The sequence below is a fragment of the Schistocerca cancellata genome, unplaced genomic scaffold (assembly GCF_023864275.1).
Source record: "Schistocerca cancellata isolate TAMUIC-IGC-003103 unplaced genomic scaffold, iqSchCanc2.1 HiC_scaffold_718, whole genome shotgun sequence".
Taxonomy (NCBI): Eukaryota; Metazoa; Arthropoda; class Insecta; order Orthoptera; family Acrididae; genus Schistocerca; species Schistocerca cancellata.
In genome coordinates, this window is record NW_026046729.1 from 6,653,598 (window position 1) to 6,797,776 (window position 144,179).

At 44.5% G+C, this 144,179-nt stretch overlaps 1 protein-coding gene across 1 annotated transcript; it reads right to left on the reverse strand.

Annotated features, from left to right (window-relative positions):
• Nucleotides 1-1,875: 1,875 nt before the first annotated feature.
• Nucleotides 1,876-117,063, reverse strand: LOC126141540 (uncharacterized). The gene is made up of 5 exons (XM_049915253.1): nucleotides 117,059-117,063; nucleotides 116,256-116,472; nucleotides 25,578-26,879; nucleotides 22,872-25,536; nucleotides 1,876-1,949 (listed from the first exon to the last, which is right to left on the reverse strand). Exons 1-5 carry the CDS (start codon nucleotides 117,061-117,063, stop codon nucleotides 1,876-1,878), a joined length of 4,263 nt encoding a protein of 1,420 aa, XP_049771210.1.
• Nucleotides 117,064-144,179: the final 27,116 nt, after the last annotated feature.

Genomic DNA, 144,179 nt, shown 5'->3' on the forward strand with positions numbered 1-144,179 from the left:
TAACCTCACCAATACCTCATGAGGGTCCTACTCATTGCAGTCTCTCACTTCCTCTTCCTTTTTAACCTCTCCCAGCCTACCTCTTCTACCTGAGGAACGAACTGCTAGTTACAGAATCCATGGTTTTCTTAATTGTAGTTAATGATACCTGTTATGTTATCATTGTCTTTTTATGAATTTTTGTGTGTTCATATCAGTGCAGAGAACTCTCTGAAATATTTGCAATCAAAGAGTTCATCGTAACTGAAATTTGTATTACAAGTAGTCAATTGAAATTCCTGTATCTGAAAGTAAACTGTAATATTACGTGAAAAGTTGCTGAGATTTTTAAATTAGTGTTATTTCTCACAAGCACTGTAATAAAGCCTGTTACAAAAATTCTCCACTTACTAGAATTGGTAAATGGTAGATACAGAAGCTGGTTTACAGTTGAACTGTTACGGATATTTTACTTTGTATGACCAGATCTAACAACTTGCATAGCCATTTCAACTATAACTGAGATAAAGAAAATTGTAACTCAAGAAATTATTTTTAGGTAAGGTGTAAACTCAATTTAGCTCTCGTTGTGTAACGATCACAAACTTTCAATGTCAAATAGATCAGCAGCATTATTAAATAAGTAGCTTCTACAATATACAGTGTGCAGATGCATCTTCAAAGTTACCTTCTGTTAATCACCATTACTTTGTAAGCAGTATTACAGAAGCGCAGTCAGACTAGAAATATTACTCTAAAATAATTGACAACCTTAGGACATCAACGTTCCTTTCATGCAAATGGTCTTGCTAGTCACTGTTCACGAAGTCTGACTTTACTTCCACTTACTTCACGATATTCTGTTTCCTTTCCTGTCGGCCTCTCTCGGTCAACTCTTGTTCTTTTCGACCCCAATGGTATTAGGTTGCGAGGCCAGAGGGTGTCTTTCATTTTCACTATTGCCTTCGATTGGGGAAGGGGGGGGGGCGGCGGCCTCAGACGTGGTTAGAGAGGAAGCCAACGTTCCTGGGAGCGATCCCATCAGAGAAAGCCTGGCCCTCCAAGCTGGGTGTTAAGCGATAAAGTTGGTAAACGATCCATGTGAGTCTTCATAGTCCAACGCCTGAAAATAATTTTTGGATGTGAAGACTAAGCAAGAGACAGAACAAGCCATACCAGATGTGTAAACAGAACAGTAGTGTCAGCATGATCACTCACAATATCCCTAGTTCGTAAATAAAATGTGAATCGCAGATGGAGACGTTACTCTGCATCAGTAGTGAAGTAAATGCGATCCAAAAGGAAGCCTTAAACATAAAGAAGGTTGCTTCTCAGGATGTAAACCATGCCGAATGTTAACTGTTGCTGATCTTGGAGGTGTGATCACCAGTAGAAATATTGGAGCATATTGGAATCACACAATCAAAAGTTCCTGCAGTTACTACAGGGACAATCCTGGATAGGTCCACAGCGCTGAAGTGACCTTGATGGCTAGTGAACAAATGAAAGTGAGACAGAGAAGGCTGATATTTCAAAACTCCAGTGATATTATGTACCATGCCGTAGACCGCTGACAAGCAAAGTAATTTTGTGGTTGCCAGTTGCGAAGAGAAGACAATGTGAAGACGGGGATAGAACGCTGTGGTCGAGCATTGCTGTATCAGATACTGGTGTACTCCCTCCCAAAACAGTGTCTGCAGCACACAGCCCGCCAGATGGCACCATATTCCAAGTTCCGTGTCTGACCTCACGGACGTCTGCACCGATTTTCATCATTTGTTTGTTGGTGGCTATAACTGGAAGAGTTGTGACCATTTGTCATCGAAGAAGATCGTTCCGCAGATCAGTCAGCAAGAATAAGAGAAGAGGTCCAGCCAGAACTTCACCTGCTCTCGTTCACTTCACGAAGATGATGGTGGCGTCCGCTGAATGCAGTCCTTCCAGCCACTTCACTATCGCTACTGCCTGACCTGAAAGCACCCAGCTCACAAGATATACAGTGGAAGATGCTAGTTGTTGGCCAGCACCTCAAAAGTGGAAATCCGTTCCCGACGACTTACGAGCCTTTCAGCGAGACATTCCAGAGTTGGCTCTGGAGGGACAGTGATAGTTTAAAGGCCAGTGGCTCCGAAGTTAGGGACATCCCCCCCCCCCCCCCGCAAATCACACCCCTCCCCTATCTTACGTACTTCATACTGTTGTTTACTGCTTCTGTACCTAAATCAGTTACATAAAATAGCAATTAAATTTTCATGTTGAATATATATGTAAACTGAAATTACGTGTCGGATCTCCTAGTAATACATTTCCTTAAGTTTGTTAATTATGTAAATGAAAATCAGTCAATGCATTACATCACATGACTGTAATATGGCTAAATTTGAAAATGTGACTAATATAGTTCTGTCGTTAACACGTCAAATATATTAAATTCATAAGTGCAAATGTCTCACCATTGTAGAAGACGAAAGTTGTCGTCAGACGTAGGTAATAAGTTACAATGGTCGAAAGACAAGAGGTGTACTGTAAGTATCCTGTTAGAGGGTGTTGTTTACCAAGAAATGCGTCGGTAGTCTAAAAAACCCAAGCAGATGAAACGCCCGTTGTATCCACAGTCGTTGAGATGGAGCTGTAGCTCCGAAACACATTGGGCGGATAGTAGAAAATGATTTTTTCCTGTCTGTACTGAAAGTTGATTCACTGATGTTACGTGATTTCCATAAAATTGTCTGTTCACAACAAATAAGTTGATTGTAAATTAATATTATGCATGCGTTGTTACCAATGCAGTAACATGACTATTCAAAATATCGACGTGATGTTTCCATATACCTCTAATTTATTTGAGAAAATGCTGTGTCTGAACATGGAAGGGTTCTAAATGTACCAGTAAACCTCTGAGCCTTAAAGACTCGAACTCTCATGTACAAAACAGCTTCAGTCGTCTGATTACTTTATAAATTAGTTACTGTTATAATAATTGTATTTCAAATTTAGTTTCAAACCTTTCATAAACTTTCCAAACGAACTTCATGTTCATAAGCGAGAAAATCACTGGGTGTTCCCATCCTCACATACTCGATGAGTTGTCAAGATACTTCTGTGCTGTCAGTTACGCTGCCTAATGTCACACAGTTTGTAACCGTAAAACTTAGTTTTGTTGTTAAACTTCTAACATGATATTATGCATCGTAATGTGCAGATCATGATAGCATTGTATATATTAAGTACGTGAAGTAATGCAACTCAAATTTGTTTCTCCTGGAAGCAGCTAGATTCTTAATGCACAATCGACCAGGTCATCGGATTGTAGTAATATTTATATTGAATGGAAAGTCTGTCAGCAGTTGGATTAAAATAATCCTCCCATTTACCACTAGTAAAAAAACTCCAGCTGTGTAGTTGAGCACAAATGTTGACGTAGCTAAGCAGCAACCTCTCGTAGCTAGAGGAGGTTGTAAAGCCACTTCCTACAATGGGGTGTACCTGACACCGGGACCACAGTGCCATCGTGTGTAATCAACACACGTCAAATAATGGTCTTAAACTTCCTGCTGTGGGTTCGTCATCTGAGCATCCCATCTCAGATGTTTTGCGATTTCCAGTATTTCCTTACTTTCAGAGATTGGCCATATTTAGCTTTCAAATCATTCTGTACAAACCTTCAAATTCTGCTTTCCCTGATGTGTGTCATCCCTAAAATATGTGGAAGGCTACCCGAGGTAAATGATAAATGAGCTTTTGTGCAAAGTTTGTAATATTGATCAAACTGACATTTCTTTAGTGCAAGAAACTGTTACCATTTTCAGTAAATAATAAAGGTGTATCATTATTAGCAGCCGATGAGGCTGTTGCAATGTAGTGAGCATTCCATCAAAATTACTGGTAATCGGTTTGAAGTAAAGTCCAGTTCAGGGTTGGTCGTTAACTTCGGTTCTGCCTGCACATCTCGCAGCTTCTGATTAACTGAATATCGAGCTTCTGTGCTGGTGTTCCATTCTAGCTGCTGTATCGAGCTCGGAGGGATGTGGTTACTGCACAAAGTTGTTGGGCATTGTGATGTGTAACTTTGATATTCGTGGTCTGTTACGGGGTCTTTGAAAGTACAGTGACGTAGCTGGAAAGCGATTACCCTGCGCATTTTAGGGTTAAAGATTTTTAAACCCAGTCATTCGTCAGGTCACTTTTGTCCTATAGCTTATGGACACATTTTGAAAATACGTAAGCCAAATTTCTTCCAATTTCTATTCGTCCTAGGGGCAATTAGGCCTAATTGTTATGTGGTATGAAAGATTTAACATTATTTTGCGTGACTGTAGGTGTCTGACTAGGCACAATTATTTCAAATATGGAATGTCAGTTGCTCTCAGGAGATAAATGATCTCATGTTTTACAGTAGTCAGTTTGTATGCTTTTGACACTTGCTGGATGAGGACAGGAAAATTTTCTCAAAGTAAAATAAACGCAAAAAGAAATTAAGTAGGATGATCTTCAAAATCAGACCCAGCCAGGTGTGGGACGAGTTCACACTAGAGAAGCGAAACTCGGAGATTAAAACGTGGGACAATGTATCAGAAACATGTCGCACACGCCAACGACCGCTTCGCGAAAGAACAGGCCTTCAGCAACTGTCGAGGTGACAGAACGCCGTCCGGCAGAACGCAGCGGCCGCTGCCCAGGGGAGGCGCGGCCAGGCCGCACTGCGCGTCCAGAGCTCACTGCGGCGACCCACGGCCCCGCAGGAACACCACTCCGGCCCTCGTTACACAGTGACAACTTGGGCCGAAGACAGTCCAGACTTCGTAGTATAGTAGGGAAGACACATCTGCTGCTAACCGCTGTGCGTTCCTATCTGCCCACAGCTCGGAGACACACCTCGCTACTCCGCGAAAACGGCAAGCAGATGTCGCTTTTTTGTTTTTTCGCTGTGGTGTTTGATCAGTGTCCTGACTGGGTTGCCGCAGCCCGCCACGATTCCATCTAGAGTAGCACTTGCAACCCACGTCCTCTATTATTTGCTGGATGTATTCCATTCTGTCTTCCTCTACAGTTTTCGACCTCTACGGCTTCCTATAATACCACTAGTACCATGGAAGTCATTCCCTCTTACCAGATGTCCTGTCATCCTGTCCCTTCTCCTTATCAATGTTTTCCACATATTCCTTTCCTCTCCGACTCTGCACAGAACCTCATTCCTTACCTTGTCAGTCAACCTAATTTTCAACATTCGTCTGTAGTTCATCTCAAATGCTTCGATTCTCTTCTGTTCCAGTTTCCCCCAGTCCATGTTTCACTACCATACAATGCTGTACTCGAGACGTACATTCTCAGAAATTTCTTCTTCAAATTAAGGCCGATATTTGATACTAGTAGACTTCTCTTGGCCAGGAACGCCCTTTTTGCCAGTGCTAGTCTGCTTTTGATGTCCTCCTTGCTCAGTCCGTCAGTCGTTACTGTGCTGCCTACGTAGCATAATTCCTTAACTTCAGCTACTTCGTGACCATCGATCCTCATATTAAGTTTCTCCCTGTTCTCACTTCTATTACTTGTGATTACCTTCGTCTTTCTTAGATTTACGCTCAATCCAAACTCCTCTCGTAGAAGCACAGCAGTCACACCTGAATAAGATGCGTTGGTCTGCACAATGAAAGATTTCTGGAAAGCACACTGTATGAAATGGGGTTAGCCAAAGCGGTCTTCACAGCATCATAGGCAGACAGTTGCGATACTCCGCACCTGTCTTACGTAGGTCATTCAAGGGAATGGCTAATTGAGCAAAATGGGGCACGAACTTCCTTAAGAAAAATTGAGCATGCCTATAAAACCGAGCAATTATCTTCTTGTTCTGAGATGCAGAAAACACACACAAATATCTAGACTGTCCTTGATCGAATTTGAACCTTTCAGCTGCCTTATGTGGTAGACTTACTTTAGACAGCTTAATTATGAGGCCCTCAGCACGTAAACGAAGTAAGACCTACTCCAGATATTGGTGTTCGAAGAGAGCGCTGCCCGCATCTCGTGGTCGTGCGGTAGCGTTCTCGCTTCCCACGCCCGGGTTCCCGGGTTCCCGGGTTCGATTCCCGGCGGGGTCAGGGATTTTCTCTGCCTCGTGATGGCTGGGTGTTGTGTGCTGTCCTTAGGTTAGTTAGGTTTAAGTAGTTCTAAGTTCTAGGGGACTTATGACCACAGCAGTTGAGTCCCATAGTGCTCAGAGCCATTTTGAAGAGAGCGCTGTAGACACCATCGTCCAGATAATCGTAAAGAGACTTAATTTCAGATCTCGCGAGATATTATCCAATAATCGGGAAACGACGGCTCCACCTGTGTGCAGTCCCAATATAACTCTGTTAAACCTTTACAGTGGGAAGAATGTGATAAAATGCCTGGTTCAGACTGAAGACCGTAAAATCTTTGTCTTCGTAAACCTGGTGATAAAATGGCGTAAGTCTGTAACGGAACAGGTTGCAAAATAACCTTAACATTCAACCGTATATAAAAAACGAGCAGGCGGTACCCAGACAACTCTTTCAGGACTAGAAACATTGACGAGGACGAGGCTGGAAGAGATGCAGATGGCCTAATTACTCATTCCTCAAACACTTTGTCCACTATCTGCCGTAAGGCCTGCCTTGCACAGTGAAAGCAGATACGGGGATTGCCTAACTGGAACATAATTGGTCAGCCGTTTCTTGTAAAGGATGCTATTGGTGACGGACGATTTATTGACCAAAAAGTCGGGGAACTGAGTGAGAAAGTCAAACAGGCCCTCAGACTCCCCTCTGGATAAATGGCTCACGCCGAACCACCCCACATCTACATTCTTAAATCCAGTCACAACTTGACGTGAACATGATCTGAATTTGTCAGTGCAAAACCTAAAGAAAATTGCTTTATCAGCTTCATCTATAACTAAGCCCGCTCGCTGGATCCAAACGCAGCCAATAACAAACTGCCTGAAAGATATCTAGTTACTAATAGTTTAACTAGCAACGAAAAATCTTGTGCAGACAAATCACTTTACAGTAACCCATCAGGGATACCACCTGTCCGTTGACAGCACGATGTCCTTGTAAAGTGAGCTCCAAGCAGAACACGTGCGTGAAAGATTACGATACGACCGGTAGTTGTAATCTCACCCTGCCACACATCACCATTAGCTTCCATTCTTTGTACAATTTTGGAAAACAGTGAGATTACGGAAGAGCAATTTTTTACTTACCTTGATTATCTCGTTGTAGATAGCTGTCCTGCCTAAAACTACTTTCTTGCAGCTGAAAATTTCGATTTCTTAGGTTCGTGAAAAGAAAATAACTGAACAGTTTCCTTTTGCTATGAACATCCTTTTATTTTATACCATTCTTCTAAATCACACATACTCCCATGTTAAACCAATAAATACACTGTCGCTTAAAAGTTCAATAAAACACATGCGTTTCCATCAGACATGCCCACCACTCCTTACATACTCTGCGGTACCTCCAATATCCCAAAGACTTCATAAAGTAAGAGTTGGCAAAACAAAAGAAGAATCATCACCAAAATATCATTTCATAAATTAATCCAGACATCAATAATTAGTGTTAGATTGTGCAATAAATGCGAATTTTAAGTATGCCACAAATTTTGTGATTTAAATTAATTTCCAAAAAGAGCCATTTTAACTGTTACTACCAATCGTGACACAATCTTTTTTATACATGTTACCCTGACCTACAACATATACAAAATAAAATGAATTTTTGTAATGAGACAGCTGATACAGTTTTAACCTATGAGAAATTTGAGATTATATATGGTATCGGTTATGTCTATAAATAAAAGTAATGTCTCAGGAGGAAGAATATTCATTACGTAGTGCAACGATGAGATATTACTGCTGGACTCCAGTAAGTTGCAGACTGCACAAACAACCAAAGTACTTCAATAACGTGTGGCAACTCATCCAAGGTTAGCACATCCAATCCCTGCACCACGGTACATATAGGATGGAAGAGCTTAGCAAAAGGTCATCAAAGTCATTTACTACAGCCCCGGTAATTAGTACGTTGCTGTACATACCACCTTGATTTTCTACGCTAGTCGAAAAACGTATGGAAGAAACTGCAGAAAGCTTCCTTACCATCATTCACCAAATGTAGACATAGTTACTGGGTAGCTGTAGGTAGTGCCTTGATTTTCTACCCTAGGCGAAAAACTTACAGAACCCACCGGAGCTTCCTTACCGACATTTTGGAAGCCCTTCTTTCCACACAGACGTAGACAGCAGACAGCCTGCATCCCTGATTTGAAACGATCATAATAGTTGTACCAACCCCACAGTCGCAGCAGTTGCAAACGTTGTTTCGGGAGCAGAAAAACTGTCGCAACATCGTGAGGGTTTCGATGAGAGGCCACTCTCGGATACCTGGAATTAAATAAGAAGACGGCCGTGCAAAGCAAGTACCGAGGCATGCAGCTAATGGAGCTACTATATATATGATTAGCTCCCTCTCAAAGATATGATACCCATGCTCACGAATAGATTCTTTGGACTGGTAAGAGGAATGGTCACAGACATCGAAAATCAAAAGCGATCACTACACGTTAGTTCATCCAACAGTTCAGTGTGTTCCAGGGTATCACAACTACAGTATGGCTGAAAATTAAACATTGAAAGTTCAACAAACACTTGCATCGACTCGAGAAGTGTCATCCAACCACTCACTTCTACGAAGTCCTCTGGGCATGTATCACATCAGCCTCCTTAGACGTAATCTTCGGGCTCTTTGTCATATGTTCCCAGTCAGCCTCCGAAGTCCGTTAACATCGAACGCTGTAGCAACATACAACCTGCCGTACGAATTAGATAACAGTGCCAGCATCGGAATATAGCTCCCAGTTGCTAATCAATGCTTAATGTACTGAGAATGCCAGAAGACCAAAGCTCAATTGACTGTATCTGCTACTCTGCAGAATATGGAATGCTCAGTCTCAAAATTCATGTCACTGTACGTTCTGTGTATACTTGCCTGTGTACTGGTGTATCAATGCGTGTGGCTGTAATAACACTTCAGTTCTTGTTAACTGTTCGGCTGTTCTGTGTAGACGGAACTTATAGACTTGTACAAACATTTAATTGTCTTTCCGAAGCTTTTGAAACAATTGTCAGAACATACAAAAAACATTTCATTTTAGTCATTATTGTGGACTGACTGGCAATATCCCAAATTTTTACCAATGGCGAGTTATTTCTTCTGTTAGCAGAAGAATTTTTATAGCATACTAGCACTGTGTGTCTTGTGTTCGATTTTCGTCCTGTTCACTCGTTTTCGTGTACTGATCGTAAATCTTGTTTTATGTCGAATACGATACTTGTCAATCCTGTGTTACATCGTACCAGGACACGAATTCAAATGTCTTCCATGAACTGTCGAAACCAACTGTAATAACATTTCCTGTGTTTGGTTGGCTGTATGTGCACGTTCCGAAAGCCAAGAAATTAAAAAAAAAAAAAAAGTTGCGCCTCTTATAGTTTCTGCTGTATGCGTACACTTGCCGCAGGGACATGCAAGGATCAGGCACTGTGCTATCATTCTGCAATGCAGTTTCACAGCCCTAACACTTCCACTAGTCTGCTGGTCATTCCTGAACGATGGATAGCTCCCGCCAAATGCCAAATCCAACGTTTACGAATTTTATTGGACTTCAAAGGATTTCATTTGTCAGCTTCGTACATCACCTTTACAAAAGATCTTGGGCAAATTTATGGTGTAATGCAGGTATAAGGGTGGCACACAATGCGAGAGTAGCCTGATTACAGTGTGTCTGGAAACCCAAGAGCGACCAGCTAAGTCTCACCTATCAATCTCTATCCAGTTGTCAAACGCACCCAGTAATGGCTGATAAACATTCCTTTAAATGAAGACTGTATTTTTCTGAAAAGTCACTGAGGATATCTTTCAGATTAAAGACGAAACGACTATGGAACACGAATATTGTACTTCAGGAACAGAAAAGGAGTTTCAAATTAACACTTGAATACATCAAAGAAGCAGCTGGTTCGAGGACTGGCGGTACCAGTACTATTACATTACTGTACCAGTTCACAACTGGGTTACTGATCATGCATCGGGGCTTGGCTACAAACGATTCATACAGAAGTTTGACACACTTCCGTTCAACGATAAATTATGACTCTACGTACGAATCTCTTGCAACAATTGTGCACACACTGTCGTGAAATATGCGCCATGCAAACGTCCTTTGAATACCAAACGCTGCACAGGAATTATCCTGATACAACGTAACAAGACACACACACACACACACACACGTTCGCAACGTCGTGCCCATTCGCATCGAGGTATCCACCAAGGTCCTGCATGAATACCGAAGGGAGAGAGTGAGTGGCGAGCAATGAATCGACATCCCACAGCCATCCCACTTCGCCGGGGCGCGGACTGGACGATCGCCGTGACCTTTGGAATCCGCCACGTCCTGAATTAGGGGGTGGGTGTGAACTTAGCCAAATTAGACACCGCACACTGTTTGAGCCTAGTAGTTAGGATTCATTGGTAGAATATAGTTTTTCTGGATAATTTAGAAAGACCTGCAGCGATTTCCAGTTAAGGCCAGCCCAGTGTCAGGGGTACGCCCACTGGGATTAGCTCAGTGGGCACGGCCAAGAAAGAGGTTTGTATTTTGCTGGCACACTTTTAACGCTGCAGGACGTTGCTTGGTAGAGTAGTAGGTTGAATAGTAGACTTTCCCATACAGTAGCTAGCTTTCCATCCTGTAGTTAATATTTAGTAGATAAAGGAATAGTAAATGCTGCTTGGTAATCAGTACATTGTATGTACTTAGGACCCACTAATGTTTTAGGTGGAGGGTTATAATGTATAATTGTTTTGATGAATAAAGATTTAAAAAAGAAGGCTCACACAGCCTTAGACCACAAATCTGTGGTACGAAGAAACCCCCTACATTGTCATTTTAAACCATAACTGTATTAAGTTTTCTTTGCTATTCTGGAAGGTTATGTTATAATCTTTCACTTTTCAGTTTCTGTCTCCTCTCAGTTCACTTATTATCATTACTTTTTTTTCTTGTTGATAACTCTAATTCTGAAGAAAATGCGTGCCCTTGTGGAACATTCCAGGAAAGATCAGAGAAAAGGTAACGCCTTATAAGATAGGCAACGTAAATTCGCATACTATGGAATATCTTAAAGAGACCAGTTAGTATGCTGTCCCTCCATAAACAGTTGTTGATACAGAAAGAGCCCTGAATCACTTTTTGAACATGTTTTAATTTCCGTAACTCAGTGCTATATCCTGTATTCTTTTGTCTGAAGATCCTTTGTTTCTATTTTCATAATTTCTATTTACTTGCGCAGGCACGCATTGACAGTCACAGCAGTGGGTTTTCGTCGTTAACGTTTTGTCTAGTAGCAATTTCTTCTTTAGTCGTTAATTTACTTCTATTTTCCTGGAAAATATTTTCTAATTCCTTGCGATAGCTCCATTTTCGTGCCCGAATATTTCTCTTATTAGGCTCATTACTACGGCCTGAATCAGCAGTGGATGGATTTAGAATTGGAACAGCATCACTCTACCTGCATTTAGAACGAGTAGTCAACAGTTCTTTCCAAATCTCTTCCGTAATCGCAACCCACAAGAGCATTTTCAACTGGAAGCGAATCTGCAAGTCTCACACTTGTCTAGTTTCTTTTTTTCTCACCGCTTCTAGGGCTCGTAGCAAATCATCATTTTTCACTTAAGAACTTTCTCTAAAAATCCCTCAACATGCCGATAATTTCGCCGTAACTCTGTATTCAATCACCAGTCAGTAATAAAAATTCACGTTGACGCAAGCAACCTTGTTTTCGCTCGGAAACGCAATTACAACACAGAACATAATGGCAGTCCCGGGCTGCTAGGCGCTGTCCGGGCTCGCTACTGTGGACACACCTCGTGATCCCTGCCGTGCCTTCTAGTATCCACGCACACACCCTACTGACAGCGAAATCTTGAAAGGTCATTTTTATTCGCCATTTCACCTACATATTACCCAAGACGTTTTGGCAACTTCGGAACCCTTGAAACGAACACGAAGCTGTGGGAATATCAGCACCTACTTTGTTGCCACATCTACCCACCATTTCCTTTCGATTCATAAATGAAACCTGAGTCTGACCCACACATTTGGTTAAAAATAATCTCATTTACTCCCACTAATAAGATCATAGCAACAATGTAACAGTCGAGCCCCTGAATGGAATTTAGTATTAACTTACACATTTCTAGAAAACTTGTGAACAGACATAAATGAAAAATTCTGCACTAAATGTTGATGCTTCTGCAGCTCGTTCCGAATTTTCTGCCTGAATGTTCAGCAGAGTTAAACTGTCAACTTCAAAGCCATTCGTGAACCATACTGACAGACCCATTTAGTGTCCCTTTTTAATGTCTCTTTCAGAAGTCTTTATTCTCATTTTTTAATCAAAATTAAATGCGCTGCCGAATCACTCGTAAAAACAGTACTGCAGTGTCAAATATCTACAGCCGACTTGATCCGTCTACATGTCACCATACCAACTCATGGTTCATACATAGGGTAGGGAGGGCTCTAGAGGCGCTGTGCATCCAGCTTCCCAAGCCAGACAACCCCGACAGAAAATCAAGCAAGAGGCGGCAGCCCCATCACGTGCGCAGGTTGTGTGTCTTTGGCAATGTGGAATGTTAGACGACTGACAAACACAGAAAACGAGTTAAACTAAGTACGCAAGGAGAGGGAAGTATACACTGTAACAAGAGAAACTAGGAAAAACCAAGACAAACAAAAGATGTGACTGACTACACGATAGCTTACAGTGGGTTCCCACAAAGAAAACGAGCCAGTGCTGGAGTGTCAATTTCAGTCAATGATAAATGGAGAGGGCAGGTTCGTCAATTCAACCTTATGAATAATGACCGATTTCAAATTCCAAGAGATTACCTAAAAGCTGTCTACAGCCCAGAGGAGGAAAGGATGATCCTCAGAAAGTGAACAAAAATCAACACGACAGACCATGTTGTCATCGCTGGTGATTGTAATGCAGAGCTGGAAATCTACCTACACCAGTAATATCAGGCTTATTTGGAGGAAAGATCCTTGATAATAATGGAAATGAACTACGCACAGTTGTCTCCAACAATTTTAAAATTACTACCACATTTTGCAGACAAAGACAGTAACAAGTTTACGTGGAGTGCACGAAGATTAATGTCTGTGATTGACTACACACTGATTAACGATAAAATGAAGAATGTGATGTAAGATATACATGTTTGTAGGGGATGAGGCATGGGTAGTGTCCACTTCCCTCTACGCAGTAAGATAAGGCTACTGCCAAAATGGAAGGAGACAAACCCCTAAAGAAACCACACCACGAGTTGTTCAAAATACACCTTCTGTCGGAATATAGTATTAGGAAACTTCATCAGTACGGTCTCAAAGGGAAGCTTGTTTTATTACCAGTCAATAAAGACATTAATATAGAATTGAATATCAAAACCGGCATAATTGAAGAAGCCCTACAAGCACTTGGTAGAAGGAAGAAAACAGATGGGGAAAATACTCAATTTGGAACACAGAAATTAAAGAAGTGATTAAAGAATAATACATAGCTTGTCTGAAGTTTCTACAAATGAAAACGTCAGAAAGTTTGCAGACGTACGGAATGAAGCGGAATGCTGCCCAACAATTACTGTGCAAATCTCACCAACAGTCTATTACATTCATAAGCGTCTTAGAACACGATGTACATGGCAGACAGCAATGTGCATACGAGATCATGAAAGCGCTCAACAAGAACGAAAAAGACGCTGCCTCACTAAACATTATAAGCAATGGATAAATTATACAGATCAGTGGTGTACACTGAATGCTGAAAATGACACTCCAGAAAGTATGAACAATGAATCAGTAGACGCAATTACTACGGACAAACTACAATACGCTTTGAAAGGCATGAAATACAGGAAAAGAAAGAATAGACGGAATACATGCAGAGCTAATTAAATATGGAGGGTTACCACTAAATAAGAGTTTACAATTAACAAATGAATGTTGGTCGAAATGTAAGATCACCAGACCATTGGTACATAGCAGAAGTGATCTCCCTCCAGGAAAGGGAAACACAGTGATTGGAAGACTTACGCCGCGATAGCTCCTACAAACACTGGCTACATACTATATAGATAGATCAATAATGACATGCAGAATATTACAGAAACTATTATTTCTGAGGAACATAATGGTTTTAGGTCGTTTATGCACAGTCATTATGGTTGTAATTAAAAACATGATTGTAAAAACACAGTTTAATGTACAAACCCATACGGCCTTACTGATCTTCAGAAGGCCTTTGTCGCGTGAGCCGGTTTTTTTTTTTTTTTTTTTTTTTTTTTTTTTTTTTTTTTTTTGTGGTTTAAGGGCGCACAACTTCAATGGTCATTAGCGCCCTGACTACTCTAAAAATGCACCGCGAGCCACAAGTTGACAACAACAACTAAAAGGAAAAACACAATAAAAGACAGACTGACAGGCATAGGATTAAAAAACTTCATCAAATGTCCTTAGCGAGGTGTGTCAAATTGATAAAACAAAGAACATGAGCAGCTGCTCGTGGGTCATCCGCTAAAATGTCATCGAAAGTATTAGGCAGGTTAAGATCGAGGCACAGTTGGTTAAGATCGGGACAGGACATTAAAATGTGTCTAACCGTCAGCAAGTGCCCACATGGGCAGAACGGCGCCGGCGCAGCCGTCAGCAGATGGCGATGGCTGAACCGGCAGTGTCCAATCCTTAACCTTGCTAAAACGACCTCCTCCCGCCGAGAAGGGCGTGAGGAGGACGTCCAAGCCACGGGAAGAGGTTTTAAGGTCCGAAGCTTGTTGTCGGTAAGTGCAGCCCAATCGGCATGCCACAGCGACACGACGCGCCGACAAATGACCCTGCTAAAATCGGACGAAGGGACACAACAAGAAGCTGTCAGAGGCTGGAGGACCGCAGCCTTGGCCGCGGAATCTGCAGCTTCGTTCCCAGGGATACCGACATGGCCAGGAACCCACATAAAGCGAACCGGCGGACCGACGTCCACCAGCCGCTGAAGAGAGCGTTGGATCCGGTGTACGAAAGGGTGAACCGGGTACGGATCACTGAGGCTCTGGATGGCGCTCAGGGAATCTGAGCAGATGACATAAGCAGAATGTCGGTGGCGGCAGATGTAAAGAACAGCCTGGTAGAGGGCAAAGAGCTCAGCTGTGAAGACCGAACAATGGTCATGGAGCCGGTATTGGAAACTTTGTGCCCCGACTATAAAGGAACACCCGACCCCGTCATTGGTCTTAGAGCCATCTGTATAAATGAAAGTCATGGTGATCAACTTCGAACGAAGTTCCAAAAAACGGGAGTGGTAGACCGAACTGGGGGTGACCTCTTTTGGGAGCGAGCTGAGGTCAAGGTGAACGCGGACCTGAGCCTGGAGCCAAGGTGGCGTGTGGCTCTCGCCCACTCGAAAGGTTGCAGGGAGTGAAAAATTAAGGTGTTGAAGGAGGCGACGAAAGCGAACTCCAGGGGGTAGCAGGGCAGAGACATACAACCTATATTGACGGTCAAGAGAGTCGTCAAAAAAGGAACGATAAGACGGATGGTCGGGCATTGACAGTAGCCGACAGGCATACCGACAAAGCAGTATATCGCGCCGGTAAGTGAGTGGCAATTCGCCAGCGTCAGCATGAAGACTCTCTACGGGACTGGTATAAAATGCTCCGATCGCAAGTCGTAAACCCCGATGTTGTATGGAGTTGAGGCGGCGTAAGATGGATGGCCGTGCAGAGGAGTATACGAAGCTCCCATAATCCAGCTTGGAGCGGACGATCGACCGATATAGACGAAGTAGGACGGTTCGATCCGCTCCCCACGACATACCACTGAGAACACGGAGGACATTTAAAGAACGGGTACAACGGGCGGCCAAATATGACACATGTGGAGACCAGCTAAGTTTCCTGTCAAAGGTAAGGCCTAAAAATTTGGTTGTCTCCACGATTGGGAGAGCAACGGGACCGAGCCGTAAGGACGGTGGGAGAAACTCTTTGTAGCGCCAGAAGTTAATACAGACCGTCTTCTCGGCAGAAAAACGGAAGCCATTGGCGACACTCCAGGAGGAAAGACGGTCAAGAGAACGCTGAAGACAGCGCTCCAGGACACGTGTACACTGCGCGCTGCAATAGATGGTAAAATCGTCCACGAAAAGGGAGCCTGATACATCAGCTGGGAGGCTATCCATTATTGGATTGATCGCGATGGCGAAGAGAGCGACGCTCAAAACTGAGCCCTGTGGCACCCCATTCTCTTGGCGAAAGGTGTCGGACAGGACAGAACCCACACGTACCCTGAACTGTCGATCCATTAAAAAGGAACGAATAAAAAGAGGGAGGCGACCGCGAAGGCCCCATGTATGCATGGTGCGGAGAATGCCCGCCCTCCAACAGGTGTCGTAAGCCTTCTCTAAATCAAAGAACACAGCCGCGGTCGGGCGCTTCCGCAAGAAGTTATTCATAATGAAGGTCGACAAGGTAACCAGATGGTCAACAGCAGAGCGGCGCCTACGAAATCCACATTGGACATTGGTAAGTAGGCGTCGAGACTCAAGCAGCCAAACCAATCGAGAGTTAACCATTCGCTCCATCACTTTACAGACACAGCTGGTAAGTGAGATAGGTCGATAACTGGAAGGCAAGTGCTTGTCCTTCCCCGGCTTAGGAATCGGGACAACAATAGACTCGGGCCAGCATGCGGGAACATGTCCCTCAATCCAGATGCGATTGTATGTACGAAGAAGAAAACCTTTACCCGCAGGAGAAAGGTTCTTCAGCATTTGAATATGAATAGAATCAGGCCCTGGAGCGGAGGACCGTGATCGGCCAAGTGCGGTTTCGAGTTCCCGCATGGTGAATGGTGCATTATAACTTTCACAATTCGAGGAGCAAAAGTCAGGTGGCCTAGCCTCCTCTGCCTGTTTGCGGGGGAGGAAGGCAGGGTGGTAATGAGCGGAGCTCGAAACCTCGGCGAAAAAGCGGCCGAAGGCATTGGAGACAGCCTCAGGGGCCACAAGGACTTCATTCGCGACCTTCAAGCCAGAAACTGGGGAGTGGACCTTAGTGCCAGATAGCCGGCGCAGGCTACCCCAAACAGAAGGAGGAGTAAAACTGTTGAAGGTGCTTGTGAAAGCAGCCCAGCTGGCTTTCTTGCTTTCGTTAATAATACGACACCGAGCACGTAATCGTTTATAATTAATACAATTCGCCACTGTAGGGTGGCGTTTAAAGGTGCGTAAAGCACGTCGACGAGCACGTAAAGCGTCTCTACATGCTGCGGTCCACCAGGGGACCGGTACGCGACGTGGAGAAGAAGTAGGGTGAGGGATGGAATATTCAGCAGCAGCGAGAATGACTTCCGTGAGGTGTGCGACCTGACGATCGCAGCTTGTGAAGGTTTGATTCTGAAAGGTCGCCCTGGAAGAAAAGAGCCCCCAGTCTGCCTTGGAGATGGTCCAACTAGAGGAGCACGGAGATGGAGTATGCTGCAGGAGATGGATAACACACGGGAAGTGGTCGCTCGAATATGTATCAGCAAGTGCATACCACTCAAACTGGCGTGCAAGTTGGGGAGTACATATAGAGAGGTCTAAATGGGAATAGGTGTGAGATGTGTCCGAAAGAAAAGTAGGGGCGCCAGTATTGAGGCAGACAAGACTGAGCTGGTTGAAAAGGTCTGCTAACAAGGAGCCCCTCGGGCAGGATGCTGGAGAGCCCCAAAGGGGATGGTGGTCATTGAAGTCTCCAGTTAACAAAAATGGTGCAGGTAGCTGAGCAATAAGTTGCATCATGTCTGCCCTGGTAACGGCAGATGACGAGGGAGTGTAAACGGTACAAAAGGAAAACGTAAAAGTGGGGAGAGTAATGCGGATGGCGACTGCCTGCAGGCCGGTGTGCAACGTGATGGGATCGTAGTAAATATCATCCCGGACCAGCAACATAACCCCTCCATGAGCCGGAATACCTACCACAGGGGGTAGGTCAAAACGCACAGAGGTGTAGTGTGCCAAGGCAATTTGATCGCATGGGCGTAGCTTCGTTTCCTGGAGGGCTACGACGAGCGGACGATGCAAGCGGAGCAGCAACTTCAAGTCCTCTCGGTTGGAGCGAATGCTGCGAATATTCCAGTGAATAAGTGCCATCGTAAGAAAAGGAAGATGAGAGAAGGGGTCACCTCGAAGGCCGCTTAGGGCCTGGCTTCGAGCGAGCACTTGCGCCGCTATCAGTAGGCCGACAGTCATCGTCCATTGGGTCTATAGGGTCATCGGCCATCTCGGGAGGATGGCCGGGAGGGGGAGCTTCCTCCGCCGGTGAACGGCCAGATGTACGGCTACCGGCGATGCGGCCAGGCGAAACGGATGACGGCCTGGGGCGGCAACCGCTGGGTGGCGCAGGAGAAGAGATGCGCCGTGGCGGAGGAGAACTGTGCTTCCTATGCGCCTTTTTGGAAGGACGTTTGGTGGAAGTACCGGTCGAAGGCTGGGAGGTCGAGGGACGGAGGAAGTCTGCACGGGATGGTTCCTTCTTGAAGGCCCGTGCATCTGACTTCGGGGTCTTCGACTTAGCAGAAGCTGAGGAAGTGGCTGGTGTCTGTGGGGTGATGGGAGGAAGAGGAGACGTCGACCGCGCGATCTTAGCACTGGCCGAACGGACGACCGTGGTGCTGAAGGTCAGATCGCATGTCTGGGTTGCTACCTCCCGGGTAGTCCGAGGAGAGGCGAGGACAGTACTATATTTCCCCGCTGGGAGCAGCGTGGGCTTCCTACTAGCCAATAGCTTGCGAGCAGCCGAGGTGGACACTTTCTCTTTGACACGAATTTCTTGGATGCAACGTTCGTCCTTATAGACAGGACAGTCGCGGGAGGATGCGGCATGGTCACCCTGACAGTTCACACAATGAGGAGACGGAGGTGGACAGTCACCCTCATGGGCATCCCTGCCACAAGTGACATTTAGCCGCATTGGAGCAAGACTGTCGAGTGTGATTGAAACGCTGACACTGGTAGCAGCGCGTAGGTGTCGGGACATAGGGACGAACAGAAATAACCTCGTAGCCCGCCTTGATGCGCGATGGCAGCTTAACACTATCGAAGGTCAAGAACAGTGTCCGGGTCGGTACAAGGTCGTTGTTGACCTTTTTCATGACCCGATGGACAGCCGTCACGCCCTGCTCAGCGAGGAAAGATTGAAGCTCCTCGTCAGTCAATCCGTCAAGGGAGCTAGTATACACTACACCACGAGACGAATTCAAAGTTCGGTGGGCCTCCACCCGGACAGGGAACGTGTACAGGAGTGTGGCCCGAAGCAGTTTTTGTGCCTGAAAGGCACTCTCAGTTTCGAGTAATAAGGTGCCGTTACGCAACCTGGTACAAGATTTGACAGATCCGGCTATGGCATCAACGCCCTTCTGAATAACAAAAGGGTTGACAGAGGAAAAATCCTTTCCGTCCTCAGTGCGAGAAACTACGAGGAACTGTGGGGCAGGCGGTAGTACTTTTGTCACTGTTGGCTGGTCACGTTTCCGTTTTTGGGTCGAAGTCGAAAGCGATGGAGTAGAATCCATTGCGGAGGAATCCCCCATGATTGCCAGCGTCTCCGATGGCGCGCTCCTTCCTTGTGGGGACCCTCTCAGAGGGCACTCCCGCCTTAGGTGAATGTTTACACCTCAGGTCACACCTCCCGATAAACAGACGGAGGGACCAATCGGCATGGTCAGAAGGTATCAGCTCAGGCAATCACCCCTCCCCGGGCCTGGCCTTTACCAGGGGGTACGCGCGTGCCTTACATGTCTACCCAGGGCGGGGACTTACGCGTTACCCCGTCACCGGCTACGCGTGCGAACGCGTGGGTCGGCCTTCAGACACGCACAGGGAGGAAGGAAGAAGAGGAAAAAGAAGAGAGAGGGAGAAAGAGGACAGACCGTCTCAAACGCCGAGGCGGAGACCAGAGAAGGCAAGGAGAAGAAGGCAATGAGAAGGCAAGGAGAAAAAGGCAATGAGAAGGCAAGGAGAAAAAGGCAATGAGAAGGCAAGGAGAAAAAGGCAATGAGAAGGCAAGGAGAAGGCAAGGAGAAGTCAAGGGAAAGAGTAAGGAAGACAGTGAGGTGGAGAAGAGCAAAGAAAGGAACCAACAAAAGGAAGGAAGAAACGAGAAGTGAAAAACCAAAAAGACCACGATTATAGGTCGTGAAACCGTCCGTCTCCGGACGCAGGCGCTAACTACCCCCGTGAGGGGGATGGACTCCTTTTAGTCGCCTCTTACGACAGGCATGAATACCTCGGGCCTATTCTAATCCCCGGACCCGCAGGGGGGGCGTGAGCCGTGATGGCCTATGGAAGATTATGTCCAAATACTGATATACGTACCACCTAACTGAGGTAGTGAAAAGTCTTTACAATAGCACATGCAATGTAGTAAACACAGGTAGGAATCGATTAGATGAAATAATTATTAACCAATGGGTTAGATAAGGATGTGGACTGTCACCTATCCTTTTTAATACTACAATCACATTACCGCAAATGCAAATGTAAAGTAAACAAAGGAATTAACATAACGAATGAGCAATATCTGAATGTATTTCAGACTGACCTCCAAAGATCAGTGTACCAGCTAACAAAGATCAATATATCAGCAGAAGCGGAAGTACATCTTTAGAATTTCTAGTAACAAAAAAAAAATAATTGCATTCTGAGGAAAATCTCCAGTCAGGTCCAAAATTGTTTTGGATAATTGAGTTTTAGAACAAGTGTCTCAACTCTTATTTAGGATCCGCTGGAAGTTTTGATTTGGACCCTCATATTGAAAATAAAATACAGAAATTTCAAGCTCTTTGTGGCACCGCTAGCAGAACACTAGCTTATAAAGCACAAAAACAAACAGTCGTGATATTCTATAAAGTAACGGCGGTTAAGTTTGTTTACCACAAGAAAATAAAATTCAAACAGAAGAAGTGGGGTTCCTGAGAAAGACAAAGAGCTGCACAAAAAGATATGATTGAAAACGAAGAATTAGAAGAGAAATATTTCCATCATGAATGAAAAAGTTAAAAAAATATCGTGAAGATTGGGAGCAAACACCTCATGATAATTCCAGGTCACAGAATTCCTCATACGATTGTGAACTACAAGCAGAAATGAGAGATATTGGAAGGCCTGGATAAAGATGGGAATGAGTTTGTTTCAAAGGTCGTAACAGGCAACAGCCTCATCCTTTAAAGGACGATGAGAGTGTGTGTAGGTGGCTTGTTGGATTTGTTTGCTTAAAACAGCTTGAATACGTCCATAAAAATCACCTGTAGGTGCAGCTCCGTCATGTGATTGTGCAACAGAAATTTAAATTACGGTTGGTAGTTTTTTCTTAATGTAGGCGACCAAGTTTTTACAGGTTCGAGGACTAGGGACGTTTCGTATACGTTACCACCTAAATAGCACCGAATGACTATATTTTCTCAGTTTTCGAAAACCCTTTTGACTCTTCAAACATTAGAACAAAATACTGGGCTTCTTTCACTTCATGTGAGGCATTCCACCATATTGCTAAGGTTATAAGGATATTATTTGGTGTACCGTGAGGTGTTCATTTTTCCCGTTTAGGTTCACGTTTTTCCTAAGACAGATCCTTCCTTCAAAGTTCTAATGAAGGGAAAAAATTTCTGATTTGCACTATCTTTCTACTCACTATGAACTCTTCGTACAAGACCCTTGAGAGCTGTGTATGGAAGTAAATCGGCAGTCTCTTCCATCCCCCTTCCGTTTTCTTGAACGTCTAGAACGTATCTTTGATCCACTAGAGCAGCAACCGTTACATTCACTCCAACCTATTACTTGCAATTTATAGAACACGAGAGCGTATAATCCCTGAACTACAATTGCAAACCTTGTGCTTAAAGTAACAGGATGTAAACATGTACCAGTATAGTTTTAATGTTCATTGCACAGCACTGTTTACGGGATTACCAATAGGTTGCGATCCCACATGTCTGCTTTGACTCATGATATGAAAATACCGGCCATCTGGGTTTCAAGCATAAAGAATATGTCCCTCATAGTGTCACTCATTGCATCCGCGAACAAACTTAACATGCGCAATAATCACTACTAAAAACTCAAATTAACGGGCCAACCACGAGAAGTAGAAATTCTTGCCAAACACTAACAAGAAAACAACCTTAAATTAATGGAAAAAATCGTTCGTTATTGGTCGAAACAGCTGCTGGAAACTTACCACAGACAACTTCTCCCACTGCAGGAAGCAATGACCTACTCGTAAATTTCCTTATCACAGACAACGAATTTTATATGAATTACCTGTCCTCTTCCTGAAAATTCTGAAAACGTATTATGCAATGTTTGGTGGGTTTCTAAACTTATTTTCTCACACCCTTCACCCAGAGCTTTTCGAGTTGGATGGATACGAAATATGAAATTAGATGACTGAAAGAAATCCTCTAATGCGAAAGCAAACAGCGCAGCCACTGCAGATTAAAAAATCAACCATATATAGAGTCGAAACAGGCAAAATAATAATGTAAAAAGTCTGTTTTTTGATGTTTACTGTAAAACAAATAATTACAATGAGCATGCAATTATATAAATTGTATCAGAGGGACGTTTTAATGAGAGATATATATAAATATAGGGGACTTTCATTACACATGCGTAACATGTTAATAAGAACATCAAATAAAATATAAACACTGTCATTTTCTTAAAACTTAACATCCCAGCAAAATACAATTTACAAAAAATATCAGAGTTCACTTACCATGGCTGTTATCTTGATGGCACTCTCCTCCCAAAGCAAAAACTCTCTGCTCAAGACAACTCTCCACAGCACCACTCTCGCTCTCCACAGCACCACTCTCGCTCTCCACAGCACCACTCTCGCTCTCCACAGCACCACTCTCGCTCTCCACAGCACCACTCTCGCTCTCCACAGCACCACTCTCGCTCTCCACAGCACCACTCTCGCTCTCCACAGCACCACTCTCGCTCTCCACAGCACCACTCTCGCTCTCCACAGCACCACTCTCGCTCTCCACAGCACCACTCTCGCTCTCCACAGCACCACTCTCGCTCTCCACAGCACCACTCTCGCTCTCCACAGCACCACTCTCGCTCTCCACAGCACCACTCTCGCTCTCCACAGCACCACTCTCGCTCTCCACAGCACCACTCTCGCTCTCCACAGCACCACTCTCGCTCTCCACAGCACCACTCTCGCTCTCCACAGCACCACTCTCGCTCTCCACAGCACCACTCTCGCTCTCCACAGCACCACTCTCGCTCTCCACAGCACCACTCTCGCTCTCCACAGCACCACTCTCGCTCTCCACAGCACCACTCTCGCTCTCCACAGCACCACTCTCGCTCTCCACAGCACCACTCTCGCTCTCCACAGCACCACTCTCGCTCTCCACAGCACCACTCTCGCTCTCCACAGCACCACTCTCGCTCTCCACAGCACCACTCTCGCTCTCCACAGCACCACTCTCGCTCTCCACAGCACCACTCTCGCTCTCCACAGCACCACTCTCGCTCTCCACAGCACCACTCTCGCTCTCCACAGCACCACTCTCGCTCTCCACAGCACCACTCTCGCTCTCCACAGCACCACTCTCGCTCTCCACAGCACCACTCTCGCTCTCCACAGCACCACTCTCGCTCTCCACAGCACCACTCTCGCTCTCCACAGCACCACTCTCGCTCTCCACAGCACCACTCTCGCTCTCCACAGCACCACTCTCGCTCTCCACAGCACCACTCTCGCTCTCCACAGCACCACTCTCGCTCTCCACAGCACCACTCTCGCTCTCCACAGCACCACTCTCGCTCTCCACAGCACCACTCTCGCTCTCCACAGCACCACTCTCGCTCTCCACAGCACCACTCTCGCTCTCCACAGCACCACTCTCGCTCTCCACAGCACCACTCTCGCTCTCCACAGCACCACTCTCGCTCTCCACAGCACCACTCTCGCTCTCCACAGCACCACTCTCGCTCTCCACAGCACCACTCTCGCTCTCCACAGCACCACTCTCGCTCTCCACAGCACCACTCTCGCTCTCCACAGCACCACTCTCGCTCTCCACAGCACCACTCTCGCTCTCCACAGCACCACTCTCGCTCTCCACAGCACCACTCTCGCTCTCCACAGCACCACTCTCGCTCTCCACAGCACCACTCTCGCTCTCCACAGCACCACTCTCGCTCTCCACAGCACCACTCTCGCTCTCCACAGCACCACTCTCGCTCTCCACAGCACCACTCTCGCTCTCCACAGCACCACTCTCGCTCTCCACAGCACCACTCTCGCTCTCCACAGCACCACTCTCGCTCTCCACAGCACCACTCTCGCTCTCCACAGCACCACTCTCGCTCTCCACAGCACCACTCTCGCTCTCCACAGCACCACTCTCGCTCTCCACAGCACCACTCTCGCTCTCCACAGCACCACTCTCGCTCTCCACAGCACCACTCTCGCTCTCCACAGCACCACTCTCGCTCTCCACAGCACCACTCTCGCTCTCCACAGCACCACTCTCGCTCTCCACAGCACCACTCTCGCTCTCCACAGCACCACTCTCGCTCTCCACAGCACCACTCTCGCTCTCCACAGCACCACTCTCGCTCTCCACAGCACCACTCTCGCTCTCCACAGCACCACTCTCGCTCTCCACAGCACCACTCTCGCTCTCCACAGCACCACTCTCGCTCTCCACAGCACCACTCTCGCTCTCCACAGCACCACTCTCGCTCTCCACAGCACCACTCTCGCTCTCCACAGCACCACTCTCGCTCTCCACAGCACCACTCTCGCTCTCCACAGCACCACTCTCGCTCTCCACAGCACCACTCTCGCTCTCCACAGCACCACTCTCGCTCTCCACAGCACCACTCTCGCTCTCCACAGCACCACTCTCGCTCTCCACAGCACCACTCTCGCTCTCCACAGCACCACTCTCGCTCTCCACAGCACCACTCTCGCTCTCCACAGCACCACTCTCGCTCTCCACAGCACCACTCTCGCTCTCCACAGCACCACTCTCGCTCTCCACAGCACCACTCTCGCTCTCCACAGCACCACTCTCGCTCTCCACAGCACCACTCTCGCTCTCCACAGCACCACTCTCGCTCTCCACAGCACCACTCTCGCTCTCCACAGCACCACTCTCGCTCTCCACAGCACCACTCTCGCTCTCCACAGCACCACTCTCGCTCTCCACAGCACCACTCTCGCTCTCCACAGCACCACTCTCGCTCTCCACAGCACCACTCTCGCTCTCCACAGCACCACTCTCGCTCTCCACAGCACCACTCTCGCTCTCCACAGCACCACTCTCGCTCTCCACAGCACCACTCTCGCTCTCCACAGCACCACTCTCGCTCTCCACAGCACCACTCTCGCTCTCCACAGCACCACTCTCGCTCTCCACAGCACCACTCTCGCTCTCCACAGCACCACTCTCGCCTCCACAGCACCACTCTCGCCCTCCACAGCACCACTCTCGCCCTCCACAGCACCACTCTCGCCCTCCACAGCACCACTCTCGCCCTCCACAGCACCACTCTCGCCCTCCACAGCACCACTCTCGCCCTCCACAGCACCACTCTCGCCCTCCACAGCACCACTCTCGCCCTCCACAGCACCACTCTCGCCCTCCACAGCACCACTCTCGCCCTCCACAGCACCACTCTCGCCCTCCACAGCACCACTCTCGCCCTCCACAGCACCACTCTCGCCCTCCACAGCACCACTCTCGCCCTCCACAGCACCACTCTCGCCCTCCACAGCACCACTCTCGCCCTCCACAGCACCACTCTCGCCCTCCACAGCACCACTCTCGCCCTCCACAGCACCACTCTCGCCCTCCACAGCACCACTCTCGCCCTCCACAGCACCACTCTCGCCCTCCACAGCACCACTCTCGCCCTCCACAGCACCACTCTCGCCCTCCACAGCACCACTCTCGCCCTCCACAGCACCACTCTCGCCCTCCACAGCACCACTCTCGCCCTCCACAGCACCACTCTCGCCCTCCACAGCACCACTCTCGCCCTCCACAGCACCACTCTCGCCCTCCACAGCACCACTCTCGCCCTCCACAGCACCACTCTCGCCCTCCACAGCACCACTCTCGCCCTCCACAGCACCACTCTCGCCCTCCACAGCACCACTCTCGCCCTCCACAGCACCACTCTCGCCCTCCACAGCACCACTCTCGCCCTCCACAGCACCACTCTCGCCCTCCACAGCACCACTCTCGCCCTCCACAGCACCACTCTCGCCCTCCACAGCACCACTCTCGCCCTCCACAGCACCACTCTCGCCCTCCACAGCACCACTCTCGCCCTCCACAGCACCACTCTCGCCCTCCACAGCACCACTCTCGCCCTCCACAGCACCACTCTCGCCCTCCACAGCACCACTCTCGCCCTCCACAGCACCACTCTCGCCCTCCACAGCACCACTCTCGCCCTCCACAGCACCACTCTCGCCCTCCACAGCACCACTCTCGCCCTCCACAGCACCACTCTCGCCCTCCACAGCACCACTCTCGCCCTCCACAGCACCACTCTCGCCCTCCACAGCACCACTCTCGCCCTCCACAGCACCACTCTCGCCCTCCACAGCACCACTCTCGCCCTCCACAGCACCACTCTCGCCCTCCACAGCACCACTCTCGCCCTCCACAGCACCACTCTCGCCCTCCACAGCACCACTCTCGCCCTCCACAGCACCACTCTCGCCCTCCACAGCACCACTCTCGCCCTCCACGAAACAACAAAACAACTCCTAACTCCGTGCTCAATACTTGATGTGATGAAATCTCAGCAAGTAAGACGAATAACCCTCAGCTGTTCGTATCATCCGTTGCAGCCGTCAGGCAGATCACATGACTCGATAGCAGCGCCTCTGGTGGCACCCCACCAACCGTCCGTCTGACAAATTGGCTGTGTGTCGGTGTTTTGAGTGACCGACCGACGAATTTTTATTGTCGGGGTGTCGGGCGCGTCCGACCAGTCGACAACCGACCCAAGAAATTGTCGTGTGTATCGCGATCGTGACAAACGCATGACTAAAACTCCAGTTCTGACACAGCTCTCGGAATTAGGTACTGTTGTAATATACATTTCTACGTCCGAGGCGGACGAAACTTTAAGGACAGAGATTTTAGAGAAATTAAAAGACTGTACATCTTTTCGCGACACAGTGTGAGGAGTATAACAATAGAGGTGCAAGAAATGAAGCACTTATTTCATTTTTTAACGAATCCATAATGGTTTCTCTATGTGCAAGACGAGATTAAGTCTGTTGATCTTCTTTATTTATGTTTTTAGATTTTAATTTCCCTGTAGACCAAATGTGGCATCTTTAATTTTTATTTATTTATTGCAATTCTAACGCTGAGCGTGTTGCTGCAGTGGTTAGCACACTGGACTCGCATTCGGAAGGACGACGGTTCAATCCCGCGTCCGGCCATCCTGATTTAGGTTTTCCGTGATTTCCCTAAATCGCTCCAGGCAAATTCCGGGATGGTTCCTTTGAAAGGGCATGGCCGACTTCGGCCGACTTCCTTCCCCGTCCTTCTTTAATCCGATGAGATCGATGACCTCGCTGTTTGGTCTCTTCCCCCAAACAACCCAACCGAACAATTCTAACAGTCGCTAAATGTTTCATTTCTTACGTATCCATTGTAGTTACTAGATGATGCGCGCCACCGTCATGTGTAGTCTTTCTTGTTCAAATATGATATGAGTTTCTGAAATTTGCAGATCATCTTTAGTATAGCATCCGTAAATAAATTAATAACTTTTGTTTTATTTATTTTATCATGATTTATTACCTCTGTCAACTATAGATCACGTTGCACGTTTCAGGAATAATTTTAGGTAATAATTGCAGCGGTATGACAGTTGCATTACGATTTCTCGTCACTGGCTGCAGACCTAAGATTCAGTACTAACAGTCTCTCCTCGGAGTTTAGCACCTCTCTCAGGACTGCATTATTTCTCCTCTAAGTCCAGCAGCCCCGAAATGCATGATTCACCCCTTCTTAAATAATCAGGAAAATTATAAGCTCCCAGCCTGAACATGGGTGAATGTCTTCCCTTGCGTTGGCCACTTCTTTGCCCACAGCTTTCTGTGTTTTTCCCTTCTCATCTTTAAAACAGCCAAAGAAAACCGCGTTATTATTTTTCTGAAAAACCAGGCGAGATCTCGTAGAACAAAAACGGAATAAACTGAAGATAAAACAAACAGGGCTGCACTATAATCGCCGAGTACAGTCGGTTCGGACGTGTGTAGGCTGCGACCAATTTGGTCATTCTGTCATCCGATAAATTTGTGTGTGTAGGAGCCTTGTATACGCAAATACTGTTCATTGAGACCCTAAACCGATGACAAATCCGTATTTTCTGCTTCTCGACGCTGAGCTGCCTCTGTTTCCTTTGCCTGGTCTTTGATGATAGCCAGCGCAGCTGGATAGATCTTTTCGCTCTGGCGCAAATTTTAATTACTTCCGGATGAAAAATGGACAATTGTTCCCAAAGTATGGAGCACAGGTTCTTAGTGACACCAATTTCCGTGGAGAAATTGTGGTTCCATAGATCTGGACAAAAAAAATTTCGTAGCTGGGAGGTGGAGGTTAGAGTTTAACGTGCTGTCGACAGCGAAGCCATTAGAGACGGAGCACAAGCTCGGACTGTAGAAGGGTGGACTAGGAAGTCGGCCGTGCCCTTTCACAGAAACCATCCCGACATTTGCAGTAAGCAATTTAGGGAAATCTCGGAAATCCCATACCTAAATGACCGGACGCAGGTTTGCACTGTAAACCTGCCGAATGCGAGTCCAGTGTGCTAACCACTGCGTTATCTCACTCGATAATTTCATAGTAGTTTGAAGGAGCGATTCTCAGGTTACAAGCAAACCTCCGCGAGAAATCGTGGTCAGCCACTCAACCGAACTTTCCTCAAGCATTGCCAGTAACTCCCCATAGTGTGTCGCCAGTGATCTGTCGTAATGTTGCTTCGGTATACTACATATAGTATTGAAATCCTTCAACGCCTGTTATGAGACATCGGAATCTGCTATTGCGAAATCTAGATTTTCGAGCTCTTTCTCTCATTCAGTTACTATCAGTGTCTCACTGTCAGTAAAGGACCCTACCCTACACATGCGCCGGTTTACCGACCGACCGATAAATTGTGCGCGTGTAGCTTGTTGACCGACCGACTAACAGTACGCCTGTAGGCTTGTTGGTCTGAAGAGAGATTTTTCTTTGCGGTGGGTTGGTTGGCTAAGAGTAGCAGACAGCCGCACCCGCCTGCCCGCGACCCCATTCGCCGTGCAAATCGTGTAGTCTGTCGTGCAAGCCGCCCCACAACAGTTCCTTTTCAGTCACCACGCGCGGGGTTCAGCGCACTCCGAATGTGGCTAACATGGCAGTGTGCGAGGCAGACGAAATTTGTATGAGAGAGTTCCTGGAAAGTTTTCGAGTCTTCAGCCGTCTGTGGGACATGCCGTGCGAGCAGTATAGCAATAGAGGGTAAGAAGTGCTTCTTTCATTGTTAACGAATCTGTAGTAGTTTCATGTGGCAAACAGAGAAATTAAAATGAACATTTTTGTGAATAACTGTTAGTCATATGTCTGTTTCTCGATTTTATTTCCTATACTCATCGGAAAGTCTGATAATCTTAAATACAGACAGATTGGATTTTTATTTAATTTCCGATACATAGCGAAAATAAAAACTAAAAACCGAATTATAGACACATTTGGTTCATTATTAGAAGTGTTACAAAAATTCAACCTATCGTCGCCCCTCCTGCTATGAAGAGCAAAGTGAAGAGCTTTTCTCAAGTTCTAACAACTGTTAAGTGCTTCATTTCTTATGAATATGTTGCTGAATTTATTACATAATACGCGCCGCCGCCATTTGCAGTCGTCCTTCTAATCTGAAATGAATTTCTTGAACTTACAGGGGATATTATTACATTCGGACATAAATTCATAAAGTTTGCATAAATATATTTTAATTATCTTTTCGCTTCTGCTTTATCACGAGTATTTCCTCAAGCAACTATTAATCACCTTGCAGATTTCATGAATCCTTTTAGATAATTTTGGGGATTAATTGCGCTGAATCTGAGGTCCTCGTAAATTCCGCCAGTGGCTAGAAATCGTATTAGCTATCGTATGACGACGTTCAGGAGCTCCGAAAAGCATTTTTCATCCATTCTTAAATAATTCCGAAAATCCTCGGGTCTCAGCTCTGTAAGTAACAAAGCGTAGGTGCATTTGGTCCATTGCACAGCCATTTCTTTTCCTACAGTTTTATCACGGCTTTTTCTGGCCTTGTTAGTTCGAAATGATGTAGTCGGTCGGGACGCGTGTTGTGTAGACTGTTACGAAATTTGTCGGTCGGTCAATAAACTGTGTGTAGTAGAGCGGTTGATGTTGGGGCGGGCTAGTTTTGCATGACGGAGTAATAGAGCACAACATGAGGGGTGTGCTGAGCACAGCCTACATAGACAGCGTGCCCGCACCAGTGGCCGAGCGTAGAGGCCATGGCCAAGTCATACGTAATGTTAGACTCCAAAAACGTCAAACGTACCTTCATCCCTGCGCAACTACATCCACCACAGGATTCTCATTCGTGATGTATTTGTAATCATGCAGAGTGAGGAAGTATTTGCAGTTACAAGTAAAACTGAAACCAATTCGTAAACGTAGAGGAAGTGGGATAGTCTAAAAAGCGAAGTAAGGAATAAATATTTGTTGTAAACTGAAACAAATTCTACAGCATGTGTCACGCGTAAACTGATCGTTTCTGTGTTTCCAGTTGCGAACACTCATTTAAAGAAATACAGTTGTATGAAATCCCCCACTATCTCCTTCCGGAATTTAGGTTGTAATAAAAAACAGCGAAGTTTGTTGCAATGTGTGCTAAAAAGGTGACACCTTTTAGAGGTGAAGTGTTTCTGATGACAGTTCCAAAGAAATAGGCTAAGATTTAATTCATCTAGGTGCAAATTATCGAGAAGTCGGCGTTTCAGATGTTACGTCAAATATTTCTACTGTAAGTATGCATGTCAAAGAGGCTTCTTGCAGTCCGAAACCGTATTATAATCTTGTGTTATAAAATTATTAATAAAAAATTCTCTACGACGGTTGATATACGTGGACTGATTCGTATAAAAGGCGCATTATTTGACACAGCACATAAGCACATATTGGTATCTTGTGAATAAAATTCAATTTATAACCGAATTCCCAGACGTTAAGCTGACAGGAGTAAATACAGGGTGTATACGAGGACGAGAAAAAAAATTCCAGTATTTCTCGGTTAAAATTAGACTTTCTCCCGGGTGAAAATAGACTTTTTCCTTGTTAAGTGACAGGGTACTTTCCTCGAACCTTTAAAATTTATCAATCCTTTGAATGGTTATGGCTTTATACACCAGCGTAGTACTTCTCGGCCCTTTAGAAAGCCACATTCAGTAAAAAAAATAAATGAATTGGGAAACGTGTACGCTACATATTTTCGTATTACGGAAGTGTAAATTCCACCAAACGCCGCATGTCACTTTCTGAAGCATTCAAATAAAGATTGCAATGCGCTTTTGTAGCCAGTCTTAGCTCATGTCACGTGATCTCGCCAGGCGATGACAGCGGATATTCGAGCATATGACACGTGATAGCAATACCACTGTTCAGTAGCGGGTTCACAGATAGGAAACGTTAATAATGGTTCAAATTAATAATCTTGTTACTACAAGAAAAGCAAAGTTTTCACATATAATCTTGGTCTCTTAGATTAATAAGCTGCAAGAGAAGCTAAGCTTTCACATATGTTGATTTTTTTGCGCGTTACACTTACACACCTCCCACAAAGGACATGACTGATCTTCTGAGCTCGAAATTTTTCTAAATGTTCGTACCAGACTTGATTTTTAAATGAGTCAAACGCTCTGATTTAAGGAGTTCATCGTAAATTCTCGCACATAGTACATCTTACATGAAAGGAAATTTACTTTGAAAGTAACGATTTTCAAACAACCATTCGCAATATTTTCCCGCGACCTGTTAGAAATAGGTTCGCCTCAGTAGTTGCCAGAGCGCCAGATAACAGGCGTCACCGCGCTTGCGCAGCTACTAGGATTCTGGAAGCTCGTATGTTCGTAGGTGTGAGACATTAAACGATCTTACATTGTCATAAAAGAAAAAGACGTCAGAGTATACTCAAAGTGCATCGGAATTTCGTGAACCACACTAAAACGCGTAATTCGGCTTGAAGTGCACATTCCTATGTCCAGATTCGGATGTAAATTTTCTTGGAGTACCAGTAATGTATTAGTTCATCTTTGGTTCTTCATTATGGCATGATGCCATACGTGCTAGAAGATGAAAACATGCACTTTTGAAATGCAGCAAACCGTTGAAACCAGCCAGTAGTGTGGAATTAAACACTTCGTTTCAAATAAATTGACTGCCTCAGTGGAAAAAATTAATGAAAGCCAAATCTCTTCGACAAATATAACTTCATTGTTCTGTAAGGCTATTAATGCTACACTGTCAGAAAGGTGGAAATAAAATAAAATCTGAAACTAATAACATATTTTAGCCTTCCGTACTCGTGTCAATGTATTTTAATTCACTTGATAGCTCTCAGCCACAGAAATCCATTTTGTTTTCACTTGACGTGAGAGCAATAAACGAAGAGAAAACAGCAAAATCACTGAATGTAAACGTCGGTCGCGTGAAGATTATCACCTTTCCCACTATAACTGAGACTGCTTCGCGCATCAGAAAAAAACTCGCAATCAACATTGGATGGGATAATTTGTAACCGGGAGAACAAGAACTCTTCAGAAAATTTGCATTATTTATTGCCTATAGCTAATAACTCGTTTTTTGTGTGATATAAAATTAAATATAGGATACATGAAACCAGTAGAAGAGACAAGCAAGACAGTACATTTCGTCAGACATTAAACTTAGCATTTTTACTCTCTAACTTTGTTACAGATTTACATGACGTGCTTTCCTTTCTGGAAAAGAATCTATTACCTCAGCAAAGATCGTCAAATGTTTTGCTACATGAAAAAAGAAATTATTTGGCTAATACTGAAAAAGCCGTTAGTACATACAATACCCAAGACTTGGTGATTTCTCAATCTGATTACGTGTTTGTCACTGCTAGATAAAACAAAATAAGCCTGTCTAATAGTGTAGCTATCTTAACAAACACCGAATAAACGAGACAGTTTTGGCACAAATGGTCATTTTTATAACACGAGAAAATATAATTCACGAAGTACCAATAGCAAATGCTTATCAAGCCTACTACAAGCAAAAAGCTTCATGTTCGGAAGTAGTTTCACATTTCATTCATATGCTCCAGCTTCCCAAGCATGAGATCGAAAGTAGTAGTACGAAATTCTTGTATAAAATTGGAATCGTCGCTGCTCGGGAGTAACCGAGCGGTCTATGGGCGCTGCAATCATGGAATGTGTGGCTGGTCCCGGCGGAGGTTAGTCCTCCTCCGTGTGTGTGTGTGTGTGTGTGTGTGTGTGTGTGTGTGTGTGTGTGTGTGTGTGTGTGTGTGTGTGTGTGTCCGTGTCCTTAGGCTAAATTTGGGTTAAGTAGTGTGTAAGCTTAGGGACTGATGACCTTAGCAGTTAAGTTCCATAAGATTTCACACATACTTCAACATTTTTTTGGAATCGTCTTATTCTTACATAATTTGTGTGATGTCCCCGTTTCTGCTTCTTCGTTCTAATAAACATTCTTGTCGTGACTAATTACGTAACTTATTCTCCGGTTAGCTTCACTAACCCTGCCACAATCAACGGTTTAGTTATCCCGCGTTTATTCTCCGGTTAGGCATTATTACGTGTTCATATATAGATGAGCGAGGTTTCTACGGCTGCCGCCCCCTCTCTTATCCCAATCTCCATCGTTCACGGTCCATCCAGTCTCCTTCATTAAGACTTCCCGCCGCCGTTGCTTCGTTGACGTCGTCTTTCCAACATCTCGCAGGTCTACCGCGCCTTCTTCTTTGATGTGGAGTCCATTACCATACCCGTTTCGGCCATCTTGTCTGGAATACGCTGTGACTATACCAGAGTAGGCGCTTCCTTTCTATCTAGTCTAGGATTGTGCTTTTGACATTCATAACCTCTCTGAACCTATCACTTGTAATATGGTCAAGTCTGGAGTATCCACAACTTCGCCTCCAGAAATCCATGTCGAAAGCCATCAGGCGATCTTTCTGCCTCCGAGTTAGTTCCCACAACTCTGCACCATGTGTTGTGATACTTCCAATAATTGAGCAAGCGTACAATGATCTCTTCTCCTCGAAAGCTAACAAGCTGATTACTCTGGTCAACAACACGCAATTCTAGGTAATCCAATATCTGAACTGTTACTGGGACATATATAGTTTGTGTGGGCTTGAACTATTTTATACCCAGTGCCGACTGTAGGGATGAATCAACTTATCGTTGAGGTATGAGTTTGTGGCAATATTGCTCTCAACGTGGATTGTGCTGACTGGTAGTTTATCTACAGCTTGATCCGATGCATAAAATTTACTGGCGTCCCTCACCAAAACACGATCATTTGCAAAACCTAGCAGTGGACCTATTGAATCTGTCTAAAGTCGATCGTAGCTCTCTGCCCGTATTTGATTTACGGATATTAATGTTTGCCCGCAGTTCAATACCTTTTCCTGACTGTTTTAACACTTCGTTTAAATCATCAATATCGTAGGCACCAAGTTGTATTTGTAGACTCTCCTTCCGACCGTCAATTTCCAGATGCTCTTCGTGATATTTGGAATGCTGTTATACGCCTCCAGACCAATCAGAGCAATACGCCAGTCCCCTGCACTTAAATCGGCGGAAAGTAATCTGCACGTAATGCTGACACTCGCTCTTTTAAAGTCAGTGTGTATGACATAGCATCTAAACCTCAAATGATGGGCGTGCGTTCAGTTATGGCTCTTTCATACGTGTGGATGTTCGCACACCGGCTCTGACTAGGAGAGGAGAAAGCGCGCATTCCAGACTTCTCACCGTTCGGTCTAAATATAGCGCGCATTCCAGAAGTTCGCTGATGCAGGCGAAGGCTAATTTGCCATGGCTGTGATGAGGAACATAATGCGGAGATGCCCGCACAGGTATGTGTTAAAGTCCTGACATCGCCGTAGATTGTAGAAAACACGACTTTTGCTGGTGAAGTAGCGCTGTGAATCTTCAGGCGGCTGTAAATCCCCAAATGAATCGAAATATTGTACTGTATTCGCACTTTTCTTAACATACGCCACCCAATGGATCCCTGGACCCCCAGCAACATCTAAATTTACAATTCCGCACTCATTAGTCCGCCACATAGTCTCCGGTAATGTATCCCGCATAAAGACGCCACGGAATCTAGGAATGTGATGTTTCTCTTTAACAATATTAATAATATCTTTATTCGTGAGTGCTCGATCAGGTAGGATAACAAACGAACTTTTTTATTTATGAAGAGACCTAGTCCTCTTCTGTATGGTTTAAAGTAGACCCTTTCCGATAGCTGCTGCTTCCGTGGCCCGATTATGTCTTCTGGCTTCCTCTAGATGCGCCTGTGCATTTTTGACGCTCTGGCTACAGCTGCAGCCCCACCTGTGAGTGTACCTACCGCCGACAGAGCTGCAAGGGCTGGAACGAGGAACGGAATAATTCCACCTGATGTGTTTGGTAGTGGTAGGACTCTAGGTGGTTTAATTGCAGTCTTCTTCTTCGCCTCCCCGCCCCCCCCCTCCCGCCCCCCCCCTTCAACACACGTTTAGCTGCACACATCGAAGTGAGAATATAGTTTTTCAAAGAACATGGTTCCTCCTTCTTCGCCCCCAAAGCTGTTCGCGCTGCATTCATAGTTAGTTTGTAATTCATCACCCCCATGTCCAATTTAATTTTTCCACGCATGGTTTTATTAACTACGAATGCAGCAACGTGTTGACATATTCAGAGATCTTTTCTTCGTCTTATTTGCTTAGCTCTATCGGCTAATATTCGGTCGGCAACGTGGCATGCTGGGAGATCTTTATTTGCAGCGAATGCGAGGTCGTGTTCAAGGCAGGCTTCGTGTAGTAGGTTAATACCGCTACCACCGCGTGCCAGGCGTTTCTGAATCTTTGTCCCAGGCCCACAGAAGTTGTATCCCGGAATGTGTAATTCAACAGGCAATTTTTCAAAAATACCACCTCCACCTCTTATGGTGTGCTGCCTATCATGCATGGTACGCTACTGAGGAGATAGAGGTCTACGCTTCCTGTTATATACTAACTCGTCAGCGTCAATCCAACTGTTTTCTGATGATGGAAATCCTAACAATTTAACTAGCGCTCTATTCCCGCGACGTCTTATCACGCGTTCGATGAGAAATACATCTGGTTCTGAACTCTTCTGCAATTCCTCTGTGTAAAAGCATCCAGCAATTTCTTCACCCTTGCCATCCTTTAGGATATATGTCCTAGGGTTCGTTCTGTGCACTTTGGATACTGTGAATATCTCCGCTGACCAGTTTGGTAAGTAAGATTTCTCCAACGCTGTCTTGTATTTTGAAATATGTACTAAGTCGCCTACATTGAACCTCTGTTTGCGCGGGTCCAGCATTTAATGTGGAAATATACTTTGTCCATGAGTGAATTATATCGAACATCGGTCGGTCTCATTTTTATTGTACTATGTTTGGTTCGATTATACCGCGCAATTATTTGTGGGATGATATCTAGCCACTTGTAAGAACCGCGAAGATTACAAGGTATTCACATTTGAGCTTTGACCATTCTGGTCAAACTGTCCACGAATCTAGCTTTCAGGTGGGTAAACGTCGAGTAGTCGTGTATCCCGTACCGCTCCATCACAGTCTTGAAATGTTCATAGTAAAACTCACCACCATGATCGGTTTGAAGATTGTCTGGGCATCGATTCGATCCTGTCTGCAGCAAACGCTCAAACACTACAGCAACACCTATACCGGTTTCAGTTTTGACAGGTAATGCCCATGCGAATTTAGAGTATGTATCAATAACCATTAAAATGTATTTGAATCCATTATTCTCGTGTGAATATTGACTCATATATACAAGATTGGCCTGCCACAAGTCATCCAGCCGCTTAATCATGACATGCCTCGGAGGATGTTTTGCGTGGTGGCTTGTGCAATTCTCGAACTACCGTCTCCATACTTATTAAATAATACCTCTCCCTCAAAGCTCAGAGATTATCGAAACAACCTCATTCCAATGAGCTGTACTGCCTGCAGCAGCCGAAGCCATCAACAGTCGAAGCCTATTAGTTCATCCGGCTCATCGTAATATATATACTGTGGGAGTTGATTGCTCACGCCTTTATGCTGAAAGTCTACACCCTCACCAATGCTTTTAGGATGCTCATTCAGTGAAGGTTGTATAATGGCTCTGTATTTAGTTTTGCAGGTTTCTCAGTGTTCTGTCCGGAATTTTATACAGCACAGTCAATTGCAGTATTTCACCGTACACTTTGCGATTATTGGTACAGTATTTTAAGTTTTTTGAGGGCCTTAGGAAGATAATTCATTAAGCCAGGTGTTCTTTTAAACTCTGTATCCCCGATGCGTGTCGTGCTATCATATAAACTTAGTTTGAGCCTAGCATCTACATTCCCTCCCCACTGACACCAAATGTTCTATCTTACCCGCTCAATACTGGTTGGTGAATTCTGCGATTGAATCATTATCACGCGAAGCCATCTTACTGATAGATTCGGTAACAGGTTTAATCGTTTCTCTCAATGTTTGCTCGCAACCCATATGCCCCAATTTCTCTGGAACTGCTTTGCGTGGCTGAATGACTTCATGCTTTGTCGACATCCCGGAGCATACTAATCAGAGCTGTGCATATCACGTGGTTTTATATATGCTTTGTCCTTCTTCTTCCCTACACCACCTCCTTCAATAACAACTACCTCAGCTTCTATCTTCACTCCAATTGCGCTAAATCTATTCTCTAGCCAATTTTGGTTAAGTGCAAGAAGTTTAGGAGTGTGCTTTAATTCCCTTACAAGCTTACCGAGTCTTGCCTCAAGATTCTTAAATTTCATATCGGTATACATGTGAGCATTCTATGCACACCTAACCTCTCAGATTGAGCGTCCGTCAAGCGTGCGAATTTGTCCATGGTGTAGTGTCTACTGACGCACTCAGCTATTTTGTACATTTATATATGGAGAAACTGTGGTGTCACCGCCAGACACCACACTTGATAGGTGGTAGCTTTAAAGCGGCCGCGGTCCATTAGTACATGTTGGACCCGCGTGTCGCCATTGTCAGTACTTGCAGACCTAGCGCCACCACATGGCAGGTCTAGAAAGACGGACTAGCACTCCCCCAGTTGTACGACTACTTTGCTAGCGACTACAGTGACGAAGCCTCTCTCTCATTTGCCGAGAGACAGTTAGAATAGCCTTCAGCTCAGTCAATGACTACGACCTAGCAAGGCGCCATTAGCCTTACAGTGATTGTAATTAAAGTCTCATTTGTATCGTCAAGAGCGATGTCCACCTTGTGGGTCCGGGGATTAGAATAGGCCCGAGGTATTCCTGCCTGTCGTAAGAGACGGACGGTTCCACGATCTATAATTGTGGTCTTTTTGGTTTTTCTCTTGTTTCTTCCTTCCGTTGGTTGGTTCCTTTCTTTGCTCTTCTCCACCTCACTGTCTTCCTTACTCTTTCCCTTAACTTCTCCTTGCATCCTCATTTCCTTCTTCTCCTTGCCTTCTCATTGCCTTCTTCTCCTTGCTTTCTCATTGCCTTCTTCTCCTTGCTTTCTCATTGCCTTCTTCTCCTTGCCTTCTCTGGTCTCCGCCTTGGCGTTTGAGACAGTCTGTCCTCTTTCTCCCTCTCTCTTCTTTTTCCTCTTCTTCCTTCCTCCCTGTGCGTGCCTGAAGGCCGACCCACGCGTTCGCACGCGTAGCCGGTGACGGGGTAACGCGTAAGTCCCCACCCTGGGTAGACATGTAAGGCACGCGCGTACCCCCTGGTAAAGGCCAAGCCCGGGGAGGGGTGATTGCCTGAGCTGATACCTTCTGACCATGCCGATTGGTCCCTCCGTCTGTTTCTCGGGAGGTGTGACCTGAGGTGTAAACATTCACCTAAGGCGGGAGTGCCCTCTGAGAGGGTCCCCACAAGGAAGGAGCGCGCCATCGGAGACGCTGGCAATCATGGGGGATTCCTCCGCAATGGATTCTACTCCATCTCTCTCGACTTCGACCCAAAAACGGAAACGTGACCAGCCAACAGTGACAAAAGTACTACCGCCTGCCCCACAGTTCCTCGTAGTTTCTCGATCTGAGGACGGAAAGGAATTTTCCTCTGTCAACCCTTTCGTTATTCAGAAGGGCGTAGATGCCATAGCCGGATCTGTCAAATCTTGTACCAGGTTGCGTAACAGCACCTTATTACTAGAAACTGAGAGTGCCTTTCAGGCACAAAAACTGCTTCGGGCCACACTCCTGTACACGTTCCCTGTCCGGGTGGAGGCCCACCGAACTTTGAATTCGTCTCGTGGTGTAGTCTATACTAGCTCCCTCGACGGATTGACTGACGAGGAGCTTCAATCTTTCCTCGCTGAGCAGGGCGTGACGGCTGTCCATCGGGTCATGAAAAAGGTCAACAATGACCTTGTACCGACCCGAACACTTTTCTTGACCTTCGATAGTGTTAAGCTGCCATCGCGCATCAAGGCGGGCTACGAGGTTATTTCTGTTCGCCCCTATGTCCCGACACCTACGCGCTGCTACCAGTGTCAGCGTTTCAATCACACTCGACAGTCTTGTTCCAATGCGGCTAAATGTGTCACTTGTGGCAGGGATGCCCATGAGGGTGACTGTCCACCTCCGTCTCCTCGTTGTGTGAACTGTCACGGTGACCATGCCGCATCCTCCCGCGACTGTCCTGTCTATAAGGAAGAACGCTGTATCCAAGAAATTCGGGTCAAAGAGAAAGTGTCCACCTCGGCTGCTCGCAAGCTATTGGCTAGTAGGAAGCCCACGCTGCTCCCAGCGGGGAAATACAGTACTGTCCTCGCCTCTCCTCGGACTACCCGGGAGGTAGCAACCCAGACATGCGATCTGACCTTCAGCACCACGGTCGTCCGTTCGGCCAGTGCTAAGATGGCGCGGTCGACGTCTCCTCTTCCTCCCATCACCCCACACACACCAGCCACTTCCTCAGCTTCTGCTAAGTCGCAGACCCCGAAGTCAGATGCACGGGCCTTCAAGAAGGAACTATCCCGTGCAGACTTCCTCCGTCCCTCGACCTCCCAGCCTTCGACCGGTACTTCCACCAAACGTCCTTCCAAAAAGGCGCATAGGAAGCACAGTTCTCCTTCTCCGCCACGGCGCATTTCTTCTCCTGCGCCACCCAGCGGTTGCCGCCCCAGGCCGTCATCCGTTTCGCCTGGCCGCACCGCTGGTAGCCGTACATCTGGCCGTTCACCGGCGGAGGAAGCTCCCCCTCCCGGCCATCCTCCCGAGATGGCCGATGACCCTATAGACCCCATGGACGATGACTGTCCGCCTACTGATAGCGGCGGCAGTGCTCGCTCGAAGCCAGGCCCTAAGCGGCCTACGAGGTGACCCCTTCTCTCATCTTCCTTTTCTTCCGATGGCACTTATTAACTGGAATATTCGCAGCATTCGCTCCAACCGAGAGGACTTGACGTTGCTGCTCCGCTTGCATCGTCCGCTCGTCGTAGCCCTCCAGGAAACGAAGCTACGCCCATGCGATCAAATTGCCTTGGCACACTACACCTCTGTGCGTTTTGACCTACCCCCTGTGGTAGGTGTCCCAGCTCATAGAGGGGTTATGTTGCTGGTCCGGGATGATATTTACTACGATCCCATCGCATTGGGACGGCGGCAACTGCCTGCATGCCGGTGTGCAATTACTCTCCCCACTTTTACATTTTCCATTTGTACTGTTTACACTCCATCGTCATCTGCCGTTACCAGGGCAGACATGATGCAACTTATTGCTCAGCTACCTGCACCATTTTTGTTAACTGGAGACTTCAATGCCCACCATCCCCTTTGGGGCTCTCCAGCATCCTGCGCAAGGGGCTCCTTGTTAGCAGACCTTTTCAACCAGCTCAATCTTGTCTGCCTCAATACTGGCGCCCCTACTTTTCTTTCGGACACATCTCACGTATTCCCATTTAGACCTCTCTATATGTACTCCCCAACTTGCACGCCGGTTTGAGTGGTATGCACTTTCTGATACATATTCGAGCGACCACTTCCCGTGTGTTATCCATCTCCTGCAGCATACTCCTTCTCCGTGCTCCTCTAGTTGGACCATCTCCAAGGCAGACTGGGGGCTCTTCCCTTCCAGGGCGACCTTTCAGGATCAAACCTTCACAAGCTGCGATCGTCAGGTCGCACACCTCACGGAAGTCATTCTCGCTGCTGCTGAATATTCCATCCCTCACCCTACTTCTTCTCCACGTCGCGTACCGGTCCCCTGGTGGACCGCAGCATGTAGAGACGCTTTACGTGCTCGTCGACGTGCTTTACGCACCTTTAAACGCCACCCTACATTGTCGAATTGTATTAATCATAAACGATTACGTGCTCAGTGTCGTCGTATTATTAAAGAACGCAAGAAAGCCAGCTGGGCTGCTTTCACAAGCACCTTCAACAGTTTTACTACTCCTTCTTCTGTTGTCTGGGGTAGCCTGCGCCGGCTATGTGGCACTAAGGTCCACTCCCCAGTTTCTGGCTTGAAGGTCGCGAATGACGTCCTTGTGGCCCCTGAGGCTGTCTCCAATGCCTTCGGCCGCTTTTTCGCAGAGGTTTCGACCTCCGCTCATTACCACCCTGCCTTCCTCCCCCGCAAACAGGCAGAGGAGGCTAGGCCACCTGACTTCCGCTCCTCGAATTGTGAAAGTTATAATGCACCATTCACCATGCGGGAACTCGAAACCGCACTTGGCCGATCACGGTCCTCCGCTCCAGGGCCTGATTCTATTCATATTCAGATGCTGAAGAACCTTTCTCCTGCGGGTAAAGGTTTCCTTCTTCGTACATACAATCGCATCTGGATTGATGGACATGTTCCCGCATGCTGGCGCGAGTCTATTGTTGTCCCGATTCCTAAGCCGGGGAAGGACAACCACATGCCTTCCAGTTATCGACCTATCTCGCTTACCAGCTGTGTCTGTAAAGTGATGGAGCGAATGGTTAACTCTCGATTGGTTTGGCTGCTCGAGTCTCGACGCCTACTTACCAATGTACAATGTGGATTTCGAAGGCGCCGCTCTGCTGTTGACCATCTGGTTACCTTGTCGACCTTCATTATGAATAACTTCTTGCGGAAGCGCCCGACCGCGGCTGTGTTCTTTGATTTGGAGAAGGCTTACGACACCTGTTGGAGGGCGGGCATTCTCCGCACCATGCATACATGGGGCCTTCGCGGTCGCCTCCCTCTTTTTGTTCGTTCCTTTTTAATGGATCGACAGTTCAGGGTACGTGTTGGTTCTGTCCTGTCCGACACCTTTCGCCAGGAGAATGGGGTGCCACAGGGCTCAGTTTTGAGCGTCGCTCTCTTCGCCATCGCGATCAATCCAATAAAGGATTGCCTCCCAGCTGATGTATCAGGCTCCCTTTCTGTGGACGATTTTACCATCTATGGCAGCGCGCAGTGTACACGTGTCCTGGAGCGCTGTCTTCAGCGTTCTCTTGACAGTCTTTACTCCTGGAGTGTCGCCAATGGCTTCCGTTTTTCTGCCGAGAAGACGGTCTGTATTAACTTCTGGCGCTACAAAGAGTTTCTCCCACTGTCCTTACGACTCGGTCCCGTTGCTCTCCCAATCGTGGAGACAACCAAATTTTTAGGCCTTACATTTGACAGGAAACTTAGCTGGTCTCCACATGTCATATTTGGCCGCCCGTTGTACCCGTTCTTTAAATGTCCTCCGTGTTCTCAGTGGTATGTCGTGGGGAGCGGATCGAACTGTCCTACTTCGTCTATATCGGTCGATCGTCCGCTCCAAGCTGGATTATGGGAGCTTCGTATACTCCTCTGCACGGCCATCCATCTTACGCCGCCTCAACTCCATACAACATCGGGGTTTACGACTTGCGATCGGAGCATTTTATACCAGTCCCGTAGAGAGTCTTCATGCTGACGCTGGCGAATTGCCACTCACCTACCGGCGCGATATACTGCTTTGTCGGTATGCCTGTCGGCTGCTGTCAATGCCCGACCATCCGTCTTATCGTTCCTTTTTTGACGACTCTCTTGACCTTCAATACGGGTTGTATGTCTCTGCCTTGCTACCCCCTGGAGTTCGCTTTCGTCGCCTCCTTCAACACCTTAATTTTTCACTCCCGGCAACCTTTCGAGTGGGCGAGAGCCACACGCCACCTTGGCTCCAGGCTCAGGTCCGCGTTCACCTCGACCTCAGCTCGCTCCCAAAAGAGGTCACCCCCAGTTCGGTCTACCACTCCCGTTTTTTGGAACTTCGTTCGAAGTTCATCAACATGACTTTCATTTATACAGATGGCTCTAAGACCAATGACGGGGTCGGGTGTTCCTTTATTGTCGGGGCACAAAGTTTCAAATACCGACTCCATGGCCATTGTTCGGTCTTCACAGCTGAGCTCTTTGCCCTCTGCCAGGCTGTTCTTTACATCTGCCACCACCGACCTTCTGCTTATGTCATCTGCTCCGACTCCCTGAGCGCCATCCAGAGCCTCAGTGATCCGTACCCGGTTCACCCTTTCGTACACCGGATCCAACGCTCTCTTCAGCAGCTGGTGGACGTCGGTTCTCCGGTTAGCTTTATGTGGGTTCCTGGCCATGTCGGTATCCCTGGGAACGAAGCTGCAGATGCCGCGGCCAAGGCTGCGGTCCTCCAGCCTCGGACAGCTTCTTGTTGTGTCCCTTCGTCCGATTTTAGCAGGGTCATATGTCGGCGCATTGTGTCGCTGTGGCATGCCGATTGGGCTGCACTTACAGACAACAAGCTTCGGGCCTTAAAACCTCTTCCCGTGGCTTGGACGTCCTCCTCACGCCCTTCATGGCGGGAGGAGGTAGTTTTGGCCCGGTTAAGAATTGGACACTGCCGGTTCAGCCATCGCCATCTGCTGACGGCTGCGCCAGCGCCGTTCTGCCCATGTGGGCACTTGCTGACGGTTCGACACATTTTAATGTCCTGTCCATATTTTAACACACTGCGTCTAGATCTTAACCTGCCAAGTACTTTCGATGTCATTTTAGCGGATGACCCACGAGCAGTTGCTCGTGTTCTTCGTTTTATCAATTTGACAAACCTCTCTCAGGACATTTGATGATGCTGTTTTTTAATCCTATGCCTGTCAGTTTGTCTTTTATCGTGTTTCCCCTTTTAGTTGTTGTTGTCCACTTGTGCCTCGCGGTGCATTCTTAGAGTAGTCAGGGCGCTAATGGCCATTGAAGTTGTGCGCCCTAAAACCACAAAAAAAAAAAAAGGAATCGATTCCGTCGTTACGTCCCATTGTGAGCAATATTGGTGCCCCAACGTACCTTCTCGCCAAGCACCTCAAACAACTGCTTAGCTCTTACGTTGGGAAATGTACACACCACACCCGTAACTCCGTGGATTTCCAGGGACGCATCAACAACCTTGTGCTTAAGGAATCTGACATACTGGTGAGCCTCGACGTGGTATCTCTATTCACTTAAGATCCGTTACAAGAATCGTCGGAACTCATCAGCCAGAAATTTGATGAAGAGACCACCAACCTTTTCAGACATGTTCTGACATCAACTTACTTCTTATTTGACGGTTAATACTACGAGCAGACGGAAGGAGTAGCCATGGGGAGTCCACTCTCATCCGTTGTCGCAAATATGTACATTGAACATTTCGAGGAAGACGCTCTTGAATCATATAAAGAAACAGATGGGTTTTAGATGTGCTATGTGAATGATACCTTCGATATTTGGCCACATGGAAGAGATAAACTGGCAGACTTCCTCACACATCTCAACTCCAGACACGAGAATATTAAGTTCACCATGGAGATCGAAACGGATGGGATGCTCCCTTTCCCATATGTTTTGATTATAAGACGAGCTGACGGCACTTTGGGCCACAGCGTGTATAGGAAGAAGAGGCACACCGATTTGTACCTACATGCGGATAGTTGCCACCACCTGGCACCAAAGAATGGCGTGCTCAAAACTCTTGTATACAGAGCTTACACCATCTCCGACAGGGACAGTCTCCAACAAGAACTGGACCATCTGAAGACCGTGTTTCGGAGAAACGGTTACAAGGAAGGCACAATTCGGAAGGCTCTACATCCCACACCTGCAACACCGACGGAAACTGAGGATGAACTTTAGGAGGAGGCGGCCTGGGTGGTTATTCCGTTTTGTGGGGCCTTATCCGGAAAAACTGGACGAATTTTACGTAAACACCAAGTGAAAACCATCTTCCGTCCTCCAAGCAAAACCAAGAGCCTTCTTGGTAGTGTCAAGGACAACTTTGGTCTACGTAAATCAGGGGTTTATCAGATACCTTGCCATTGCGGTAGTATATACATAGGTCAAACCATTCGTACCATTGATGACCGATGCCGAGAACATCAACGGCACACTAGACTGCAATCGCTGAGCCAATCGCTGAGCATTGCCTGTCGGAACTCCACAGCATGGGTTATGACCAAACCAAAGTCCTGACAAAGATTTCCAAGTACTGGGACTGTGTCATCAAAGAAGCCACAGAGATCAGAGTAAGGGAGCCACAACTAAATCGTGACAGCGGTTACATTCTTAGCAAGGCGTGGGAACCCGCGATCACCAGGATTAAGAAGAAAAAGGATGTTTCCCAGAGTGTACCGACTTCGGGGGGGGAGGGAAGAATTAACGAGAGCGGTGCCGGCAGACCATCCTGAACGAGCAGACCTACGACACAGCGCCCAGGCGGCGGGAGAACGGACGCTGTACCTGGACCGCGCGCGCACCGACTCATAGGAAGCGCCTGAGGGAGGAGCGGGAGGGGGATTGTCCTATATATACCTGGCGCCGGCCCACCGCCGGTCGGTACATCAGCGCACCTGATGGCAACGTGGTCGATTGCCGAAATATTGTCCTATGCACACTCATACCAGGTTGTTCACCCCCGGCTGGGGGTCCAAAGATTGACTTTTGTGAAGTTTAGGAGCCGGCAGAAGTGGCCGTGCGGTTAAAGGCGCTGCAGTCTGGAACCGCAAAACCGCTACGGTCGCAGGTTCGAATCCTGCCTCGGGCATGGATGTTTGTGATGTCCTTAGGTTAGTTAGGTTTAACTAGTTCTAAGTTCTAGGGGACTAATGACCTCAGCAGTTGAGTCCCATTGTGCTCAGAGCCATCTGAACCATTTTTGAAGTTTAGGAAGCGAAGATTGTTCGAGATCGTACATGCGGCCTTTACAAAACAGTGCTTCCGTCACCGTACACAAATTAAGACGAAAGTGTGTTGTGAAATCCAAATAAGTGTGTGACTCCTCATGAAAAAGGTGCATAATGTAGTGAACACTGAACAGTTACACCCACAAACTAACAGTTTCTGACATCTACCATATGTGTGAACATTTTTACTTATTTTCAGGGTATTCTTAAGAAAATTATAATGATGCGATGTCCTTCGCTGTTTTTATCTATTTGCGTATTTCCAGAATTTTATTTGTGTATGTATTTATGTAAAATTATTGTTTGTCATTTCTTTGTTAATGATGCTATGGGTTGTTATTTTATGTATTACATTTACCACACTGTGAACAAACACATTAGATAAATTGGTGGTCTATCCGAACTCTTATTACAAATACTAATTGTCACAGTAAATGTAAATGCAGTCGTCAAAGAACACTTTAGAACATAGATTTTGGAAATGTTAAAAGAGTATACACGTTAGGGTGACACTAGACTTGGTCAATCAGTTTGTGAAATGATGTTTTTTTTGTGATGTAGACCAAGAGCATAAATATGACCAAGTAAAAATTACGCAAACTGTTTCACAAAATTTTATACATTTGTATATTGAACAATAGATAACCTCTTCAATAATTGATGTAACTGCTTCTCTTGCATATTAATGGCTAAATGAAGCACATATAATTTATTGGGCGACCACTTTCAAAAGATTAGGATACTTTACTTTAATATTTCTTGCCTCAACCTATGTCTTAGGGATGGATGAATGACAGAGAACGTGTGCCTTAAGTCTAAAGAAAGATGGGAACTGCCATTTTTGAAAGAGTATTAAAAATTTTTGTAATGTTAGATAATTTCTTTTGATATTGTATATTGCAACTGTCACGTCTCGGAAATATGTCTCAAACATAAAGATTAGACAGATTGTAGTAAACATGTAATAAGTGAATTTATGGCAGTAAACCCATGAATGAATGCAGAATGACTGTAGAAAAACAGCCGGCCGCGGTGGTCTAGCGGTTCTGGCGCTGCAGTCCGGAACCGCGGGACTGCTATTGTCGCAGGTTCGAATCCTGCCTCGGGCATGGGTGTGTGTGATGTCCTTAGGTTAGTTAGGTTTAAGTAGTTCTAAGTTCTAGGGGACTTATGACCTAAGATGTTGAGTCCCATAGTGCTCAGAGCCATTTGAACCATTTTTGTAGAAAAACATATCGATTCAAGTGTTCCTCTGCCCTCCTATTCTTACTAGTTCGCTTGTACAGGCAATTGATGGTCATATGATTTCGTACAGGATGAGATAATACTACAAGAATTACCCCATCATAGTACAAAATAGTTAGTTAGGTGGAGGTATTGTAGGGTGGCTATAATTTCGCACCTTACAAGCACTCCTCCACATACTTTTACGTGATCTGCAAACAAAATCAGGTATCACGTGATAGGTTGTACATCGTATATATGAATATATAAAGGAGACTGACATTATCGGCCGGCCGCTGGGGGCTGTGCGGTTCTAGGCGTTTCAATCTGGAAACGCGTGACCGCTACGGTCGCAGGTTCGAATCCTGCCTCGGGCTTGGATGTGTGTGATGTCCTTACGTTACTTAGGTTTAAGTGGTTGTAAGGTCTAGGGGACTGACGACCTGAGATCATAAGTCCCATAGTGTTCAGAGCCATTTGAACCATTTTGAACTGACATTATCACGTACGTCCTGTAAATAATTGTTAACGCTTAGTACATGAAAGATGACGGAGTGTATTTACTACAAAAACGGCGTAATGTATGATTGTCTATACTAGTAGAGGTTGGAACGCAATTGGAAATGAAACGGCTGGCGGAACTCAAGCTCTGGGTGGAAGACCCACACAGGTGTGTTGGTCCTGCTTAAACACAGGAAATAGCAAGACGGACGCCGTAGCACCTGAGCTCTGGAGCACAATACAGTGACAGCCGGCCGCTGTTGTGGTAGGGGCCGGAAGGATAACTGGGTAATACTTCCGAACGCTGAAAATCTTGGAGGCAGGTGAAAAGAACGAAGAAGAGGCACCTTGAATAACACGAAGGCTGGGTTATTTCCAAGGGTTTTTACTCACAAGTGTACCATTGTACGATATAGGTTTTTCCTCGCAAACTGTCCGCGCTGGACAACAAGAGACTAAAATATGGTTAGTCGGCGTTCGGAAGAATCTGTAGAGAGGGAGAGTATTCCGTGGTGTCGGGAATGTGATTAGTTTTCGGAATTACAATGATGGGGAGCCAAGACTTGCTGGGAAGCCAGAGCTGGAGAGACGTGGTCTTCGGTTGTGAGCGCCCGTGTGTGACGGTCGCTTGATATCCGCTTTTGTTGGTACAGACAGACTTACTGTCTTTGCTCTCAGTAGAGTTTATAGTTAGAACAGTTACGAACTGTACTGTTGCGAACGTATACGATTCTGGACTTCACCTACGGGTTTGAAGTCGTCGTTGAGTACGCAGCGTTCAGTAATTGAGGGCACTTCCTCTGCCTATACTTACGTTGAGACGTTACGTGAACACCGTCCTTGTGGTTGGGAGTTCGCGTTTCTCGTCTGTAGAACACAGAGAGCAGAAGACAGTATTAGAGTATATTAGTCAGAGGACCGCCTTCTGCAGTCTTAGCGTTTGAAAAAAAATTTGTGGCTGGAGTTTTTCCATCGTCGCAGACGAGTACGAGAACCATCACTTCGGCGCACCGGACGCAGTACATATGGCGATATCGCAAATTGCTTCGGCTCATTAGGGCTATAAAAGCTAAACAGCTGTGATCACGGTAGTTTACTTCCACTGAGGTTCCACGTCACCGTAGATCATCTTTGAAAGTAGTATCTTCAAGTGTTTCATACGTAGATGATGTCATTCCGCGTTATTGATATTAGACCTCGCAGTCATAATAAAGGGCAGAGTTGGGCAATTGAACAGTAATTTTACTTAGGAAATGTAAACTTTGTAATGTAAAGGTTTCTTTCATTCTAAAATGAATATATAAGCAGGAACAACGCTTATCGTTTAGTAGGATTAGTTGCCTTCATCATTCGTTTGTGTTTAGATTGTAATTTATAGAACAAAGAGATCCTAAGGTCTGCTTCAGGAGGTAGTCAGGCTGGGCCAAATCTTCATTTTAGCGTTTTATTATTTTTCTTTGCGCACATTCATTTTACACCCGCCTGGAGTAGCATAATGCTAGAGTGCTAGAAAATTGATTTGAATTTGGCTATTGCACGCACCTATCTCCTATTCTTAGAATGACAGATTTCTGGGAAGGTTCTGCAAATTATACTGCCAGAATAAAATTAGTGCACTCTTTTTGGGGTTTCCAATTCACTCAGAATTTATTATTACGTATCGATTGCATGAAATGATTACATTTACAGATCAACAGCACAAGAGGTTGTGAGGCATCAAGCATCAATCCATGCTGCATCACCATGTTAGTACGCCGTGCAGCCTCCACAGGCGGCAGTAGAGGTACTGACTCTGGTATCAGTCGGTCGTACAGATGGCGAATACTGTTCCGTAGTATGTTGTTCCACGCCTGCTCGACTTGTTCACGTAGTTCTGCAGTAGTGGGTCGACGAGTCGCAGTAGTCATCCTCGTCCCATCACGTCCCAAACGTGCTCGGTTGGAGGCAACTCCAGAGATCGTGCAGTACAGGGAAATTGCTGCACGTCTTGCAGAGCACGTAGAGTTTGACGGCCAGCATTATCTTGTTGTAACAAAATATGACTTTCCTGTTGCAAAAACGGCTAAAGAACGGGTCTACCGTAACTCTGCATGTACCAAGCGCTGGTTAGCGTCCCCTCCAGGAACACCAAACGTGTGCGAGAGTCGTAGGTTACCGCTCCTCACACCATAACGTCTGCGGTGGGGCCAGAGTGTCCTGGACGAATGCACTCTACGAGGCAGCGCTCACCAGGGCTACGTGGTACGCGCAAACGACCATCACTTGGGTGCAGGCGGAATCTGCTTTAGTCGCTGTAGACCACAGTGCGCCATTACATCTTCGTCACGCCAGGCTTTGCCAGCCAGGAAAGTCTGCTGTGGCTGAAAACTCTCATGACACAGGACAGAGCATGAACTACGCAGAGAAAAAGATCCTTTCGTCCACTTCCACGTACTGGGACTTCATCATTAAAGAAGCAGTCGAAATTCGCATAAGTAGTGACCTGGTCAATAGAGAGACGGGATTTCAACTCAGTAAGATATGGGAACCAGCCCTGGCGGTACTAAGGCATCATCGGCCGCGGACGGACGAATCTGAGTGGACACAGACGGCGCCCAGTTTAAGTGTGTGGACTTCTCCAACACTCTGTCTGCACGCGTGCTGGCCAGCTATTTGCGGCCGCGCTTCTCTCGCGTCGCCATTGAGAAGCCCGTGGCCCGTTTGTACGGCAGGGGTCGCTGGATGTCGCCGTGCTCTACGTCTATGATGACGTTGTAGCCTCAACCCTTTGCGCCTGCGTTTTTCTAGCGAGTCAGCATATATACTGGCGAGCCATTGTAGCAGTACAGCAGTAAGCACCTGAGCCGGCCGCGGTAGTCTCGCGGTTCTAGGCGCTCAGTCAGGAACCGCGCGACTGCTACGGTCGCAGGTTCGAATCCTGCCTCGGGCATGGATGTGTGTAATGTCCTTAGGTTAGTTAGGTCTAAGTAGTTGTAAGTTCTAGGGGACTTATGACCACAGATGTTGAGTCCCATAGTGCTCAGAGCCATTTGAACTACACTCCTGGAAATGGAAAAAAGAACACATTGACACCGGTGTGTGAGACCCACCATACTTGCTCCGGACACTGCGAGAGGGCTGTACAAGCAATGATCACACACACGGCACAGCGGACACACCAGGAACCGCGGTGTTGGCCGTCAAATGGCGCTAGCTGCGCAGCATTTGTGCACCGACGCCGTCAGTGTCAGCCAGTTCGCCGTGGCATACGGAGCTCCATCGCAGTCTTTAACACTGGTAGCATGCCGCGACAGCGTGGACGTGAACCGTATGTGCAGTTGACGGACTTTGAGCGAGAGCGTATAGTGGGCATGCGGGAGGCCGGGTGGACGTACCGCCGAATTGCTCAACACGTGGGGCGTGAGGTCTCCACAGTACATCGATGTTGTCGCCAGTGGTCGGCGGAAGGTGCACGTGCCCGTCGACATGGGACCGGACCGCAGCGACGCACGGATGCACGCCAAGACCGGAGGATCCTACGCAGTGCCGTAGGGGACCGCACCGCCACTCCCCAGCAAATTAGGGACACTGTTGCTCCTGGGGTATAGGCGAGGACCATTCTCAACCGTCTCCATGAAGCTGGGCTACGTTCCCGCACACCGTTAGGCCGTCTTCCGCTCACGCCCCAACATCGTGCAGCCCGCCTCCAGTGGTGTCGCGACAGGCGTGAATTGAGGGACGAATGGAGACGTGTCGTCTTCAGCGATGAGAGTCGCTTCTGCCTTGGTGCCAATGATGGTCGTATGCGTGTTTGGCGCCGTGCAGGTGAGCGCCACAATCAGGACTGCATACGACCGAGGCACACAGGGTCAACACCCGGCATCATGGTGTGAGGAGCGATCTCCTACACTGGCCGTACACCACTGGTGATCGTCGAGGGGACACTGAATAGTGCACGGTACATCCAAACCGTCATCGAACCCATCGTTCCACCATTCCTAGACCGGCAAGGGAACTTGCTGTTCCAACAGGACAATGCACGTCCGCATGTATCCCGTGCCACCCAACGTGCTCTAGAAGGTGTAAGTCAACTACCCTGGCCAGCAAGATCTCCGGATCTGTCCCCCATTGAGCATGTTTGGGACTGGATGAAGCGTCGTCTCACGCGGTCTGCACGTCCAGCACGAACGCTGGTCCAACTGAGGCGCCAGGTGGAAATGGCATGGCAAGCCGTTCCACAGGACTACATCCAGCATCTCTACGATCGTCTCCATGGGAGAATAGCAGCCTGCATTGCTGCGAAAGGTGGATATACACTGTACTAGTGCCGACATTGTGCATGCTCTGTTGCCTGTGTCTATGTGCCTGTGGTTCTGTCAGTGTGATCATGTGATGTATCTGACCCCAGGAATGCGTCAAAGTTTCCCCTTCCTGGGACAATGAATTCACGGTGTTCTTATTTCAATTTCCAGGAGTGTATTTGAGTAAGCACTTGAAGATGACGCGCAGCTGTCTCGTCAAAATATTGTGCAGCTTCCACAACATTATCCGACGCAACGCCCGTGAACCAATGAAGCATCTACTACATCCGGAAAGTCTTAAACAGCAGAATATTTGATACTTATCCGTTGCCTCGCTCTGAGTAATTACAGGACAGGCCTTCTGCAACCGCTGTTGTTCAAAAACTGACTCACGCGATCCGTCTTTGCAAATTCCGTTAGATGAGGAGTGTCAGAAACTGTTTGTGGTCAACAGACATTTAGGGTGTTCAAATGTCTTGCGCTTACCCTCTGACAGCGCCTCCGCGCCAGCCGTATAGCAATAGTACTTTGAACAGAATGTAACTTTTGCAGTAAGCTGTTCAAATTACTTTGACGATATTGTGGTGTCAGGACATATACCACAGGAAAATATCAGAATCCGTCGTACGCTTTTTCAAGTAGTTTCAGTTGCAGGTTTGAAGTTTCGCCTGGAGAAACGTGCTTCCTTCAGATTGAAATTCAGTACTGATGACATGTTCTTAACATCCAAGGTGTTGATCCCTTTCAGTTACATTTTCTGGCCATCCAGCACCTTCTGCCCTGCGGAACGTGACGGTAATGCTGTCAGTTTTCAGGAAGATGACACATTATATCCGAATTTTAGCCAACGCATCACAGATCGCGGCTCCGTTGCATAGCTTGCTCCAGGAGCATCTGCCTTTTGTTTGGACTAAAGAGTGTGACCTGTGGCTTAGCAGGATGGACACTTCTTCGTAGAGAATTGGAACTCTGCACTCTCACATATTTGCTTCAGTGCATAAGCCGAGTGCTTTCGCTTGCAAGTTATTGACCAAAACTCAGTGTAACTATTCTCAAATCTATAAGAAAGCGCTCGGTATCATCTATAGCATGTCGAAGTTTCACGATTATCGGAAGTTTTTCGTAGTGATGGACCATAAGTGACTTCATTCTTTTTCATCCGTCCAAACCTGTTCCACCGCGCACGACTTAGATGGTTCAACTTGGGCTCTGTTATTTGCACAGTACCAGTGCGAAATATTGTACCGGCCCACGTCTAAGCATCCAAATGCTGATGGCCTTTCTCGGCTTCCTATTCGTCGTGACTCTGAATTCGATGTTACTGCCGCATCTTGTTGTTAGATACATGCGCCTCACATTCAACTTTTACCTACTTCTCCACTACGCTATAGGAAAATTTCTCTGGCCACAGAATCAGTTCGTGACTTTGACCCCCTGTTGCACTACATCTGTATGACCTGGTCTCGTTCAGTGAAAAATATTCCGAATTCTTTTGTGCGCCGACATTTTGCTTGTGCGCGTAACTTCTCCGTTTAGCACGGTGTGATTTTATTACAAAATGACTCCGGAATGGTGCGCTTATTCCTAAAGTGTTGCAAGAAAGTGTGTTGCGATTGCTCCTCCAAGGACGTTGGGGGATTGTACGCACGAAACACTTTGGGCGTTGACAATGTGCGTGGCGTGGCATGGGCGCCCACATTAAAGAGGTGGCCTCACAGACTCGCGATTGTGCTGAAACACTATCGGCCCCCCCGCAAACGTTTTCAGCTTGGCCAACGTCTCAATCGCCGTGGCAACGAGCGCATATTGACTTTGCTCGTCCTTTTGGGAACACTCGTTGGCTTACTTTTATGGATTCTTTTAGCAAATATACGTCTGCAGTGGCCCATGAACTCGACTACGTCGCGTAGTACCTTTCAACATTTGTCATCTATTTTTTACTTGGAAGGTTTGTCTGAAGTGTTGGTTACAAACAAACGACTACAGTTTACGATTCAGGACTTTGAACAGCCTTGTACAGTCCACCTTACCAGTGTTCCGTTTCATCATCAGCCGAACGGAGAACCCGCACGATTTGTGCGTACGTTCAAGCAACAGACGGAAGAACTGCGTGCCTCGCACACACGGGACAAAGCGCCGCCGCTCTTCCCCGCGACGCGCCGCTCCCAGCCCCGCGACGGTCTGCTGCCGGCGGAGCTCCTGCACGGCCGTCGCCATGTTGCTCCAGTTGCTCCAGCACGCTGCTCCAGTCGCTGCACCCACCACAGCGCACGGCGCCTCCCACGCTCCTCATGTATCGCTTTGCGCCTATTGGTCTTAATCTCTTCAGAGTTTTTGGTCGCACCAGGTGCTGGAAGAGGGGGCCGATTCTTCGAAATTAGGGCGCTTGCATGTATTTAATTCAATGTCCTGCTGGATTGCTGCGCCGCCGTCAAAACCACATTCTTGCTTGTCGATTGCGAGACTGTTGCGCAGATTTTCTGTCCCCAGATTCGCATCCTACGGTGATCTTGCGGACGGCGAGGCGGCCCCCGGGTGTCTCCTCGGCACCGCCTGCGGAACTGATGGAGCTGGACCGCTGGAGGCGCCACTGGACAGAGCGGGCAGCGCCACACCTCCAGCGCCCCCTGTTAACGCTGGCGTAACCAGCCGGCCGCCGTCGGTCGGCCCCAGTTCTGGCACAGACTTCGAGAGCATCATTACTGAGTAATAGGAAGACGATACTTGGCCAGCATTCTGCCAATAGTAGTAGTGTATAAAAGTGCTTTTATGTATGACGCACGGCAAGCACACGAAGATGTCTCATAACAAGAAGTTAAGTTTTGGTTCATTCCTCTTTAGAACTAATCGTTTTGGATTCCTGCCACCCTCCATCGCAACTTCTCTCCTTCCTTGTTTGTGACGGTGCTGACCCCACAGAAGCCGACACAAAAGTCAGCAAGACAAAACTGATTATTTTAGGAACTCCTCAAAGTCATGAACAAAGGATGTATTCAACACTGTCATGAATGAAAAACACAATACTTTTATTAATCAAGTCATTGTTTTAGTTTAAAGTCATTTTCCTATGTAGTCTGAAGTCTACATAGCAACCATATATTTCTGAAAGACTAAAGATAACCTTTACAATAAATAGGAAACTGTATGCATCAATCAGAAACAGATCTTATATTAATGGTTTTGCATAATATTGCAGGCACTAATACCGACAATGCATTATGGGAAAAAGACATGTTCATGACGTGACATAATAAAGACAATGTCTGATATAGCAAAGGAGAAAATTGGTATAGTCGCCGACGAAGAGGGGGAGATACAATTAAAATTAAACGGTGCTATGGTAACCTCACTATAAAAAAAAATATCCATCATAAAAGCTTCAAAATAAAAAAAATATTGTTGTGATAATATATCAACAGAGTAATATAAAGAGTGTTCTTTAGACCTTAGTAACATATGAAGTCATTTGTGTAGCCAGTTTTATCAGCTGAACATTTCCCAAGCGCCTGAAATATGCTGAAGCTAAGGTTTTGCGCAGGACCTGAGGTACAGAAATGTTGCAACTTCCACCCAGTTTTCCTTTGCCAGCGTTCTAGAACATTGTCGTTAAAGATTTGCACAACTGGCTACTTGACCATTTGGTAACAAATAATATATTCTCAAAATCACAATTAGGATTCCTTCACGATTTAGATGCTCAGAACGATATTTACACACATAGTGATAATGTACTTAATTCATTAGACATAAATTATCGGCTCCTGTAATATTTTGTGATGGGTCAAAGGCGCCTGACGGTGTAAATCATTATATTTTAAGAATATTATGGCGTTACAAGAAACGCTGGAAAAATTGAAATCTTTAAACGCGAAAATTTTAGGTTAGGTTCTGCCGCGACAGTTATTGACACCAAATGAAATAAGTTTACTGTTACCAGTCAGCGTTGATTTATATCCACGACGCTTTTTAACGTTTCAAACAAGTGGTTCAAGTGGATCTAAGCACTATGGGACTTAACATCTAAGGTCATCAGTCGTAACATGTCATATTTATGCTGTCATATTTTGTAAACATATATGGCGTCTGAAAGCTACTAGATGCAAGGATCATATCGAAAAAGAGAAACATTATCACAAACTACAAAGAATATACATCATAGCAACATTATTATCGAATAAATTTTAAACCATTTTGGAGAGCTTTGTTTTAAGGTGTTGAATACATGTGTTGGTAAAATTATTTCAGGTGGTATATAAATCAGATTTTATAAAGTTCATGTAGCTTAAACTTCGTTCTCGTTTATACAATCAGGTAACACATTCCAAAATTTGTTATTTATATATAATTTTACAACTGTAGCCAACATAACTGTTGTGCTCAATTTTGGTTAGGATTCACAGATGTTAATGAAAGGCTGGAAGCAGAGGAAGAGGGAGAGAAAGAGAGAGGGTGGAAGGAGTGATTGGATGAGAGGAAACTTTCCAAAGCAGGGACTTCGAAAGATTATATCTGTTACATATAACAACTGAGTACAGGTTGTGGTAATACATTGGTTAATGCTTTAAAACGTGCAAATCGATCTGAAACTTGTTCCATTAGTTGATGCACATTTAGCGTCAAGCTGACAGAATGTACAAACTGTTGATGTGATGGTATATTTGTAAATGAATTCAATCCTTAGTATATTTGGGGGATGTCATGGTAACATAACTAAACATTTATGGTAAATTTTAAGGTGTGTGTGTGTGTGTGTGTGTGTGTGTGTGTGTGTGTGTGTGTGTGTGTGTGTGTGTGTCTGTGTGTGCGTGTGTCCGTGTGTCCGTGTGTCCGTGTGTGCGTGTGTGCGTGTGTGCGTGTGTGCGTGTGTCCGTGTGTGCGTGCGTCCGTGCGCGCGCGCGCGCGCGCGCGTGTGTGTGTGTGTGTGTGTGTGTGTGTGTGTGTGTGTGTGTGTGTGTGTGTGTGTGTGTGTGTGCGCGCGTGCGCGCGCACTGCAAATTTAATAACCTAGGCAATTTCTGAAAACAGAAAATATTCTTGTAAATATTGTCATCTAAGCTGGATTCCGGTTGTTTTGTTTAGTGCCTGTATAATTAGTGTTTCAAGGATATCTAGTTTTTTGCCTTTAGGTCTGACGTGTATGATGCTGCTTCTTGTGTTGTTAACATGATGTTTTGTTTCATGCAGGTGGGTGACTGCTGCTGATGTGTGCTATTTTTTGTTTCGAATCTAATCTCAAATGATCTATCTGTTTGACGTTGTAGAAGTAGTCCAAACATTCGATTTTGTACACACCTGTGCGACGAACTGGGTTTCGTGTGTTACTGTTGTGAGGTAACTTCTGTCCAGTCTTGTTGTCTACGGCAAAGGGTATGTTTAAGCGTTTTCGTTTGAAGACATTGGCAAACTGATATGAAATATTGCCTAGAAATGTGAACAATAAATTGAAATAATAAAACAAACAGCAACTGCAAATGGTTATAACAGCTCCCTAATAGACACCCTAAAACACTCAACAGTGACAAAGCAATCACATCACAAAAATTTAAAAAAAAATCCTCCATAGAATTCCATTTCTAGGTAATAATTAAGAGAATACAACCAGCAGGGTCAATCTTTAATATTTTTTCATCGGCCTGTACTACACATAGTAATAGGTAAGAGCCAATAAGCTACGTGGATGACACCTTCGTCCTGTGGGAACATGACAGAGAGGCTCTGGCTGAGTTACTGGACCACCTGAACAGCGTCCGCGGAAACAAATAACTGACGATGGGGCTAGAACATAAGAGATGTCTTCCAGTTTTGGACATGCTAATAAGAGGAGATAAATACCGTCTTCCTAGCAGACGCAGTCTATGGAAAAAAGACCCACTCAGATCTGTACCTCCATGCAACGAGCTAACGTCACTGGCGCAGAGATGCTCTGCAACGGCTTAGACTGTATGCTGCCAGACATAGAGTGCAGTGAAGCGCAGATTCACGTGCATAGAAGAAAACGAATGATAGCCATCCGTAAGTAACAGGAACATACCTTTATCGTCTATGATGAGACTGTGTAAGCCAAAACGGTGAGGAACTGCGGGAAAGAAGACCAGCAGTCTTTCAACCATTACGAAAAACGAAAAATATGTTTAGCTCGGTAAATGATATAATTCACTTGTGAATACCAGGTATATATGGGCATGCTTTGAGAGTGTCGCCGCCAACAGATTCGGAAAACGCAGCACAGCATCTCGCAACGGTGGATGGAACACATTAGATGCGTACGCATGTGGCATAAAGACAAATCAGCACTTGTTAAACGCAGCCTCAACGAAGGGCATACGTTGGAATATGAGAAAGAAAATAAGTTGTGCCGAGTTAGTGAATTTTGTGAGAGCCTCATCAAAGCCCCCCCCCCCCTCCACTCACACTCACACTCACACTCACACACACACACACACACACACACACACACACACACACACACACACACACACACACCACTCTTGGGGATAGTCGACCACATCTCGGGTGTATACAGGGTGTAACGGCTATAATTGCAGATATTTCTATTACTGCCTGAATACGGTGTACTGCACTACATTATGTCAGCATTCAGGTAATTTGCAACTTATAATTATAGCTAACACAAGTGATATGTTTGTAGCTTGATTAGCCTCTCCAAGTGTGTGTGGCAAGAAGAAGCCATTAATGCTTATTTTCCCTTGGGAAGAAACATAGATGTTGAAGTGTGGACACGAGGACGCAAAATCGTTAGTCTATCCCGAAAGGTATAGTCAACTTAGTGGTGTTAGGGCTGTGAAGAAAACATCAAGTCATAAGGTTTGTGACGTCTTTGTGAGAAGACTGCACGACGGAGAGAAACTACCAACACATACATGAGTGTACTTTTTGAAGTACCACTGCACTTACACGCACTAGACCCTGTATGTGGGATACCAACGCAATCTCGACATTTCGCCAGGAGATGATTGGATTGGCATTCATCAACACGTCGCGAAATTTCGACGTAGCCTCATCAGTGCCAGTAACGTTCGCGCACTAGTACGAAACATTTAGAAGGTCAAGAGAGAAAAATGACGAGTAAGTATTATTATTCCCAAACAGTTCTTCGAAGCTCGTAATGTTATTCTGTAACGTAAAGAGCTTTGATAAATACGGAAAAAATTAAAAATTGCTTTGAACCTGCCACTTAACAATAAACAATTGGACTTTGAAATAGGTCTACTTCAACGAGATATTAAATTATTTAGTACCACACCGATATTTAGTGTTGCAAAATTCTAAATTTAGGAATCCATGGTATAGCAATGAGGGAGAGTTCTGTAGTATACTAGCAAGTAGGATGCTTTCTGGGTCCTGCATCTGAATAATTGTCACGGGAACAGTCCATAGTAGTTGTTGTGGTCTTCAGTCCTGAGACTGGTTTGATGCAGCTCTCCATGCTACTCTATCCTATGCAAGCTTCTTCATCTCCCCGTACGTACTGCAACCTACACCCTTCTGAATCTGCTTAATGTATTGATCTCTTGGTCTCCCTCTACGATTTTTACCCTCCACGCTTCCCTCCAATGCTAAATTTGTGATCCCTTGATGCCTCGTGAAAGAAAGGATATAGCGGAGACATGGCTTAGCCACAGCCTGGGGGATGTTTCCAGAATGAGATTTTCACTCTGCAGCGGAGTGTGCGCTGATAAACATCCCCCAGGCTGTGGCTAAGCCATGTCTCCGCTATATCCTTTCTTTCAGGAGTGCTAGTTCTGCAAGGTTCGCAGAAGAGCTTCTGTTAAGTTTGGAAGGTAGGAGACGAGATACTGGCAGAAGTAAAGCTGTGACTACCGGGCGTGAGTCGTGCTTCTGTAGCTCAGATGGTAGAGCACTTGCCCGCGAAAGGCAAAAGTCCCGAGTTCGAGTCTCGGTCGGGCACACAGTTTTAATCTGCCAGGAAGATTCATCTTCATCATTACTCTACAAATGAGTTAATATTTTCCGTATTGTGCTAAACATTTAATGTAAGAATTGTCGTACATGCCTTAATAACTAATACAATGGCAGCATTTTAAGTTACCTAAATATCTCAATAATTGTACTAAGTGCAGTTGAACAAGGTGTTTTAAGACTTTCGAATGATGCTGCTGAAGAAATAAGGCGAGAGGCTTGTAGATCAATAACCAGGATGCCCGCACCCAAGCAGAACGTCACCTTTGAAGAAAGAAGAGGGCTCCGTTCTTTAAAAGAAGACAATGACATAGTAATTTTACCAGCTGACAAGGGTAACGCCACTGTTCTCCTGCCTGCTACATCTTATTTTGGCAAGATGGCGGACCTACTACAGGATACAGCGTATCATTGTCTCCAGAAAGATCCGACGGATGCCGTACAACGGAAGACATCCGCTCTCCTCAAATCCAGCTAACTTCCCGACCATCTGAGGAAGAGTTTAAGAGAACGAGCACCAGTTCCGCCACGACTTTATGGCCTGCCAAAGATACATAAGGAGAATGTCCCGCTTCGCCCTATCGTCAGTAATATAGGTGTCCCAACATACCACCTAGCTAAACATCTGGCTTCTCTTCTGAGTCCCATGGTGGGGAAATGTGAACACCATATACGAAACTCAGAAGATTTTATACGGCGACTGAAGAACCTGCGTCTTGAATCTACCGACTTACTAGTGAGTTTTCGATGTGGTTTCTTTGTTCACACGGGTGCATCTGATGGACTCATTACAACTCATAGGAGCTAAGCTGGAAGAGGACGTCTTACACCTTTTCAAACACGTGCTTACCTCGACTTACTTTTTATTTAACGACCAGTATTTTGAGCAGACTGACGGTGTTGTTATGGGTAGCCCTCTGTCTCCCATAGTAGCAAATCTTTTTATGGAAGATTTGGAGGATAAAGCACTTCAGACGGCGGTTTTGAAACCCAAATGTTTTCCTGGAACATCTGAACTCCCTCCATCCAAGCATCTGTTTCACCATGGAGGTAGAAAAATATGGTGAGCTCCCGTTTCTGGATGTTTTGGTTCGTAGAAAAGGAGACGGCTCCTTGGGTCACAGTGTGTTCCGGGAGCCTTGTATTTACAAGCTACGAGCTGTCATCATCCCTCACAGCGCAGCGGTGTATTACGGGCGCTAGTGCATAGGGCTGGACCATCTCAGATCAGGACAGCTTATCGGCAGAGCTTAGCCATCTCCGCTCTGTGTTTGCCGAGAACGGGTACTCCGAGAAGCAGATCCGGAACGCATTTCGACCAGCACACTCCAGACCTCAAGAACAGCCTGAAGAAGCAGAGAACACCACGGGGTTGGTTTTTCTACCGTATGTCGGTGGCGTGTCTTTTAAGATGGGCAGAATTTTCAAGAAATACCGGATTAAATGTGTTTTCAGGCCTCCAGCACGAGTGCAGTCAGTGCTGGGCTCTGTTAAAGACACCCTCGGCCTGAGGAGACCAGGAATATATAAAATCCCGTGCCAATGTGGGAAGTCTTATATTGGCCAGACGTGTCGTACGGTCAAAGACAGATGAGACGAACATAAACGTCGCACGAGGCTGGGTCAGCCAGAGAAATCTGCGGTTGCTGAACACTGCCTTGACACGCGATACGGCATGAATTATGAAGAAACCTAGATCCTCTCGCATGCTTCCACATACTGGGACTCTTATCATCAAAGAGGCGGTCGAAATACGTATAAGCAGTAACCTAATAAACAGAGACACGGGGATTCACCTGAGCAAAGCCTGGGAGCCAGCCTTGGCGGCACTAAGGAACCGTCAGCCACAGATTAGCAACCGCACCGAGTCAACGCAGTTGGGAAGCCTTAGCGCAGATGCTTAAATCGCGCGCCAACACATCGCGCGCGCGAACGGGGTCCGCCGCTCCCGGCCGCATTTTCCAGCGCCGCGGCGCGCTTCCGCAGACCGCGACCCGTTTCTCCAGCAGATGACTCTGGTATCCGACGCTGTCTACGATTGGTCTTCGATGACGTTATGCCCCGCTGGCGCCTGCGCTGTTCTAGAAAGCCAGCATATAAATTGGCGAGCTTCTCAGCGACGCAACAGTAGCACATGAAGATGGCGGGCAGTTGTCTCGCTGAAATATTGTGCGTTTTCTACAATATTATCCGGCGTAATTCCCGGGAACCTATCAAGCATATGCAGCTCCGGGAAAGCCTCAAACAGCACAATTATACTAAGTATTCGTAATCAGTTTTTTGTGTATGTTATGAGAATTTTCACGTGCAATGTACGTTGTGCCTTAGAGCTAACATAACTGACTAAAAATAAACAAATTAACATTGATAAAAAAACTGCATAATAATCATGGCTCCTGCTATATGACCAAATAACAGGTTCTCCCTGCAGGCATTCAGAGTGCTAACTCCCTGTTAGTTCTTGCCCGAGTTTTTTTCTCTCATGACATGAATATGAGCCTACGTGGTGATACATAATCTTTGGATAATTAATTCCGAAGCATAGTAAAGTAAAGTATAATATTGACACCAAATGGTTTGAGAAAATACGAAATACGGAACTAGGCAAACAAAGAAATTATGGAGCGAAAAAAAAATTGGGTGGGTTTTAGTCTTCTGTATTGATTCGACTGTTCCTGCAGTGGCTGTTAAACTGACAGCCACCTTAAAAATATTACTTCCTGAAAATGTTACTTCCATCCTACGCTACTTCAATTACAGATCATTTCATTTTTTATGTTTTAATTAATGTTTTTCTCGTTCATTACGAACCTACACCTGAGCGACAGCCCGAACATTCTGCATCGTTTCTGACAATCGCAATGTACATATCTGTCACCTCCGAGATGTTATTCCAGTGACCACGAATGCCGAGGAAGGCGCTATAAGAACTTTCAGCCGCAACTGCCGAGGCAAATAGACTACGTGTTCTTGTGAAGTAGGTTAGTGCTTCTATTGATAACAATATTCAATAACGAGTAATGTGGCTCCTCCTCCTTTTGTAGTCTTTTGCGGGTTCTAAATTTGAGTTTATTAAGTTGTCGGGCGACGATGTTTGGTCAACTACAGCTTATCTCCGTCTGCTGAAGAGATACAACGTCGTAGTCAAACAAAGTTCTTTTTATTTGCTAAAGTTCGAACACCAGTCAACTCAAAGAACATAAGTCAACACAGAGAATACTTATAAGAATCAAAGAGTAAAGCAGATTGTTAGTGCACTCGTCGCCACAGAATAATGCTGCGTTTCATTGCGCATTCACAGATGTTCTTCTGTCGACCCCCACAATGTCTTCGATCTCCAGGGTCACGTTTAGTTTATTTTTATTTGGAACTGGGAGTACGTGTCAGAAACTTCATTATAATCTCTTAAAACAGTAATAGCAGACGTAACGCAGCTTCAAATAAATGACAGTTAGCCTATCGCTCTGTGATAACTCGAAAGTTAACTTTTTCATGAAACTTGTTTAACTGCTGTTGAATTGAGAATGATTTCAAAATTATTGTAGGTGAAGTCTAGTATTTTAAACCAAACAGCCTCAGATGTAAAATCGTAGCACTTCAATAAGAGCACATATTAAAACCCATAAACAACGAAGCTGATTATGTACTATTTGTTGCTGGAAAGTGTTATTTGTGAAAGTTTCATTACGTATGAGTTACAAACATAAATGGAACCGAGATTCTAACTGTAAGAGAGCTAACAGAATAGAAGATATCGCTACAGTCTAAAACATACACTGATACTACTAAAACAAAAAACTAAGCAATGTAACACCTATTTATATTCTGAAGCCGTTAGCTTCTTTGAAAATCTAAATTATTATATCAATTTTTGTTTGAAATTTATAAGTTTATTAATATAGTATAATAACTCATGTAAGTAACTCAAATAAAAATAAGTATTTCAATTACTATACTATGAAACAGTGCCTTCAATAGGCCGCTTGAAATAAGTGTTGCGAATTACATTAGCACACTTAGTTTAAGAGAGTAATTATTTTTGAAAGAAAATTAGTCAAATATTTTAGTGAAGAGCTTAAAAGGAGCGCTCATTTATATAATTCAAAAAATTATTCATGTAGTATTTCAAAGAAATTTTTGTAAGTAATTGCTCTGAGCCTAACATAATTGCTCAGTTAATGTTGTTGTTGTTGTTGTTGTTGTTGTTGTTGTTGTTGTTGTTGTGGTCTTCAGTCCTGAGACTAGTTCGACGCAGCTCTCCATGCTACTCTATCCTGTGCAAGCTTCTTCATCTCCCAGTACCTACTGCAACCTACATCCTTCTGAATCTGCTTAGTGTATTGATCTCTTGGTCTCCCTCTACGATTTTTATCCTCCACGCTGCCCTACAGTACTAAATTGGTGATCCCGTGATGCCTCAGAACTTGTCCTACCAACCGATCCCTTCTTCTAGTCAAGTTGTGCCACAAAGTCCTCTTCTCCCCAATTGTGTTCAATACTTCCTCATTAGTGATGTGATCTACCCATCTAATCTTCAGCATTCTTCTGTAGCACCACATTTTGAAAGCTTCTATTCTCTTCTTGTCCAAACTGGTTATCGTCCATGTTTCACTTCCATACATGGCTACACTCCATACAAATACTTTCAGAAACGACTTCTTGACACTTAAATCTATACGCGATGTTGACAAATTTCTCTTCTTCAGAACCGATTTCCTTGCCATTGCCAGTCTACATTTTATATCCTCACTACTTCGATCATCATCAGTAATTTTGCTCCCCACATAGCAAAATTCCTTTACTACTTTAAGTGTCTCATTTCCTAATCTAATACCCTCAGCATCACCCGACTTAATTCGACTACATTCCATTATCCTCGTTTTGCTTTTGTTGATGTTCATCTTATATCCTCCCTTCAAGACACCATCCATTCCGTTCAACTGCTCTTCCAAGTCCTTTGCTGTCTCTGACAGAATTACAATGTCATCGGCGAACCTCAAAGTTTTTATTTCTTCCCCATGGATTTTTATACCAACTACAAATTTTTCTTTTGTTTCCTTCACTGCTTGCTCATTATACAGATTGAATAACATCGGAGAGAGACTACAACCCTGTCTCACTCCCTTCCCAACCACTGCTTCCCTTTCATGTCCCTCAACTCTTATAACTACCGTCTGGTTTCTGTACAAATTGTAAATTGCCTTTTGCTCCCTGTATTTTACCCCTGCCACCTCCAGAATTTGAAAGAGAGTATTCCAGTCAACATTGTCAAAAGCTTTCTCTAAGTCTACAAATGCTAGAATCGTAGTTTTGCCTTTCCTTAATCTAGCTTCTAAGATAATTCGTAGGGTCAGTATTGCCTCACGTGTTCCAACATTTCTATGGAATTCAAACTGATCTTCCCCGAGGTCGGCTTCTACTAGTTTTTCCATTCGTCTGTAAAGAATCCGCGTTAGTATTTTGCAGCCGTGACTTATTAAACTGATAGTTCGGAAATTTTCACATTTGTCAACACCTGATTTCTTGGGGATTGGAATTATTATATTCTTCTTGAAGTCTGAGGGTATTTCGCCTGTTTCATACATTTTGCTCACCAGATGGTAGAGTTTCGTAGGGCTTGCTCTCCCAAGGCTGTCAGTAGTTCTAATGGAATGTTGTCTACTCCCGGGTGCTTTGTTTCGACTCAGGTCTTTCAGTGCTATGTCAAACTCTTCACACAGTATTATATTTCCCATTTTATCTTCATCTACATCCTCTTCCATTTCCATAATATTGTCCTCAAGTACATCGCCTCTATATACTCCTTCCACCTTTCTGCTTTCCCTTCTTTGCTTAGAACTGGGTTTCCATCTGAGCTTTTTATATCCATACAAGTGGTTCTCCTTTCTCTGAAGGGCTCTTTAATTTTCCTGTAGGTTGTATCTATTTTACCCCTAGTGAGATAAACCTCTACATCCTTACATTTGTTCGCTAGCCATCCCTGCTTAGCCATTTTGCACTTCCTGTCGATATCATTTTTGAGATGTTTTTCCTTTTTGCCTGCTTCATTTACTGCATTTTTATATTTTCTCCTTTCATCAATTAAATTCAATATATCTTCTGTTACCCAAGGATTTCTATCAGCCCTCGTCTACCTACTTGATCCTCTGGTGCCTTCACTACTTCATCCCTCAGAGCTACCCATTCTACTTAAACTGTATTTCCTTCCCCCATTCCTGTCAATTGTTCCCTTATGCTCCCCCCTGAAACCCTGTACTACCTCTGGTTTAGTCAGTTTATCCAGCTCCCATCTCCTTAAATTCCCACCTTTTTGCAGTTTCTTCAGTTTTAATCTACAGGTCATAACCAACAGATTATGGTCAGAAGCTCAGTTAATAAAATAACAAAATTTACAAAATGTCTTATGACTATTTTTTTTTTCTTGTCTTCATGATCGACTGCTGTACCTCGCATGTTGAAGACGTTTTGATGGCCTCATGGCATGATCTACTAGGTTTGTAGCTGGTGAGTTGAAAATCCGAAACCTAACAGGATTTGTCATGAAACAATATAAAGAACAAATATAAGATACTTCATATTGACACCTTGTTCCTGGGACGGCCAGTGTGGCCGAACGGCTCTAGGCGCTTCAGTCTGGAACCGCGGAACCGCTATGGTCGCAGGTTCGAATCCTGCCTCGGGCATGGATGTGTGTGATGTCCTTAGGTTAGTTAGGTTTAAGTGGTTCTAAGTTCCAGGGGAGTGATGACCTCAGACGTTAAGACCCATGGCGCTCAGAGCCATTTCAACCTTGTTCCTGGAAACACAAATTAGATGTTAGTTCATTCCTCTGTGTTCCAGGTGTGCACTTATCACTATTATGATTCGTTAAATTCATGTTTATATGACAGTTGTAGTGAATTTATTTTATGTTTGCGTATCACTATAATTACATTGATACAATGTCTGTGAATAGTGAGTACAGTTCGTATATATCTGTCAATAGAATAGTCCAGTATTGTCTTTTGTGCAGATATTTGGATATATTATCGTCAGAGTCCCATCACACAATCACACTTCAAGCATTAATTACAGTTCATTACATGTCATGATTTCCTTGACTACAAATGAGATATACATCAGTGGATACTTTTCACATAATCATATAGTGAGTACCCATTAGTAATAACGATATTATAAGTATTTAACGAGAGCTTAGCTGTTACTGATAATTGTGTATGGCTCTTGTTGCCTCAACCATGCAATAACCACTAACGTTGGTTTCGAAAAAGGAAATTTATTCTGATGAAATTGCAAGAGGCAGAAATATACCGCCTTCTTTTTTGTTTTAGATAAGACGATTTCAACTTGATGTAATTGGGCCAGTTTACCAGATCTTCTGTCTTTTTTAATAAAAGAAGCAACTACAAATGCGAATTTGGGGTTAATGCACAAATGTCTTTACGTGTGCACATTTGGTTAATACTAAACCTAATAACACTATAATTACTAGCTAATTGAAAGAACAACATAAAATTGAAAAATTCCAGTACTCTAACTGACTGCAACTGTTTAATAAATCTCGTTTCATTCCACATATTGCAGCATTTTCGTAATGAATTGGTAAGAAAGATCTTGAATTGCGAGAATAATGGCTCAGCAATTGAAATCTTTAAACTGTCACGAAATAACTCATTATAAGAAGGATTTCTAAATATTATTTAATCAGAAAAATTAAAAAATTAACTTCAAACAGCCTATTGTAGCCCTTTACGTAAATATTACGAATCCAGTTCTTCTACTGTGAGAATAACAACTTGCCAGACTATAACTTTAACTCACAGTGGAACATGACAAAATTGAAACATTACCTTAAATCTAACAGAACAAAAGTTACATGTAAGAAAACACACTAAAGGAAGACAAACTTAGATATTAATTATACACAAAAAATGAAGCCCCCCCCACATAAATATATTCACACAGAAACGTACTATATTATTATTGATTATAAGGCATCACTCATAGAATTTTTTCAGGTCCTTATGATGATACAAACCCTTCACCTTTCTAGTTCCAGAGTGTTGTAATAAATAACTACCTTCATGTGGTATATTACTTATTATGTAAGGTCCAGAATAAACTTCTTGCCACTTCTTATTGTTAAAAAAAACCTGAAGTCAAATTTAATGAAGATACAGAATATCTTATCCCAATATTAAATACTATAAGGTTACCCATTTCAGTATTATATTTTTCCTTTCTTTTTAGAGCAGCAGATTTTAACTTCTCTCAGACTAGTCTTTGCGTCTTGCCACTTCAGGAATTACAGGTATGGAATTAACCCACTCGTTCTTTTTTGGTTCATTAAGCATGAGTTCAACAGGTGTATGATTGGTAGATAAACGCTGTAGGTTATTCGGTACATTTTCGAATACAGATACATGGTCTATCCAGTTATATTGTTGCCTGGGAGCATATGGTCTAATAAATCGATTGAACTCTCTAAACACTCTGGATGGAATCAACTTATTAACATGTGTTTGATCTTATTCCCTGTAATGCAGTGTTTCCATTTATTTCTAATGAAAGATGAAGCATTATCAGATAACATTATGTGCAATAAGTAATTTTCAGGAATACTTGCCTTCCATATCCTAAAGTGGTTGTTCCTCTTATAAAATAAGATATCATTATACAACTTGTATTTAACAGAACAGTTTTCTCATCATTTGTCATTCGATCTCTTATTTGTTTCCAGATATTGAATTTTGTATGGAGAATTATTAACTATTAGTGTTCTAAAAGATGATCATTGTTGAACAATTTCATTTAAGCCATTTAGGCCTTGTGGCAGTCACGATAGAGGATCAGCCACTACATTATCTTTTCCGCTAATGTATTTAATTCTGTATCGTAACTCTGAAGCACTACCACCCATCTTGCAAGTCTAGCATGTAGTAATTTACAGGTCAACAGAGAGCATACTGACTGGTGGTGTGTATATACTTTAAAGTGTTTTCTATAAATGAAATAATTGCACTTTTCCAATGCCCATTGTACAGTCAAAACCTCCAGTTCTGTTCGGTACAATTACGTTCGTTGAATGATAGATCTTGACTCACAAACTCAATTGCTTTAATTTCTTTTTCATCCCCTATTACCTGGAGTAAAGATGAGAATAACCCAGCTAAACCTGCGTTAGTGAATAAATAAAAGTCTTCAGTTATATTATGGTGGTACAAAATAGAAGGGTTAGCTAAAACGTTTTTGATCTGTTTATAGACTTCTGCACAGTTTGTTGACAAGTACTAAGAAGTATTTTTCCGAAACAAATTTAATAAATGATCGTTACTCAGTAGATGGTTGGGTACAAATTTTCTAAGAAACGAAGCCAAACCTAGAAATTATTTCAGTTACCATTTGTTTGTTGCATGTGGTATGTTTCTTATTGCATCCAGTTTTTTTGGATTGGGTTTGATTCCCGTAGGTGACATAATGTGACTTAAAATATTTAATTTGATTCTTACCAAACTTAGAAAAGGTATTTAAGAAATTCAATTATTATGGTGTAACACCAAATTTAAAAAAGTCTAAGACTTCGATTCTTTCTTCCCAAGGTTCTGTAGCGAGTAGAATATCATCTACATATGATGTAATTGTATTAACTCATGTCCTAGCACTGTATCCAAGACTGCTATGAATATTCCACCACTTATGTTTAGCACAAAAGCCATTGCCAGAAACTGGTAGCTTCTTCCAGAAAATATATTATCTGTACATTTTCTGAATTATTCATGAAGATTTATTTGTCAGAACGAGGTCTTATGTCTACAGAACTTACACATTTCATAGTATGAAATTTTTATAACAACTCTTCGAAGTTCTCTAGTCATATTCTAACAGGTACAATGTTATTTATATGTCAAACATCCATCATGAGTCTAATGCTACTGTCTGGTTTGCTAAAGCTGACAAAGGACGGCTGTAGGGGGAATGTGAAGGTTCTACAATATTCCATTCCAACAGCTTACGAATTTCTTTTGATATGGCTTCTTTCTTAGACCAAGGTATGAAATATGATGACCTACAAAATGTTTTATGAGGATGTATTTCTAGATGGCAAACATAACCTTTTATTAGACATGGTTTACTATAAAAAATGTTATATACCTCGTTAATAAATGACTTAACTAGATCTGTTGGTGTTCTGTAAAATAAGTAGACTAAGCTACTTTTTCATTAATATGATCACTGAGCTCTGTGTTCATTGCATTAATGGTCTGAGTATGCATTTTATCACACCAATCTACACTATTAGGCATGATATATCTTATATTTATACCAATGTCATACTTTAAAAGATGATCCACATTGCTTACCAGATTTAATGTAATCATGTTACCACTATTGTCTAATATAATAGTACCTAAATATAAGTCTATCACCACTTTCATTATATATAAGAATTCCGATCCCCAGATACACTGTACTGATAATTTCTTCATGACCAAGAAGTTTCGTTGTAGTACATACTTCTAGACTTTAATATCGACCGTGATCTGGAACTTAATTAATTGGATTTGCCACCCAAACGCGCTGGTAACATTACATTTCTAAATAGGCAATATTGGAATCTTTCTTAGGATATTTAGTAGTTTCTATTGCTTATAATATATCACAGACATTGTTGCACCGGTATGAACAGTAATATGAACGGGTATAACATATATATGAGCTTTAATTACAGCTCGGATTATCTTATCAGATTTATCCTCAAAAGACTCTTCACCTAATCGTCTTCAATCTTCTCGTCGGCATCTATCTGACCACTGTCAACATGTTTTGTGAATTGCCTCCCTCTTCCTGTGCGACGAGTCTCGGAAGGCATCAATTGGCCTATATAACATTTCTGATTTGTTAGTACCATTAGGTGGTTCATCAGTAACGTCTGTTATACTAATAGAATTATTTTGTCGTGACCACACTTTTGATGTGATTGCCTTCAAATTTAGCACACCTGCGTTTTTTCTTCTAGTTATTCCAGTCATTTATGTAGTGAATGAGGTCGATGGTACTGTGTACTGATTGTAGCTATAAATAAGGAATCATGATCAGGACAGCATTGGGAATAAAATTAGAAGAAAGATTTTCCATACTTATGAGGGAAGAAACTAATTTTTAGTATGAAAGAACTGGGAGGTATTTATGTAACATTTCAGTTCTGCAGGAAGAAAAACATTTTGAGGTTTCACTTGTGATATGATGAGTGTGTTACATTAAAGTTTAAAATATGGATAGGTTTCTGGGGCTATTTTATGCATTGGGACATGGTGATTATTAAAACTCAACCAGGAAAAGGAGGTTTTGTATTGAGTTATGAAAAGTATGTGGCATCAGGGTTATTGGTACTGGAGTTGAGGGTTCAAATGGCTCTGAGCACTATGGGAATTAACTGCTGAGGGCATCAGTCCCCTAGAACTTAGAACTACTTAAACCTAACTAACCTAAGGACATCACGCACATCCATTCCCAAGGCAGGATTCGAACCTGCGACCATAGCGGTCACGCGGTTCCAGACTATAGCGCCTAGAACCGCTCGTCCACTCCGGCCGGCGGTATTGGGGTTGACTGACATAAACTGAATAACAAAGAATTTCTTTGTTTACACACTGCTGGGACAGTAGCAAGCGCAAATGTCCATCATTAGCCCTACTGGCATTAGAGAAGACAAATTATCTTTCCAGACAGATTTATGTCGAGTGACTAGTGTTTCTTATTAGTTAACATGACAACTGTTTTTTCACACAACTTACATACACTGCATTCTTAGCACATGTAAGAGACATTAGCCAGTAACATATATAATCTTGTGGCAATTAAAACAAACAGATTTGGTTATTGTGTAATTTTCAATGGCGTTGTGCTTTACATACAATGATAATGATTATCTTTGCTATATCACAAACTATATAAATTCAATCCCAAATAATGCTATCTATGTTAACACATTATCTAGTATTTCAACAAGAAGCATGTGGAATAACATAAGTGAAATTTACAATGAATATTTCTGCTTTGACCTGTTCGTTCAAAATAATATCTGGATCTTTCATCATGTATATGAAACTTCCTATTTGATGTAAAATATTTAGCACATATCTTTTTTTATTGGTGGGTGGAACTGACAAGAATTGTGTAATTTTACTAAATTTGTTGTTTTAACTGTGAGCCAATGAAGATAATTTCATGCCAGTGAGATTCAGATGTGGTATAAATATTGTTTTGAAAATTCCTTACGTCTAGTCAAATGTGTAATTGCTTTTAGCCCCAATATGTTAACTTATAAACAGTCAGACGAGTAAATTTACAGGACTGACCTAGAGAATGGCAAATTTGTGATCTCATTATGTTGTGTATAATGTTTTTTCTCAGACTAGCTTTTTTGAGCTTTATTTACTTTCATTTATTTTGTTACTTTTCCCAGAATGTTTAAATCTTTCTGGCTCTGTCTGAGATGTAAGCAAGACTTCTTAAAGATATTACTAACAGTAAATTTTGCAATAAGGTCGACATACGGTTTTTGTGTAACAATAATAATACGTGTAGTAATTAATAAATGTATTACAGCAAGGTCAGTTAGCTCACTTTCTTAAATGAACATAAGAACTTATGCAATAAAACAACCAAAATTTACCTACACATCATACTCAAGAAATTTGGAGTGATTCGGGTTCTCAATTTTCACTATTTTCGGTCTGTAGAGGTACGGCAACTGTACTGGTTGGTCAAGTTCTGTTTTGTTATAATTGTTGCATCTTTGTATCGATTTCAGATATCGAAAAGTAGAGGCTGTGAATTCGCTGTTTGATGATGCCTATGTTTACTCCATGAGTCAAGGGAAACTCAATTGCCGTGGAAGTGCCGTCTTCATGCTGAGTGTACTATGTTAATCAGTCACATGTCGATGTTTTCAGGTTAATTCTCTTTCTAATCCAAGCGTCTTGCTTACTACAAGTGGGGAATTTTTTATCTTTCATCACAGGTAACGAAGGTATCCTGTAGTTCTAGCCGATGTAGAAATGGCGGATAGAGGACACCTCTTAAGATCAGTAGCACTATACCACGCCACCTGCAGGGTTTTCGGGTTGACGCCGTCTACAATTGACACTGAGAAGTGTGAGCTACGGAGGACACGTGCTGGTACACTGTACGCAGCTGTTGTTCTCGTCATTAACGTGGCAGTAACAGCACATGTGGTAACCTGGTTGCAAGCTATAAACGCGAGAAAAGAAAGGATTCCATCACCTTTGTGTGGTTGGTTGCCTATATGATGACGTATTAGGTTACCGCGGTGACGGCCGTCACCGCAGACCTGTTTCGAAACATCCACAAGTCTCACAGGATCCTCAGTCTTTTGTCTTATCGGGACAGTGATATCCTGGAGTCGCGCCATTTTTCCAGTGCGGCGGTGAGGATCTCCAGCAAATTGGTGTTTGCAGGCTGTCTCGCGCTACGTGTAGCTGCTGTAACGTTGAAATTTCTGAGTATTGACATACATGTTAACACTGCTCTCAAGTTGTATTGCACTTACCGCTGTTTCCAGGTATGTGGACTTAGTTCTTCTGGTGGTCAACTCAACCAGTGTCTGAGAGCTACAGAGCAAGTGAGATGCCAGCGGCGACCATTTGCGGACCGCTACCGGAAGCTGAGGAGAGTCTACTCCGCACTGTGCAACCTGTTCCAGGAGGTCTTTTCGGGCCACCAGATATTCTTAGTTTTATTCATGGTGAAAGAGTGGTTCAGTATATCTTAGAATGCAGTTGCCGCTGTTTTATTACAGCATCAGAAACACCTAGTGGTGAGACATATTTTGCTTATATCGTGGCAGTCGTCACAGGTGTTAATGGCGTCAGCGGCTTCGCACGCGCTGTCCGGGGAGGCGGCACAGACAGCTCCTGCCCTGTGCCGGCTATTCCTGGGTTCGTCTCTTGGCAGCTCAGAAACGGTAGAGCTGCGCCACTTCTGACGACGCTTGTAGAATACATGCCTATTAGATGAATTTTTATCAGAATCCCAGGTAGTTATTAAAAGTGTGTAGTGTTGTACATAATGAGACCTCATTTCTTCAAAAATTTCCCTTGCTTAGTATTGCACAACACAGTCAAAGGGTACAAAAATGGATGTTTTCAAGTCTGTTGTGCAGTATATCCAGGTATAGTGTCGCTAGCTTCACTCAAAACCAACATGTAGCATCCCATCGGTGGAAACCATAGGAGACAAATCAAAGCTGCTGCACTTTTTTCACTACATTAAACTTTCACGCAATTGGTAATTATTAATAGCAAGACTGAATAGACCTACTTAGACAAAGATATAAATTGCACCAATTTATAATTCTCGAAGCACATAATAAGTTATTACATTTCAGTGTAAGAGAAAACTTCAGGAAATATAACTGGAATGTTTTTAGAGGAGACAGAGTGTTGCAAGAGACGATAGGAAGCTGAGTTCCTCAGAAGAATACAGAAGATTAACAAAGAGTTTCAAATGCTAAATGGAGGCACAAGATGGGTCAACAGCAAAAAGCCACGATTAGTAGCTGACGTAGGCGAGTGTCCCCCCTGCGGATCCGGGGATTAGAATAGGCCCGAGGTATTCCTGCCTGTCGTAAGAGGAGACTAAAAGGAGTCCATCCCCCTCACGGGGGTAGTTAGCGCCTGCGTCCGGAGACGGACGGTTCCACGACCTATAATCGTGGTCTTTTTGGTTTTTCACTTCTCGTCTCTTCCTTCCTTTTGTTGGTTCCTTTCTTTGCTCTTCTCCACCTCACTGTCTTCCTTACTCTTTCCCTTGACTTCTCCTTGCCTTCTCATTGCCTTTTTCTCCTTGCCTTCTCATTGCCTTTTTCTCCTTGCCTTCTCATTGCCTTTTTCTCCTTGCCTTCTCATTGCCTTTTTCTCCTTGCCTTCTCATTGCCTTTTTCTCCTTGCCTTCTCATTGCCTTTTTCTCCTTGCCTTCTCATTGCCTTTTTCTCCTTGCCTTCTCATTGCCTTTTTCTCCTTGCCTTCTCATTGCCTTTTTCTCCTTGCCTTCTCATTGCCTTTTTCTCCTTGCCTTCTCATTGCCTTTTTCTCCTTGCCTTCTCATTGCCTTTTTCTCCTTGCCTTCTCATTGCCTTTTTCTCCTTGCCTTCTCATTGCCTTTTTCTCCTTGCCTTCTCATTGCCTTTTTCTCCTTGCCTTCTCATTGCCTTTTTCTCATTGCCTTCTCATTGCCTTTTTCTCATTGCCTTCTCTGGTCTCCGCCTCGGCGTTTGAGACAGTCTGTCCTCTTTCTCCCTCTCTCTCTTCTTTTTCCTCTTCTTCCTTCCTCCCTGTGCGTGCCTGAAGGCCGACCCACGCGTTCGCACGCGTAGCCGGTGACGGGGTAACGCGTAAGTCCCCGCCCTGGGTAGACATGTAAGGCACGCGCGTACCACCTGGTAAAGGCCAGGCCCGGGGAGGGGTGATTGCCTGAGCTGATACCTTCTGACCATGCCGATTGGTCCCTCCATCTGTTTCTCGGGAGGTGTGACCTGAGGTGTAAACATTCACCTAAGGCGGGAGTGCCCTCTGAGAGGGTCCCCACAAGGAAGGAGCGCGCCATCGGAGACGCTGGCAATCATGGGGGATTCCTCCGCAATGGATTCTACTCCATCTCTCTCGACTTCGACCCAAAAACGGAAACGTGACCAGCCAACAGTGACAAATGTACTACCGCCTGCCCCACAGTTCCTCGTAGTTTCTCGATCTGAGGACGGAAAGGATTTTTCCTGTCAACCCTTTCGTTATTCAGAAGGGCGTAGATGCCATAGCCGGATCTGTCAAATCTTGTACCAGGTTGCGTAACGGCACCTTATTACTAGAAACTGAGAGTGCCTTTCAGGCACAAAAACTGCTTCGGGCCACCCTCCTGTACACGTTCCCTGTCCGGGTGGAGGCCCACCGAACTTTGAATTCGTCTCGTGGTGTAGTCTATACTAGCTCCCTCGACGGATTGACTGACGAGGAGCTTCAATCTTTCCTCGCTGAGCAGGGCGTGACGGCTGTCCATAGGGTCATGAAGAAGGTCAACAATGACCTTGTACCGACCCGGACACTTTTCTTGACCTTCGATAGTGTTAAGCTGCCATCGCGCATCAAGGCGGGCTACGAGGTTATTTCTGTTCGCCCCTATGTGCCGACACCTACGCGCTGCTACCAGTGTCAGCGTTTCAATCACACTCGACAGTCTTGTTCCAATGCGGCTAAATGTGTCACTTGTGGCAGGGATGCCCATGAGGGTGACTGTCCACCTTCGTCTCCTCGTTGTGTGAACTGTCAGGGTGACCATGCCGCATCCTCCCGCGACTGTCCTGTCTATAAGGAAGAACGCTGTATCCAAGAAATTCGGGTCAAAGAGAAAGTGTCCACCTCGGCTGCTCGCAAGCTATTGGCTAGTAGGAAGCCCACGCTGCTCCCAGCGGGAAAATACAGTACTGTCCTCGCTTCTTCTCGGACTACCCGGGAGGTAGCAACCCAGACATGCGATCTGACCTTCAGCACCACGGTCGTCCGTTCGGCCAGTGCTAAGATCGCGCGGTCGACGTCTCCTCTTCCTCCCATCACCCCACAGACACCAGCCACTTCTTCAGCTTCTGCTAAGACGAAGACCCCGAAGTCAGATGCACGGGCCTTCAAGAAGGAACCATCCCGTGCAGACTTCCTCCGTCCCTCGACCTCCCAGCCTTCGACCGGTACTTCCACCAAACGTCCTTCCAAAAAGGCGCATAGGAAGCACAGTTCTCCTTCTCCGCCACGGCGCATTTCTTCTCCTGCGCCACCCAGCGGTTGCCGCCCCAGGCCGTCATCCGTTTCGCCTGGCCGCACCGCTGGTAGCCGTACATCTGGCCGTTCACCGGCGGAGGAAGCTCCCCCTCCCGAGATGGCCGATGACCCTATAGACCCCATGGACGATGACTGTCCGCCTACTGATAGCGGCGGCAGTGCTCGCTCGAAGCCAGGCCCTAAGCGGCCTTCGAGGTGACCCCTTCTCTCATCTTCCTTTTCTTATGATGGCACTTATTCACTGGAATATTCGCAGCATTCGCTCCAACCGAGAGGACTTGAAGTTGCTGCTCCGCTTGCACCGTCCGCTCGTCGTAGCCCTCCTGGAATCGAAGCTACGCCCATGCGATTAAATTGCCTTGGCACACTACACCTCTGTGCGTTTTTCCCTACCCCCTGTGGTAGGTATCCCAGCTCATGGAGGGGTTATGTTGCTGGTCCGGGATGATATTTACTACAATCCCATCACGTTGCACACCGGCCTGCAGGCAGTTGCCATCCGCATTACTCTCCCCACTTTTACGTTTTCCTTTTGTACCGTTTACACTGCATCGTCATCTGCCGTTACTAGGGCAGACATGATGTAACTTATTGCTCAGCTACCTGCACCATTTTTGTTAACTGGAGACTTCAATGCCAACTATCCCCTTTGGGGCTCTCCAGCATCCTGCCCGAGGGGCTCCTTGTTAGCAGACCTTTTCAACCAGCTCAATCTTGTCTGCCTCAATACTGGCGCCCCTACTTTTCTTTCGGACACATCTCACACCTATTCCCATTTAGACCTCTCTATATGTACTCCCCAACTTGCACGCCGGTTTGAATGGTATGCCCTTTCGGATACATATTCGAGCGACCACTTCCCGTGTGTTATCCATCTCCTGCAGCATACCCCCTCTCCGTGCTCCTCAAGTTGGACCATCTCCAAGGCAGACTGGGGGCTCTTCTCTTCCAGGGCGACCTTTCAGGATGAAACCTTCACAAGCTGCGAACGTCAGGTCGCACACCTCACGGAAGTCATTGTCGCTGCTGCTGAATATTCCATCCCTCACCCTCCTTCTCCACGTCGCGTACCGGTCCCCTGGTGGACCGCAGCATGTAGAGACGCTTTACGTGCTCGTCGACGTGCTTTACGCACATTTAAACGCCACCCTACAGTGGCGAATTGTATCAATTATAAACGATTACGTGCTCAGTGTCGTATTATCAAAGACAGCAAGAAAGCCAGCTGGGCTGCTTCCACAAGCACCTTCAACAGTTTTACTACTCCTTCTTCTGTTGTCTGGGGTAGCCTGCGCCGGCTATCTGGCACTAAGGTCCACTCACCAGTTTCTGGCTTGAAGGTCGCGAATGACGTCCTTGTGGTCCCTGAGGCTGTCTCCAATGATTTCGGCCGCTTTTTCGCAGAGGTTTCGAGCTCCGCTCATTACCACCCTGCCTTCCTCCCCCGCAAACAGGCAGAGGAGGCTAGGCCACCTAACTTCCGCTCCTCGAATTGTGAAAGTTATAATGCCCCATTCACCATGCGGGAACTCGAAAACGCACTTGGCCGATCACGGTCCTCCGCTCCAGGGCCTGATTCTATTCATATTCAGATGCTGAAGAACCTTTCTCCTGCGGGTAAAGGTTTTCTTCTTCGTACATACAATCGCATCTGGATTGATGGACATGTTCCCGCATGCTGGCGCGAGTCTATTGTTGTCCCGATTCCTAAGCCGGGGAAGGACAACCACATGCCTTCCAGTTATCGACCTATCTCGCTTACCAGCTGTGTCTGTAAAGTGATGGAGCGAATGGTTAACTCTCGATTGGTTTGGCTGCTCGAGTCTCGACGCCTACTTACCAATGTACAATGTGGATTTCGTAGGCGCCGCTCTGCTGTTGACCATCTGGTTACCTTGTCGACCTTCATTATGAATAACTTCTTGCGGAAGCGCCCGACCGCGGCTGTGTTCTTTGATTTGGAGAAGGCTTACGACACCTGTTGGAGGGCGGGCATTCTCCGCACCATGCATACATGGGGCCTTCGCGGTCGCCTCCCTCTTTTTATTCGTTCCTTTTTAATGGATCGACAGTTCAGGGTACGTGTTGGTTCTGTCCTGTCCGACACCTTTCGCCAGGAGAATGGGGTGCCACAGGGCTCAGTTTTGAGTGTCGCTCTCTTCGCCATCGCGATCAATCCAATAATGGATTGCCTCCCAGCTGATGTATCAGGCTCCCTTTTCGTGGACGATTTTACCATCTATTGCAGCGCGCAGTGTACACGTGTCCTGGAGCGCTGTCTTCAGCGTTCTCTTGACCGTCTTTACTCCTGGAGCGTCGCCAATGGCTTCCGTTTTTCTGCCGAGAAGACGGTCTGTATTAGCTTCTGGCGCTGCAAAGAGTTTCTCCCACCGTCCTTACGACTCGGTCCCGTTGCTCTCCCAATCGTGGAGACAACCAAATTTTTAGGCCTTACCTTTGACAGGAAACTTAGCTGGTCTCCACATGTGTCATATTTGGCCGCCCGTTGTACCCGTACTTTAAATGTCCTCCGTGTTCTCAGTGGTATGTCGTGGGGAGCGGATCGAACCGTCCTACTTCGTCTATATCGGTCGAACGTCCGCTCCAAGCTGGATTATGGGAGCTTCGTATACTCCTCTGCACGGCCATCCATCTTACGCCGCCTCAACTCCATACAACATCAGGGTTTACGACTTGCGATCGGAGCATTTTATACCAGTCCCGTAGAGAGTCTTCATGCTGACGCTGGCCAATTGCCACTCACCTACCGGCGCGATATACTGCTTTGTCGGTATGCCTGTCGGCTACTGTCAATGCCCGACCATCCGTCTTATCGTTCCTTTTTTGACGACTCTCTTGACCGTCAATACGGGTTGTATGTCTCTGCCCTGCTACCCCCTGGCGTTCGCTTTCGTCGCCTCCTTCAACACCTTAATTTTTCACTCCCTGCAACCTTTCGAGTGGGCGAGAGCCACACGCCACCTTGGCTCCAGGCTCAGGTCCGCGTTCACCTTGACCTCAGCTCGCTCCCAAAAGAGGTCACCCCCGGTTCGGTCTACCACTCCCGTTTTTTGGAACTTCGTTCGAAGTTCATCAACATGACTTTCATTTATACAGATGGCTCTAAGACCAATGACGGGGTCGGGTGTTCCTTTATTGTCGGGGCACAAAGTTTCAAATACCGGCTCCATGGCCATTGTTCGGTCTTCACAGCTGAGCTCTTTGCCCTCTACCACGCTGTTCTTTACATCTGCCGCCACCGACATTCTGCTTATGTCATCTGCTCAGATTCCCTGAGCGCCATCCAGAGCCTCAGTGATCCGTACCCGGTTCACCCTTTCGTACACCGGATCCAACGCTCTCTTCAGCAGCTGGTGGACGTCGGTTCTCCGGTTAGCTTTATGTAGGTTCCTGGCCATGTCGGTATCCCTGGGAACGAAGCTGCAGATGCCGCGGCCAAGGCTGCGGTCCTCCAGCATCGGACAGCTTCTTGTTGTGTCCCTTCGTCCGATTTTAGCGGGGTCATTTGTCGGCGCATCTTATCGCTGTGGCATGCCGATTGGGCTGCACTTACCGACAACAAGCTTCGGGCCTTAAAACCTCTTCCCGTGGCTTGGACGTCCTCCTCACGCCCTTCTCGGCGGGAGGAGGTCGTTTTGGCACGGTTAAGAATTGGACACTGCCGGTTCAGCCATCGCCATCTGCTGACGGCTGCGCCGGCGCCGTTCTGCCCATGTGGGCACTTGCTGACGGTTAGACACATTTTAATGTCCTGTCCAGATCTTAAGACACTGCGCCTCGATCTTAACCTGCCAAATACTTTCGATGCCATTTTAGCGGATGACCCACGAGCAGCTGCTCGTGTTCTTCGTTTTATCAATTTGACAAACCTCTCTAAGGACATTTGATGATGTTGTTTTTTAATCCTATGCCTGTCAGTCTGTCTTTTATCGTGTTTTCCCTTTTAGTTGTTGTTGTCAACTTGTACCTCGCGGTGCATTCTTAGAGTAGTCAGGGCGCTAATGACCATTGAAGTTGTGCGCCCTAAAACCACAAAAAAAAAAAGTAGGCGAGTGTATGCCGTGTATCGTCATTGTCTTCAGACGGACGTCAAATATGGGTTGCTGCAGTTCGAAAAACTTACCGCTACAAAAATCGTACTAGTGTTAATCTCGGACTATTACTTTTTTTCCATAGGGAACTGGGACCAACACAGTCTTAAACACCACTTCCGTTGTAGAAACTGTAATTAAACAAATCAAGGATCAGTGAAACGGAGTTGATATTGAGGCCTAATCACAATTATTACTTCCTCTGACCCAATTCACCATGTCTCGCGTAACACGAATGAATCATTGGAATGGAAGACAAAAGATGCACTGCCTCGGCAGGGGTGACCTTGACCTTTTTACACTCGTTATGTGCTCAGTGAGTATAAGCCACTGAGCGTTAAGATGGTAACCTCACAGCACATCAGATTCACTTTCATCCTCACAGCGTACTGACTCTGGCTCAAATATCGAACAAACGAGGCAGATAGCATCATATACTCATCTAACACAGACGAAGAGACAAATATTGCAAATCAGAACTCACTATTCAGCATACTATGACAGAACCACTTCTTCATCCTGACAACTGTGGAATCCTACAGTTGTAATAGAGACTTCTGAAGAATACAAATATCCACAACATGTCAAATGGTGCCTGCACATATCTTCAATAAAGGCTGGTTTCTGTCAAAAAAGAATTTCACGCATTCAAGGAAACATCAAGATAAGTCTAAACATAACTGTCATAAATCCTCCTACATATCAATCACAGCATGTACTGAACCTGATAACATAGAAAATATCCAGTCATAATCACACGTCACAGTTTCACACTCACAACAAACGCAAGTTCTTACCTTGTATCTTCTCACTAAACCATAGGTTATTCAGATAAATCCAGTAACACTTCATCAAAACACTCACGAAAATCATATGATGAAGTTAGACAATCAACAATAACCCTCAAATTAGACCTGACGCAAAAGAGCTGCACAATGCATGTAGAAAACACACACACACACAACAGAAATTTTTTCCTGAAAACTAACATATATCTATGTTTGTTACTAAATGACCATCTCTAATGACCTCAATATCAATGGCGAGTTATTCTAGTCTTAGACCAGATAGAATTGATGCAGGGTCATGCAGACCTCAGTGTATGGTACTTTGATGGTAGCATATTTCCCGATGTTCAGGTGTCTAGTGTAACATATATAGTGTTTGTGCATATGTTCTAGTTAAGTTTCTTTGTGTAACCAGGCTGTTCTCTTTTGAGTATATTTTAACGTTTTTTAAGGGTTTCTTTGCATGAGTGAGATGAGAGGCAATATATCCAACACTCTTGCTACATTGGATCGCACACAACCAACAAAGTTCAGCAATGTCACATCTGGTTAGTACTTGGGTGGGTTATCTTCTGGATATTCCACGTGCTATTTGATTTGAAAGACTGGTACTTGGTTGCTGCACAATATGACTATCATTACTGTAGTTGCAACATGTGATGAAGAATTTGGTACTCTTCAGGAATAATATTGATGAGAGAGTGTACAGTGATTTTCTCAATTATGAGGATGAGTAAGACAGTGTGCTGTGTTCTTACACATGATTTGATTGTAGATGTGGTTATCATATACAGGGTAGTCCATTGGTCGTGACCGGGCCAAATATCTCACGAAATAAGCGTCAAACGAAAAACTACAAAGAACGAGAGTCGTCTAGCTTGAAGGGGGAAACCAGATGGCGCTATGGTTGGCCCGCTAGATGGCGCTCCACTAGGGCAAACGGATATCAACTGCGTTTTTTTAAACAGGAACGCCCCTTTTTTATTACATATTCGTGTAGTACGTAAATAAATATGAATGCTTTATTACAGCGCCACCTACCACAAAGCGAAAAGAGTGGTGCAACTAGTCACATGGCCCACAATTTTAGACGAACAGGTGGTAACAGGTAGGTTTTTTAAATTAAAATACAGAACGTAGGTACGTTTGAACATTTTATTTCGGTTGTTCCAATGTGATACATGTACCTTTGTGAACTTATCATTTCTGAGAACGCATGCTGTTACAGCGTGATTACCTGTAAATTCCACATTAATGCAATAAATGCTCAAAGAGATGTCCGTCAACCTCAATGCATTTGGCAACAGCGAGTAGGTCGCCTTCCATAATGTTCACACATGCATTGACAATGCGCTGACGTATGTTGTCAGGCGTTGTCGGTGGATCACGATAGCAAATATCCTTCTACTTTCCCCACAGAAAGAAATCCGGGGACGTCAGATCCGGTGAACGTGCGGGCCATGGTATGGTGCTTCGACGACCAATCCACCTGTCATGAAATATGCTATTCAATACCGCTTCAACCGCACGCGAACTATGTGCCGGACATCCATCATGTTGGAAGTACATCCCCTTTCTGGCATGCAGTGAAACATCTTGTAGTAACATCGGTAGAACATTACGTAGGAAATCAGCATACATTGCACCATTTAGATTGACATGGATAAAATGGGGGCCAGTTATCCTTCCTCCCACAATGCCGCAATACATTAACCTGCCAAGGTCGCTGACATTCCACTTGTCGCAGCCATCGTGCGTTTTCCGTTGCCCAATAGTGCATATTATGCCGGTTTACGTTACCACTGTTGTTGAAAGACGCTTCGTCGCTAAATAGAACGTGTGCAAAAAATCTGTCATCGCCCGGCAATTTCTCATGTGCCCAGTGGCAGAACTGTACACGACGATCAAAGTCGTAGCCATGCAGTTCCTGGTGCATAGAAATACGGGTGCAAACGATGTTGATGTTTTTGACATTTTTGAGATTCCCGATTCTCGCGCAATTTCTCTGCTACTGATGTGCGGATTAGCCGCGGCAGCAGCTAAAACACCTACTTGGGCATCATCATTTGTTGCAGGTCGTAGTTGACGTTTCACATGTGGCTGAACACTTCCTGTTTCCTTAAGTAACGTAACCACCCGGCAAACGGTCCGGACACTTGGGTGATGTCGTTCAGGATACCGAGCAGCATACGTAGCACACGCACATTGGGCATTTTGATCACAATAGCCATACATCAACACGATATCGATCTTTTCTGGAATTGGTAAACGCTCAATTTTAAAACGGGTAATCTATCACGAAGCAAATACCGTCTGCACTGGCGGAATGTTACGTGATACCACGTACTTAGATGGTGCTGTAATAGTCACAAACGTATATCACAAAGCGAAAAAAGTGATCCAACTAAAACATTCATATTTCCTCACGTACTACACGAATATGAAATAAAAAAGGGGTTCCTATTTTTAAAAAAACGCAGTTGATATCCGTTTGACCTATGGGAGCGCCATCTAGGGGGCCAACTATAGCGCGATCTGGTTTCCCCCTTCAAGCTAGACGAGTTTCGTTCTTTGTAGTGTTTTCGTTTGATGCTTATTTCGTGAGATATTTGGCCCGGTCACGATCAGTGGACCACCCTGTATATATGAGCTCTGCTTACAACTAGCAGCCAGTTTAGCTACAGCAGTAGAAAATTCATCAAAATTCTCTGTTTCTCGAAATGCTATTGTCTGTATTGACCTTCAGTACATCTACTTCATGTTCAAGATATTACAAAGCTGTTGCACGACTACTTGTTTGTTAACCTGACTCGCTATCTTCTGACTTGGAGAAGCTCCTAGCCTATCATGGAACTCAGATTGTTCCCTTTTTCCACATACATTAACCTTTTGTTCTTGCACTTCTTTTCGACTAGTTATTGACAGTTATAATGGTCTAAGATTTCCCTCCTCAAGTGCTATGAACCTGTTTATTTTTATCATTTCTTTGTAATCCAGTGCAGTCTGTTGTTGTAACATGGAACTTTCATACCCTAAAAATTTCCAAACAAACTTCTGAGGAGGGATAACTCAGGGAGCGAAGTAACATAAACTACACTCAGCTGAATGCAGTCCACCTACCCAAAACAAAACAATATTAGTTTCTCCGCAGGTGCGCAGTAAAACGCAGAGTAATAAATCAGTAAGACGTTAATATCAGACACAAGCAGTATGCAATAAGTATTAGTAGGCTGGGACGTTTTGGATTTCTGACATTAACTTGCTCAATGGACAACACTTAGAAAGTCCAGAATACAATTCCTCTGGAGAAGTAAATTTAGTGAAGTCATTAAACCCATATATCGCAATGTACGCATTTAGTATTCTTAAGAAATTTGAAAATTATGAACTCAACTCTTCAATTTCACAGTTAATATCATCGTGAGGGTGGGGAGGCGGAAGAGCCAAAGGATTGAAGGGTGGGGACTGGACCCACTCTCCACTCTACTATTGTGGAACTTTTACCACTGCAAAGTAAAACGATGAAATTGTCACTCAGACTTACTCCTACCGCTCAATTCTAATTAAACTGGTGTGTTGCAACGGCCAACAGAAAGCTAGTAAAAAGTTTCGTTACATGTACTAAAATCGCCAACAGGAGCAGATGAACTGCAGTTCCGTAAGAATGCTCAGTGGCACAGACACAGTTCCAGTAAATTAGTTTGGAAACTTTTTAGGATAGGATCCCACACAGTTGGGTACATTTCAAAGACAGCAATATTTCATACAATTTCCAGAAACAAGTTTTGCACTCAGAACATCAATATAGATCTCCAATGAAGCGTGCAGTTCCACAAATATTTAATAGAAACTTTTTCTTAATGCGGAACTAAGTTAGTAGTGATATCACAAGTTCAGAAAGTATAATCCAATGTCAGCAGTATCACTCAGCAAGTTCAACCTACCGAAACATCACTATCTGGGAAACTTCACCTGCCAGTATCACTAACTTTTCTAATCCTGATTAATTCCTTGAGCCATTCACAGTTCCAAAATATCACTTTCGTACTAAACATTCAAAAAATATTAAATTCCACCAACCTGACAAATAATCTCTGCAGGACGTAATGAACTAGCATCTCACATCTGACCATTCAGTACAACTACAAGTTTGCAGCAAGGCGCAGGAACATTTGCCCATCCCAACTGAATGCAAGTAGAACGTATAAAAATATACCAGTACATACTTAACGCTTCAGTACTGTTATGCACAACCCTCATTAATATGTTAGGCTGATTTCATGAAATATGTCTGCCCTATTGGATAGTAATTTGTCTACACATAAAAGATATGGTCACACAAAGGAAGAGAAAGACAGTAATTTAGCAATAAGATCGTAATTGCACTTCGTCAAATGTGAATGCAACATTCTCCTTAGCGTACACTCAAAAGACTCCTCTAACAACTTGAGAACAGGGGTCCATGCACATGTGTATCATTTATGGTGTCAGTATTTAATGAGCAACATAGCAATAAAGCCATAACTAACATGAGAAGTTGCGTAAGGATCGAAATCAGATGCTTGACGCTATATTGTAAACTATGTATTATATCGAATGAACGGGACATGTTCTGTGATTTTTTTTACAAAAATTGTTCTTCTTGTAGGTACAGAATCATTGTATTTTAAAATATTATTACGCACGTTTAGTGGGTTACAATAATTGTTTCGCGAGTAGATCGACGTCTACACTAGAGGCTGCAATCTTCCGAATATTATTTCGAACTCAAGTTACAAGAAAAAAGAAAATGAATAATAACAGTAATCGTCAACTCGCCGAACTTATATCACGATTGTTATTCACGTAAATACATCACCAATTTCAGAGACTAAAATTACGCTACTGGCCATTAAAATTGCTGCACCACCAAGATGACGTGCTACAGACGCGAAATTTAACCGACCGGAGGAAGATGCTGTGATATGCAAATGATTAGCTTTTCAGAGCATTCACCCAAGGCTGGCGCCGGTGGCGACACATACAACATGCTGACATGACGAAAGTTTCCAACCGATTTCTCATACACAAACAGCAGTTGACCGGTGTTGCCTGGTGAAACGTTGTTGTGATGCCTCGTGTGAGGAGGAGAAATGCGTATCATCACGATTCCGACTTTGGTAAAGGTTGGATTATAGCCTATCGCGATTGCGGTTTATCGTATCGCGACACTGCTGCTCGCGTTGGTCGAGATCCAAAGACTGTTAGCAGAATATGGAATTGGTGGGTTCAGGAGGGTAATACGGAACGCCGTGCTGGATCCCAACGGCTTCGTATCACTAGCAGTCGACATGACAAGTATCTTACCCGCATGGCTGTAACGGATCGTGCAACCACGTCTCGATCCCTGAGTCAACAGATGGGGACGTTTGCAAGACAACAACCAACTGCATGAACAGTTCGACGACGTTTGCAGCAGCATCGACTATCAGCTCGGAGACCATGGCTGCGGTTACCGTTGACGCTGCATCACAGACAGGAGCGCCTGCGATGGTGTACTCAACGACGAACCTGGGTGCACGGATGGCAAAACGTCATTTTTTCGGATGAACGAACCATGGTACACGAATGGCAAATCGTCATTTTTTCGGATGAATCCAGGCTCTGTTTACAACATCATGATGGTCGCATCCGTGTTTGGTGACATCGTGGTGAACGCACATTGAAAGCGTGTATTCGTCATCGCCATACTGGCGTATCACCCTGCGTGATGATATGGAGTGCCATTGGTTACACGTCTCGGTCACTTCTTGTTCGCATTGACGGCACTTTGCACAGTGGACGTAACATTTCACATGTGTTACGGCCCGTGACTCTACCCTTCATTCGATCCCTGCGAAACCCTTCATTTCAGCAGGATAATGCACGACCACATGTTGCAGGTCCTGTACGAGCCGTTCTGGATACAGAAAATGTTAGAGTGCTGCCCTGGCCCCCACCACATTCTCCAGATCTCTCACCAACAGAAAACGTCCTGTCAACGGTGGCCGAGCAACTGGCTCGTCACAATTCGCCAGTCACTACTCTTGATGAACTGTGGTATCGTGTTATAGCTGCATGGGCAGCTGTACCTGTACACGCCATCCACTCTGTTCGACTCAATACCCAGGTGTATCAAGGGCGTTACTACGGCCAGAGGTGGTTGTTCTGGGTACTGATTTCTCAGGATCTATGCACCCAAATTGCGTGAAAATGTAATCGCATGTCAGGTCTAGTATAATATATTCGCCCAATTAATACCCGTATATAATATGCATTTCTTCTTGGTGTAGCAATTTTAATGGCCAGTAGTGTAGATAAAATTTAAAAGCCTATACGTAAAAGCGATATTACTATAGTAAGGTCTACAAATTTTCTTTGTGTTATTATATACCTTACATTTGCGACGTTCATGTTTCCTTGCCTGATGCAGTGGAAATATTGAGTGGAAAATACCAGATGGTTATAACTAAAGTGCAGTTGCCCTTAGAGGCGCAGTGTGGACTGTAATTATCGTACGGCAGTGAAACTTGGTAGGTGTTGTAATGCATTTACTTGGAACTGACTTACGTCGGAATCAAAATTAGTTCCATTTTTGGCCTACAGGTGCAAATCTGGGACTGTGACTACGAGAAAGACATATAGAAACGTTTCCATATATCATGGAGCAGCGAACCTGGTAGTGCTTCACAACTGCTAAATGGAATGACTGTCATTGGGACAGGTCAACAAACAATACTGTGAAGTGGGAGGGTTAACCCAGCAACAGCATCATCATTCACAGTCTGCATGATGACAGTTTATTTGTACCAGTTTAACCACTGACTGCATGGACACAAAAAAAAAGCAAATTTCTTCCTGTATGAAATACATGAATGAAATTCTAATTAGACAGTAAACATGTTTCAGGTAAGAAAAATACGTCACGACACATTGTAAAACAGATGTTAGTAAGAATTTCAGTAAACTTTACATTTAAGAAAGCATGCAGCTAGCGCTTACTGAACTATCTGTCAATAACAACTTATCTTTTCAAAACAATTTGAATAATATTTGCAATTTTAGAAAAATTGCGCTTGGCGCTTAGCAAACTATTAATAACCTTCGAGTTAATAATTGTAATTAAGGAGCATGCTCCACAGCGCTCACTAAGTCTTTAATTGATAGCAACTCAGGTTACAAAGTATTTAAGATCAAAACACGCCATGGCGCTCATTAAATGATTAATTAAATATCAACAGGTTTGTGCGAAAGAATCTCCCAACTTAAACGGTAACAGGCATCAGAATAAAGCCAGATGTGTTTAAGAAAGTAAGATACATACAATAAAGTTGTTACTGTTTTACAGCTCCGACCTCTGTCAGGAGACCGACCTGAGGAGGTTCGGCCTTTTCCAACACCGGCACGGCAGTCGGTCGGAAGACAGCAGCGCCAGACCCGCGGCCGACCAGGGCAGCGGAAACCTGCCCTAAACTCTCGGCTGTGAACTGGGGAGATGACGTAGGATAAAATTCTAAATCAACAAACTGTGAAACATAAGGATGAACAGTTACAAATGGGCAACAAACCAGATCCACTTGAGCGAAATGAGAGTGACGTTCCTTTTTTGGTCCGCATAAATACTGTCCGTACACAATTACAATGGTTTGAATTTAAGTTATAAGAAACTGGGAACTCAGCCACAAGTCAGGCAGTTAACATTGTATCCAGAAAATCAATATCACCCTTATACTCAAGGTAGAATATGAGGCTTAGACGGTGCTACAATCTGTCTAACAGACCGAAATATATAACATTTTGACTATCACAGAATGTAGAATTCTTGTCCGTAAGCTCCACTAGACCTTCAAAGCAGCGCAGTACGTTGTCCTTTACGTGTAAATAAGTACTTATCAGACGAAACGTCTCTCCAGATTCAGGAACTGAAATTGGCCACACAGGATGCCGAGAAGTCCTGGATGGAAATCAGCGACTGGAGGTTGTCGCTCCTCCCAGCAGTGACATCGGCGTCCAGACACGGAGACGGCAGCCCCGCAGACCAGGGCACATGCCGTCTCCTCGGCCACTCGCAGCGTCGGCTCCCAAGTCCCTCACTGCCTCTGCTGTTCACAGTGTGGCGCCCCCTCTGTACCCCGTGGCCTCACTCGTTGCCGACGTACCACTCACACCCTCTCTCGCACTTCTCTCATACAATCAATCAGCCGGTTTTGAGTTTGGCTTGCAAGGAATGCGAACCGGCCCTCTAGCGATATATCGAATCGAGAGCCACGGTTCATCATTCCCCACCAAAACCTCATTACAGCCCATCCACCAATTTATCTCGAACAGGGAAAAGAAAATTTAGTTTACTCCCTTGATCATGGAGACATGTACTCTATAAAACTTCTCAGTAGCAATGTTACGTAGCAATAAGGTAACTGGGTTAAGAACCTGGATAACGTCACAAGGTCCTACAAAGCTAGCTGTGAATTTTTCAGAAATTTGGGCCTTACCTTGAGCCCTGGGATCAAGGTTTTAGGCGAAACCTTATCACTAACAATCACTTTAAACTCGCTTTCCGCAAGGTTGTAATGGCAAGCCTGCATCTTGTGCGTGATACTAATTTTTCGTCGCCTTAATCAGGCTAGATGCCACTTCCTCAAGGAGCAGGTAATTAACAGATCACAGGTTGGGCAAGGGGAACATGAGACTATGATCAAACATCAATGAAGTGGAGGTAGTTTCAAGGGCTACATATTTGGTGGAATTAAATGCCAAATATGCCGCGTACTGAATAATCGAACTTGTGGCGTGAATGAGAATGGAAAATAATTGAGTCTGCCTTCAGATTTCAATTCAGTCTCTCCTTAAATAAAGCTTGCAGACAGTTCAGTATAGTCGTGGAATGAATTATCACATTGCCGTAGCAAAATCTTTTAAACTTTTGTGAGAGGACGGGAGGAGCGTAGTCAGTGACAGCGGTACGGGGAGGGCCAAATATGAAAAATATCCCAGACAAATGACGAATAATGAACTAAGTGATCACCCTGCCACTGGACATGAACAAGACAAATCTGGAGGAGGCATCAACCGCGTCCAGGATATAATGGCTGCCGTCACGAGTGCATGGCAGGGGCTCGAAATAATTAATAGAAGACAGTAAAAATCCCCTGTGAGTGTTGAAATAGGGTTTAAGAATTTTGCAGTTACAGCACTTCCTCCTCCAAACGCCATGTATCCTGTACAAGGTAGACCAAGTAAGAAATTCCCTAACCTTGCTAAGGATTCTACCGATTCCTAAATGGCCTCCCACCACAAACTTAAGAAAGTAATGGAAAATGACGGGAACCAAGCTTCCCAGAAGACAAATCTTGGCCAGATTATCCTGCTTGCCATGATAACACAACACATCCTGTTGTGGGTTATATCCCGGCACTGATTTGCCGTTTAACAACGCTTCCTTAATCTTACGCAGAGCAGGGTCTTCGTCTTGAACAAACCAATGGACTCTGGTAGCCATTGTACCTGTCATAGAAAATTGCAACTGTATTCATTCACTTATCTATCAATAGTGTATATATCTGCAAAGTGGGATTGACATCCGACCATGTCTTCTGGCTGCTACACTTCGTTTTTTGTGAAACAATACATTTTCAGTAAGATACAAATCCTCATTTGAAACTGATCTCCAGAGATTGATATGATCAATTGTAGGCCTGTTCAACTATTAACTGAATTTTGTCTCACATCGTTGCATTTTAGCCTTTATCATATTGCTTGTCTTTAGTGAACGTTCTAATTTACAAATGATGATTTGAAGTATTTTGGAAGCGATTCACTTAATTAAAAAACAGGAATCGATCCAATACCAAGCCTTGTGGTACTCCATATTTCATACTCCCCCAATTTAAATGTAATAATACCCCTGTGATGCAGTTCGTCGCAAAAAATAACACTAGTATAATCTGTGTTGTTTGCTCTTCCAGGATTTAATTTCTGAGGTCATATAATGCTTTGTCAGCACAAGACGCTTTACAAAAGCAAACTAAGAGGACATTAGCAAGATTTTCTCAGTAAAGTGCGGCAGTACTTCATTGTAGGACACATTCTCAACAACAGGAAAAAGTTAGGACTGTAAAATATGTAATTTGAGGTCATTTGCTTATCACAATTTTTACCAATGGCTACTGCTTCAACATATTTACCTTTCTCAGGATACGGAATTAATGACTCAAGGTAACAGATCAGCATCACCAAAAAGTGCCGGTTCTAGCAAGCTAATGATTTTTGTAACCTTGTGATTGCATTTCTGAAACCAATATCTGCTCAAAAGATTCAAATGGTTCCGACCTCTATGGGACTTAATATCTGAGGTCATCAGTCCCCTAGAACTTAGAACTATTCAAACCTAACTAACCTAAGGAAATCACACACATCCATGCCCGAGGCAGGATTCGAACATGCGAGCGTAGCGGTCGCGCGGTTCCAGACTGAAGCGCCAAGTCCCGCTCGGCCACAGCGGCCGGCTAGTATCTGTCTGTGACATATTTGCTTCTTGCAGCAACTGAATTGGTGAACTGGAAAAAGGGTCATGTCCCAGAGGGTAAATTTTCCAGGAAACTCAAAAAATTGTTTCACTACACAGAGGGTGTAAGTATGATGTCATGGAGTTGCTATGTAGCAGTTGGCCCCAGGGTGAAGCAAAATATGTCATTATAACATACTTTAGCAACAAAGTGTGGTCAGTGATCCAGTACGAATGTCCTGGAGGTGAGCTTTTCCAAACTTGACGATGGTAATGAGGCAACTAGTACTCTGCTTACAGTGGAAGGATTGCATTATGAAAGATTATATTATTCACATTCATTGTAGCAGTAAAAGAGAGTATTATGAGCATTATTCATAACATACCCAAAATACAGCCACAATCAAACCACAGCAAAGCAAACAATGGTGGGTATGCTTCATCTTTAGCTACCCCATCCTTCGAGGGTTGCCAGCAGGTCCACTATTTGAACAGGTCTGCCATACAGTTGTTTACCTGGACATAACCCCTTCTCTATCTCAGTACCCATCTAACAAGCACTTCTGTTGCTGGGATTTAACCTCTTGTTCTCCCAAAGAATCTATACAGATATAAATATCAGTTACTGCTGGCAAATGCAATTAGAAAAAAGTGGACATGACCCCTTTTCCAACTCACTGACTCAGTTGTAACTTACCTGTATTTGCTCGTTTATTGATAGGTCTTTGTCTTTTTACCACTGTTGGAAAATTAATTTGGTGACCAACAGTTTTGATATTTGCATCTTAAATTGTTTAATACGACACAAGATTCTGTGTGGATTTTTTCATCAAAATGTGTCTGCTCTACCGTTAGTGAGTTTCAGCACTTTGCAGTATTTTTCTCAATGCAGTTTACACTCTTGTTTCCAATCTGCCCTCTATCAATTTTCTCTAACAAAATATACTTTAATCCCAGTGATAAAACACCACGTTAGGAGGGTGGGAAGGATCTTGGATGGGATGTCCCTCATTTTAGGGCATGATAATAGATAATCGAAGATCTTAGAAGAATGTAGTTCAGTTGTTCCAGTTAATGGTGGTATTAGGTAATGAAGTGGGTACTCCTTTGTAGCTGATTCTTGGGGGTGTTAGGAGGATTGGAGGTATGGAGATATGGCACAGAAAATCTGGGGGATAGTGCCTGTCTGTGAAGGACTTTGTGAGACCTTCAGCATACTGGACAAGAGAGTTCTTGTCATTGCCGATACTCCATTCCAAGGTGACCAGGCTGTATGGGAGGTATTTTTTAGTGTGGAAGGGATGGCAGCTATGGAAATGCAGGTACTGTTGGTAGTCATGGGTTCGATGTGGACAGAGGTGTGAATGGAGCCATCAGAGAGGAGGAAGTCAACACCCAGGATGCCCACCCAACCTCCACAACAACCTAGTCCATCAGTAGTCCACTCCAAAACTCTGCCCCTCGCTATGGAGATCATATCCCTGTGGAAGACCTAGATGAAAGATCTACCCAATCTACCGAATCCACCCACCCAGCATGTCCTATTCCAGTCCTGTCACAGGTTTGTCCTACGTCATCAGAAGCAGCCATGTTATTTACCAGCTCTGCTGCAATCATTGCATACCTTTTTATATTGGTATGTTACCAACCAGCTGACTACCAGGAATAATGGCCACTGCCAAACTGTGCTCAAGAACAAAATGTGCCACACTGTGGCACATGCAGTTAAATGTAACATTCATTATTTCAATGGCTACTTCACAACCTGGACCATCTGGATCTCCGCCCCCCTTCCCCTCTCCCTCCCTTACTGTCAGCTTCTCTGAACTTCTCAGATAGGGGTTATCCATGCAAGACATGCTGTGGCTGCGATTATTTCAGGAGCAGAGAATAAGGTAACATACGGTCCTCACACATTCCGCCCAACAGTTTCCACCCTCTCTGTTCTATCACCTCCTCCCAATTCATGTCTCCCACACTCACTTTGCCCCACTGTATGTCATTGCCACCAGTATTTTCCGTACTTGCTGATCTCCTTTTCCTCTTCCCATCCTCCCCTGCCCTCCCCCACAATCTCCCAATACCACACCAGGCAACCTTGCCTGGCCACCATCTAGTCCCTGCACACTCCGTCAGGTAGCACTCACTGGTTCCTCACCCCCACATAGATCCTGCTATCCCTCCCCCTTCCCTGCCCCATTCCATATTGCTTATTCTGACTGATATTGCACCTTTGCATTCCAGCTGCAGCATCCAGAGAGGGTGGTCATGTATACATGACGTGTGCTTACTTGTGTGAATGTGTGTGTGTTTTATTTTCCTTTCTGAAGAAGGCTTTGGCTGAAAGCTAAGTTTCTAACAATCTTTTTGTTGCATCTGTCTGCATCTCAACATGTAATCGTTATAGTGAGTAGCAATCTTTTCATAATATTGTTGATATTCTAACCAAGACTTTCCATTGTTTGGATCAGAAGTTTGTTACTTTTCTTTATATGGTGTTTTATAATTTGATAGAATGTATTAACTAAAAGTTTTTTCATAACCTGCCCAAAGCACGATTGTGTACAAGAACTGGGGCCTTTGAAGCCCTTGAACTGCTGTCAGAAAATGCTTCTGCTTCTTGGCTGGTACCCCTGTTGGCTACTGTGATGTCCCTACAACACATTGGGTGCAGAGATGGATTGGCCTTGATATTCCATTGGGACGCTGGCTGGGCACCACCCACTGTCTGGGCGCCACACTCCAGTTTGAAAAATTCCTGGCATTCCAGAAGCTTTGCACAGCCATGAACATCAATGGGCTGCGAGAGATACAGCAGAAAGTGATGTTTTGGATAGTAATCCCATATGAGAATGCCACCTCCTCAAGAGACAAACTACACATTATATACACTCCTAGAAATGGAAAAAAGAACACATTGACACCGGTGTGTCAGACCCACCATACTTGCTCCGGACACTGCGAGAGGGCTGTACAAGCAATGATCACACGCACGGCACAGAGGACACACCAGGAACCGCGGTGTTGGCCGTCGAATGGCGCTAGCTGCGCAGCATTTGTGCACCGCCGCCGTCAGTGTCAGCCAGTTCGCCGTGGCATACGGAGCTCCATCGCAGTCTTTAACCCCCCCTGCGGGTCCGGTGATTAGAATAGGCCCGAGGTATTCCTGCCTGTAAGAGGCGACTAAAAGGAGTCCATCCCCCTCACGGGGGTAGTTAGCGCCTGCGTCCGGAGACGGACGGTTCCACGACCTATAATCGTGGTCTTTTTGGTTTTTCACTTCTCGTTTCTTCCTTCCTTTTGTTGGTCCCTTTCTTTGCTCTTCTCCACCTCACTGTCTTCCTTACTCTTTCCCTTGACTTCTCCTTGCCTTCTCATTGCCTTTTTCTCCTTGCCTTCTCATTGCCTTTTTCTCCTTGCCTTCTCATTGCCTTTTTCTCCTTGCCTTCCCATTGCCTTTTTCTCCTTGCCTTCCCATTGCCTTTTTCTCCTTGCCTTCCCATTGCCTTTTTCTCCTTGCCTTCCCATTGCCTTTTTCTCCTTGCCTTCCCATTGCCCTTTTCTCCTTGCCTTCCCATTGCCTTTTTCTCCTTGCCTTCTCATTGCCTTTTTCTCCTTGCCTTCTCATTGCCTTTTTCTCGTTGCCTTCTCATTGCCTTTTTCTCCTTGCCTTCTCATTGCCTTTTTCTCCTTTCCTTCTCATTGCCTTTTTCTCCTTGCCTTCTCATTGCCTTTTTCTCCTTGCCTTCTCTGGTCTCCGCCTCGGCGTTTGAGACAGTCTGTCCTCTTTCTCCCTCTCTCTCTTCTTTTTCCTCTTCTTCCTTCCTCCCTGTGCGTGTCTGAAGGCCGACCCACGCGTTCGCACGCGTAGCCGGTGACGGGGTAACGCGTAAGTCCCCGCCCTGGGTAGACATGTAAGGCACGCGCGTACCCCCTGGTAAAGGCCAGGCCCGGGGAGGGGTGATTGCCTGAGCTGATACCTTCTGACCATGCCGATTGGTCCCTCCGTCTGTTTCTCGGGAGGTGTGACCTGAGGTGTAAACATTCACCTAAGGCGGGAGTGCCCTCTGAGAGGGTCCCCACAAGGAAGGAGCGCGCCATCGGAGACGCTGGCAATCATGGGGGATTCCTCCGCAATGGATTCTACTCCATCTCTCTCGACTTCGACCCAAAAACGGAAACGTGACCAGCCAACAGTGACAAAAGTACTACCGCCTGCCCCACAGTTCCTCGTAGTTTCTCGATCTGAGGACGGAAAGGATTTTTCCTCTGTCAACCCTTTCGTTATTCAGAAGGGCGTAGATGCCATAGCCGGATCTGTCAAATCTTGTACGAGGTTGCGTAACGGCACCTTATTACTCGAAACTGAGAGTGCCTTTCAGGCACAAAAACTGCTTCGGGCCACCCTCCTGTACACGTTCCCTGTCCGGGTGGAGGCCCACCGAACTTTGAATTCGTCTCGTGGTGTAGTCTATACTAGCTCCCTCGACGGATTGACTGACGAGGAGCTTCAATCTTTCCTCGCTGAGCAGGGCGTGACGGCTGTCCATCGGGTCATGAAAAAGGTCAACAACGACCTTGTACCGACCCGGACACTCTTCTTGACCTTCGATAGTGTTAAGCTGCCATCGCGCATCAAGGCGGGCTACGAGGTTATTTCTGTTCGCCCCTATGTCCCGACACCTACGCGCTGCTACCAGTGTCAGCGTTTCAATCACACTCGACAGTCTTGTTCCAATGCGGCTAAATGTGTCACTTGTGGCAGGGATGCCCATGAGGGTGACTGTCCACCTCCGTCTCCTCATTGTGTGAACTGTCAGGGTGACCATGCCGCATCCTCCCGCGACTGTCCTGTCTATAAGGACGAACGTTGCATCCAAGAAATTCGTGTCAAAGAGAAAGTGTCAACATCGGCTGCTCGCAAGCTATTGGCTAGTAGGAAGCCCACGCTGCTCCCAGCGGGGAAATATAGTACTGTCCTCGCCTCTCCTCGGACTACCCGGGAGGTCGCAACCCAGACATGCGATCTGACCTTCAGCACCACGGTCGTCCGTTCGGCCAGTGCTAAGATCGCGCGGTCGACGTCTCCTCTTCCTCCCATCACCCCACAGACACCAGCCACTTCCTCAGCTTCTGCTAAGTCGAAGACACCGAAGTCAGATGCACGGTCCTTCAAGAAGGAACCATCCCGTGCAGACTTCCTCCGTCCCTCGACCTCCCAGCCTTCGACCGATACTTCCACCAAACGTCCTTCCAAAAAGGCGCATAGGAAGCACAGTTCTCCTTCCCCGCCACGGCGCATCTCTTCTCCTGCGCCACCCAGCGGTTGCCGCCCCAGGCCGTCATCCGTTTCGCCTGGCCGCACCGCCGGTAGCCGTACATCTGGCCGTTCACCGGCGGAGGAAGCTCCCCCTCCCGGCCATCCTCCCGAGATGGCCGATGACCCTATAGACCCCATGGACGATGACTGTCCGCCTACTGATAGCGGCGGCAGTGCTCGCTCGAAGCCAGGCCCTAAGCGGCCTTCGAGGTGACCCCTTCTCTCATCTTCCTTTTCTTACGATGGCACTTATTCACTGGAATATTCGCAGCATTCGCTCCAACCGAGAGGACTTGAAGTTGCTGCTCCGCTTGCATCGTCCGCTCGTCGTAGCCCTCCAGGAAACGAAGCTACGCCCATGCGATCACATTGCCTTGGCACACTACACCTCTGTGCGTTTTGACCTACCCCCTATGGTAGGTATCCCAGCTCATGGAGGGGTTATGTTGCTGGTCCGGGATGATATTTACTACGATCCCATCACGTTGCACACCGGCCTGCAGGCAGTTGCCATCCGCATTACTCTCCCCACTTTTACGTTTTCCTTTTGTACCGTTTACACTCCATCGTCATCTGCCGTTACCAGGGCAGACATGATGCAACTCATTGCTCAGCTACCTGCACCGTTTTTGTTAACTGGAGACTTCAATGCCCACCATCCCCTTTGGGGTTCTCCAGCCTCCTGCCCGAGGGGCTCCTTGTTAGCAGACCTTTTCAACCAGCTCAATCTTGTCTGCCTTAATACAGGCGCCCCTACTTTTCTTTCGGACACATCTCATACCTATTCCCATTTAGACCTCTCTATATGTACTCCCCAACTTGCACGCCGGTTTGAGTGGTATGCACTTGCTGATACATATTCGAGCGACCACTTCCCGTGTGTTATCCATCTCCTGCAGCATACTCCCTCTCCGTGCTCCTCTAGTTGGACCATCTCCAAGGCAGACTGGGGGCTCTTTTCTTCCAGGGCGACCTTTCAGGATCAAACCTTCACAAGCTGCGATCGTCAGGTCGCACACCTCACGGAAGTCATTTTCGCTGCTGCTGAATATTCCATCCCTCACCCTACTTCTTCTCCACGTCGTGTACCGGTCCCCTGGTGGACTGCAGCATGTAGAGACGCTTTATGTGCTCGTCGACGTGCTTTACGCACCTTTAAACGCCACCCTACAGTGGCGAATTGTATTAATTATAAACGATTACGTGCTCAGTGTCGTCGTATTATTAACGAAAGCAAGAAAGCCAGCTGGGCTGCTTTCACAAGCACCTTCAACAGTTTTACTCCTTCTTCTGTTGTCTGGGGTAGCCTGCGCCGGCTATCTGGCACTAAGGTCCACTCCCCAGTTTCTGGCTTGAAGGTCGCGAATGAAGTCCTTGTGGCCCCTGAGGCTGTCTCCAATGCCTTCGGCCGCTTTTTCGCCGAGGTTTCGACCTCCGCTCATTACCACCCTGCCTTCCTCCCCCGCAAACAGGCAGAGGAGGCTAGGCCACCTGACTTTTGCTCCTCGAATTGTGAAAGTTATAATGCCCCATTCACCATGTGGGAACTCGAAAACGCGCTTGGCCGATCACGGTCCTCCGCTCCAGGGCCTGATTCTATTCATATTCAGATGCTGAAGAACCTTTCTCCTGCGGGTAAAGGTTTTCTTCTTCGTACATACAATCGCATCTGGATTGAGGGACATGTTCCCGCATGCTGGCGCGAGTCTATTGTTGTCCCGATTCCTAAGCCGGGGAAGGACAAGCACTTGCCTTCCAGTTATCGACCTATCTCACTTACCAGCTGTGTCTGTAAAGTGATGGAGCGAATGGTTAACTCTCGATTGGTTTGGCTGCTTGAGTCTCGACGCCTACTTACAAATGTACAATGTGGATTTCGTAGGCGCCGCTCTGCTGTTGACCATCTGGTTACCTTGTCGACCTTCATTATGAATAACTTCTTGCGGAAGCGCCCGACCGCGGCTGTGTTCTTTGATTTGGAGAAGGCTTACGACACCTGTTGGAGGGCGGGCATTCTCCGCACCATGCATACATGGGGCCTTCGCGGTCGCCTCCCTCTTTATTCGTTCCTTTTTAATGGATCGACAGTTCAGGGTACGTGTGGGTTCTGTCCTGTCCGACACCTTTCGCCAGGAGAATGGGGTGCCGCAGGGCTCAGTTTTGAGCGTCGCTCTGTTCGCCATCGCGATCAATCCAATAATGGATTGCCTCCCAGCTGATGTATCAGGCTCCCTTTTTGTGGACGATTTTACCATCTATTGCAGCGCGCAGCGTACACGTGTCCTGGAGCGCTGTCTTCAGCGTTCTCTTGACCGTCTTTATTCCTGGAGTGTCGCCAATGGCTTCCGTTTTTCTGCCGAGAAGACGGTCTGTATTAACTTCTGGCGCTTCAAAGAGTTTCTCCCACCGTCCTTACGACTTGGTCCCGTTGCTCTCCCAATCGTGGAGACAACCAAATTTTTAGGCCTTACCTTTGACAGGAAACTTAGCTGGTCTCCACATGTGTCATATTTGGCCGCCCGTTGTACCCGTTCTTTAAATGTCCTCCGTGTTCTCAGTGGTATGTCGTGGGGAGCGGATCGAACCGTCCTACTTCGTCTATATCGGTTGATCGTCCGCTCCAAGCTGGATTATGGGAGCTTCGTATACTCCTCTGCACGGCCATCCATCTTACGCCGCCTCAACTCCATACAACATCGGGGTTTACGACTTGCGATCGGAGCATTTTATACCAGTCCCGTAGAGAGTCTTCATGCTGACGCTGGCGAATTGCCGCTCACTTACCGGCGCGATATACTGCTTTGTCGGTATGCCTGTCGGCTACTGTCAATGCCCGACCATCCGTCTTATCGTTCCTTTTTTGACGACTCTCTCGACAGTCAATACGGGTTGTATGTCTCTGCCCTGCTACCCCCTGGAGTTCGCTTTCGTCGCCTCCTTCAACACCTTCATTTTTCACTCCCTGCAACCTTTCGAGTGGGCGAGAGCCACACGCCACCTTGGCTCCAGGCTCAGGTCCGCGTTCACCTTGACCTCAGCTCGCTCCCAAAAGAGGTCACCCCCAGTTCGGTCTACCACTCCCGTTTTTTGGAACTTCGTTCGAAGTTCATCACCATGACTTTCATTTATACAGATGGCTCTAAGACCAATGACGGGGTTGGGTGTTCCTTTATAGTCGGGGCACAAAGTTTCCAATACCGGCTCCATGACCATTGTTCGGTCTTCACAGCTGAGCTCTTTGCCCTCTACCAGGCTGTTCTTTACATCTGCCGCCACCGACATTCTGCTTATGTCATCTGCTCAGATTCCCTGAGCGCCATCCAGAGCCTCAGTGATCCGTACCCGGTTCACCCTTTCGTTCACCGGATCCAACGCTCTCTTCAGCGGCTGGTGGACGTCGGTCCGCCGGTTAGCTTTATGTGGGTTCCCGGCCATGTCGGTATCCCTGGGAACGAAGCTGCAGATGCCGCGGCCAAGGCTGCGGTCCTCCAGCCTCGGACAGCTTCTTGTTGTGTCCCTTCGTCCGATCTTAGCAGGGTCATTTGTCGGCGCGTTGTGTCGCTGTGGCATGCCGATTGGGCTGCACTTACCGACAACAAGCTTCGGGCTTTAAAACCTCTTCCCGTGGCTTGGACGTCCTCCTCACGCCCTTCTCGGCGGGAGGAGGTCGTTTTAGCAAGGTTAAGGATTGGACACTGCCGGTTCAGCCATCGCCATCTGCTGACGGCTGCGCCGGCGCCGTTCTGCCCATGTGGGCACTTGCTGACTGTTAGACACATTTTAATGTCCTGTCCCGATCTTAACCAACTGCGCCTCGATCTTAACCTGCCTATTACTTTCGATGCCGTTTTAGCGGATGACCCACGAGCAGCTGCTCGTGTTCTTTGTTTTATCAATTTGACACACCTTGCTAAGGACATTTGATGAAGTTTTTTAATCCTATGCCTGTCAGTCTGTCTTTTATTGTGTTTTTCCTTTTAGTTGTTGTTGTCAACTTGTGGCTCGCGGTGCATTTTTAGAGTAGTCAGGGCGCTAATGACCATTGAAGTTGTGCGCCCTAAAACCACAAAAAAAAAAAAAAAAAAAAAAGGTCCCGCACACCGTTAGGCCGTCTTCCGCTCACGCCCCAACATCGTGCAGCCCGCCTCCAGTGGTGTCGCGACAGGCGTGAATGGAGGGACGAATGGAGACGTGTCGTCTTCAGCGATGAGAGTCGCTTCTGCCTTGGTGCCAATGATGGTCGTATGCGTGTTTGGCGCCGTGCAGGTGAGCGCCACAATCAGGACTGCATACGACCGAGGCACACAGGGCCAACACCCGGCATCATGGTGTGGGGAGCAATCTCCTACACTGGCCGTACACCACTGGTGATCGTCGAGGGGACACTGAATAGTGCACGGTACATCCAAATCGTCATCGAACCCATCGTTCTACCATTCCTAGACCGGCAAGGGAACTTGCTGTTCCAACAGGACAATGCACGTCCGCATGTATCCCGTGCCACCCAACGTGCTCTAGAAGGTGTAAGTCAACTACCCTGGCCAGAAAGATCTCCGGATCTGTCCCCCATTGAGCATGTTTGGGACTGGATGAAGCGTCGTCTCACGCGGTCTGCACGTCCAGCACGAACGCTGGTCCAACTGAGGCGCCAGGTGGAAATGGCATGGCAAGCCGTTCCACAGGACTACATCCAGCATCTCTACGATCGTCTCCATGGGAGAATAGCAGCCTGCATTGCTGCGAAAGGTGGATATACACTGTACTAGTGCCGACATTGTGCATGCTCTGTTGCCTGTGTCTATGTGCCTGTGGTTCTGTCAGTGTGATCATGTGATGTATCTGACCCCAGGAATGTGTCAATAAAGTTTCCCCTTCCTGGGACAATGAATTCACGGTGTTCTTATTTCAATTTCCAGGAGTGTAAATTGATGTACGTGTCTTTACATGTATTCTTACACTGAAAAATGAAATTGTTTAACAGCACGAAGGTAGGTCACAAAAATTAGTACCATAACCCCAAAAGTCAGTTACCATCATTTGAACAATTTGGATAATGGTGAAAACAATGAGAGATTTGTGTGCAGTGGCATGTCACACACTGTATGCAATCATCATTAATGTTACAAGTAGGAACTGCTGATGTCATTTGAATGTTATGTAGCTATACAATAACCTCTTGTTATTGTGATTCACCATATTGTGATGCTGAACTGCTGACATTAATAAGAAGTGATATTAATGAGAAGCTGCTACTACATTCATAATCAAAAATTAGCTAGAGAGCCATAATAACAATGTGACAAGCTTGAGAGGATTGTGGGAAAAATTCTTCAACTGAGACATTGATTTCTACCATGAGTCAGCTTCGATTCTTCCAAAGAATGTAGTTTGTTTTAGGAATAATGATAGCATGCAAATAAAACAAAATAATTGCCTTGTTAACATTAGTATACAATTTAATAAAGGAGTCAAACTGGCAGTTTCATGCTTTCAGTTCAGTGGTGATTGTTTAATGCATAAAAATATGTTAATCTTATTTACAAATATTTACCCACAAAAAATATTACTCAGTCTATCTTGATTAAAACTAAAAGGCATGTCTGTAATATAAGCTATGTAACTTTTCATATGGAGCACTTTATTTTACAATTATTTTTTAATTTTTTTATCAAGCAATCTCTTTTCTACAGTTTTTTTTTCAATTTTTGTCAGTCCATACAGTTCAGTGACATTATTAGTGCATCAATAGTAAAATGCAAATATTAAGATTCCTTATTAACAACCGTTCAGAGTCTGAACTAGGTTACATTCTTCCAACATGTTACAGTTCACATCAATATTACTTTATTGTTTATTTTTCTTCTATGTACAACACACAATTGACCGGTGCACATTTCTTGACTTTCCTCACGTTATACACACAGTGAACATATCGAGTTAACTGTTTCGAATTTGGGTAGGGACATCATTTAAATACTATTAACCAGTCGATGTCCTGTGGACGTGATGGGCCAACAGGGTTGAATATACATTTCTGTTGTTCATTTATCACATCAAATAACTGCCAGAAAACAATAACATAATTGTATTTCAAAGTCTAGCATGAGAGAGTTTGCAGAGTGGTACAATAATGAACATTTATAATTTTTGAAGTATCTTCTTTTTAATTATATTCCTAACTATTATTGTACTCCTTCGTATCCTTTGGAATAATATGTTGTCAAAATGGATCAACGCTGAATACTAACATCCCAATGAAAATAAGTTGTAGTCAGTCATCCAGTGAGTGAATAAACTGCAGAAAAAGCTGGAATTAATGTTCCCATTGTTTAGTAAATGATTTTTTTGTAAAAGAACATTTTGAAAATTGAGGTAAAATCATTATAATGAGCAGAGAAATGGAATGATACTTATGAGCTACTGAAAGAGAGATATTACAACACAATGATTCACAGTTGATAAGAAGAAAGAAAGAAGGTGTTCTGTTTACATCACGAATTGAAAGGAATTCTTTTCAGAGTGATGATTACTTTTTTGCTGCAAAATGTTTTTTTTTTCGTATTCAAGTGGCAGTCAATCCACGATCACTCTTCAAGCATCTTTACAGAGTTCAGTTCTGTCTCTAATTAATCATGGGAAATTGCAAAGTCTTTCTTACCTGAAGCTGCACAGGGAAGTATTGTCATGACAGCAATTTTGAAATGCAAGCTAACCTGTCATAACTGAAACACCTTTACAAAATCTTTAAATACACCATTTCTCCTGTATCTGAACCTTGTCTAGGTTAACTGCAGTTTGAGTGTGATACCTTAACTTATTCATTTTTCTGCCACAAATTGCTGGCTTTCTAAATACACTAGATATGAAGGTAAGTTTTAAACAGTTATGGTACACGTACTGATAATTTCAGTGTTTTGTGAATTCAAATCATAAAATTCTGAACATACCATTATACAATTTGCACTATTGATATGTTTATTGTAATTGTTGCAAGAGGACTCGAACATGAAATTGATTAATCAGGACCATGGGTTATTTGTATCACACCCTCTCTATTTTCAAACTATTTACACTTCTGGAAACTACAATTAATGATTCTACATTTGTGTAATTTCTCTCCAAAATATACAATCATAAAGCAGCAAGCTGAGCCCTGCTTAGAGCAAGTTTCCTGAAGAGACTTTGGAGTCATCAGGAAGTGGTACAGCCTGGAGATTGCAAAATAATATCTGTTTGGGACTACTGCACTAAGCAGCTTTTTGTGGGCATTACTAGATTACTAAATATGCCAGTGAAGGCAAACATACTATCATGTAACTACATTCTGATTGAAATTATTTGCTACTTCATGTTTGTCACTTAGTGCTACTGCAGTTACATATTGACAGTTCCACTATGCCTGAACTAAAGCTCTGACAACAGGAAATAGGTTGCCATCATTAGCAGAATGCATGCTTACCCTCTGCAATAACAGTTAAATGAGTGGTCCGCAGCGACCAATAACAGATTTTGTGTGCACTCAGCATTACTCAAAAATTGCAAGTGTACTGACAATTCATTGTGGAAATTTAGATATGGCAGACTGTTTGTGTATGACTTCAGAAACTAAGTTCCAAGGCTTGATGAGTCAACTAACAAGTAATTTTAATCATACTTTAGAAGTTTTTTTTTGTTTATGTACAGGCAGCATAGAAAATACCGATGACTATGCATGTCAAACATTTGAATCGATGATCGCAGAAATCACTTAAGTCTAGAATTGTTCTTAACTTATTTTATTGCAGTAACTCACTTGTCCAGGGTCAACATACAATGAGTGTAGATTGTACATTAGTCTGGTGTCTCATCTAGAAGATGTAGACCATAGGAATTGGGATGACTGTAGAAACAAGTCAGCAGCTCATGTGGTTTCTGCTCCAGTTGGTAGACGGAATCACATATCTGAGTTCTTTTTGCATCACTCATGAAGAGAGACACCTAGAGAGGAGCCAATGAAGTTTGCAGATTGTTGTTGAAATATATAAATGAGTATGTACATTCTGCTGTAACAAATTTTTACCCCTTTTTTCAATGATTGTCCTGACAAAACCATATACACACTGAGTCTATCCTGGTTTTATATGACTGTGAGTTTCTACAAGATAATCCAGTAGTTTGTCACTGAAGGCCATTTATTTATTAATGAGATTCTGGAACGAAAAGGGAAAAAAAACTAAGGACATTTTTCTGTACTTATGATCTGGAAGAGAAGCTGTAATGTATCAACAGTTCAATCGGTTTCAAAAGATGTAAACTGAATCCCCAAGGCTTTTCACTTAGGATACGTTAGATTACAACAAAAGAAGTCTCTTAGCTATGGTATTATTATTGGGCAAGACAACAGTTGCCTGGTAGGAAGCTGAATTTTTGATTCTAAATGCATGAAATTTTCCACATGATTCACACAAGCCACAGCAACTCCAAAACGTTACACTTCCTAGTTATCTGTGTTACCCTTCTGGGTCTGCGCCAGTGGGTAACAAACACTGAAGGTTGAATGTATATAACAAAAATTCTGCTGCTTTTATGAATATATGAAAATCTGCTCCACTGGCCCAGGACTGAGAAAGACAATGATACTGCAGATGATATTATTTAATTTATCACTCTAAAATAGTTCTGGTAGTTCTGTATCAAGCAACAACCACCACAAAACACCAGGCTTCCTAACCATCTTTGTTGTTCTTTGGGCCTAAGGATACTGTATCCAATGTTGCTGGACCTTTTACTGCTGTCATTAACCAATGCTTTCAGGTTGGCACTAATACAGACTTCTTAAAATTGAGGAAGCCAGTGTTAGTGTATACAAAGATGATTCTTACAGTCCATCCAGCTATAGACCAATTTCTGTAATACCTATACTAGCAAAAGTGATTAGAACTATAATGAAGAACCAACTGTTCCATTATTTTGTAGGCAAAAACTTCTTCCTGGATAACCAAGATGGATTTAGGAGTGGGAAATCTGCATTTATTCCAATGGTTGACACAATAACAAAAATAATGGAAGCATTTGAAGGCAGAACTGTGTGGCTTTAATTCTTTGTGATCTAAGTGTAATATAATGTTGGAAAAATTAAAACCTTATGGTATAAAGAGTGTCATTTTTGAGAACATGTCATCTAACCTCAGAGACAGGTGGCAGAGTGTTCGTGTCCAGGGAGTGAAGTCTAATGAAATGACACTTGAACATGGTGTAATCCAGGGCACTTTGTTTGGCCCTCTGCTCTTTTAATGTTTGTCAATGAATTAAGTTGTGATGGTCATAGCCTGTTCTTTGTAGGTGATACGTTAATGACTAAGAGTAGAAACTGCGCTGGGGCACTAAAGATTGCTAAACTTTGTTTGAAGTACATAAAAAGTGATGCTTAGAAAACGAAATGAAATTAAATGAAAATAAAACCCAGAAAGTATTATGCAGCCTTGGTGTCTGTGGACCCACAGCAAATGTCAATAGTGTCAAACTCATGGTAATCACAATTCACAATAAGCAGATGTGGACGAACACAGGCACAGGAAGCTCAAATAACAGACCAGTACTTAATTATATTGTATTATGCGCTGTTTCATATGGATGGCTCCTGGAGGGGACGCTACTGGAAATAAAAACATATTGCTCCGGCAGAAGAAGTCTCTAATAAAATATCTTCCAGCAAGATATTGGTCCACTGTAGATCCATTTTCAAGCAGTTGGCAATAGCAACAATATTTAGCCAGTATGTTTTCAACTCTCTTGTCTATATAAAAGAAAATCGAGGATTCTTTTAGAAGCAGCAAAAGATTCACAACTATGATACGAAATAAGGGCAACATTGATATTCCAAGCTGTCACCTAAGTAAGAAACTGGACAGTTTTCTCACGTCATCCATGAAGATATTCATGTTCAAATATTGCCACTGAGTCGTGTGCTCAAGTAACAGCCACTACACTCTGTAAATGAATTTTTCTCTGCAAGTGGAACTGTAGATCGCTCGATACCATCACTTGTGAAGCTACAAACTGGAAACATTTAAGAGCTGTAAAGTGGTGTTTATAACCACACTTTGAAACATCAATATGTATTGCTACTTGTCTGTTATCTAAGTTTTAGTAGTAGTTTTGATATATAAGATGTGACATAATCTGTCCATCCATGGCCAGTGAAAGATGTTGACTTATTAAGAGTAACGTGTAAAAAACATTGAGGGATTTGAAGAAAATTGTTGAAGATATTGTACAGAATTTCCTCTGATATTACAAGTGGCTCAGTACGGAAATGATTTGTACGAGATGTTATTTTTGTCAAGTGTTTTCATAGAAGTGTTGAAAATGTCCATATTTTGTAATGTTTCCGTGTTTATTTTTCATCCAGAAAATACAGATTGGGTGATGCTTTGAGCCATCTAATTTCTGCAATCATAATGTTTAGTGCAGAAACAACACAAGTTTTTCCAGAGTTTTAATTTTAGAAACTGCAATTAAAAGGTGTACCGGGAACAGCACATTTTTCTATACTCCTACAAAATCAGAAAAACAAATCTAACGCAGATTCTGTAATCATCATTTCAATGTTGTCGGCTTCTTCAGAGGTGTGCTCTGCTAGAAAGAATGATCTTGACAAGCCAAAGTCGAATCCTGTTCCGAAACTCCGATATTTAAATTTTCATTTTGAAGAAAGTCGGAAAATGTAATGGATACAGGGACTAGTAGCGCATCATTCTTAACACAGAATTTGTACATACAGCACAACCAGCCCTCCCAGCTGAGATCCTGGGCAGCCTTTACAGAGGATACTATTCTGGAATCGTCCGAAAACCATAAAATTTGAACCACATATAACTGATGTTGAGGCTACTTACTTATCTTTGAGTAGTGAAACTTTATTACCGTCACCAAAGCCTGCCACAGTTCGGCGCCTCTGCGACCTGCGTTAATATCCTGATTACATTATGACAGGAAATGAGAAACGCGTAAAACATTCTTCTGAGATATCTCGATCAGGGCGCTTCAGCCCGAAATGACACCTCACAGGACAAGAGTATTTCGATGTCTCTGTACTTTTCCCGGTACGTCCCTTACCGGTTAAATGTCAGGACAATAGGTGGCTCAGCGAATATGTACCATGCTATTAATAATTCTTGGATATTCTAGGTAATATGTAATGGTGCATCGTTTTATCGAACGTAAAATTGTACACCTAACAAAGCTTGGAGAAGCAGTATCCTGCGACTAAAACATAAATGAGTCACAATTGGAATCAGTCAACCGAGACACATACCTGAAAGCAGGGACATGAAAAGGAACTACCGCACAGGCTCCGTCCTAGGGAGGGCAGTGGCAGACTTTGGTTCATTGACGGGGTACCGGGGGAAAAGCACTCAGTCTGCACAGTACACCGCGTATAACCAGTGGTGCCTCCAACCTTTATAGAGTGCTGTTCACTTGTGTGCGGATATGAAATGGAACTGAGGCTAACAGAGAATAGTGAACGTTTACAAAGAAGGGCTACGTGAGTGGTCACAGTTTTATTTGAACACACTAGACCGTCACGGAAAGTTGAGAAACCAGAACTCGCAGACGCTGGAAGATAGACGCCATATGTTCTGCGAAAGCCTGCTTACTGAGTTTCAGGAGGCAGTGTTAAGTGAAGGATCAGGAGATATTTTCATGCCTTCAAGTAGCACTCCCACAGAGACTGTGAATGCCATATTAAACTAATTACAACACGCACAGAGACGTTAAACATTCATTCTTCCAGGAATGGTGAGAAACCATAACATGAGGTATCCTCTGTCATGCACTTCGAAGTGGTTTGCAGAGTATATTCATGGTGATTCAGAAGTCATGTCCCACAGGACAAAGTCTACATTGGTGACTCAGTAGCATTGACCCACAGGACAAAGTATTATTCGGGGATGTGACAGGAACGAACATTTCAAGCAAAAAAGTGTAGTAAATATGGGCTCTAAAATGCGTACGTTAAAAACTATGAGCACTTATTCATCTTCGATACTGAGAAACGAATTTCTTCTGCTACAAGCTCTTTGCTTTCCATATTTTGCTAGCAGGTAGTACGGACCAAAACAAGAAAAAATTATCCGCTAAACATGGGCACTAAAATGCACACATTAAAAGCTATGAGCACTCCTTCATCTTCTACTGAACAAATGGTCATGGCTTCTAGGGTATGCATTTTAGAGCCCAGAAATGAATGTAGACAAATACAGGTCTAAGCTACCCTGATATTCACTGTTGGATACATCAGCCATACGTAATACTGCATATGATCAATGTTAATATCCGACGGGCACCGTGACATTGCATCTGTATTTGATCCAGTGTTTTGCAGAGAGAGAAGTCACATAACCAATGTGATCGTCATTGCGATGTGTCCCAAGCCAGCCGAAGCCTTTCGGACACGCCTCCGTGACGTCAGTACTTTCCTTTTCTAGTCTGAGGCGTCGACGATCAAAACATGACACGGATGCAGCTGATTGTCAGTGCTGAAATGAGTTCTAAAGGGCTGTGGACTTAAATCCAAACAACTTGCAGGCAGAGCGATACAAGAGAAAACGAATGCCTCAATGTTTCGTTTCGTGGTATTCAAATCTCCTAGAACATCACACAAATATTTATTTGATGGTAATGATCCGATCGTATTGGTTTCACCATATTATGCTCTTTTCGTTTGCTGTTGCTGTTCATAAGAATTACCGATAGCTGAATGGTCAGCGTGACGAAATGCCGTCGTAAGGGGCCCTGGTTCGATTCCCGGCTGGGTCGGCGATTTTCTCCGCTCAGGGACTGGGTGCTGTGTTGTCTTCATCATCATTTCATCCCCATCGGGCGCTCAGGTCGCCCAAAGTGGCGTCGAATGTAGTAAGACCTGCACCAAGGCGGCCGGCCCTGCCCCGTAACGGGCCTCTGGGCCAATGACGCCAAACGCTCATTTCCATTTCCAATCCACAGTGGCAGTCATCGATAAAATGGTGGAAAGAGCTATACACTATTTGGTAACTTATGTCATCTCACTGCAAGAGAAACACTTCCGTATTCACTTTACCGCCATCTCACAATGTGTGTATTAGTCCGACGCATCAAATCCTGTGTTACCTGGTGGAACAGTTCCGTAAGAAGTGGGTAACCACATTGACCTGCATAATGCTCGTAAGGCTAATTAGGAACTTTACCAGTGAGTAAGAGATTAAACTTGAAGCATGGTTATCAAATTCCGTGCTAATGTAGAGTTCAGTATTCTAAGATATGCTATATATAACCAAATAGATTCGACCTAGTCGTAAGGAAGAAAAGGAAACAAATTACACACACATAGATTTTTGGTTCAACTATATCTCAAATGGAGAACCAATTCAAATTAAATTCGATACTTGATAATAGTTTTTAGCAGTAGTGTCTGCAATGCATTAACCGAAGTAATAAGCTGAATTAGCAGTCCTAGGCCATTAGCACGTGGACAGAAGACTATGAAGTTTCCAGTGCCTTTAATTGTATTACAAAAGCCATATAGATGATCTAAAACCTTTTTTTTCTAGTGTGGTGTTTGTTTGGATCGTTGTGGAGCAGGGAATGTTGACAATAATAAATCTACTCACTTACGAGTCATTAACTTAAAGTTCGACTGGATGAAGCTTAGGATATATTTAGTCGATATTGTGATCCTGACGTTTATTTGAATCAGTTTACGTAACTGTGGTAAGATTCTTCAGCAGCACCGTCGGTCCTCGCAGGAGGCAAATAACTCAAAACTTAAGGTGTGTAATAATGTTTCTACTGACACACTGTATTACGCAACGAAACATAAGGATAACGAAAAATGACAGGAAGATGAATAAACGAGTAAGACGAAAGAGGAGGAATTTAGATCGTTTGGAAGTTGAAAGTGAGGCAGGAGGGGCATGCAGCCAAACGAACTAACAGAGAATGAGCTAACGAATCTTTTTTTTTTTAGGAACAAGAAACTAGAAAAGAAACTTGTGAAATGTTTTGTCTAGAAGAAACAAATGAAGCAGATTAGAGAATCGTTCTGATGGACCTTTGAATGGTGCTCGAAATCATGTACAAGTTGCTGAGACTCTCGTACATTAGTGACGCAAGGCGCCCACTGTATGAAATTCTACGACAAATATCCTAAAGGGCTCTTTAAACTTATTAGACTCTACGTTAAACATTGAGCTTTAAATGCTCACTTGGTGTTCATGGTTTCGCGCATCGTTCAAAGGCGTGCCAAATGTTTCTCTAATCTATTTTATTTCTTACTTTTAGACAAGTGATATCACAAAATATTTGAGCGTTCTTTTCCTCAATATTTTTTTTATTTTCAAGTTTTGTTCAGAAAGCGTGAAACATATTTGAATATCGATGAATAGCCTATTATTATTAGAGTATATGCATCAAGAGAAATTAGAGATGTTTTAATTTATGCTGTTATTTGATATTTTTTGATACTGCAGGAGCTGTTCGTCATAGTTTCAATTTTCCCTCAAATTAATAATTAAGATTCTATTAATTACTTTGATTACTTTCGAAAAATTGAATCAGTTTTGCAAAACTAGACCTGACGCTGGTCTGTTTGATACCCTACTTGTCCGTTTCCCACTCTTCGTTTGGCTATGAAAATGTTGGGAAAAATCCGTTATTTAATTTCTGCGGTGTCATGTGTTTGCTCCGCTGAAAAATTTGGCTGAAAACGGTGGATTTATCGTGATCAGAAAATATGTAAATTCCAAACGAGGACTTAATGGAAGGTGGGTAGGAGCAGCAAAGACGGACATCGTAATGATGGACGCAAAAAGTTAAAAACGGTAATACGTCGTCGTGTTACGCCTCCCCTAGCTGCGACGTAAATTAGTTTAGTGGTTTACAGTGACGTTAACAGTTCTTTCTCTTGGTGTTTGTTGTCGTTGATTAGATTCTCGCTTGAGCATTTACATCTCTGCTCCCGCCTCAGTTTCATGTGTCACAAGAAAAGAAATGTAAATACGCGTCACAGCGATGAGAAGATTGCACTTCTACTGGCAAAGCGTCCGAAGCCATTGTGAGCAGTCAAAATAAACTGTTTAACACTAATGGGTTAACTACGTAGAAACGAATAGAGATGTGAGTTAAGGACACCTTTTGGAGTTTCTTTGCATTACAATATTTAATATTCCCACTCCAGTTCGACTAGATTCACATTCATAGTGCAGCAACACAGATTTGCTATGTCTGCCTACAGTAAACGAAGAAGTTATAACAGGTAAAAAACATTGATAGGGAAGAGGTAAACAATTTTGACGAAAAGGACATATTAACGCGAAGGCTGGAAGTGACCTTTCAGCAGAAACTGATGAAAAATGGTTGATGATAACATCAATGTACAAATAGCGTAAATAAGACCAAGGTCCTGAATGCAAAGACCAAGTTGAAGGTTGAAGTTCAGTTCAGGTGGTGGAGAATGTGAAAAGCTTCCGTTAGCTGGAGGGAAATCGAACATACGGGTTGCAGATCACCAAGAGCGTGACAGACAGCTCCCAAACGCCGCAGATACTACGCGATGCTGCAAAGACAACCTAGGAAAAAAAAAAAAAACCAGAACACATTGAACGATTAGATACAGGACCTCATATTCACAGGACATTAAATTTTAGACTAGTACGTTCTGCATTTGAACCGTGTCGGCTCGCAGTTTCGAGGCCAACATGGGTATCGCGGTGCAACACGACCTACCTGTAAAATGTGCCTGCGGCTCTCGTGGTCGCTGTAAACCGAAGGTAATGGACCAGTGTGAACTGAGCAAACGTGCAGGATGCCTCGTAAACCTATGCTCGAACGGTGCCGTCAAATAAATGTTTGAAAGTGGGCGCATTACTGGCATGGGAGAATGATTGGCATCCACCCGGGAAATTGCAGCTTGTGTGAGACGATGTGTTTCAGCAGTGCAGGAACAGGTGTGTGCAGAATGGCTGACTTAAGGCCGCAGAACATGACGAGATGGGTCAGCTCACACCATCCACCCCCTCCCCCCTCCAGAGAAGATCGACACCTCACCTGAATGGCACTCCAGGACAGAGACATTCGTCCTCCTCGGCTGTGGCCCAACAGCGGAACAGTGCAACACATCCTACACTATCAGGGGTGACTGCCCGTCGCCGTTCATTACGGCATGGGTTACGTGAGTAGTCCGCTTCTCCGCCTATCTTTGAGGAATGTGCAGAAACATGCTAGACGACGATTGTGTTTGGAACGACGCTACAGGGGGCAGGAATGGCATGAGATAGTGTTTTCAGACCAATCCGAGGTCTGTTTGTTTGAAGATGATGGCCGCATTGTGGTTCGCCACAGACAGGGGGAGCGGCATCACAGTGACTGCATTCACACAACACACACAGCGCCCTCTCGAGGCCTTATGGTGTTGGGTGCTACTGGGCACAGCCACAGATCACAGTTTGCGCGTGTCCAGGCCACTGTGGCCAGTGTGAACGTGGATGACATCCTGTGACCCGTAGCCACACCCTTGCTACACAGCACTTCAGACGACATTTTTCAAAAATGACATCCATGCCCGAGGCAGGATTCGAAACTGCGACCGTAGCGGTTGTGAGGTTCCACACTGTAGCGCCTAAAACCGCTCAGCCACTCCGACCGGCGCCATTTTTCAGCAAGACAATGCAAGACCACACGTTGCTGCACGAACAGGTGTCATCGTAGTCTCACAGGTTGTCAGCGTTTAACCCTGGCATGCCAGTTCACCAGACCAGTCGCCTGACACATGCCCAACTGAGGTGACTGAAATGCTAATCATATCAACGTCCTATATATAGTCGTTCAAGGTGTTCTCTCATTTCTAAACATGAGTGTATGTCTTCAATAAGAAGCACCGCGTGTATGCAACGGAGGGAACCACCTCGGACAAGAGAGCTTGTATCCGGCTGGAGAAAGAGAAACGAAAGATCTTGAAAGACATTTGGGGCACGAAAGAACACGGTGAAGCATGGATACACATACAAAAGCAGGAACTGTTTGAGAGCGTTGAACCAGTTTAAAGCATGATACGAAAGAGAAGGCTGACATTTGCCAGAGGCATCATGACAATGGGGAACAACACGTTGACAAAGAAGATGTGGAAGACAGCACTCTTAACACGGAACAACTGCGCGTAAGAAATCAGGGAGGACTGCAAAGCAATTGGAATAAGTGGAAAACTTCGTGCCTAACAGTGCAGGATTGGTCCAGCTGTAGGAATATAGGTGGACAGCTATCAGAATCAAAATTAATATCATGGAAGCAGAGAGAACTAGGAGGAGGGAGAGAACGAAAAAGTCTTGGCGTACTGAATCAGTCACCAGTGATTCTAAAGGGGCGAAACGACTAAATACGAGGCGCATTGAATAAGTAATGTCCGATTTGGCGCGAAATGGGAACTAGTGTGAAAATCCGATGTAACTCCGATCAGATGTGTTGGGAAGGTCTTTAGTGTGCCTGTCGATCGCTTCAAGTCGCTCTTTTCAGTTCAGAGCGCAAAGTGATCACGTAGAAATTCCTGGTGAGAGATTCGCATGAAGCTATGCAGCCCACGTGACATGAATGTCACGCATTTCTTTCTTCAAGACAATTCTCAGCCGCATTTTTCAGGGGCAATGAAGACGCTCCTGCAGCGTTTTCGTTGGGAAGTGTTTGATCACCCACAATACAGCCCTTAATTGGCTCTCTCTGATGTTCATCTCTGCTCACATGAACCGTTGGATACGAGGACAACATTTTGGCACAAACAACGATAGGCAGACCAGCGTAGAGAATTGGCGGAAAGCACAGGCAGCTGCTTTCTGTGACGAGGACAGTGGAAAGTTTGAACAATAGCGCGACAAATTTCTAAGTCTGAGAGGAGACTATTTAGAGAGGTACGTGGAAGGTGTGGCTAACAGTTGCGAATAAAAAATTTTCCAGTTTCACCGTGGTTTTCATTTCGCTACCGATCGGACATTTCTTTCCGAACGGCCCTCGTAACTAAATGGATACAAAGATCCGGTGGAAAGGGTAGCTTCCAGTAGCGTGGATTAAATGAACTATGCGGCCGGCAACTCTCTTTCTTCTCTCGGCTGTGGCGTGAGACCGCCGCGCTTCGCACAAACGAGGCTCGGCGGCTGCGCCTCCTTACCGTAGAGGTACTTCTCGAAGGCGCGGAAGGTGAAGGGTCCGTGGAAGCCCTCGAGGCCGACGACGAGGCCGGCGTGGCGGTAGTCGTCGACGAGCCTCTTGACGAGCGCCTGCTCGTTGGCGCGGCCAGCGCGGATCTGGAGCCTCTTGAGCTCCAGCAGCTGCTGGAAGATGCGCCGCTCCGTGTGGTACCTGCGGCAGCGTTAGTTGGCGACCCGGCTATACAGGCAGCGTCTCAGCAGCACCGCAGACTCTGTCTCAAAATAGCTGTATTCTCAAGTTTTCACTGTGCAGGGTGGTGAACCACATGGTCGGTCGCGAGCACATGCTCCGCAGAAATCTATCCGAAAGGGAGCAAGATTTTAAAATTGTCTATTTTGGTATAATCCGTTGGGCGAGTTTAAGAATGTGTCATGCCTCAAGAATAGTATGTGATAGAATGTACTTAAATTTCATTGTATAGTACAGTACTGATTGTTATCGACACGTCACATTTGTCAAAGGTAGATTGATTTGACACCTAAATGATAAGCACATTACATTAGAATATGCAAACTAGAAGTTTTTTAATTTTTAATGCGAAAATGGATGCTACCATTTTCATTTTACGATCTAAACGACATCTTCATATGATTAAATCCAGCGAGTTGCCAAATGAAGCCAGACAGTATTCACTACAGAAGTTTTTATTGATAAACCAGAAAAAAACCAGACTCATCGACAAAATGCTGCTGGATATCAACAAAAATAACCCTAAAAATGACACAAATTGATATACCTCATAGTGGAGAAACAGAAGACGAACAGCGGTAAGAAAATGTTTCGTTAAAGAGGTATGAAATGAATTCCCTGTTGTGTCTCTTGGTTGTTAATTTACCTCAAACGTGCGTTTTTGCTGACATTTTTGTTTACAGTTGGTAATGGAATTTTTTTTCTGATTCGCATTTGTTCTGTTTCAGTATAACTACCATCCCAACATACCATAACTGTGTATTCTGTGTCTGAAATGACGTACATGCACTACATCTACGACCTAGCAGATTAGAATGCGGATTCAGCACGTGAACTTTATGGCTGAAAGTAACTCCGGTAGGCAGTTACCTGTGCAGGAACGTTTGTACGACACCATCAGTGCTTGTGAGAGGTTGGCTCATTTGAGAAGGAAATTTCAGATGAAGACCACGCGAAGTAAGATTGCGTGAGGTTGAAGAATATGTTCTTCTTTCTGTGGATGGAGTTCGAGCAGCTAGTACAAGGAGAATATCGGAAGGGAAGGCCTCAGTGACATGTTCATGTGGAACAGTTAGTGTGGAAACATACGTACTGGTATCGACTTCAACAGGTGCAAGGATTAAGTGACGCGACGCATGTTAAGGCAGTGTGCTGAGTTTCTGCATTTCTTAGCATGTACCTGATTCACTGATGATGCTGGCTTTTAAGATCATGGGTGGGGATCTTCAATTATCATAGCAAGCGCGACTGGGCTTATGAAAACCTTCGCGAATTGCGACAAGACAGATATCAACAGAGGTTCAGCCTCAATGTGTGCTGTGGAATCGTTAATGATCATGTAACTGGCCTCTATGTCTTTCCTCAACTTCTTCTGGATAAACGAATCTGCTGTTTCTCACAGATGATTTGCTTCATTTAGCTGATTATGTGTCTCTAGAAGTCAGCCAACGAATGTGGTTTACGCACAATGGTACTCCACCTGCCAATACGTGGATAGTTTTCCAGTATGTAGATAATCAATTTCGAAAGAGACTACTCCAACCAAATTAGGGACACTGTTGCTCCTGGGGTATCGGCGAGGACCATTCGCAACCGTCTCCATGAAGCTGGGCTACGGTCCCGCACACCGTTAGGCCGTCTTCCGCTCACGCCCCAACATCGTGCAGCCCGCCTCCAGTAGTGTCGCGACAGGCGTGAATGGAGGGACGAATGGAGACTTGTCGTCTTCAGCGATGAGAGTCGATTCTGCCTTGGTGCCAATGATGGTCGTATGCGTGTTTGGCGCCGTGCAGATGAGCGCCACAATCAGGACTGCATACGACCGAGGCACACAGGGCCAACACCCGGCATCATGGTGTGGGGAGCGATCTCCTACACTGGCCGTACACCACTGGTGATCGTCGAGGGGACACTGAATAGTGCACGGTACATCCAAACCGTCATCGAACCCATCGTTCTACCATTCCTAGACCGGCAAGGGAACTTGCTGTTCCAACAGGACAATGCACGTCCGCATGTATCCCGTGCCACCCAACGTGCTCTAGAAGGTGTAAGTCAACTACCCTGGCCAGCAAGATCTCCGGATCTGTCCCCCATTGAGCATGTTTGGGACTGGATGAAGCGTCGTCTCACGCGGTCTGCACGTCCAGCACGAACGCTGGTCCAACTGAGGCGCCAGGTGGAAATGGCATGGCAAGCCGTTCCACAGGACTACATACACCCCCCAGGGGGTCCACAACTCTTTTGTGGATACGTGCGTAGCGAGCACGGGACCCCGAGCTAATGTGGCCTTCCTTCCTTTCCGGGCTGCATACCTTCCCATTCCGCATCCTTCCCCATCCCTATCTTCGCCCCTCCTCCCCTCACCTCTGGCTCTTTCCTTCTCTTTCTCCCCATCTGGGAGTATGGTTTGTGCCTACGTCCGGAGACGGACGCTCGTAAATGTACTGCATTTCTTGCCTTCCTTGCTTTTATGTCTTCTTCCTTCCTTTGTCCTTCTGTCTTTTTCCTTCCTTTGTCCTTCTCTTTTCCTTACCTCTTCTCTTTCTCTTTTCTCCGCTGCGGCGTTTGAGACTTCTCTTCCTTCCCTTCCCTTTCTTTTTCTTCCTCCCTGTGCGTGTCTGAAGGCCGACCCACGCCCTTCGTGCGTAGCCGGTGACGGGGTAACGCGTAATTCCCCGCCCCGGGTAGACAGGTAGGACACGTACGTACCCCCTGGTAACGGCCAGGCCCAGGGAGGGGTGATTACCCGAGCTGATACCTTCCGAAAATGCCGATTGGTCCCTCCGTCCGTTTGTCGGGAGGTGTGACCTGAGGTGTGAACAATCACCTAAGGCGGGAGTGCCCTCAGAGAGGGCCCCCACAAGGGAGGAGCGCGCCATCGGAGACGCCGGTAATCATGGGGGATTCTTCCGCAATGGTTTCCTCACCTTCCACTAAGTCTAGTCACAAACGTAAGCATACTGAGTCTCAGCCACAGACGATTCTTCCATCGTTGCCACAGTTCCTTGTTGTTTCTCGGTCTGATGAAGGTCACGACTTCTCCACGGTCAACCCTTTCATTATTCAGAAAGGAGTCGACGCAATAGCAGGTCCTGTAAAGTCTTGTTCCAGATTACGGAATGGCACCCTGTTGTTAGAAACACACAGTGCCCTCCAGTCACAAAAATTGCTGCGTACTTCTCTGCTCCACACCTTCCCTGTCCGGGTGGAACCGCACCGTACCTTGAATTCCTCGCGTGGAGTCGTTTATACACGCTCCCTCGATGGATTGTCTGACGAAGAAATTCAGCACTATCTGTCTGACCAGGGCGTAACGGCAGTTCATAGAGTAATGAAACGGGTTGACACGACCATCATTCCAACCCGTACTGTCTTCTTGACATTTGACACAGTTCAACTCCCATCGAAAATCAAAGCAGGCTATGAGATAATTTCCGTTCGCCCTTACGTCCCAAACCCTACGCGTTGCTATCGATGTCAGCGGTTCAATCACACCAGCCAGTCCTGTTCCAATCCAGCCAAATGTGTTACGTGTGGCACGGATGCTCATGAGGGTGCTTGTCCACCTCCATCCCCTCGCTGCATCAACTGTATGGGTGACCACGCTGCTTCCTCTCGAGATTGCCCCGTTTTTAAGGATGAGAAGCTCATCCAGGAAATAAGGGTGAAGGAAAAGGTGTCGACCTTTGCTGCTCGAAAATTATTCGCCAGTCGCAAGCCCACCGTGCCTCAGACAGGAAAATACAGCACTGTCCTTGCTTCTCCTCGGCCAACAAAGGAGGCGGCCACGCAGACTTGCGACCTCACCTTTAGTACCACGGTCGTCAGATCGGCCAGCGCAAAGATCGCTCGTTCAACCTCACCACTTTCGCCTGCCCACTCTATGGCTCACCCTTCGTCGGGTTCTGCTACATCTCGAGCCCAAAAGTCGGACGCCAAGTCTTCGAAAAAAGAGCATACTCGTGAAGAGTTTTTACGGACCGCAGCTTCACAACCATCGGTTCCTCCTTCCTCTAAACAACATTCTTCCAAGAAGGCTACAAAGAAACCCAGTTCCTCTCCTTCTCCGCCAAGGCGTGCCCCCTCTACAGCACCACCTGGCGGAAACCGCCCTCGGCCATCTTCTGTGTCGCCGAGGCGCACTGCTGGTGGCCGGTCAACCGGCCGATCGCTGGTGGCAGGGACTGCTCCTGACCAACTTATGGATCAGGATCTTCTGCCTTCGGCTGAATGCCATTCCATGCTGTCGGTTGCTAGCTCCGAGCAGTCTTTGAGTTGACAGCAACTTTGGTCACATTCCTCCATTCTCTTTTCACCCAATGTCCATTATCCACTGGAATATCCGCGGCATTCGAGCCAATCGGGATGAATTGTCGGTCCTCTTACGCTCCTGCTCGCCGGTCATCTTCTGTCTTCAGGAAACAAAGCTGCGTCCCCATTACCGCTTTGTTCTCCCTCATTTTCAGTCTGTCCGATATGATCTCCCCTCTGTTGAAGGCTCTCCAGCCCATGGCGGACTCATGATTCTTCTCCGTGATACTCTCCATTATCACCCAATCCCCTTAAACACTTCCTTCCAAGCTGTCGCCGTCCGTCTTTCACTTTCCGGATACACGTTCTCTCTTTGTACTGTATACATTCCATCATCCACACCAATGGCACGAGCTGATCTCCTTCATCTTCTTGGTCAGCTTCCACCCCCCTATTTGCTGGTTGGGGACTTCAATGCCCACCACCCGCTTTGGGGATCTCCACACCCTTGTCCACGTGGCTCCGTATTGCTAGACGTCTTCCACCAAGCGGATCTCGTTTGCCTCAACACTGGGGTCCCCACATTTTTGTCTGCCTCCACGACAACCTTATCTCATTTGGACCTTGCGGTCGGTACTGTTCCGCTAGCTCGGCGCTTCGAATGGTTCGCCCTTGATGATACACACTCGAGTGACCACTTTCCATGTGTCCTCAGACTGCAGCCTCAACTGCCATATATGCGCCCGCGACGCTGGAAGTTTGCCCAAGCCGATTGGACCCTTTTTTCGTCTCTCGCGACATTCGATGACCGTCGCTTTCCCAGCGTCGACGATGAGGTCACACACATTACCGACGTTATCCTTACAGCTGCGGAACGTTCAATACCACGCACCTCCGAATTGCCCCGGCGCCCCCCAGTTCCGTGGTGGAACGAGGCATGCCGTGACGCAATACGTGAGCGGCGACGTGCTCTTCGCATTTTCAGTCACCATCCTACTTTGGCCAACTGTATCCGCTATAAGCAGCTCCGTGCGCGATGCCGTCGCGTCATCCGCGATAGCAAGAAGGCAAGCTGGAAATTCTTTATTACCTCATTTAACACCTTCACTCCCTCCTCGGAAGTTTGGAGTCGGCTTCGACGGTTCTCAGGCGCGCCTAGTTTCTCCCCGGTTTCTGGGCTCACTGTCGCGCATGATACCTTAGTGGACCCCGTCGCAATTTCTAACTCGTTGGGTCAGCACTTTGCTGAGATTTCGAGCTCTTCAAATTACCCGCCAGCGTTTCTCCCGAAGAAACGTGCAGCGGAAGTGCGACCTCTTGCTTTCTCCTCCCAAAATCACGAAAGCTACAATACTGTTTTCTCCATGCGGGAACTCCAACATGCCCTCTCATCTTCTCGCTCCTCCGCCCCAGGACCGGATGGTATCCATGTCCAAATGTTGCTGCATTTATCCACCCATAGTCTGCGTTACCTCCTTCGCCTTTATAATCGAATTTGGACCGGCAGCACCTTTCCCAGACGGTGGCGGGAAGCTATTGTCGTTCCCGTTCCGAAACCTGGAAAGGACAAACATCTCCCCTCTAGCTATCGCCCCATTTCTCTCACGAGTAGTGTCTGTAAGGTTTTGGAGCGTATGGTGAATTACCGTTTAGCTTGGTGGCTGGAATCCCGCAGCCTTTTAACACCAGCCCAATGCGGATTTCGGAAGCATCGTTCTGCAGTTGACCATCTTGTCGCTCTCTCCACTTATATCATGAACAATTTTCTCCGGAAACGCCAAACGGTAGCAATATTTTTTGATCTGGAGAGAGCATACGATACCTGTTGGAGGACAGGCATCCTCCGCACACTGTTCTCTTGGGGCTTTCGAGGCCGGCTGCACCTTTTTCTTCGCGAATTTATGGCACAGCGCACTTTTCGGGTGCGGGTGAACACTACTCTCTCCCGTACTTTCTCCCAAGAAAACGGGGTACCCCAGGGATCCGTGCTGAGTGTTGTACTGTTTGCCATCGCCATAAATCCAATTATGGATTGTCTCCCTCCTGATGTCTCGGGCTCCCTCTTTGTGGACGATTTTGCGATCTACTACAGCTCTCAACGGACCAGCCTTCTTGAACGACGTCTTCAAGGATGTCTCGATCGCCTCCACTCGTGGAGCATCGAAACTGGCTTCCGTTTTTCACCCAGTAAGACCGTTTGTGTCAATTTTTGGCGACGTAAGGAGTTTCTTCCGCCCTCCTTACATCTAGGTCCTGTCACCCTTCCGTTTTCAGACGTCGCTAAATTCTTGGGTCTTATGTATGACAGAAAACTATGCTGGTCCTCCCACGTTTCCTATCTTTCGGCTCGCTGTCTGCGATCACTTAACACCCTCCGTGTCCTGAATGGTACCTCCTGGGGAGCGGACCGAGTGGTCCTTCTCCGCCTCTATCGCGCCTTAGTGCGCTCGAAATTGGATTATGGAAGCATAGTCTACTCCTCTGCTCGGCCGTCTATTCTTCGGCGTCTCGACTCTATCCACCACCGTGGATTACGTTTAGTGTCTGGCGCTTTCTACACTAGCCCTGTGGAAAGCCTTTATGCTGAGACTGCTGAACCTCCGCTGTCCAATCGGCGAGCAGTCCTCCTGAGTCGTTATGCTAGCCGTCTGTCTTCCATGCCTGCTAATCCAGCCCACGACCTTTTTTTTCGACGCCTCCTTTGATGTAGGGTATGCAGGCCGCCCCTCCTCCCTACTACCACAGGGAGTCCGCTTCCGTCAACTGCTCCATTCTCTTTCCTTCCGCTTTCCTAAAACCTTCTTGACAACTTGGGGTACAGCTCCGCCTTGGCTCCGTCCCCGGATCTGCCTGCTCCGTGACCTTTGTCAATTTCCCAAGGATGGTACCCCTACACTTGTTTATCGTCGGGCATTTGCTGCTCTATGTGCAGAAATGACGGACGCCACATTTATTTACACCGACGGCTCGAAAACATCGTTAGGTGTAGGGAGTGCCTATATTGTTGGCGACACCCCAAATCGCTTTCGGCTTCCCGACCAGTGTTCGGTTTATACTGCGGAGCTTTACGCTGTTCTCCAGGCTGTCCACTACATCCGCCGCCATCAGCGGATACAGTACGTTATCTGCTCAGATTCTCTCAGCTCTCTCCTCAGTCTCAAAGCTCTTTGCCCTGTGCACCCTCTGGTCCACCGGATTCAGGACTGTCTGCGCTTGCTTCACCTGAGGGGCGTCTCGGTGGCGTTCCTCTGGCTCCCGGGACACGCTGGTATCTGTGGGAATGAGGCGGCCGATATAGCGGCCAAGGCCGCAGTCTCTCTTCCTCGGCCAGCTATTCAGTCGCTTCCCTTCACCGATCTTCGGAACGATTTATGTCGCCATGTTGCTCAATTATGGCATGCCCATTGGTCGGCACTTCCCTGTAATAAATTGCGGGAAGTGAAAGCCCTTCCTTGCGCTTGGACCTCTTCCTCCCGAACGCGTCGTCGGGAGGAGGTAATTTTAGCTAGACTCCGGATAGGGCATTGTCGTTTTAGCCATCGACATCTTTTAAGCGGCGATCCTCCCCCACTCTGTCCCCACTGCTCTCAGCTGTGGACGGTAAGACACCTTTTAATTGAATGCCCCTATTTTAATCCGTTACGCTCCCGTCTACAGCTATCGCCTGATCTATCGTCGATTTTAGCAGATGACACGCGCTCCGCCGACCGCGTTCTACAGTTTATTAGTGACAGTGCAATGACGTCAGTCATTTGAAGCTTTTTTTGGGGACAATCACCCCCTTTCTGTAGTGGATTTTTAAGCAGTCTTCTATTTTTAGTTTCTCCAATTTTCTGACTTTGTTCCCATTGCTGCTGGTTTTAAATTTCGGTTTTTTACTGTCTTAAGTCACGGGCTGGGCGCTAATGACCATAGCAGTTTTGCGCCCTAAAACCACAAATAAAAAAAAAAAAAGACTACATACAGCATCTCTACGATCGTCTCCATGGGAGAATAGCAGCCTGCATTGCTGCGAAAGGTGGATATACACTGTACTAGTGCCGACATTGTGCATGCTGTTGCCTGTGTCTATGTGCCTGTGGTTCTGTCAGTGTGATCATGTGATGTATCTGACCCCAGGAATGTGTCAATAAAGTTTCCCCTTCCTGGGACAATGAATTCACGGTGTTCTTATTTCAATTTCCAGGAGTGTATTTTGAGAAAAGAGCAGAAGCTGTTAGAACATGGAAAGTTTATTTATAAAGCCTGTACTAATAGCAGTCTGGAAGTTGAATTAACAGTGGGGAAGTGTTATATAACAGTGATAAAATTGAAGACAGTATTAGGGAAAGGGAAGGGCTAAGTGAGTGAACATGATATGAGTAATGTGATACTGCGAGAATAATTTGTCACAGGATTGAAAGACATAAGTCGATACAAGGTTCTCCTAGTGGACATGATTCCCTCACAGTTATTAAGATATTTAGGAGGCCGGACATTGATAAAAGTATTTCACATGATATGCAAGGCACATGAAAACACCGTCACATCTGAAGCAGAACATTACAATTCCTATACGAGTACTAAGGAGCTGCTGGAAGGTGAGACTACTACCGGAACATCAGTTTAATAAGTCACGGTTGCAAAATGCGGGGACCAGTTAGTTACAGAAGAACGGAGGCCAGGAGAACCAAACCTCGTGGAGGACCAGTATACATTTCGAGGAAATGTGCGAACTTGTGAGGCAAAATTGACCCTACGACTTTTCTTACAAGGGAAAATCACCAACTTGACCTCATATTTTAAGGAGAAGAAAGTACCCTTCGAAGATATCAGCCAGGTCACTCGAACCCGAGGGAAAATTTGTATCATAATTTTGATTCAAGATAGCGAAACTAAAGCTGTAGTTTTAAATTTCACGTTCAAGGAATCATTCGCACAGGAGAATCGTACAGACATCGAACATCGAACTTGACCATCGGACGGACTCCAATATAGACGACATAGTAATAAGCATACCCGCCGTAGAGAAACAACTAAAAGATTTGAAAGCAGGTAAATCATCAGATCCGCATGGAATTCCAGTTAGATTTTACGAAGAGTACTCTGTAGCACTGGCCCCTTACCTAAGTTGCATTTATCGTGAATCTCTCGGTCAGCACAAAGTCCCAAACGAGTGCAAAACAGCGCAGGTGCCTCCAGTGTATAAGAAAGGTAAGAGAACGTATCCGCAAAATTACACACCAATATCCCTAACTTCTATTTGCTGTAAAATCCTTGAATATTCAGAGTTCCACTATAAAAAGCTTTCTTGGGACTGAGAAGCTTATGCCCACAAATGAGCATGGTTTTAGAAAGCATCGCTAGTGCCAAACTCAGTTTGCCCTTTTCTCACACGATATACTGTGAACTATTTTGATAAAGGGGAACAGGCAGACTCCATATTTCTATACTTCCAGAAAGAATTTGGCATAGTCCCCCACAGGAGGCTGTTAGCGAATGTACGAGCATAAAGAATAACGTCACAGATACGTGAGCTGTTCTGAGACTGTCTCTGATGAACACTCACCGTCGAGGACAGCACACTGGGTTCCATTATTTAAACAAAGTGCCCCAGGGAAGTGTGATGGGCTGATTCGGCGGACAGAGCGGGTAGCAATCTGCGGTTGTTTGCCGACGATGCCGTGCTGTGCCGTAAGGTGTCCAAGTTGAGTGACTGGAGGAAGATACGAGACGACTACGACAAGATCTCCAGTTGGCGTGATAAATGGCAGCTAGTCCTAAATGTGGAAAAATGTGAGTCAATGCGGATAAGTAGGAAGATCAAATCTGTTATATTCGGATACAGTACTACTAGTTTACGGCCTGATACGGTCGCGTCCTTTAAAAATCCGGGTGTAACGTTGCAGAGCGATATGACATGGAACGAGCACGTGATAAGTGTGGTAGGGAAGGCAAATTGTCGATTTCGGCTTACTGGGAGAATTTTAGGAAAGAGTGGCTGACCTGTAAAGGGAACGGCATATAGGACGCCGGTGCGACCTATTCTAGACAACTGCTCGTGTGCCTCGAATCCGTACCGAGTCGCAATGAAGCAAAGGCATCGAAGCAGTTCAGAGGCGGGCTGCTAGATTTGCTACCAGTAGGTTAGAACAACATGTAACTTTTACGGAGATGCTTCCGGAACTGAAATGGGAATCCCCGGAGGGAAGGCGACGTTATTTTCGAGAAACACTACTGGGAAACTTTAGAGAATCGGCGTCTGAAGCTGACTGCCGAACGCTACTCTTGCCGCCAACAAACATTGCGCGTAACGACCACGAAGATAAGACACGAGTATTTAGGGCTCACACGGAGGCATATACACTGAAGCACCAAAGAAACTGGTATAGGCATGCGTATTCAAATACAGAGATATGAAAACAGGCAGAATACGGCACTGCGGTCGGCAATGTGTCTGAAATAGTTGTTAGATCGAGTACTGCTGCTACAATGGCAGGTTATCAAGAATTAAGTGAATTTCAACGTGGTGCTATAGTCGGTGCACGAGCGATGGGGCATAGCATCTCCGAGGTAGCGATGAAGTGGGGATTTCTCCGTAAAACCAATTCACGGGTGTACCGTGAATATCAGGAATTCGGTTAAACATCTAATCTCCGACACCGTTGCGGCCGGAGAAAGATTCTGCGAGAACGGAACCAAGGACTATTGAAGAGAATCGTTCAACGTGACAGAAGTGCAACCCTTCCGGAAACTGCTGCAGATTTCAATGCTGGGCCATCAACAAGTGTCAGCGTGCCAACCATTCATCGAATCATAATCGATATGGGCTTTCGGAGCCGAAGGCCCACTCGTGTATCCGTGATGACTGAACGACACAAAGCTTTACACCTCGCCTGGGCCCGTCAACACCGACATAGGACTGTTGATGACAGGAAACACGTTGCCTGGTCGGACGAGTCACGTTACAAATTGTATCGGGCGTATGGACGTGTACGGGCTTGGAGACAACCTCACGAAACCATGGGCCCTGCATATCAGCAGGGGACTGTTCAAGTTGGTGGAGGCTCTGTAATGGTGTGGGACATGTGCAGTTGGAGTGATATGGGATCAATGATACGTGTAGATATGACTCTGACAGGTAACACGTATGTAAGCAACCTGTATGATCACATGCATTCATTCACGTTCTTTGTGCATTCCGACGGACTTGGAAAATCCCAGAAAGACAATGCGACATCCCACACGTCCAGAATTGCTACAAAGTGGCTCCAGGAGCATTCTTTTGACTTTAAACACTTCCGATGGCCACCAGACTCCCCAGACATGAACATTATTGAGCATATCGGGGATGCCTTGCAACGTTCTGTTCAGAAGAGATCTCCACTCCCTCGTATTTTTACGAATTTATGGACAGCCCTGCAGGATTCACGGTGTCAGTTCCCTCCAGCACTACTTCAGACATTAGTGGAGTCCATGCCACGTCTTGTTGCGGCACTTCTGTGTGCTCGCGAGGGCCCTGCACGATATTAGACAGGTGTAACAGTTTCTTCGGCTCTTCCTCGCTCCTTTTGCGTGTGGCCCAGGAAAGGAAGTGACATGTAGTGGTACAGCATACCCTGCGCCACGCACCGTACGGTGGCTTACGGAGTGTCTATGTAGATGTAGATGTAGACTGTAAGCAGTCATGAACTTCTGGAAGTACAGCTTCTAAACCTCCGCGCTTTCAATTTTTTTGTCATTCGTTGCCGCCCCACTGCTGTTGCTTTGGCTGTGTCAGAGAGCTCGATTTGTATTCTGTAGCTGGTGCCACATATGTCTTTGTTTCGAACATTTTTATGTTGCGATTCACACAAATGCAGTGTAATTTAATGAGACGACTGAGTGTATCATTAAGGAAGTAGTGTAGCGCTGTTTAATAATTGACATCGCTGTGGTACGTTATTGTCTTTGGATTTTGAAGCTAGCACTGCAAAAGTGAAGTATGTAGCAGATGCGCTATTCTTCAACCGCTCCAGTTTATTCATTTGCTTTGGGGTGTATATGTAACTGCAGCATTTCAGGACTAGAATACTGTTAATATTGAATGTGCATGAGGGTGACATTTTATGAACTCGTATTATTTGCTATATTTCGGGCAGAGTGATATACGGTCTAAGGCGCTGCAGTCATGGACTGTGCGGCTGGTCCCGACGGATGTTCGAGTCCTCCCTCGAGCATGGGTGTGTGTGTTTGTCCTTAGGATAACTTAGATTAAGTAGTGTGTAAGCTTAGGGACTGATGACCTTAGCAGTTAAGTCCCATAAGATTTCACATCCATTTGAACAAGAGTGATATTTGTTGTGGAACAAGATTTTAAAACACGCTGGGCAGTTGACTCCAGCTCCCTCCCCCACGTCCCTCGTCTTCAGCATCATGCGAATACGAATGCTCCGGTTGTCACCACGACGTACCGCACATCGCGGCCGGGCGTTAGGCGGCTGCAGTGGGGCGGAACGAGTGACAAACTACCTGTGCGCGTGAAAGTTTCGAACCCATTCTTTCGGAAGGTCGTAACTGCGCACTCTAATTACGCCCTAAATATTCACGCGGTGTCGATTGCTGGGGTCGATATAATGCAAGTGTGCCTTTTTGTCATTAAAATATGACGTCAAGTTGGTGACATTTCCTCATTAGACGACTTAGAAGATGTGTTGAGCGGAAAGGATGACAGTATCATGAAAAAAAGTTATAAGACGAATATCAAGAAATGTAAAACAAAGTACCGTAGCAAGTAAGGAGAGCTCGCCCTATTTGCCCAAGAAATTCACAGTGCCGTAGACACTGGCGAGCAGATTGATGCCGTATTCCTGGACTTCAGGAAGGCATTTGATACGGTTCCGCACTTACGTTTAGTGAAAAAAATACGAGCTTACGGAATATCGGACCAGGTTTGTGATTGGATTCAGGATTTCCTAGAAGAAAGAACACAACATGTCATTCTTAACGGTTCAAAATCTGCAGATGTAGAGGTAATTTCGGGAGTACCGCAAGGAAGCGTGATAGGACCTTTATTGTTTACAATATACATAAATGACTTAGTTGACAACATCGGTAGCTCCGTGAGGCTATTTGCAGATGACACGGTTGTCTACAAGATAGTAGCAACATCAGAAGACTCGTACGTACTCCAGGAAGACCTGCAGAGGATTAATGCATGGTGCGACAGCTGGCAGCTTTCCCTAAACGTAGATAAATGTAATGTAATGCGCATACATAGGGGCAGAAATCCATTCCAGTACGATTATGCCATAGGTGGTAAATCATTGGAAGCGGTAACGACCGTAAAATACTTAGGAGTTACTATCCGGAGCGATCTGAAGTGGAATGATCACATAAAACAAATAGTGGGAAAAGCAGGCGCCAGGTTGAGATTCATAGGAAGAATTCTAAGAAAATGTGACTCATCGACGAAAGAAGTAGCTTACAAAACGCTTGTTCGTCCGATTCTTGAGTATTGCTCATCAGTATGGGACCCTTACCAGGTTGGATTGATAGAAGAGATAGACATGATACAGCGAAAAGCAGCGCGATTCGTCATGGGGACATTTAGTCAGCGCGAGAGCGTTACGGAGATGCTGAACAAGCTCCAGTGGCGGACACTTCAAGAAAGGCGTTACGCAATACGGAGAGGTTTATTACCGAAATTACGAGAGAGCACATTCCGGGAAGAGATGGGCAACATATTACTACCGCCCACATATATCTCGCGTAATGATCACAACGAAAAGATCCGAGAAATTAGAGCAAATACGGAGACTTACAAGCAGTCGTTCTTCCCACGCACAATTCGTGAATGGAACAGGGAAGGGGGGATCAGATAGTGGTACAATAAGTACCCTCCGCCACACACCGTAAGGTGGCTCGCGGAGTATAGATGTAGATATAAAATGCGGACTTGTAATAGAAAGAGAAGCTTTTCTTAAAATTAAACTTAAACTTTGGGAAGTATCTTTTGAAAGTATTTGTCGGGACTGTAGCCATGTTTGCGAGTAAACATGAACGACAAACAGTGCAGGCGTGAAGTGAATAGAAGCTTTTGAAATGCAGTGTTGCAAAAGAATGAGGGATATGTCAGATCACCAATCTAATGGGCGAGAAGATAGCTTTAAAGCCGTACTTGATTAAAAGAATGGATAGGTGGGCATGCAGCAAGTAAAGGGTTCGACACTGGGTCGAGGCATATTTGACTTTATTTGCCAATTTCATTCTACCATATAATACTGTAGTATAGAGCGTTTCTTAAGCCACATGCATCCGAACTTTACATAGCAGACGTTTGGAAATTATTTTCAAAGCATGTTGCTAGTCCTATTGGTGACATAAGGCCTTAACGAAATGTAATGCACCTGAACGTGGCAAGAATAATAGTTGGTACCAATCGATGGGATCATAGTGGTAGGGTACACAGAAAACAGGCTCGGAATCTAGTAGATGCAGTGGTGTGAAACAATTGTGAAACAATTCGCGAACAGGACGTGCAAGAGGCTTACCAATGGAAACGGTTGTACATCCTACGTCTGTGTTCGTATTATGTAAGTGCAAATGTTTTGCAGAAGACCCACTATAATAGTTGTATGACGATCAACACGACAGACACCGTACCACGGAGACTACATTTAGCAAATAAAAACAAATACGCCTCGACTCAGAATCGAACCCTTGACCTCCTGCACGTTAACCCAAAATGCTAGCCACTGCACCACCTGCACAGAACTGCTAACGTCCGCTGTGAGGATAGTTAGTCCACGTGTGATCACCGCGTTGTCAGATTGCCAAGTCTGGTTACTGCCGATAATACGTGCAGGACGAAAACAGACAGCGCACATTAGTACAACTGATTCACCTCGATGGGCAATGAATCCAACCACTTTCAGAGACGGATTTACAATTACGTTTGGCCTCCTGAGTGAATCACAAAGTAATGAGTATGGGTACATGGAAATGCTGGTCTCCGGGAGGCGTACAGAAATACTTCGCGCAGGCGCCATAAATACTGTGTTCCGCTGGCGCAGTGGTGTGCGTAACTGTGTAATAAGCAGTGGATCGTGTCTTCGAATCTCAGTGTGGCACACATTTTCACGCGTCACCACTGAGTCACATAAAGTCCCGATGCGGCTGACATCAACAGTTCCTTTCCTTTCAATCCCCTGCACCTTCAGTTTACATTATATCTCATTGTGTTTCCCTAAAGACAAGAATGCTGGATTATGTAGTATATAGTCACTCCCTGTTGTCTTATGTAATTATATTCCAGAGAAGTGTACCTGAAGTAAATATGCGGCCAGTAAAAATATGTTGTCTGAAATACGCAACTGTATATGTTGAGAAACCTCTTAATGAGATGGAAATCCTTACAATTATTTCCCAATACATTTACTCATTAATTGTTTTCGCACCTGAGGTATATCGGTTTCAGCTCTACTGTGATCTAAACAATTATAATAAACGATAAAAGAATAATTTTCATGTAGACTTTGCCTCCTTGTCTAGAATTCAGGTAGGAGTTAGGTACTCTGGTCCAAAAATATCCAACAAGCTCCCGTCTAACATAAAGGAGGGAAACAGGAAATCCCACTTGGTTTATAAGACTAGTAAAAACATACCTCGTGAGTTACTGTTTCTACAAATCACCAGTTATGCAGATTCATAGATTGAAACTTTCTCTGAATTATATGGGAAGTAGCAGTGTTTGTTGTAAAGCAACATGACAAGTATTGGTGTCTGTAAATAGGACTCACTGTACAGATGTAGATGACTTTTCATAGCAATGTAATGCACATATTTAGGAATCAATAGTAGGTAAACAGAAACTGTTCAGTATTACTGAGGAGGCTGCAGCTTTTTCAAACTAGCACTTCTTTTTTCCTAATTTAGTTGATTAAATGTAGCTAGTACAACCACGGATACCATTAAGCACTGCAGTGATAGTTTATTACCGCTAATACAGTATACAGTGTACAGATTATGTTACTACGATTTGTCTGTTTTTGTTAATGAATACCTTGACTCATTTCTGAGTATTTAGCCCTTTGATACCCCAGCGTTAAACTTGGAACTGATATTTCGAATGAGTGTTTCTTTACAACAATAATATTCATAGCATGGTATATTAATGGTAATAAATTTTTATTTCATTTTCACAAAAATTTAAGATCTACACAATTGTGTCAGTCTTACAGCGATAATCGTGAAAGTAAATATTTTTTTGTCACAAACAGAATAGATATTAAGTTTTACACATCTTGTTCATGTCCTCTTCTATCAATTAAATTGCTTACGGCAATGAGCGGAGTGCATATCATCAACAGTAAGCCAGTGCTCGTACTGTGTAGCTTCTTACGATCACACGGTGTATTTATTGGTTTGAATAGATTGTTCGGTGGGTCTTCATCAGAAACACTTAATCACTTTCACAGCACAAGATGAAGTCAGCTGTCGGAAGACCGCTGAAGTCGTCAACTTTGGATTCATCTAATACTAAAATTTCCTCATTACTAGCGCTAAAAATAAAAATGAAACCAAGGCACTTTGACAATAAAAATAAATAAATATGACAACTTATTCCGTAATCTGCTGCGAACCGAGTAGTTTGAGTGGTTTCACTTAATACGAGAGCGCCAGCTGTTACTTCTGTCGGTTACTTCGGTTATATGAAAGTTTTCACTCAGTCTCTGGGTTTCAACTGTTTCATTTACATACTTTTTCTGTAACTTTTCGTGAGGGCTTTACGATGGAGGATGTTCTTTGGTGAGGGCGCGTGGCGCCTCCGCAGCACGTAGATTCCTCCTGCCGCTGCCAGACCCAGGGCACCAGCCGGCGCGAGGAGGCGGCGTGATAGCCGGCGCAAGCGCAGCACCAGCCACCTCCTCGCGCCGGCTGCCCCCCTGTCCCTCTCAGCTCCATGACGCCAACGTGGAGCGTGCGGGACGACGCTGGCGCATCATCATCAATCAATCAATCAATCACTCTGTTTACAGTATAACAGTCGCAAGAGTTGGAAAATGTACCTTTCTTCTTGTTCACAATGCCCTAAGAGAAATTTCTAAGTTGCTTGCTCAATTTATTAGTTACACATTGCACCTGGAACAAATTAAAAGCACAGCAGCAAGCAATCAGTTTTAAAATGGTGAAGAGAATTAGTCTTTCATTATATAATTAATTACAATATGTTAACTCCGGTGCACTCACTGGAATATCTCTGTGTGCGCCTGAGAGTCGGGCTCCCCTCTGAGGTATGTTTTGTATCCCACAGCTTTACTTCACTTAGTGAAAAAGTACGAAAGACTGTTTTCTCTCAAAAAATAACTGCATGGCTCGCTCATGTAAAGACAAAGAACTTACAGACATTGGCTACAATTGGGCATTGATGTAAAATCAATGGTAAAAGTTAAAAATTTTACCACACTGTGATTGGAACCCGGGTCTACTGTTTAGGAGATCGACACTCTGATCACTAAGCCAGCCAGCAATCAGTGGTTTCCACTGCACTGCTGCTAGTACAGCTATTTCATTAGCTTCTCCTTCAACACGTTTGCTTCGTTTCCTTTTGCCAGTCTGTAAGTCGCCATCTGACATAAAAGCATTCACAACCTTGTTAAAAGAACGAACGACAGCGAGCTTTCTCTGGAAAACACTCACCACGCAAGGCAACAGCACCCTCAACATATCTCCTACATTCTCCGTAAATCAGGATCATTTCAGTTTCTTCTTCTGTGGTTGCTACATTCATCGTCTACTTGCACGTCGGTTCTCCAAATGATACCAACACAGGAGTCAACAACATGGGGCAATAATATGACGCTACAACACAAATAACCCACACCCACACATTTGTGTGTACCAGATTCGAAAGGGTAGGGATATACGGAACATGATGAGTGAATGAAAATAAATGAATGAACAACGATGTGGGAAAACTCGGAGCACAAATCAGTCCCTGCTCCAAGGGGTTCCTGAGTAGTGCTTGAAGGTAAACGCCTGACTGTAATGAACGTGCAGAGTTATGGAATGGGGATTCGAGGTTGATTGATACTCATCCAAAAAAAAGTCATTCAAAGAGTCTAGAGTATGTGATTAATTCTCCCGGTTGGTGCAACAGTCGTCTTTGTCTGATTGGTTGACACAGTTTGTTACTTTTCTTTGTGAATTCATTTTTATATCCATCGTAATTGGTATCTTGATGTTGTGCTGCAAGACTGTACTCATGCTTTGAGAGTGTCACCGCCAACATATTCGGAAAACGCAGCACAGCATCTCGCAACGGTGGATGGAACACATTAGATGTGTACGCATGTGTCATAAAGACAAATCACCACTGGTTAAAAGCAGGCTCAACAAAGGACATACATTGGAATATAAGAGAGCAAATAAGTTGTGCCGAGTTAGTGAATTTTGGGAGAGCTTCATCAAAGAATTTAGCGAGATTAGGCTTCATAAGTGTCTCGATATTAGTCGAGCGCCATCAACTAAGTTCGTCGTGGAATCCTTTACTGGCAACATTACACCAAGAACGCACCCAGCAGTTGACGCTTCAAGTGTGGGCAAGACTGAATGCGCCGAGGATTGAACGGCTGTCGCCGTCCCCCCCCCCCCCCCCTCCGCCACCCACCACACACGCCACGCTCGGGGAGAGTCAGCCACATAATTATAGCTAATACAAGTGATATGTCTGTAATTTGGTTAGCCTCTCCAAGTATGTGTGACAAGAGGAAGCCATTAATGCTTGTTTTCCCTTGGGAGGAATCACAGATGTTGAAGTGTAGTGTAGTCGACTTAGTGGTGTTGTTAGGATTGTACAGAAAACATCTAGTCATAAAGTTTGTGACGTCTTTATGAGAAGACCGTACGACGGAGAGAGAAAACAACCAACACATACATGAGTGTACTTTTTGAGGTACCACTGCATTATACACATTAGACCCTGTATGTGGGTCACTCACGCAATCTCGACATTTCGCCAGGAGATGATTGGATAGACATTCGTCAACATGTCGCGAAATTTCGACGAAGCCTCATCAGTGCCAGTAACGTTCACGCACTAGTACGAAACATTTATAAGGTCAAAAGAGAAAAATGACGAGTAACTATTATTATTATTCCCAGCCAGATCTTTGAAACTCGTATTGTTATTCTGTAATGTAAAGAGCTTTGATAATAACAGAAAAAAGTAAAAATTGTTTTGAACCTGCCACGAAACAAAAAAAAATTGGACTTTAAAATAGGTCTACTTCAACGAGATATTAAATTATTCACTACCAAAGTGATATTTAGTGTGGCAAAATTCTAAACTTAGGAATCTGTGTTACGGTAATGGGGGAGAGTACTGTAGTATACTAGCAAGTAAGATGCTTTCTGGGTCCTACATCTGAATAATAGTCACAGGAACAGTCCATAGTAAACTAATTTCTTTCCATAATAAGTAATTTATCTTATCCGTATTGTTTCTCTTAGATTGTAAACACTTTTCTTCACAGATTTAACGTCCCACTGTCCCTTCCCCCACCCCAACCCCTGATTAGTTAAAAAATGAATCTCCCATGTGTAAAACATCTTCATCATTACTTTACAAATGAGTTAATATTGTCTATATTGTGCTAAACATTTAATGTCTGAATAGTCGTACATGCCTTAATGACTATATTGTGACAGAATTTTAAATATCTCAATAATTACACTAAATATTCGTAATCAGTTTTTTGTATATCTTATGAGAATTTTCATGTGCAATGTATGTTGTGTCCTAGAGCTAAAATAACTGACTAACAATAATCAACAAATAAATAATGATAAAAAACTGCCATAACAATTGTTGCTCCTGCTATGTAACCCAATAACATGTTCTCACTGCATGCATTCAAAGTGCTAACTCCCTATAAGTTCCCTGCCCGAGTGTGTTTCTCTCATGACATTAATATGAGCCTACGTGGTGATGCAATTTGCGTATCTGTCACCTCCGAGATATTATTCTAGTGATCAGGAATGCCGAGTAAAGCGCAATAAGAACTTTCAGCCATAACTGCCGAGGCAAATGGACTACGTGTTCTTGTGAAATAGGTTAGTGCTTCCATGGATAACAATATTCTATAACGAGTAACATAGCTTCTCCTCCTATTTGTAGTCCTTTGTGGGTGCTAAATTTGAGTTTATTGAGTTTGCAGACGACGATGTTTTCTTCTATCTGCTGAAGAGATACATCTTAGCAGTCAAACAAAATTTTTTTTATTTACCAAAGCTCGAACACCAATCAACTGAAAGAACATAACTCAACACAAAGAATACTTGTAAGAATCAAAGAGTAAAGCAGATTGTCAGTGAACTCGTCGCCACAGAATAGTGCTGCGTTTCATTGAACATTCACAGATGTTCTTCTGGCGACTCCCACAATGTCTTCGATCTCCAGGGTCATGTTCAGTTTATTTTTGTTTAATACTGGGAGTACGTGTCAGGAACTTGATTATAATCTCTTGAAACAGTAATAGCAGATGTAATGTATCTTCTGACAAATGACAGTCACCGATCACTCTGTGCTGAAACTTGTTTAACTGCTGTTGAATTGAGAATGATTTCAAAATTATTGTAGGTGAAGTCTAGTATTTTTAAACCAAACAGCCTCAGATGTAAAATCGTAAAACTTCAATAAGAGCACATATTAAAATACATAAACGACGCAGCTGAACCAGAGATTACTTTTGATTATTTTTTATTTGTAACTCATATGTAACGAAACTTTCACAAAAAACATTTTTAACAATAAACATAAATGTAACCGACATTCTAACTGGGAGAGAGCTATCAGAAGATATCGCTACAGTCTAAAACATACACTTATACTACCAAAATCAAAACATTGAACAATGTAACACCTACTTGTTATTCTGAAGCCGTTAGCTTCTTTCAAAAATCTAAATTATTTTATTATATTAATAAACTTATAAAATTCAAACTAAAATTGAAATACTCATATTTGTTTGTGTTATTATGTCAATTACTTTACTATGAAAGAGTGCCTTCAATAGCCCCCTTGAAGTAAATGTTGCGAATTACATTAGCAAACTTAGTTCAAGAGAGGCACAAAAAAATGAATATCGCTAAGCGCTCTAAACTATATGACCCTAAAAATTCTGCTCTTTGAAAATATTTGAAATTATAACCACAGATAAACTTTTAAATAATTAATACCAATAATTATTTTTTCAAAGAAAATTAGTTAAATATTTTAGTGAAGAGCTGAACAGGAGGGCTCATTTATATAATTCAAAAATTTATTCATGTATTATTTTAAAGAAATTTGTGGAAGTAATTGCTCTGAGCCTAACATAATTGCTCAATTAATAAAATAACAAAATTTACATCATGTCTTTTGACAAATTTTATTTTGTTGTCTTCATGATCGACTGCTGTAGCTGTCATGTTGAAGATGGTTTGATGGCCACATGGCATGACCTACTAGGTTTGTAGCTGGTGGGTTGAAAAACACAAAATGTAGTAGGACAATGTCTTGAGATTTTCCATGAAACAATATAAAGAACATTTATAAGACACTTATTACTGACACATTGTTCCTAGAAACACAAAGTAGATGTTTGTTCATTGCTCTGTGTACCAGGTGTGCACTTCTCACTATCATGATTCTTCAAATTCATGTTTAATGACAACTGTATCGTGAATTTATTTATTGTTGTATATCACTATCTCACTATTCACAGACATTCTATCAATGTAATTACAGTTCGTATATATCTGTCAATAGAATAGTCTGACAAGACAGCCAGTCCACAGTGACGGGTAACCGAAAGGCACGCGTTACTCACGCAGGCTTGCTTTAGGTCTGAAACAGGATACGTAATGAATGCTATAAAGAAAAGTACATAGCTGCTGGAATACTTAACTTTAATCCATCATTTGTATACAGCATTCTTCATGATACAAGTGAGACTCTCTCTAGAAATGGTTAATGGCGCCTTGCTAGGTCGTAGCCATGGACTTAGCTGAAGGCTATTCTAACTATCTCTCGGCAAATGAGAGAAAGGCATCGTCAGTGTAGTCGCTAGCAAGTCGTCCGTACAATTGGGCCGAGTGCTAGTACGCCTCTCTAGACCTGCCGTGTGGTGGCGCTCGGTCTGCAATAACTGACAGTGGCGACACGCGGGTCCGACATGTACTAATGGACCGCGGCTGATTTAAGTCTACCACCTAGCAAGTGTGGTGTCTGGCGGTGACACCACACTAATATTGTCTTTTGTGCAGGTATTTTACTATCAGAATCCCATCACACAATCACGCTTCAAGCATTAATTACAGTTCATTACATATCACGATTTCCTTGACATGATATCAAATATACATGAGTGGATACTTTTCACATAATCATATGGTGAGTACCCATAGTAATTATGGTATTATAAGTATTTAGTGAGAGCTTAGCTGTTACTGACAATTGCGTCTGGCCCTTGCCTCAACCATGTGATAACCACTAACCACGGTTTTAATAAAGGAAGTTTATTCCTGATGAAATCGCGAGAGGCTGAAATATACTGTCTTTTTTTGGATAAGACGATTTCAACTTGTAATTTGGTCAGTTTACAGGATTTTCTGTCTTTTTTTTTTTAAAAAAAAGAGTTAACTACATATGCGAATTTGGTGTTAATGCTCAAATGGCTTTATGTGTGCACATTTAGTTAATACTATACCTAATAACACTATAATTTATAGCTAATTGAAAGAACAACATAAAAGTGATGAATTCCAGTACTCTAACTGCAACTGTTTAACAAATCTCGTTACATTCTGCATATTGCAGCATTTTCGTTATGAATTGGTAAGAGTGATCTTTACTTGTGAGAATAATGACTCAAAATTGACATTCTTAAACTGTCACGAAATAACTCTTTATAAGGAAGAACTCTAATCAGAAAAATTAAAAGATTAACTTCGAACAGCGTATTGCAGCCCTTTTGTTAAATATTACGAATCCAGTTTTTCAATTGTGAGAATAACAACTTGCCAGACTATAATTTTAACTCACAGTGGAACATAACAAAATCGAAGCATTACCTTACTTCTAACAGAACAAAACTTACATCTCAGAAAACACATTAAAAGAAGACAAACTTAGATATTTATTATACACAAAAAATTAAGCCCCCACACACAAAGATATTCACACAAAAATTTACTATATTGTTATTGAATATAAGGCATGAGTCATAGAACTTTTTCAGGCCCTTACGATGATATAAACCCTTCACCTTTCTAGTTTGAGGGTGCTGTAATAAATAGCTACCTTCATGTAGTATATTACGTATTTTGTAAGATCCAGAATAAACTTCTTGACACTTCTTATTCTGTATCTTCATGAAAGATGACTTCAGGTCGTTTTTTAACATTATCTTATCGCATTACTATATACTAAATGATTACCCATTTTAGTGTTATATTTTGCCTTTCTTTTTAGAGCAGCAGATTTTAACTCCTCTAAGACTAGTTGGATAGTGTCTTCTTTGCGTCTTGCCATTTCAGGAATTACAGGTATGGGAGAAATGCACTCGTTCTTTTCAGGTTCATTAAGCATCTGTTCAACAGGTGTATGATTGGTAGATAAATGTGGTAAGTTATTCAGTACATTTTCGAATACAGATTCATAGTCCATCCACTTATATTGTTGCCTGGAAGCACAATGACCTAATAAATCGATTGAACTCTCTAAACACTCTCTCAACTCCGCTGGATTCTGGATGGAGTCAACTTATTAACATGTGTTCGATCTTATTCCCTGTCATATATTGTTTCCATTTATTTCTAATGAAATATGAAGGATTATCAGATAATATTATGTGCAATAAGTAATTTTCAGGAATACATGCCTTTCATATCCTAAAGTTGTTGTTCGTCTTATGAAGTATCATTATACAACTTATATTTAACAGAACAGTTTTCTCTTCATTTATCATTCGATCTCTTATTTGTTTCTAGTACATGTCTCCCTTTTGTAACGGCCCTAGATTTTTACACATAGACAGATATTGACATTTGAATGGAGAATTCTTAACTATCCGTGTTCTAAAAGCAGATGATTATCCAACAATTTCATTTAAACCATTTAGGCCGTGTGGCAGTCACGATAGAGGATCAGGCACTACATTATCTTTTCCGCTAATGTGTATTAATTCTGTATCATAACTCTGAAGCACTAACGCCCATCTTGCAAGTCTAACATGAAGTAATTTACAGGTCAATAGAAAGCATACTGACTGGTGGAGTGTATATACTTTCAAGTGTCTTCTATAAACGAAATAATTGCACTTTTCCAATGCCCATTTTACAGCCCACACCTCCAGCTCTGTTACAGTATAATTATGTTTGCTGGATGGTAGAACTTGACTCACATAAAAATTACTCTAATTTCTTTTCCATCCCCTATAACCCAGAATAAAGGTGTGCCTAACCCAGCTAAAGCTGTATTAGTGAATAAACAAAAGTCTTCAGTTATATTAGGGTGGTACAAAATACAAGGGTTAGCCAAAAATTTTTGATCTGTTTATATACTTCTGCACAATTTGTTGACCAGTACCAAGGAGTATTTTTCAGAAACAAATTTAATAAATTATCATTACCCAGTAGATGGTTGGGTACAAATTTTCTAAGAAATGAGGCCAAACCTAGAAATGATTTCAATTGCCATTTGTTTGTAGCATGTGGTATGTTTCTTAATGCATCCTGTTTTCTTTGGATTGGGTTTGATTCCCATAGGTGGTATAATGTGACCAAAACATTTAATTTGACTCTTCCCAATCTTAGACTTTTTAAAAATAGGTGTTACAGCATAATCATTCAGTTTCTTAAATACCTTTTCTAAGACTTCTATATGTTCTTCATAAGGTTCAGCAGCAAGTAGAATATCTTCAACATATGATGTAATTGTATTTAGTAACTCAGGTTCTAGCACTGTATCCAAGAGTGCTACGAACACTCCATCACTTATGTTGAGCACAGAAGGCATTACCTGAAACTGGTAGCTTCTTCTAGAAAATATAAAAGCTGTACATTTTCTGAATTCTTCATGAAGCTTTATTTGGCAGAACGAGGTTTTAAGTCTATGAAACTTAAACATTTTATACTATAAAATTTTTGTAACAACTCTTCTAAGTTCTCTAGTTATGTTTTAACAGGCGCAATAATGTTATTTATATCTCAAACATCTATCATGAGTCTAATGCTACTGTCAGGTTAGCTATAGTTACAAGGGATGGCTGTAGGGGGAATTTGAAGGTTCTACAATATTCCATTAAAACATCTTACGAATTTCTTTGGATACAGATTCTTTCTTAGACAAATGTATGGAATATGATGACATACAAAATGTTTTATGATATTTTTCTAGATGACAAACATAACCTTTTATCACACATGATTTACTACAAAAAAATCCGGGTATACCTTGTTAATAAATGACTTAACTATATCTGTTGGTGTTCCGTAAGATAAGTAGACTCAGCTACTTTTTCATTAATATGATCACTAAGCTTTGTGTTCATTGCATATGGACTGAGTATGCATTTCATCACACTAATCTACACTATTAGGCATGATATGTCTTATATTCATGCCAATGCCGTACTTTAAAAGATGATCCACATTGCTTACCAGATTTAATGTAATCATGTTACCACTATTATCTACGTAAATATAGGTCTGTCACCGATTTCATTTTATATAAGAATTCCGATCCCCAGATACACTGAACTGATAATTTCTTCATGACCAGGAAGTTTCACTGTAGTTCATACTTCTACACTTTAATATCGACCATGATTTGGAACTTAATTAATTGAATTTGCCCCCCAAACACGCTGGTAACATTACATTTCTAAATAGGCAATATTGGAATCTTTCTTAGCGTATTCAATTGTTTCTATAGCATACAATCTATCATGGACATAGTGGCACCGGTATGAACAGTAATATCAACTGGTATATCATATATATGAGCTTTAATTACAGCTTGGATTATCTTATTATCAGATTTATCCTCAACACACTCTTTACCTAATCGTCTTCAGTCTTCTCGCCGGCGCCTATCTGACTACTAGCAACATGTTTTGTGAGTTGCCTCCCTCTTCCTGTGTGACAAGCCTTGGAAGGCTACCATTGGTCGTTATAACATTTCCGATTTGTTAGTACCATTAGGTAACGTCTGTTATACTAACAGAATGATTTTGTCCTGACTTCACCTTTGATGTGATTGCCTTCAAATTTTGTACACCTGCGTTTTTTCTTCTAATTATTCCAGTCACTTATGTAGTGAATGAGGTTGATGATACTGGGGACTGCTTGTAGCTATAAATAAGGAATCATGACCAAGACAGCACTGGGAATAAAGATAGAAGAAAAAAGATTTTCCATACTTAGTATGGAAGAACTGCGAGGTATTTATGTAATATTTCAATTCTGCAGGAAGAGAATAATTTTGAGGCTTCACTTGTGATGTGATGAGTGTGTTACATTAAAGTTTAAAATATGGATACTCATAGGTTTCTGGGACTATTTTATGCATTGGGACATGGTGATTATTAAACCTCAACCAGGGAAAGCATGTTTTGTATTGTGTTATGAAAAGTGTATGGCATCAGGGTTGTTGGTACTGGGGTTGACTGACATAAACTGAACAACAGAGAATTACTTTCTTTACACATTACTGGGATAGTAGCAAGCGCAAATGTCCATCATTAGCCCTACTGGCATTAGAGAAGTCAAATTATCTTTCCAGACATATTTATGTCAAGTGACTAGTGTTTCTTATTAGTTAACATGACAACTGTTTTTTCACACAACATATATACACTGATTTATTAGCACATGTCAGAGACATTAGCCAGTAACATATGTAATCTTGAGGAAATTAGATTTGGTTATTGTGTAATTTTCAATGGCAGTGTGCTTTACATACGAAGATAATGATTAACTTTGCTATATCACAGACTATATAATTTCAATCCCAAGCAATGCTATCTATGTTAACACATGATCTAGAGAAAGGAAATTGTTTCAACATGAAGCATGTAGAATAATATTGGTGAAATTTACTATGAATATTGTGTGAGCTAGGGTACACCATGTTTAGAATTCCTTTTGTGAAACCACAGAAACCCATTTACTTATTTCTTTAGGGGTAATGGTGGGCATGATAATTTAGTAACATTAGGGTGTCCATTTTGTAAATTCTCTGGGTACAAATAGTCATACACCACAGCTGTAGAAGCTACTTGTTCTGAGTGTAAGCGAATTGTCATCTCGATAGTAACTGTACTAAGTGCAAATCGTAGATGATTCGCTGGATGAATTAATTTGTGGTTAGATGCTTGTGTCTGGGATGGTTAAATGAGATGTGTGTGTTT

Bases quoted from the DNA above. Each gene is read 5' to 3' on its own strand.
- LOC126141540 (XM_049915253.1), bottom strand. The intron at 26,880-116,255 runs GTTTGTGCGAAG...TGTTTCGTGGAG, and splicing joins AGGCGCAGCCGCCGAGCCTC to GGCGAGAGTGGTGCTGTGGA. The intron at 25,537-25,577 runs GCGAGAGTGGTG...GGTGCTGTGGAG, and splicing joins GCGAGAGTGGTGCTGTGGAG to AGCGAGAGTGGTGCTGTGGA.